At 38.8% G+C, this 128,258-nt stretch overlaps 19 protein-coding genes and 1 pseudogene across 28 annotated transcripts; 16 read left to right on the forward strand and 4 right to left on the reverse strand.

Annotated features, from left to right (window-relative positions):
* The first annotated feature begins 8,221 nt into the window (after positions 1 to 8,221).
* Positions 8,222 to 13,088, forward strand: LOC128259465 (uncharacterized). Its single transcript, XM_052991847.1, has 7 exons — positions 8,222 to 8,239; positions 9,168 to 9,354; positions 9,421 to 9,545; positions 10,759 to 10,856; positions 10,917 to 11,433; positions 11,587 to 11,821; positions 11,932 to 13,088. The coding sequence occupies exons 1-7, from the start codon at positions 8,226 to 8,228 to the stop codon at positions 12,124 to 12,126; spliced, it is 1,371 nt and encodes a 456-aa protein (XP_052847807.1). The 5' UTR covers positions 8,222 to 8,225; the 3' UTR covers positions 12,127 to 13,088.
* Positions 13,089 to 13,842: 754 nt separating this feature from the next.
* LOC128259472 (drosomycin-like) lies at positions 13,843 to 14,285 on the forward strand. The gene has a single exon (XM_052991857.1). It carries the CDS (start codon positions 13,899 to 13,901, stop codon positions 14,112 to 14,114), a length of 216 nt encoding a protein of 71 aa, XP_052847817.1. The 5' UTR covers positions 13,843 to 13,898; the 3' UTR covers positions 14,115 to 14,285.
* A 521-nt stretch (positions 14,286 to 14,806) lies between these two features.
* On the forward strand, positions 14,807 to 15,213 carry LOC128259471 (drosomycin-like). The gene has a single exon (XM_052991856.1). It carries the CDS (start codon positions 14,874 to 14,876, stop codon positions 15,087 to 15,089), a length of 216 nt encoding a protein of 71 aa, XP_052847816.1. The 5' UTR covers positions 14,807 to 14,873; the 3' UTR covers positions 15,090 to 15,213.
* Positions 15,214 to 17,135: 1,922 nt separating this feature from the next.
* Positions 17,136 to 17,649, forward strand: LOC128259470 (drosomycin-like). Its single transcript, XM_052991855.1, has one exon. It carries the CDS (start codon positions 17,195 to 17,197, stop codon positions 17,414 to 17,416), a length of 222 nt encoding a protein of 73 aa, XP_052847815.1. The 5' UTR covers positions 17,136 to 17,194; the 3' UTR covers positions 17,417 to 17,649.
* Positions 17,650 to 18,620: 971 nt separating this feature from the next.
* On the forward strand, positions 18,621 to 18,984 carry LOC128259473 (drosomycin-like). The gene has a single exon (XM_052991858.1). The coding sequence runs from the start codon at positions 18,707 to 18,709 to the stop codon at positions 18,914 to 18,916; it is 210 nt and encodes a 69-aa protein (XP_052847818.1). The 5' UTR covers positions 18,621 to 18,706; the 3' UTR covers positions 18,917 to 18,984.
* Positions 18,985 to 20,702: 1,718 nt separating this feature from the next.
* On the forward strand, positions 20,703 to 21,053 carry LOC128259474 (drosomycin-like; annotated as a pseudogene).
* Positions 21,054 to 21,350: 297 nt separating this feature from the next.
* LOC128259467 (phosphatidylinositol N-acetylglucosaminyltransferase subunit C) lies at positions 21,351 to 24,156 on the reverse strand. 2 transcript variants are annotated; one of them, XR_008268054.1, is made up of 3 exons: positions 23,587 to 24,156; positions 22,854 to 23,321; positions 21,351 to 21,406 (listed from the first exon to the last, which is right to left on the reverse strand). XR_008268054.1 is itself a non-coding variant. In XM_052991849.1 (2 exons), the coding sequence occupies exons 1-2, from the start codon at positions 24,085 to 24,087 to the stop codon at positions 22,962 to 22,964; spliced, it is 861 nt and encodes a 286-aa protein (XP_052847809.1). In that variant the 5' UTR covers positions 24,088 to 24,155; the 3' UTR covers positions 22,785 to 22,961. The 2 variants fall into 2 exon arrangements, 1 of the variants encoding a protein (XP_052847809.1); XM_052991849.1 differs by lacking the exon at positions 21,351 to 21,406 and having other exon boundaries at positions 22,785 to 23,321; positions 23,587 to 24,155.
* Positions 24,157 to 24,742: 586 nt separating this feature from the next.
* Positions 24,743 to 27,007, forward strand: LOC128259469 (uncharacterized). Its single transcript, XM_052991854.1, has 2 exons — positions 24,743 to 25,134; positions 26,871 to 27,007. Exons 1-2 carry the CDS (start codon positions 25,026 to 25,028, stop codon positions 27,005 to 27,007), a joined length of 246 nt encoding a protein of 81 aa, XP_052847814.1. The 5' UTR covers positions 24,743 to 25,025.
* Positions 27,008 to 27,109: 102 nt separating this feature from the next.
* On the forward strand, positions 27,110 to 28,165 carry LOC128259466 (uncharacterized). The gene has a single exon (XM_052991848.1). The coding sequence runs from the start codon at positions 27,110 to 27,112 to the stop codon at positions 28,112 to 28,114; it is 1,005 nt and encodes a 334-aa protein (XP_052847808.1). The 3' UTR covers positions 28,115 to 28,165.
* A 1,078-nt stretch (positions 28,166 to 29,243) lies between these two features.
* On the reverse strand, positions 29,244 to 38,138 carry LOC128259464 (striatin-interacting protein 1 homolog). Its single transcript, XM_052991846.1, is given in 5 exon segments — positions 29,244 to 29,607; positions 30,333 to 31,818; positions 31,820 to 32,072; positions 32,343 to 33,244; positions 38,004 to 38,138. Coding segments are annotated over 4 exon segments (2,745 nt in total). The 5' UTR covers positions 38,124 to 38,138; the 3' UTR covers positions 29,244 to 29,607; positions 30,333 to 30,348.
* LOC128259468 (uncharacterized) lies at positions 34,290 to 37,938 on the forward strand. 3 transcript variants are annotated; one of them, XM_052991850.1, is made up of 4 exons: positions 34,290 to 34,429; positions 35,870 to 36,083; positions 36,778 to 37,101; positions 37,525 to 37,938. In XM_052991850.1, the coding sequence occupies exons 2-4, from the start codon at positions 35,880 to 35,882 to the stop codon at positions 37,714 to 37,716; spliced, it is 720 nt and encodes a 239-aa protein (XP_052847810.1). In that variant the 5' UTR covers positions 34,290 to 34,429; positions 35,870 to 35,879; the 3' UTR covers positions 37,717 to 37,938. The 3 variants fall into 3 exon arrangements, with proteins under 3 accessions (XP_052847810.1, XP_052847813.1, XP_052847812.1); XM_052991852.1 differs by lacking the exon at positions 35,870 to 36,083 and adding an exon at positions 34,623 to 34,760 and having other exon boundaries at positions 34,313 to 34,429; XM_052991853.1 differs by lacking the exon at positions 35,870 to 36,083.
* A 1,901-nt stretch (positions 38,139 to 40,039) lies between the features above and the next one.
* On the forward strand, positions 40,040 to 43,877 carry LOC128259215 (myb-like protein Q). Its single transcript, XM_052991462.1, has 3 exons — positions 40,040 to 40,503; positions 40,934 to 41,130; positions 41,393 to 43,877. The coding sequence occupies exons 1-3, from the start codon at positions 40,176 to 40,178 to the stop codon at positions 43,640 to 43,642; spliced, it is 2,775 nt and encodes a 924-aa protein (XP_052847422.1). The 5' UTR covers positions 40,040 to 40,175; the 3' UTR covers positions 43,643 to 43,877.
* A 381-nt stretch (positions 43,878 to 44,258) lies between these two features.
* On the reverse strand, positions 44,259 to 46,028 carry LOC128259216 (osteopetrosis-associated transmembrane protein 1). The gene is made up of 4 exons (XM_052991464.1): positions 45,637 to 46,028; positions 45,386 to 45,573; positions 45,020 to 45,200; positions 44,259 to 44,955 (listed from the first exon to the last, which is right to left on the reverse strand). The coding sequence occupies exons 1-4, from the start codon at positions 45,965 to 45,967 to the stop codon at positions 44,705 to 44,707; spliced, it is 951 nt and encodes a 316-aa protein (XP_052847424.1). The 5' UTR covers positions 45,968 to 46,028; the 3' UTR covers positions 44,259 to 44,704.
* A 706-nt stretch (positions 46,029 to 46,734) lies between these two features.
* Positions 46,735 to 47,186, forward strand: LOC128259217 (drosomycin-like). The gene has a single exon (XM_052991465.1). The coding sequence runs from the start codon at positions 46,865 to 46,867 to the stop codon at positions 47,075 to 47,077; it is 213 nt and encodes a 70-aa protein (XP_052847425.1). The 5' UTR covers positions 46,735 to 46,864; the 3' UTR covers positions 47,078 to 47,186.
* A 1,492-nt stretch (positions 47,187 to 48,678) lies between these two features.
* LOC128259274 (spectrin beta chain, non-erythrocytic 5) lies at positions 48,679 to 84,415 on the forward strand. Of its 7 annotated transcripts, XM_052991569.1 has the most exons (16): positions 48,679 to 48,817; positions 49,417 to 49,529; positions 64,455 to 64,645; positions 65,291 to 65,458; positions 67,470 to 67,586; positions 67,658 to 67,920; positions 68,423 to 68,552; positions 68,832 to 69,019; positions 69,392 to 72,365; positions 72,688 to 72,827; positions 73,107 to 74,717; positions 75,241 to 81,133; positions 81,586 to 81,916; positions 82,015 to 82,125; positions 82,286 to 82,636; positions 83,808 to 84,415. In XM_052991569.1, the coding sequence occupies exons 3-16, from the start codon at positions 64,526 to 64,528 to the stop codon at positions 84,065 to 84,067; spliced, it is 12,657 nt and encodes a 4,218-aa protein (XP_052847529.1). In that variant the 5' UTR covers positions 48,679 to 48,817; positions 49,417 to 49,529; positions 64,455 to 64,525; the 3' UTR covers positions 84,068 to 84,415. The 7 variants fall into 7 exon arrangements, with proteins under 7 accessions (XP_052847529.1, XP_052847530.1, XP_052847526.1 ...); XM_052991570.1 differs by lacking the exon at positions 48,679 to 48,817 and having other exon boundaries at positions 49,401 to 49,529; XM_052991566.1 differs by lacking the exons at positions 48,679 to 48,817; positions 49,417 to 49,529 and adding an exon at positions 62,827 to 63,093 and having other exon boundaries at positions 82,286 to 82,888.
* A 1,614-nt stretch (positions 84,416 to 86,029) lies between these two features.
* On the forward strand, positions 86,030 to 86,396 carry LOC128259281 (drosomycin). The gene has a single exon (XM_052991581.1). The coding sequence runs from the start codon at positions 86,093 to 86,095 to the stop codon at positions 86,303 to 86,305; it is 213 nt and encodes a 70-aa protein (XP_052847541.1). The 5' UTR covers positions 86,030 to 86,092; the 3' UTR covers positions 86,306 to 86,396.
* A 1,986-nt stretch (positions 86,397 to 88,382) lies between these two features.
* LOC128259275 (YTH domain-containing protein 1) lies at positions 88,383 to 91,931 on the reverse strand. Its single transcript, XM_052991574.1, has 3 exons — positions 91,773 to 91,931; positions 90,699 to 91,613; positions 88,383 to 89,977 (listed from the first exon to the last, which is right to left on the reverse strand). Exons 1-3 carry the CDS (start codon positions 91,786 to 91,788, stop codon positions 88,710 to 88,712), a joined length of 2,199 nt encoding a protein of 732 aa, XP_052847534.1. The 5' UTR covers positions 91,789 to 91,931; the 3' UTR covers positions 88,383 to 88,709.
* Positions 91,932 to 92,267: 336 nt separating this feature from the next.
* On the forward strand, positions 92,268 to 94,555 carry LOC128259276 (transitional endoplasmic reticulum ATPase). The gene is given in 4 exon segments (XM_052991575.1): positions 92,268 to 92,303; positions 92,305 to 93,139; positions 93,200 to 94,000; positions 94,059 to 94,555. Coding segments are annotated over 4 exon segments (2,154 nt in total). The 5' UTR covers positions 92,268 to 92,282.
* On the forward strand, positions 94,450 to 99,967 carry LOC128259278 (iduronate 2-sulfatase). The gene is made up of 5 exons (XM_052991578.1): positions 94,450 to 94,580; positions 97,161 to 97,466; positions 97,798 to 98,818; positions 98,874 to 99,047; positions 99,695 to 99,967. The coding sequence occupies exons 1-5, from the start codon at positions 94,521 to 94,523 to the stop codon at positions 99,832 to 99,834; spliced, it is 1,701 nt and encodes a 566-aa protein (XP_052847538.1). The 5' UTR covers positions 94,450 to 94,520; the 3' UTR covers positions 99,835 to 99,967.
* On the forward strand, positions 95,005 to 96,288 carry LOC128259279 (brain protein I3). The gene is made up of 2 exons (XM_052991580.1): positions 95,005 to 95,237; positions 95,291 to 96,288. Exons 1-2 carry the CDS (start codon positions 95,165 to 95,167, stop codon positions 95,590 to 95,592), a joined length of 375 nt encoding a protein of 124 aa, XP_052847540.1. The 5' UTR covers positions 95,005 to 95,164; the 3' UTR covers positions 95,593 to 96,288.
* Positions 99,968 to 128,258: the final 28,291 nt, after the last annotated feature.

Below are 128,258 nucleotides of genomic sequence, written 5' to 3' on the forward strand. Positions count from 1 at the left end.
AGTTCGTTTTCATTATTTGTTTTTATTTTTTGCGACGTTTAATTGGCCAAAAATTGAAGAACAACACGCTTAAAAAATAAGACGCGTCCGGCGGGAAAAAAGCGCAGCGAGAAAATGGCAAATGGCGGCCGATTGAGAGAGAGAAACAGTAAAAGGAATCGACGAGGATCTAACGGAACTTTTGCTCTCTCTCTCTCTCTTTTGATGAGAAGGTTGAAGTCGAGGTTAAAGAAATAAATTATTTGATAACAAAATGTTTATTTTTATTGAAAACAACAATACAAATTTTAAAGATTTTAAAATACGACAACAACATAAATATATTAAATATAACTATCAATAACTATAATTATCAATGAAAGTTTCTGGATTTTGATGTCCTGTGCCTTCGGCTTAAGTCATGGATAGATGGTCATGTATGGTTTGAGTACATGCTAAATGCGAAAGAAACATCGATATGTTATATCAATATCCCTGTCATCTCTAGCTGTTTCTATCGACGTTTCTCCACCTCTAGGAGTGGAGTGTAATTAAAAAAATTAAAATTCGTCGACCGCGCTGTTCCATCGTTTGTGCACCGCTCCAAAGTGCGGCAAAAAAAGCAACCAGAAAGGCAAAGGCAGCAATTCGGTAAATTCCAAGGGAGAAGTGAATAGCTATACGGAAATCGCGACAAGTGCACGTGCAATTGTGAAACGTTCTCGGTATACACCGCCCCGCCCCGCCATCTGCCCATCGTCCATTGTGACTGTGCACAATTAACTTGCATATACACAATACATACACATATATACCCCCTGTTTGTATGTATGCGTGCCACCCCCAAAAGAGGCGGAAAAAGAAGAAAGCAAAGGAATTTCTGCAAAATCCAAGATAACTTTGTACCATTACAATCAATGCTTTTACTATTTCTTTTCACTTGGCACTTTGCTCTCTGCAACAACAAAAAACATCGGCGAATATCGGAAGTTGTTTTTCTTTTCACTCCACTTTTATCGCAAAACAACAGCCACGCTGTTCGTGCCCCGCACCACCCTCACCACCCCCTTTGGTGTCATGTAAATACTGTGAATATCGGCTATCAGGAACTGGTGAATTTAAACAATAAAGAAATTTGCATCTTGTGTTTTACACGTGTAATTGCCAGCAAGATAAATATACACTTTTATCAAAATACAAACAATTTCTCACCAGAAATACAGTAAACATTGGTTTTGCTAAACTTTATTGATTTTAAAATAAATATTTTAAATAAATCTTAATAATTTCATTAATAAATGACATCGTTTAAAGGCGTTTCAATTTCTTAAAAATGTAGTTATTCGCTATTAATTGGACGGGAATAAAAAAGGAAAATTAACTATTAATCTTGGGACGGTGCACTGATTTTCATATCCATTACCAAAATCCCTCTTCACAATTCAAATTTGTATTTTGTTTGTTAAACCTTTCAAATGGAAAAAATATTTAACTTTAAAGTATATATTATGATAAGGGCTATATTATGGGTAGCCAGTGCGACTATAAGCCGATATTTTCTTAACCTTGATAATTATTTAATAAACCAATAAATATTTCGTTTTAAGCAACTTCATTTGGAGTCGCGTTTCTGCTAAGCAAAATTAAATACAATAATACCGATTCCCAGATTAAAAGCTTCGGTAAGTTATAATTATTATATAAAATTGTTAACTCTATTATAAATTATTTTATTTAAGTAAATTGAAAGCAAGAAATACACTTGTTAGTATCCACTTACCTAGGTCTATCTGGTTTTTACATTTAAACCCTTGATCTTAGGTAGCTAATTTCCGTCGACGAAACCTGTACGATCGTGTCTTGCTGACCCAAAAGCATTATTATCATTGTTATTTTGTTATTGCCGCAACCTAGGTCACCGAACTGGGCGGGTGGGCGTGGCCAGGTAGCCCGTGTTATTTCCATGTTATATCTGCATTTCGACAATCGATCTTAATCTCCGCTCGCTTCCTTTTGAGGGTCTTCGTCTAGGACTTGTTATACTTGATTTATGGCCCTCTTCCCATCCTCGAAAACCGGTTGTATTGGCTTAATCATCGCGTCTTGCTGGATATTTTATCTGAAGTTCTTTGTGACTCACTGCTGTTGTTTAAGTTTAAGTTACTTTCTTGGCAAACCCCCTTTCTTAAGAATTAGGGGAAAAACAAAATGTTTAATATAAATTCAATCGATTTGCTGATGGTTTTATAGTTTGTTTATTTATTTATTTATATTACCATCGATAAGTACTAAAGAAATGGCGGTATATATCTGATTTTATAGGTGTTTCTTTATTTGAAGTACATTTTCTAAGTTTCAAAATATGGATTGTATTCTGTTTCTTCAGGTAAACATTTAATATGTATATTAAAAATTGAAAATACTTCGTCTATTGTATATAAAATCCAAATTCTTTTTAATTTTGCTGTGAATTTTTCACTGTTTCATAAAATCCGTGTATTCGAGACCTAATTAAATCACATTAAATTTCTGCTCGCTGTGGCTGAAATAATTCGATTTAAAGGTCAGGCCCCGACACTTTTGCAACTCTTTTTGCTCTCTCCCCAGTTCATCAGCGCAAATTTACTGAGATTGAAAGCAACGTGGCGGCCGATGAGGAGAAAAATCAATATGTGCTAATACAATTTTGTGGTAAACAAATTAAAACACACAAAAGAGCACGACTCAGTGCTCTGATTTATACTCATTATGTACTATAGTAGCATAGTTACCTATTTATTTAGTTGATTTGTTTCGGTTTCAGGGGTAAATATTTGAGCAGCATTTTATTAATTGAAACTGGCCAATTTGAATTGTGGGTAAACAAACATATTGACTGCAACTGCAAAATGAGGCCAAAAGTGGGTCATGTTTGCCCACCGGCCATCATAAAGTAGCTTTAATTTACGACTGCAACTAAAGTAGGTTACCCCAGGTCCAGATAAGCCTCCTCCCACTACGTTATTTTTATTCTAGCATATTATAATCTCAAAGGTGGTCAGATAGCTGAGTTGCCAACTAAAAATCATGCATATCCAACCTTGACATAGTTTTGTCAGATGTTCTGACAAAAAAAAGGGTTTTTTTCCTCTTTTTATATTACTGTAATCATTGAAATTTGATTTGGCTTTTTATTTATTGCCGCCACTTCATGCAAATTGGGTAGCCCATATTTTTAGCTGACACATCCATGCAATGGATGCAATGCAATGCCCATATATGTACATATATATTTATATCTACCTCGCTGCCAGCCTGATGCAATTCTTTTTAATATTTTTCCCTTTGTTTTGCCCATGGCGAAACGCAACTAGGTTGGACTTCCCACCGCCCATTCCGGCTCTTACTTTGCCTTTCTTTTTGCCGCCCCTTTTTTTCCAGGAGCACCCCCACATCACCCTTTCGTTCCCGGAGGTCTGCAAACAAACAAAAAAAAAAGAACCGGGTTAATCGTCGCCACGTTGTCGTCGGCCAGAACAAATGATTACTTTTCGTTTGCTCCTCTACCGTTTGTGGGTCAACTGCAATTTATGCCATTATAATAATTATTTGATTGCGTTTTTGCTGTTAAATGCACGCTTCCCTTGAAGTGAGAGTGAGTTAATTAAAATAATCAATAGAATTGGGGTATTTATCATTCGGAAACAGTCAAAACAATCTTTGAAAATGTTGAGAGTTTAAAATCTCAATATGATTTAGGTGCAAATGATTTCTGGTAACAATATTTCAAATCACAATTTACATCAAAAGATATTCCCATATTAAACTATTTTTATAATGTATTTCTCTGTTTTTTTTACACGCTAAATTAAAGTTTAAAATTCGTTTGGCTAATGTTTAATAAATCTTTCTTTAAGTTTCTGATTAATTAATGACCAGTACAATTAATTTCGCTTATCTAAAAAAGATTAGAAGTCATATTTAGATTCTTAAAGTATTTAGAACATTTGGGCAATCTCATAATTAGTTTAATTCCTGCTTAATAAATCTTTCTTAAAATTTCCGATCAATAAATAACTAGCACCAATTCATTTGGCTTATCTGAAAAAGTACTTTCGAGTGCTTTGTACAACATTCCGTGCATAAAAACCACCAATTTGCGCTTATCAGTCGAATATTTCTTATCACTAAACACTATGCTGCCTGTCTTTGCAACAAAGCGAACAAATATCTGGCTCAGTAGCCCACATAACCACATAACAACCACCGAATTTGAGTGGAGAATACTCGTTCAGTGCAACTGGAGCTGGAGAGGCCAATTAAACCAACTGACCTAGAATATTTGTAGCCCAGTTTCGCCAGTCGAGAGTGCACATGCTTTACATGCCACAGTCATATTGAAGTCCCCATACTATCTAACAAATTCGTACTTTGAATCAGTCGACTGTGAGCTGCATGTTAAATGGTTTGAATTAATTGCGTAGGCCACGCATGTCACGTGCTCTTCATATATATCTTCATTCATATTACGATTCCCATCCAAAAGTCCTTGAAGAAAGCTAAAAGCCAAGCCGGAAATTTTAAAATCAACATTCCCAAATTCCTTTTAGATTTCTTGCTGTACATTGTTGCTTCTTCATGTTTCGTATTTATATATATTTTTGTAGCACATCACGTACTTATAAAATCAAGGAAAAATTACAAGGCCCAATGTCAATTTAAATTAAATTACAATTGGCTTACAGGAATTATTTAAGCCAAGTGGCTTTTGTTTGTTTTTAAATCTTCAAAATTAGTTACGTACCACCTTTATTCAAACGCTCTACATTTTCATTCACTTATTAGATAATATCTCTTTAAATAAAAGCTATTTAAACTTTGAACTTTCAGTTTGTGCAATGACTCTCTTGACTAAACCCGCCTTAAAAGGCAAAATAAAGATGATATCTGACATTATAAAGCATTCAAAATATTATCTTACAATCGAAGACTTTGTATATCGATGTTCAGGTTGTCAAGGGAAGTCTATATGATTGGAAAGGATTGGATCCTTTTAAACCATAATTAACCATTGTTTCTTATTCATTTAAGGGAACTTTTAAAATTGGGCCTTCAAAATTAGTTACATACAGCTTGTATCTTAAATGCTCTTCATTATCTTAATGGCTGTGACACAACCCGCCGTAAATGGCAAAATTAAGATGAAATCTGGCATAATACAAAAATTAAAATATTATTTCGTATTTATAGGATTGGATTCCTTAAAACCTTAATGTACCATAGTTTCCCTTTCGTTGAAGGGAACTTTTTTAAACAATGGCTTCAAAATTAGTTACATACAAGCTGCCGTATTTAAGGCGCTCTTCGCTGTGACACAACCCGCCGTAAATGGCAAAATATTTGGTCAGCCCACAGCCGCGAAAGAGACTCTGATTTCATCAATGGCTTGGCCATAGTTTGGTGTCAGTCCAGTGCCATTTATGTGCGGAGCACGTTCGCCTATCGCAGGGGCTTAAGTTTAAAGCTCGTGGGGCAGCGGCTATCAGCTATCAGCTGCAAGTGACACATTTTAAGCCGCGCCAGTTGACCACTTTGTTGGCCAGGCCAACTGTCAGTCCCTATCTCAGCGTTTTGTACCCGTGTACCTGTGTACCTGTGCCTGTGAAAGCGTAAAAACGTAAAAACGTATAAACGGGAAAAGGCCAGGTAGGGCCATTTTAGCCAAGGCACTCGGCCAGTGTTTATTCGTGTGTGAACGGACAACGAGGTTTCCCGCACGCTCCTCCATAGTATAGTATAGTATAGTATATTGTTTCCATTATTTACATATATTCTTCGGATTCAATCAGCCACATGTAAGTTGTGATTCAGCTCATTTCCTTTCATTGCTCATTGTTGACTATAGATTAATTCGCTTGGTGCGCACTGCACTTGTTCAATTTTATCGTTTACTCGAAGATCGTGGGCGAATTGTATTGCATGTTTGTCTATTATACACTAGAAATTACTTAAAACTGAGAGGCTTCATTGAATATTAAGACTAAATATTGTAAATATAAAATCTGTTATCGCACGAAAGATGATTTTAGTATGCTTTTAAATAACTAGTATTATCAACAACATATTTTTCCAATGTATGTACAATGTACATATACGTGATTTTATTTTTTTGATATTTTATAAGTTATTTTAAAACTTCTATTGTTGAAAGTAAAGTTTCTAAATTTCGAAATAATACTTATACAATTTTGTTATGTTAAATTCTTAATTCGTTAAAATACTGTATTTATAGGATCAGGTAAAAATTTACAAACCATGTTCCTTACCATTTTTCCAAAATATATTCATTATTGAACATTTTGATATTTTAAATATAATGCTTGAAACTGTTGATATTTACATATGGTTTTTAGATATTGAATTAATATTTATAAAATTTGTTATGTTATTTATTAATTTTCTTAAATCTTAAAAAGAATTTAAAAATATGGGTTTAATAGCTAAAAATCTATTTTCCTTTTTATGTTAATTTTCCTTTTCAAAAATACTTTGAAAATATTATTTTACTTGTAAACAATGTCGAATGACTATAATTGTGTTTAAAATAGTTTTTCGCTAGAACCCTTGATTATGTTTTAGGCTTTTCTAGACTTGAATACCAATCGTGGAAATTAACAACCTATTTTTCTCAAGTTTCGGGTTGAGTGCACTCGAGGGAAAACCCTAATAAAACACGAATGCTTATCTATTTGCTCAGATCTCAGTATTTGGCTAGCTTACAAAGTAGGCATGGTATATTGTAAGCAGCGATGACTTCTGGTCTAGACCCAAATCCCTTTTTTTTCCCCCTTTTTTGGCATACAGTTTATACGATAAGCGGCGATTGTTTGTTTTTTGCGCACAGGCTGCCAAATAAAGCCGCTCGCTGTCTGCTTATCACCCATGTTTATCTGGTTTAGTCATATTTGTAGCCACTCGCATATGGAGAAGATGTAAAAACGTGGACCCAGGAAAGATTGGGTTGTTGGGAATGCGGTACGCATTTATTGGCATTACTGCGCACGGTACCCACATTGCTATAGAATCGTAGATAAAAATCAAAATGCAAAAAGCAAAAAGCGCCTTTGTTTTTAGCGTCTCGTGTGCCGAACGTTCTGAAAAGGAAAATTTGGTTTGGTTGATATGGATGTGGATGTGGGATGTGGATGGGAGGGGCTGGTCGAGATAACAGCAACACGAGGAGATTGTGTAATCGCTTTGGCGATTGCTAGGCGGGAACACTGATGGTGATGCGGATTCACATACAGTAAGGTCTATCTAATAACAGACACTTGTCCATCTTAAACATACATAAATTGTTTGGTAATACAAGATTGAAGGACAAAAGTCTGACATTTAAGGTCAAATGTAATATCTAAATACCACCGATATTAAATGAACACCTTTGTATTTATTTATTTTTGATATTAAATTTGAAATGATTGCAGTTAAATCACTTATTAAGTTAGTAAATTACATTACACATATTTTCAATTCTACAATCACTAAAATTTATTTAAACTGATTTAAAAAATATGTATTATTTCAGTCAGATACCTATAATATTTATATATTGGTTCAAAACTTGGAGAAAAAACTTAAAATGTAAGATATTTAAAAAAGATTTAATTTAAATCAATAACATATTATTTGGGTAATTTGTGTTTAAGGTCAAACTCGAATTGCAGCGTTTCCGAAGTAAATAAATAGGTGACACTTTTGTATTTGTATAAGATGGATTAATATTTTATTAGGCACTTGACTCATAGTTCAAAACCATCTGGAATAGAGAATTTGATTCACGATAGGGTGCATAGAATTTTTTGTGAGTGCATGTCACTGTCTTAGCTGGTTGCTTGGCCAACGGGCAATAGTTGTTGGATTTTGTTTTAGCCGAAAATGCAAATTGTTTTCTTGCTCGTCGTCACAGCAGCAAAAAGAATAAACGTCACCTTTTGCATTTACCACCCCGTAAACCCTATGTTTTATTACCCGATTTTGCCTGGCAACCAAAATAAAAGGGGGAACTATTCTATCCGATGCCGATACACTTTCACTCGCTGTCGATTGTCGATTCAGTTGAAAATGTTTTCTGTTTTTGTTTACACAACGCGGCGTTCGAGGGAATCTGCTGGCAAGCCAGTGCCATTCCCGATCTGAAATAGAGCCAGTCATAAGCTATTTAAGTGCTGGAGGAGCAACAGTCTTCCAGTCAGTCTTTCGAAATAATGCAGTTCTTCGCGTAAGTCGGATATATGTTAATTCCCAAATCTACTGAACCGAAACTTGGACCATAAAAAAATACAATTTGAGCAATCGCCAAGCCCCTTTTTCGGACTAAGTTTCATTTCCAGCAAGCTGGGTTCATTTTCCCCTTATATTGTTCACCCGCTTTCAATTAAATCCCTCCATGAAGGGGCCTCTAAAACTTTTGCCTAAACAAAAGGCTAGCTAAATGGAGAACTAAATGAAAACTGTTCGAGCAGCAACAATGGAAAACAATTGAAAAACTCAATTTGTTGGTAATTTGTTTGGGCGTGCGTGTCTCAGTGTCTCAGTTTCTCTGTGTGCAATAACAATTTCAGAGCTTTGGCACATTGCAGTCGATTTGTTGACTGTTGACTGCATAAAAATGCAGTTGAATGAACTGAGAGCAAACTTTGATTGATATTTCGAAAGCCATACTGGTACAAATTTATATGGGGTCGTGGCAATAAAATAACAGCCAAGACCAATTTCGTTTTACGTTTTACATTGATAATAAATTGTGGGGAAATCTTTTTCATGGTCTTTGGTTGTCATGACTCCTAATTTTGCATTGTAAAATTTATGAGTGGAAAAGTTCTAGAAGTAAAACCACTTTAATCATTTCTTGTTGGGGTTTATAAATAATTAAACAGAAAATAAATTCCAAATTCTTTGGTTTCAGTGGCGGCACACTTTGCAATTTTAGAGGTCGAAAAGTTATAGAACTAATGACATTTTCTTCACTAGGTTCTGTTATTGTGTTGTTTTAAAATAGTTGAAAAAATAGTGTTAATAGTCTTAAACTTTTGTTTGAATTTTCTTATAATTTTTTTTAAATTGTTGTTTAAGTTATGAAATTTATTTTAAAATCATATTATAATTATAATTGAACTAACCTCCTTTGATTGGTTTTTTTTTTGCAGCTTCTCCAAAATGGCCAAGTATTCGGGCAAAAAATGCCGCCTGCTTTCGATGATGTGGCTGACGGCGTTCTTCTTCTTCGTGGAGATCATAGTGGGTTATGTGACCAACTCGATGGCTCTGGTCGCAGATAGTTTCCACATGTTGGGCGACATTGCCGCCTTAGTTATATCATTCCTGTCTGTAAAGGTAAGTCTCCTGTCACTCGTCAAAATGAGTGCCTCATATCAATCACATAACTTCCTATCTCGACAGATGTCACCGAAGAAATGGTCGAAGAACACCTTTGGATGGGCCAGGGCCGAAGTTTTGGGAGCTTTGGTCAACGCTGTGTTCCTGGTGGCCCTCTGTTTCAGCATCACCATCGAGGCCTGCAAAAGGTAAGTGTCCAATGAAATACAAATTAAACCTATTTCTAATGAATTTTGTGTAATTTTAAATAGAAAAAAATCAAAAATTTAATATATATACAATTAACGACATCTTCTTTTGACTATTTAAAATGAAACATTTTTGTATTCATTGTAAAGCCATTGTTTATTTTGTTGGCTTCAACAGTTCCCAGAAGCTTTGCCTTCGTTTATACAAATAAATAAACACACATACCAAGAATTGATAAATTTTTAACTTATTTTAAAAACAAGAAAAAGTAAATTTGATACCAAAGACTAGTTTAATTCCCGTTCTTATTTGATTGATTTAAAATTAAATACCTGTCACTTCTTTTGGGTGTTCGTCCCTAGTGTAATCTGCTTTCCATAGTACTAATATTGCATTACGGATCATCGATCCGCACCCAGTTGTTCGGTGATCTGTGTGCAGTAAGCCGAATTACGAGCAATAAGTTCGCCTTGGCATCGGCATGTGCTAACGTGATTTGTTTAAATTGACTTGAATCACTCGATTCCGTATGTGAGTTAATTTGTTGTTCGGGATTTACTGCCACCTTTCCGTCTGTATATGTGCTTTGGGTTTTGTGACTTGTACACCTTATTAATTTACATTCCGGGCACATTTTGTGCATATTTATTGAAAGCTTTGCGAGGTGAAGTGAGTCTGTTGCCAACAGCTACCGATACCCAGGAGACGCCAGCTACACTGTCATAAAATATAATCTTAAAATATAAATTGGTATTGTATGGCTTGATCTCAAACAAACGGCCTTCACTAAAGTCTGGTTCATTTTTCTGATTAATGATAGCTTATCATGATTTTTTTATTTGCATTAAATACATTTTTTAATTTAACAACTGCGATAACTAAATTTCAAAAAAAAAATTTACTGATAAAGCTCAAGTAGTAATTTCATTCACTTTTTAAAATATGAAGGAATTAAGTATTAATAAATACACTAGAGTGGTTTAATTCCATTACAATTCTGAATTTTGCAATTTTATTTGAATTTTATGTTTTTTTATTAGATTTTAAATATGATTATTTTATGTTTATTTTAAACATAATGAATGATCTTTAATTAAGTAGAATACTTTTAACTTAAAATGGTTTTCTAATATTCTAATTAAATTCTAATGTTTTCCCTGGAAGTTTGTTTATTATTAAATGCTTACTTATATTATTTTGTTATCTTTACAGATTCATTGAGGAGGAACCGATTCATGATCCCAAGCTGGTGGTTGTCGTGGGAGCTCTGGGTCTTTTGGTGAATGTGATTGGCCTCTGTTTGCTTTACGGTAAGAGTAGCCATTAAAAGTTTAATAAAAAACTCAACTATAACTAAATCTTTACTGCAGAGCACGGCGGTCACCATGGACACTCGCATGGTGCCGGACTTACCCGCAATCACAGCCGCCTCACTGAGCTGGCCAACATGGACGAGGGCGAGGATGAGCAGAACGACTATGCCTACGAGAAGCAGAAGGAGAAGCCGGTGGTGAAGAAGTCCAGCCATGGACACAGCCACGATCCCGGCCAGATGAACATGCGCGGAGCCTTCCTGCACGTTTTGAGCGATGCCCTTGGCAGCATCATTGTGGTGATCAGTGCGGTGGTGGTCTGGAAAACGGAGTGGAAGTATCGCTACTACATGGATCCCGCACTGTCCATCGTCCTGGTGGTGCTCATCCTCCACTCCGTGTGGCCACTGCTGCGTGAATCCGCTCTGATACTGCTGCAGACGGTGCCCACGCACATCCAGGTGGACGCCATCCAGAAGAGGCTGCTCGAGAAGGTGGACGGAGTGCTGGCGGTGCACGAGTTCCATGTCTGGCAGTTGGCCGGCGACCGCATCATCGCCTCTGCCCATATAAGGTAAGTCTAACTTCCTAAAATTTAATAAAACATGTTTTAGGTTTCAACTTGTAATAGAAATTGGATAATCAAGTTGTAAAGTCAATTTTAAATTTTATATATAAAATTATAATTGTTACGGTCGCTGTATTGTATTCAATCTTTTTTTTTAAGGTGCCGCAACCTGTCGGAGTACATGAAGATTGCCGAGAAGGTGAAGGAGTTCTTCCACAACGAGGGCATCCACTCCACCACCATTCAGCCGGAGTTCAGCGAGATCGAGGGCTGCAACATGTCCGATGGCACCTCCAGCATCAACATGAGCGGCTCCGACTGCTGTGCACTGGACTGTCCCACCACGGATGAGGGATGTGTCAAGGCCACTTGCTGCCAGAACAACAACAAACTGGTGGGTTTTGCTCAAAGTATACAGCTGTGCTCAAAATAATATTGTTTTGACCGCAACTGTATGAATACAAATCCAAAGAGGCAATTATAAAGATCAACTCTTATTTACAGAACCAACTGCCCTCACCCACCAACTCGCCGTACCTGTGCCGCCAGAGAAATGCCGCCCGACAGGCGGGCGATGTGGAGGCGGGTTCCCTGCTGGAGGCCACAGCCAGTGGATCCTCTGGTGGAGCTACCGTGGGAGCAGGTGTGCCCACCGCAGGAGCACCGGCGATATCAACGCCGAAGAGCGATTTGGTCTGACGACAGCCACCACAGCAGACGGCGCAACAACATGTACACTTTGCCACGACCAAAACGGAAACCACAAGCGCAACAGCAACAGCAGCAGCAACATCAATACGTGATATAATGTTCGAGCCAAGCGCCGCCAACAACCAAGTGGCTTCCACATGCAGCGCACACGATGCAGGCGGCTATCTCGGCCAGCGGCGAAGGGACGTTCAGTTGCAGGCCGAGCAGCAGCAGTATCAGGAGCGGGTGCCACCGTTGAGCACCCGGAATGGCGACGAGGTGGCCCTCTAATTTAGGAGCCTAGTTTAAAATAACCGCTGCAATGGAGACTGGTCTGCCATGTGGCAGCGTTCGTGTTTTAGTGTTTGTATCATTATTTGTTCTTAGTGGAATTTAGGCATTAACGAGCTAGTTTAATTAAAGTAAAAGTAAAGAAAAATCAAAAAAGGAAAGTTATATATAACACGATTATCTGATAGAGTGCAGAGATCACAAAGTTTAACGAAAGAGAGTATGTCATTCATATATACTGCATATATAGTATGTTAAAACCTATTCGATTGTAGTTAATTGTATTAGTTTAAGTCGATAAGTGAGAGAGCCCAACCAACAGAGAATACATATGTACTACGTTTTTTACATTTTGAGAAAGTTTATACATACGTGAAATAAATTATTGTATTCAATAGTTATACCTACGGATTAGCAAATGACTAAAGAGAGTTTACAAAATACATAGGTATTTGTGTATGGTTAGGCCATAGACCCTTAATCTTAGTAGTTGTATCTGTAAAAAAAAGAACATGTTTTTACCACAACCGTGAAACTAGTTTCTATTTAATTTTAATTGTATCGAACTTTAAAATGACTATATATTTAATGCGAACATCATGTATTATTTTATGATCTGCATTGATTTTGCACCTGTATATGTTTGTAAATAAACACCAAACATAATCAGTCCAAGCTAATTTACTCTGTTTTATTTGGGGTTATTTGCATAAAGGGTTAAACAAAGCTGACAATAAAATAGATATCTCTTAACTGGTATTCTCTGTTTAAATATCTTATTATTTTCCACAGCATCAAATTCAATATAAATATCGCTTAGATTTTCATTTGATATATAAATATGAAAATATTTAAATTTAAAATTTGAATATTTGACTATTTTCGGAATTGATTTAAATGTCTGAAAAATTATGTTAAATTCAAACCATATTTAACTTAAATAAAATGCATTGCAATAAAATAGAAACTATTTTAAATGTTATATTTTGCACATTTTTTAATATTTAATAATTCTATTTAATATGAATTGCAATTTTATTTAATATTTAAGTTACATAATAAATATAACATTTTGAATTCAATAGTCAGATATTTTTTTTACTGTTCCATTTTTTTATCAGTGAATTTGTTTCATCTTTTCCAAAACATAAATGTTAATTGGAAAAATGTTTTGAATCGGTAACATTTCATAATTGCAATTACAAACGAAGATGATATATTTTCAATCTTCATAAACAACCAATTTAATTTATTTTGGCAACAATAAGCTGAAAAAGAAAGAATATCTTCCGGTTTTCGGCTCTTTTTTAGACGAATTTTATCACCTTTAGATAAGGATACATGTAAGCTACCTTAATTAATTTACGTTAAAGACAGAACGAAAGATGTTTAAACATACTGATGCAGGGAGCTGGAAATTTTTAGGGGTCTAGTCTCTATATAAACTCACCAAATGTTGCTAAGACCTCAAATTGAGAATACTGGTTACAATGGTGCAGATCAAATTCCTGTTCGCCATCCTCGCTGTGATGACAATTGTTATCCTAACTGCCAATACTGCTGAATCAAAGGATTGTCTTTCTGGAGCATTTAAAGGACCTTGTTTCGCTTGGAGTAGGGAACGCTGCAGGCGAATTTGCATGGAGTCAGGAAGACCCAGTGGACATTGCAGTTCCAGCATGAAGTGTTGGTGCGAACAATGTTAGGGCCACATCCTTAAAACAAGTGAAAAATTTAAAGATTTATACGAACAGAAAACTCTCATTAAAAAATCGAAAGCCCAAAAAATTAAGTATCATTCAATGCAATCTATGCTACTGCTTTCAATATACACTTGCTATTAAAAATAAAATAGTATGCTGGCATTAAAAAAATGATATACTGTCTTTAACTGAGAATACTTAAGACATATCTATCTGGGATTCTGGGATTCTTAGTTCACCTAGCCTATCTGTTTATTAAGTTCCTACACTTTAAATAGATCCAGGTTCTTTATATGTTCAATGGTAAGCTTCATTTGTGCACAAAAAATTTATATAAATCAATGCAGTTCAAAATATTTATTTGACTTAAAGTTCAGACATTTCCCAGTTGTTAGAAACCAGAAATTCTTTACAACAAGCATTGCTTAAGTTAAATGAAAAAATGAATTATATTATTCTTGATAAAAAAAACAATTGTATTTAATTTAGCAACAGCATTTTAGAAAACGAAATAATAAGATAATGGGCTTCTGACTCGACTTTCCAGGTAGCTTATCAATTTCAGATAGGGATCCACTTTTTTCACGCAGACTATAGCACAAAGGATGTCGAAACAGCTGATGCAGTCAGCCATATATTTCAAAATTTCTCTGGAAACCTGAAGGGGTCTAGTCCCTATATAAGCTCCACTACAAGTTGTGAAGACCAAACGTCGCTCGTAACTCAAATAAATCAGCAGTCTTATTGAGAATACCAGTTACAATGGTGCAGATCAAGTTCCTGTTCGCCTTCCTGGCTGTGATGACAATTGTTGTCCTGGCTGCCAACACGGCTTCAGCCAGTGATTGTCTTTCTGGCAAATTCAGTGGTCCCTGCTTCGCCTGGGATGGAGAACTCTGCAGGCGACTCTGCAAGGAGGAAGGACGAGTCAGCGGACACTGCAGTGCCAGCATGAAGTGCTGGTGCGAAGGATGTTGAATCAAATTCTTTTTAACAGTGTACAAGTATATAAACTTTATAAACTAAAAATGTATTGTACATATTTCACATAAATATCAATCAAATAAATACCAAATTTGTTACTCACTGCAAGAAAATGTAAGAGGTATAGTTTTTATAAAAAGGCCTTGCAAACTTGAAAAAAGAAGTAAAACAATGAAGATGTAGCAGGTAGCAGGTTATTGACTCTTATTTCCAATTAATCTTGCCCGACCATGGTAACGTAGCATACTGAACACAATCGTTGTCAAGTAGGTAGGTATGTGATAGAAGCAAGAGGTATACTGCAATGTATTTCCAATGCATTGGAATTTTCAAATATGATTAATTATTCTCGGCCGAGCCCAAAAGTATGCCTTCGAAAAAAGTAAAGTGAGAGTAAATTATTAAAATTTTCACCTCAATGCAGAATCAGATATCGTAGGAACTGGTCTCATTTGTGCTTGCTATCAGGGAAAACCGCTTTTTAAAAACTCGGGAAATTGCCTTCTGATTATGATTTATGACGATATATCAAAGGCTTATATATTTATAGGTAAGAGCAAAAATTACAACAAAAGAAGCAACCTTAAGGCAAGCCGACAAAGGCAAAACGTTCTATATATATACTTCGATTTTTATGCATCGACTATCAATATCCTATAGTTGCTATAAAAACATTTGAATCAAATTTGTTACATTTTATGTTGTTGTAAAACTTTAAAAATAAATATCTGACTGAATTCTAAAATGCATGTATAATATTTAAATTAAATGTACTATAAAATCGAAATATTAAATACAATGCATATTTAATTGCATGATGTAATATAAAAATATTTTAATTAATGTGGAAAATATTCAATTTAAGTTTAGTTTCCGTTCTCGTTTTTGGGTAATATTGCAGCCTGGAAACAATATTAAGACCTCTGATTTCTTAAAGTATATCTAAAATTTAATAAATCTGGTCTTGCTTACATTACTTCCGGATTATGTCACGATTCTGGTTTTCCCTAGATTGTTCAACAGTGATTCTATTGAATCTGTTGCATTATTAAAACAGTTGTATCCGTTTTATTCTTAGCCTCGTGATTAATATTGCATAAATATCTCATAAACTTTCATTGTCAGTAAACATTAATAAATATGTCACTATAATCACGTACTGCAAGTGGAACTTACAACGAACGATTTTATATAAACAAATAAATATATGCTATTTTCGGAAGTGTCCGTGAACTCATTGGCACTATTTCTGGTTTTTCCATCTCGCTTATTTATGATATTATTGAACTTATTTCACTGAGAATTCAATATATTTAAGAGGAATTATAACCTCAAAATAATAAAACCAAATAAGTCAGAATGTCAGATTATATTTTTGGAAAATAAAAATTCAAAATATCTTACTTGAAAAATGTAAATGTAATTTTTGTAAGCTTTTCTAGTTTCCAAGATCTCGACTCAGTGAACTATCCTGAACAAGAATATTTACATATATACTGATTATAGCTGGAATTCCATTTTTCGATCTATTACATTTTTTTTAACTCTATTACGCTTCTTAAAACAACAACTCATAAATTCAATAGCAGAAAATATTACGCTTCATAAAAATGCGTTTTAGGCTATGACACTCATAACTGAGACCTGAAAGGCAGTTAAACTGGAAAAGCTGTTGACTCCCCCATATTCATATAATCCCACAAAAACTTGGCTCTATATAAAGTTTCCAATATCTTTTCAGTAATCATTAGAATTTAATACTCATCTTGTTGAAAAATTTTTCATACCCAATAATTTTTTTTTGGGTGTTCATAAAAATTAAAAAAAAAATTGAACAATCCTCATGCCTAATTTGATTTGTGGTAATTAAAACCACAACGAATATTCAAATATTTTATATATTTTTCCGTCTGAATCAACAAGCCGAAAAGTATGCCTTCGCTAAAAGTAATCTCTGATCATTTGCATTCTCACCTCGATGCATAATTGATAATTTATGAGCAGAGCGATGGAGAATCAGAGGGTATATAAGCGCTTGAATCTAACAATTATAGCCAAAGTAAATAGTGTACCAGAATCACGGAGTAACTCTCATAAAAATGGGGCTTCTTTTAATGAAGTGTCTGTTTGCCATTATCGCCATAATGGTGATCATTGTCCTTGTGGCCAACACGGCATCGGCATCGGATTGCCTTTCCGGGAAGTTTAGTGGACCCTGCTGGGCCTGGGATGGAGAACAGTGCCGTCGACTTTGCAAGGAGGAAGGACACGTCAGCGGGCATTGCAGTCCCAGTCTGAAGTGCTGGTGCGAAGAGTGTTGAGTTCACTCCACTTGCAGCTGGATATGTGTTCATGTCCTTACACACGATTTATGTATTTTTTATTGTACCTGCAAGTTAATAAACAAAATACATATCACAGCGGAACAATGAAACCCGACAATACACTTTATTATTATTTTGTACCTTAATTACGGTTCGCTTTGATTTTCATCCATTGCGGTTTTTAGTTATTTTAAGTATGAAAATATAAATACATTTTACAACATTTTTCATTTGACCATTTTTGGAATTTATTACAATATTTGAAAATTAATTTATTTTGAACTTAAATAAAATGCATTTAAATCAAATAGGAAGTATTATAAGTCTTATATTTTCCATATTATTTGAAATATTTCATTTTGTTTTTACTTTTCAAAAAGTTGTAAAACCCATTCCTTACAACTTTAAGCCAGTGTTAACTTTTACAGAATTTATTGCTCTTTGCGTGAAAAACTTTTATCTATTATACTGGCCTATAGCTGCTATAGGAACGATCGGGCCAAATCTTTTTGTATGGTTATTGAAAATTTTTGTATTTTTCGCTGTTTTAGTATTATATAAATAAAATACAAATTTTAGCCGTATAAAAAACTCATTCTAAGAAATCTGGTCTTGCTTACATTTACATTCGGATTATGTCATTTTCTTTATGATACGATTCTGGTTTTCCACAGTTTGTTCGAAAGTGACACCATCGAAACTGTTGCATTATTCAAATAGATGGATCCGGGTTGCTTGAAGTTTAGTTATTAATATTGCGTAAATATCTTACACAATTTCAATGTCAGTAGTTCCGGTATATATTTTGAAAGATAGCTTGATACAATGCCTACAATTTTTTTCGACATAATTTAATTTTCAATAGTATAAACTGTCAAACAAACCTGGCATGCCATTTTCATTGATAGTTTTTAACAAGAAAATCTATTTTTAACTATAGTTAAATAAAGCGACAATATAAAGGTTAAATTCCTGGGGTGCCCCTGAGAAGTGCTTTGAAATGTGTATCGTTGAAACCGAGTACGAGTCTGTATTTGTGATAAAATCAGCCGGAAAATATGCTATTATTAACAATTCCACATTTTTTATTCATCTGTAATTATTTGCAGTCTGCTAATATTCATCACAATAAAGACGCCAAAGCTGGCAGAAACAAAATCGCCGGGCAGAGCGATTTGGACCCTATATAAGGGGCTATTTAGAGATCTTAATCTATTAATCAAGACCAAACTTTGTTTTGACAGCATTGCCCTATTAACAAGAAAAACCTCTCTAAAAAGTCACAAGATGCAGATTAAGTTCCTTTACTTTTTCCTCGCCGTGATGACGATCTTCATCCTGGGATCCCAGCAAGTCGATGCCGATTGTCTTTCTGGAAGATATAAGGGTCCCTGTGCCGTCTGGGATAACGATACTTGTCGTCGTGTTTGCAAGGAGGAAGGACGATCCAGTGGACACTGCAGTCCCAGTCTGAAGTGCTGGTGCGAAGGATGCTAAAACCGAATTCCCGAAACTTTTTAATCGAAATGAAATGAAAGGTTACATATTGTACCACCAGTTGAAAACACAAATAAATGAAATACAGCAACGAAATTAATTATTTTATTTATCTGGGATTTTGCAGTATAAGAACTTGCCTTTTAAGTCTGTTATTAATAGTACTGTCAGATTGTGTTTGTTCAGTCACAACTAGTTATTGCCACTACTAATGACTAATTGCACTCAGTTTGGTTTTCCCTAGCTTGTTCAACCGTGATAATATTGATCTTATTCCACTGGGAAATTAATATATTCAAGAGGTATTATAAGTTTGATAGTAACCTATAATTTGCATCTTACTTATTTTACCAAACTATTGTTAAGTCAGCTGCTGCGAGAATGAAAATAATTCAAATATCTGACTTAGAAAATTCTCAAATTCTCAGGTTGGTCTTGAACTTTTAAAATAAAGGACTTAGATATTAGAATTTCAAAGTGCTTTAGATTTTACAGCCGGTGTCGTAAAACCACAGGTCTCTTTAATATTTATAATTCTTAAAACCAATTTCTTGAAACTACTTTTTCATGCAAGGCATGATAATTTTCATAACAAGCCTTTTTCTTAAAAATTTGTGTATATTTTACACATAGGAGCTACTTAATAATGTTTTTATTTATTTTATATCATAAATATTAAATTAAATTAAATTTTACACAAATACAAAAATGATTTTGTAAGCTTAAAAAGTTTTAAAACTTTCCGTTGAAACTTGACATAATAAAATATATCTCTAAAACCATACATGATCAAGAATATATTGTTTAAGGGTGAAAATCCCGTCCTTCGAAATGTTATATACTTTCCAAGGTAAGAAATATGCTCCTTTACTCTTCGAGTAAGGAGTGGTAAATCAAAAAGCAGAAAAAATACGCTTTATTAAGCCACAACTCATCGGCATAAGAAAAATATGTTTTTCTGGAATCGTTATCTCTGGGAAGTTAATTCCCACATGGGAAATTTTTGGGGTAGGCTGTTGTTGTTATCGTGTTTTTAATCTACTACCCAAATGAAACCAGGAATATTGTTTATCCAAAGCAGCAATCTTTTGCGCTTTAAAAATTTGACAAATGAAAACAACAAATTCAGGTAAATAATAATAGGAATTAGCAAAACATTTTGCACAGCTGTGTGAATCCAATATTTCAAGGGCATCACCGCGAATTTGGGAATTCCTTGAGTAGATAAGTATGGCACTGTGCTGCCAAAAATCTTGTTGACCGGGCAATTTCCAGTTTGTTTTTAAACTCTCGCTATTAATAGCCAATAAATGCTCGTCATCACATTTATATATAAATACTGTAATCGATTGCTTAAAGCTCTCGATTTCCGATATTTCTGGGTGTTCAAGTTTCTTTTTCTTCAAAATATACACCATCTTATCCTTGCATAACATTTCTCAGAACATTTTTTTTTGCATTTTTTCAATCTTAACTTGATTGAATTTTTCAATTTCGTTGTAATTTTCAACATTTTTTCTGGGTTTTCTTATAACTAATTTTAAATTTTTTTTTTAATTTTTATTTTTAGGATTCGAATTCTTACAAGTTTAATTGGTTTCTTAAGTCTGTATTTGAAATTTAATCAGCCGTAATGTAACCGAACACACTATTATTTTTAACTGTAATTATCTGTTAATAATTATCACAGTGGAGATGCCGACGCTGGCAGAATAAAATTTCCGAGCAGAGGCATCCCGACCCTATATAAGCGTTTACTGAGAGTATCTAAGCCCATAAATCAAGTCCGAACTTTGTTTTGACAGCACTGCTCTATTTACCAGTTAAATCTCCCTTAAAAGTTACAAAATGCAGATCAAGTTCCTGTACTTTTTCCTAGCTGTGATGGCGATCTTATCATGGGAACCAAGGAAGCGGATGCCGACTGTCTTTCTGGAAGATATGGAGGTCCCTGTGCCGTCTGGGATAACGATACGTGTCGTCGTGTTTGCAAGGAGGAAGGACGATCCAGTGGACATTGCAGTCCCAGTCTGAAGTGCTGGTGCGAAGGATGCTAAAACCGAATTCCCGAAACTTGTGAATCGAATTTAATAAAAGTTAACACTTTGTAGAAAGAGTTGAGAACTACAAACACCTATATTTGCTTTTGATTGTTTTGGGATTTTTATTTTTTTTATTAAGTGCTTGTCTTGTAAACTAAAGATATTTTGTGCTATTTACACAAGCAGATTGTGGTTACTTTGGTAATAAACTACTTTTGCTACGGTTGGTGGGACTTGATTTGCGTTTTTCCTAGTTTGTAAAGTGTTGATACTATGTACATCAATATTGGATATTGTAAAGATTAAGGCGTCTAAAAGTCTTAAAATGATATATCAGACATTTGAATTATATTTCAGCCAGTATCTGTTAGTTAAGTTATAACCATTTCTTACTGCGACTTAGTCTTGTTTCCCAGACCTATTATCGGGTCTACTGTTGATTGGTATTCTAAAAAGATTAAGAATTATTGGAATTTATAAAAGCGAATATAGCTGAACAGTAAACATCTTATCTTTTATCTTTAGAGAAAATAGTGCGGACTTGTGAAAATATTGGGATAGTTTAAAGGAACTATGGTAACTTTTCTTAAACGAGTTTAATTAAAAAACGTTAACCATTCAGATTTAGATATATCAACAAGAATATACTTACTGAAACCGATCTAAATAACGATTATTTTAAATTCTGATTCACACTTTAAAAGGTCGTGCAGTTAATGAAGATGTCAGTCATCCAAATTCCGTACCCTCTTATTAAAGTAATTGCTTGCATTGATTTGCATTTGATTAGGTCGAAATCATACAGTTTATGTATGTATGGGTTTCAAAATGATTATTTGTTATCTATGAAACCAGTTTAAACCGCAGTCTATATACGAGCTGCAATTTCATTTATTTTTAGCCATTTCCAACACTAAAAAAAATAGAACAAACAAAGTTCTATTAGTTGGAAATTGTTAACCGCATTTTCCCCAGATTGCAAATCAATATATCTGGCTCTAATTACTTCAATGTAGCAGCACTTTAGTACCCACCAATTATTGAACAAGATCAAGCCTTAAATACATACAGCCCATTAAGTCATTATCATTATTTCTTGCATTTTAGTCTTAGTCTACAAAATCTTTAATTTTTTGAGATATTTTCTCACACTTTTTTATTTCACTATTTCAAAACATATATAGCGGTAGCTTACCAATAAATAATCAATATTTAAAAATGGTAATTTTAATGTAAGCCTCGGAATTCCGAGTACTAGTCTACAAATCAACAATACTGCTGATGTATATTAATTTTTTTATGTTTATTCAACAAGGTGCGAGTACGATTTCGCAGAATTTATTTCATGTATAAGATGTGTTTGCTGCATTTCTAACATTAAAACCGGATTTATTGTACATTTCCGCAAGAGTCAGATTACAAAACAAAAAATATGAATAGGTTAAATAAAGGAAAATCTTATTTTAAAAATCAAAATATTTGTTTTTATACTGTCTTGGTTCAAATGGTAGAAATTAAAATAAAATCGTTCGATTCAACACCAGAAAATGGATTTTATCTTCAGTTTTTAGATATTTTAAGGGTATTATCTATTAAGCTATTCAATTTTTTTTTTAAATTCTGATTTGCTGGTAATATTTTAAAGTATAGACACATTTTTAAATTAAACATTTAGTTACTTCTAAAAAATCTTTAGTTTATTATTTTCAATTTACCTAAAAACTGTTTTACGTTGAATATAACCAAATTTTATTTAACACCCAAAGATAACTTCACTCACAGTTAACAGACTATTTTAAACATATAATTTATTAAAAAACATTCATGATAAAAAGATCAAAATGGACAGGAGCTAGGAATGAGTTAACAAAGTTATCAACAAAAAATGAACTTACAGAGTTAATAACAAAAATTCGTGCGAATGGTTAGTGATTGGTGAAGTGCTCCCCGAGATCGCCGCCACCTGGTCGTGGCCGCAGCTGCTCTGAGAAGCTGAGCTGCCGCTATAAGTTCTCGTCCAGGTTCTCGTCGGTGTTCTCCTCCACGATGGCCTCGTCCCAGGGTCCGTGGATGTTGAACTTGTACTGCTGCTGCCACACGAAAATGAAGGGGCACACGAAGTTGATGAAGACGGTGGTGGAGGCGTAGAGGTAGAGCACCGGTCGCGATATCCAGTACAGGGCCAGGCAGCAAATGCCAAAGATGGGCACCATGAAGCCAGCCCTCCAGTTCGCCTCCGTCATGATGGGGTACAGCACAAAGAAGACGGCGGCCTCGACGAGGAGCACGAAGGCATGATACGAAGACGGCAGCCTGGAGGCCAAGCAAATGGCTCCAAATATCGCCGCATTCAGTGAGATGGCCTGGAATTGCAATGCAAATGTAAAGAACATTACAAAGTGAACAACTCCTCAAGTTGTGAAAAGAATACGCTGGTCAATAAAGGTAATAAATAAAGGTAAATAGTAAAAGTAAGTAATCTTATGATGCGAACAAAAAAAGAACTATATGACTCCAATAAAAACAAGCTAATAAGTAATCCTATGATCAAAGCACCAACTAAACAATTGTGCGAGTAAGAAAAAATGAATATTTTTGTTGACTCCATGAGCTGGGTGCATTCACTACCTTGGAGACCATGGCCACATCCAATCCGTAGTGACTGAATATCATATTCCCCAGCAGGACGAAGAAGGTCATCGTGTAGATGGTGTCCGTGCTGATGGCCTGGGTGAGGGTGTGCAGCATGGGTGAGAACAGGTAGCCGAAGAAGACCACCGTGACCAGGGTTTTGGAGTCCTCCCCAAGGAGCGCCCAGCTGAGACTCCGGCCCCGGTAGCACAGGTATCCAATGCCCGTAATCCCACAACTGGGCACCAGAATCGTGGTGGGCGATACCCTGTCGCTGAGCATCAGTTGGTAGAGTATCAGGAAGCCGGTAATGCAGGAGATCTGATTATTTAGCACCGTAATGCCGGCAATTGCCTCACTGAGTGTGTATATCCTGACATGCAGGTTGGTGCGCAGGTCCTTCAGGAAACTGGCGTCCGTATAATTGTCCGGATATTCGCGGTTCGAGTAAAGGTTCTTTACCCACGGCTGCCGTTTCGTTTGCGCCTTTTTTACCATTTTTAATTTGAAAAAAATTGTTTGTTTACATTCGCTAATGGGTCAATGTGACCAGATCTCGGAAACCCATAAACACCCGGCAGCCAAACAGGTATTGGTATTTAAAGAATTTGAATTTTTTATTTAAAATTACCTCAAATCTAAAATGAATATATTTTAATGACCTAAAATGTTTGATCTTAACTTGATTAAAATAAATCAAAATTTCAAAAGCAAATTATTAAAACGGGCTATAAAAAAAATTGAATTAAATATTAAACATATAGGTTAGTTTTATCCCCGATTACGAAAACTATAAAAAACTATGTTTGGATTTTCTTTAAAGAAATCCTACTTGTCACCATTTCTGACTTAATTAACAGAACCTTAAAATACATGTAACCTGAACATTTAAAATTGATCGGAGGTCGGGGCTTTTCGGAAGGTTATCCAAATCTTCTCTAAAAATATATCGCAATATAATATATCAAATAAATTTGTTTATTTTGTTTTGTTTAAGTCTCAAATTAATTTCTAGTTTTACAAATATATATATAAAATACATTTTTTTGTAATAATTTTATTATTTCATTTATTTATTAACTCTTAAATTTTTTTTTGAAAAACTTTCTAACTACGAATATAAAATTGCTAATGCATCCCTCGTTTTTGGTATTTCCTAGTTCTGCCACCTGGTCACACCGTCAATAACACCTTAGATTCGGACAATTTTTGGATCACGCACTTGTTTGTTTTGTTTACACAATTTACCAACCACGGAACTCAATCGGGAGCTGCGACTCTTTGGGGATTCGTCCGGAAAATCGAGGATTAGTGGACAGTGGAGAATCGGGGAGAACGCCCCATGAGCAGTCTTCCGCAGAAATCGCCGCCGGTTGTCGCGTGTTTTTTCGCCCGAAAAACGCCAGAATTTCCGAGAATATCAATATCAGCTATTTATGGCTTCGAATGCGCAACTCGGGAAAATCATTTTGATATCCGCAATCGCCGCGTTCTTCTACTACTTTTTCTGGGTGGCCGTCCTTCCGTTTATGCTCATCGATGAAGGTAAACACACCATATAGATGTAGATATAACCATTTAAAAGTCGGTGATTTTTCTCTCGGTTATAAGTTTTATTGAATAATCTGGCGCGCCTCTTTTGTGCAGTAATTAAAGTGGTGCCGCGGCGTAAATTGGTCACGATGTATACGTAGGTACACATTGCAAAGATAGTGTGGGTATTTCAAATCAAATCCTCAGAGGTCACCACTCGAAACCGGGGTTACCCGGAATGCGGCTCTATGAGTCTCTAAGCTCGGGTCAAGGTCACCGACGAACAGAGATGCGGAGTACAGTAGTAACCGGCTATAGGCGCAGTCGTTTTTCACATAGTTTGTTAAGAAATTATAACTTTGTTTTAAGATTTGTCATCAAACTTAGTTTTCTATTTTTAAGAGAATATTATTATCTTAAGAGAATAACCCCAAAAACAAATTTTAAGTTTAAAAAAAATACGCTAAGTGCGTAGTTGCTTGTTTTTTGACTTGGTTTGAAAACCATCAGTTTATGAATGATAATATTTTTTATGATTAAAATAAATTAAATCTTTAACAAAAAAAATTAATGTATAACCAAATTGATCAGAAATACAAATTTTATATTTTTTAAGTAAAGTTTTCATTGAAAGTACAATATTTTATGAGTCAAGTTTTCATTTATAAACAGTATCTACTATAACTAGGCATCTTTACAGCCGTAGTAAATTGGCTTTAAAACCGTATTTTTTTAATAGCTTATGTCAGTGAATGAAAATTTTTCGTTTTTATTACCGCATTACTTGAATTAATAAAACAATCTACTTTATTAATGGAGCTAAACACAAAATAAAGTCTTGGCAAGCAACAAAAATTCGTCAAAAGTTTAAAGTTTTTTTTTAAAGCCATACCTCCTATAGTTAGGCATATTCACCTATTAAACAAGGTTTATAGCTAGCGAAATCGCTTGTAGATTTCAGTATCAGCAATAAACATTTTTTTTTTTTATTTCACCTGTTGGATATTAACTATATACCCCGTTGTTAAAATAACAAACATTGTTTATAACAACTTTAGTCAAAGATTCAATATCAGCAATGAACAAAAGTTTGTTTCTACACTATTTGTCATTCAAATGACGTTGATCTTTATTATCTGTTGCAAATAAGCATCAATTAGCTACGTAGTTTTTTTACAAAACAAATTGTTTCCGTTTTCACCATACCTACTAACTGTTTTTTTTTTGCCATTTAAACGATTGATAATTCTCATGCCGTGAACAATCAAATTTGTAGCATTTTACACTAACCTAAAAATACAAAATCTAATCTTAAAGCCCCTAATACAAATACGTTGTAAAAAAATACTCTACAAACACAGGAAAACAATCGAGTTTCAAGTTTTCCTTTTAACTTTCTAAAATAATTAATATTAATATTAAATTAATTGTAAAAAAAAAACTATCAACAAATATAGGATTAGTATTAGTAATTCTAAGTTGATAAAAACTGTGAGCCCTATTGAATTTTACATAATTACAAAAAACAACTTAAAAAGTTTTAGCTTTATAGGACAATAAAGTCTTAAACTAAATTTACTTTTTTATCTTTCTTCTACTCCACTTTTTCCTGTCAAATTTGTGATATATTAAAATTTTTTCTTGGGTTACATAATTTCAAAATTCTATAAATTGGCAATTATTTTATGGACAAATACTTTGAACCCTCATTGAATTCTACCTAATCAACTCTTTATTTTTACCACCAGGTAATCCCATTCGGCTGTTCTTCCCACCGCTGAAGTACGCATTCATAGTGCCCACTGTGTTCGGGGTGATCTTCCTCGGCGGCATTGCCGCGTTCTCCTTCTATCACATTTGGAGCCTCAGGTTAAAGCGCGATTAAGGGGTTATCACTGCCCTGTTGTGCGAACGTAAGATTCCGATTCCGATTCCGATTCTGGCTGAAAAACAGGAATAGGAGCGGCGATAGTCAGTTGAGGACAAGATGCCGCAGTGGCTGGTGATTGGCATCTCGGGCGTCACCTGCGGCGGCAAGACGACGCTGGCCCACAGTCTGCACGATTACTTCAAGGGTCTGAGTGGAGCGCCGCTGTGGAACTCGCCGTACACCATTGGCGAAGTGCGTCTGATCTCGCAGGACGACTACTTTCTGCCCGTGGACGACAAGCGGCATCAGCGGAATGAGGCGCTGAATGTCATCAATTTCGAGCTGATCACCTCGCTGGACATGGCCAAAATGCTGAACGACATAGCGCACATCATCAAGGGGGTGGCGCCAGAGCCACCGGAGCAGCAGATGGTTACCTATGCCAATTTCGAGCACTATGCCATGCAGTTCCAGCAGCAGTATCACTACAATGCCAACTACTACAAGCAGGTCAATGGCTATCCTCCTCCACAGCAGCAGCAGCCAAGGCCACACCACCAACAGCATCGTCATAATCACCACTCCCAGCAGCAGCAGCAGCATCATCACCAGCAGCAGCAAATCCACCAGCAACAGCAGCAGGCGAGGAACATCATGCGTATCAATGCCCAGATAGCCGCCCAGCTGAGAGACAAAAAGATCAACTTCCTCCTGGTCGAGGGATTCATGATCTTCAATCAGCCGGAGCTGCTTGCCCTGTGCAACCTCAAGTACCATTTCCATCTGCCCTACGAGAAGTGCTTCGAGCGGCGCAGCAAACGCACCTACGATCCACCCGATGTCACCGGCTACTTTGAGCTCTGCGTTTGGCCGCACTACGAGAAGAACTTCAGCGAGTATCGGGATTGCAAGGACATCACATTCCTCAATGGGGAGATTGCCAAGGAGAAGATCTTCAAGTTCGTGCTCCAGCGCATTGTGCACTACTTCGAGGAGCGTTGCGAGGTCCCCACACCAGCTCCACCCGCCGCCTGTCCACCGCAGCAAAAGCGCTTCGGGATGCTCTACGTGGGTCCCAGCAATAACAACGTGATGCCCACGGCGTGTCCCATGGAGCAGTAAATTGTCCTTCTTTGATGCACAGTGTACAATAAAGGAATATTGTATATGTTATTAGGATGTTGAACGGTTCAAAATTGTTTGAATTGCTTCCCAGATTGTACATTAAGGATTAGTTTTAAGCAAATCTAAGGGTGGTTCGATTTTTGATTGACTAAAAATATTTAAATTTAGTCTTTGGTACTATTTTAATCGTTTTTGGAACTTAAGCTAGCAAAATTTCACCCAAAACAAAAGTATTCCATTTAAAAAGGTTATGGAACATTTTGTAGGTTGGTTTGTGGTTTTAAAGTCGTTGTGTAAGATCTAAAATTAATTTTAATCAACGTAAAGTCCAAAGAAATTTGCAGTATTTTTTAGAAAATGTCCAGTTCAGCAAACAAAAATCATCTAAATTCAAGCCTTGTGACGATTAAAATCAGTTTTACAATGTAAGCATTAGTTCTGAAACTTATTTTAACCAGTATTGTTTAGAAAATATTTTTTTGCCCAACCTTAAACTGATTTCCGCAAGGAATAGCAAAATAATATTTAAATAAGTTTTAGAATGTGGGCAATCGATCTAAAGTCCAAAGAAATTTCCAGTATTGTTTAGAAAATATTTTTTGTGCCCAAACTACAATTTGCTTACACCCCTTTTGGCTAATTTTTCGAAAACACAAATCGACCCGCCCCTAGAATATAACTTTTATTAGTTAGTCTTTATTTTGTATTAAGATAGTTATAGTTATAGTTATGGGTGACATGGTCTCTCTCTCTTGTGGAGTATGCACTTGTGACCAGAAAAACGTGTGAAATGAAGAAACTCGGTTCAGGAATTCATATTTAGCTGTGCTAACTATTACACTTGTGTATTGTTTTACTATTACGTCATGGAATTTTGCAAAAACCCCACAAACGAGGCATTTGGTGATTGGGGCGTTTTTATGGAGTCGAAAAGTTATTGTACTATATAATAGATATTTATATATATATATATATATATATATATATATATGCATATGCACATGCACACCTTGTAAATACCGTATAGTGTATAGGTACCAAATTTAAACCTAGCTCTAAGACTATGACCTAATAGAATTCTATTTTTTCTTGTGCGAAACAAAACACACATATGAATAAACAGACATTTAACCGAAATGCAATCGTTTTTTTCGAACTAGTTAATTTGTTTATTTTTCGCCGCACCGGATTAAGGAGCTCATGGAACAGGACAAATAATAAATATATATAAATTATAAAATACGATCAGTAATTGCTAAATATACAGGCGGCTTGTCATCGCTATTGGGGTTATCATTTTTGCGTATTCAGTTAGTGAAGTGGAGCGACGAAGTGGCTCGCCAAATTATTGCCAATTAAGTGAGTAGTTGGTGTTCCAATCGTGGTGGTCGGGCTACATGGATTATATCAATGTACTTCTTTATGCTTACAATTAAGGTAATAACTTTTTGCTTATATGATGCTTAAGGTTGATCCTCAGGAGGCTGCAGCTGGAATTTAAAAGTTTGATTTTAGTTAATTTGTGAGAAATGGGATGCACACAAAAAAAACGTGTAAAATCAACATAGAAAAATTGTTCCCTATTAAAAAATGTTGATTTATTTGGTTTTTCTATTTTTGGGACATTTGTCGGTATGTAAACAATTAAAATAGCAAAGAATCTTATTATGTTTTTGTATATTTTAGGACATTGAATAGTAACAACTAAAATAGTTAAACAAATATATGTATTTGAGTTGTAGATTATCTATTTCAGTAGACAATCGTCAAATCTTTATCTTTAGATATTAGGCTCAGTGGTTAAAATGGCAGACTAATAATATATGGGTCGTAACTCAGGCCCCGCTTTTACAGGTAAATTTTTAATACATGTTTCTTAAAAAAAATCGTTCCTTGGTATACAAAGGTAAGAGCGCGAGTTCGACTCCTAGTACAGACAAAAGAGAGGAGTGGTAAGTTATCTAATAATAATAAGTAAATATAAAATGTTTATTATTTCATTTTATAAATAAACTATTATTTTCAAAGCAGATAAGTGACATTACAAAAGAATGAATTTTGTATGGATAGTGGCAACAATGGTAGTTTTATAATTCGAATTTTTCCAAAGCCCTTAGAAAACAAATGCCTTCACGAGTTTGCGTACAGTTTTAACAATTACATGGTATATTTTACAAGTTTTTTTCTCTGTGTGTAGGGTGCATTTATTACTCACCCATGGCTGCTCTTTCCTAGAGGGCATCCCAGTCGGTCTGACTATTGTAGACCTCCTCCTCCAGCCACACCGCATAGTTGGCCTTGAAGTAGTCCGTCAGCTCCACCTTGCGATCCCACCAGCCCGAATGGCCGAAGAAGGCAAAGTCGGAGTGCGTGAGGATCTCGTCACTGGGAAAGCCACCCTCGACGCCATAATCGTTAAGCTGCTGCTGCTGATTATGACCGCCGTTGCCACCGCCGCCGCCTCCGTTGTTGCCATAGCCATTGGCTTCGCCATTATTGCCACCACATCCATTGTTGCCCGCCATCATGTTCGATTGCTGGGCATTCTCCGCATTCTGGGCCGCCGTGCCATTGTTACCACACTTCTGGGTGGCCTCCGGATAGCGCCGCAAATTAAATCGATCCACGCAGGCACGCAGCGTGCACTCCTCCGCCTGGAAATCCCACGGCCGCGACTCCAGATCGTTGCCAAAAGCCCAGTCGTCGTTCAGGCGATGCCTTACCTTGGAATAAATTGCACTCATGGTCTTCATGTTTGACTTGCGCCACTGGCGGCCCAAGTACTTGGTCTGCATCTTAAGCAATTTCAAAACATACAGCTGCATCATGGCATGACGCACCTTTAAAGTCTTCTTCAGAATCGGTGCCGACTTGAAGACCACCAGCATCATCACTCGCGAATGCTTCCATTTGATCAGTTTGTTGAGAATGCGCAGCAAATTAATGCACGAGAACACATTCCGCCAGGAGTATGGCTTATCGGACATCTCTCCGCCGTACACAAAGCTATCTCCACTCAAATCCGGCTGTTCACCAATCACACAAGAGGGAAAATCCAGCAGGGGTATGGAATTCTTTGTGTTCACATACTCCGTGATTGTCTGGTTGAAGAACTTCAACACCAGCGGTATGCAGTTGGCAAATACCAAGTGCTGGGACATGAACTCGAACTGGTAGACATGGTTAATCTTAAAGTGCTTTAGGTAGAGCAAGATAATAGCCGAAACAGCCTTCACAATGATCTCCTTGTGCCGACCCATGTCGACTGTTAGCTTTGTGGATTGCGTGGCCGTCTGCGGCAGCTTCTTGGGCAGCACATCGGCCATTATGTTGATGCTTTCCGTCTTGGATTTGGAAGTGGGTGAGGCTGCGAGTAGGACTTTCAACAAGGCAATCATATACTGCGGCAGGTTGGGCAATATAGCCTGGTAGAGTACTTCCGCTGGGGTCAGCTTGATCTCATCCTCGTGCGTGGAGATGGGATTCCTCGCAATATCCTCCTCCTTCTTGATCTGCACATCGGCCAGACTCATGTACATGTGTCGCTGCAGCGTCTTGAAGCCCTCGTGAATGGGTTGCGGCAGTCCGGCCAGACTTTCATGGTCGCCAATCAGTGAATAACCAATGAACTTGTTTCGTGAAATATCCAGGAACTGATCGATGTCCTTCTGCCGCACCTTGGGCGTCCAGGGCAGGCGGGCCTGTGATCTGCACTGGCGGCACAGCAGCGGGCGGCTGCGTCAGGCTGGGCTGGTTATTGGGATTGGCCGTCGACGTGGTGGAGGCCGACGAGGAGGGATCATCATATGGCCTGTAGTACTGCGAGAGCTCCTCCTCTCCGTTCCCGCCATTGCCACTGCCATTGTTGGCATTGTTGCTCTGACCCTCGTTCCCACTCATCTCCATGTCGATCTGCTCCGGTTCGTCCAGGAAGCGCTGCTTCATCAGGGAGCGTCTGTTGTGGCACAGATTTAAATAGTTAATATAGGTAAATAAATCATCTATACAGCTGCGCTCAAAATAATAGTAGTGGGACAAAGTAATAATAATATTGATATTAGGACAATGTAAAATGCTTAAAAAATATACCCTAAGATCAATTGTCAAATTTTAAAAAGTATCATACAAATATTGTTTTAAAATTGGCTTCTAAACTGTTTTTCAAAGTCATTTTTATAAGCTAAAAACCACTATTATTTTGATATTATTCGAAGACCCCTCTTACTTGAAATTCCTTTTGGGATATTGGTTTTCTAGAATATCAGTGGCCGTGGCGGGTGGTGAACTGGCCCTCATGCATTTGGTGACCTCCAGGGTATCCTCGGTGATGGGTTCCAGACCCACCTTCAGCCGGTACTCGTTCTTGAGATTCTTGAGCACATCCATGCCGCCCAGACCCAAAAGTGAGACCTTCCATAGCAGCAGAACCACTTTCTTCATGGGAAACTGTGGGGCGGCGCCACTGCAGAACCTTGTAATCATGCCGAGCAGCTTGACGGCCAGCAATTCGCCATCTGGCAATGGGGAATTGATCTCCTGAGCAAAGGATTCGGCTAGTTCTTTGTAGTCCTCGCTGCCACGATCTCGCTCATCTCGTACGGTCTCTGTGATGATGTAAAGCACGGAGAGGATGACCCGGATGTCCGTGGAGTCGACTAGCGTGACATTGGTGATTTTCACGGCCACAATATCGGGGGAACAGGCACTCTCGATCTCCATGTTGAGCAGGTCAATGAAGGAGGCGAATACGCCAAGTTGATGGAGCACCAACACATTGTCCCTGGTGATCTGGTGCTGCTCTTCATCCGATTGCACCTCCGCCCAGCATCCTTGGGCCAGATAGAGGATGCAGCGGGCGGCCTGCATACGAAAGGAACGATCGGAGACCTCCAGTTGGTCCACCAGCTTCATCACAATACCCCGCTGGGCAGCCGAGTCCTGTTTCTGCCAATTGGGCGGCAGATCGTAGAGTTCCATTTGATCCTCGAATGCCTTCACATTCAACTGGAACTCACTGAATTCCGTGTAGCTGTAGAGCTCGGCAATCTCGTTCTGGTAGCCATCCACATCGGAGTACACGAAATCCAGATCGGGACCATCGCAGTTGGCATCCGCATCGTGGGTGTCCTGCTCGAAGGAGTTGTTTATGGATGAGAGCATCATATTTTAAAGCTCCTTTTTCACCACAAGGGGATCTCCTTTTTTCACCGCAAAAGGGGATCTCTTTGTGTGGGTGTGTAGGTGTGTTGGTGTGTTAGCTATGCGTGTGTTTGTGTATCCTGCGGCGGTGGGCGTTGCGCCTGCAAAGGGCGTGCCTGCTCCTGCTCGCTGGTTTTCTCCACTCCGTTTCTCTAACAAGCGAACATTCTAAACATATCCGGGTTCATTTCACTAGGATTTTGTCTATAAATTTCACTCGGAAATTTCACGCCAATAACAAAAAAAATGCACTATGGAAAAAGAAGAAAATTCGTGCGACCGTTTGTGAAAATACTTAAATACTGACTGTCTGGCAAGGTCGGGCTAACGGGTCTGGCAGCGCTGGCTGGGATTACTGGTATTTATATACTGCTATTATTTAAGTTTGATAAATATTTCTTTTTTTTTTAATTTATCTACACAACTACAAGCTAACAGTGAAACAATTTAGCAATGGGAGGCCTTAATCTCTGATGGGATAGTTTTTATATTGCGGTTTAATTGCTTTAAATTTATTATTTAAGGTAATATTGAAATTTCAAAATCCGTAACGTTAATTAAAATAAACAAGCATTTTCTGCATTTTTTTTGTCGCAAACTTTGAGTTATTTTTCGTAAACACTCCTGAAAATTTGAAACTGATCGGGCGCTGGGGATTTCGGAAGTAACTTCTTCTAAGCAAATTACCTTGCATCTCACAAAATATAACTCAATATTACAATCTTAATTAATGAGTGAAAAGTGAGTATAATGCTTGACTGATTGATACTTTCCTTTTAAGTGTTCTTCTTGATTAAAACTACGTTTACCACGGTTTGTGACCTAGTTTAAATTATTGATTTGATTACTATTTCTATTATAATAACAAATATGAAGAAATTTAAAAGTTCCTATAATAGTTTTGTTTAAAATCAGAGCTTTTCCCCGTCAGACCTGACAACTCTGAAAAGCTTTGCTCCAATGTGACCAGACGGCGAAACTGAAACAACGCTTTCTCAAAGAATCTTACGCACACATATAAAATAGGGTTTTCGCAAGTCGCCGGTTGTAGTTTTATTTACGATTCGAAAGAAAGTAAAGTGCTAAAGATTACTCATTGATATTACGACATAAGTAAGCCCAAAGAATTTAACAAGTGTTTTGCTGCATATAAGGCACATCGGCCGTATAAAGCACAGCTGGCATCCAATAATAAAGAAAGGGAAAACAATCGAATTCTGTACTTTGCACCCCAATTTCATACATATCAGCGTGATATTGCAAAATTCATTCATTCTATATTTGTATCCCTGCATCCGAAAATCAGTTCAGATCGTGGTGAAATCGAAGATATATAGTCAAAATATATATACTGAACAACACAATGGCCGGCCGATCCATCGCGCACTTTATTTTCGGGTCCATAGCCATTGCTTTGGGCTCGTACATCTACTTTACCATGCAAGTAATTACCCAGAAAATCATACCTTCCTTCAAAATTGCTGTCAAATCAGTTTGTAGTTTCAAATATTAATGGCTTGCATGCGAAATGAGCAGCAGTAACAAGTCGTCGATTGACGTGGGCCAATCCTGACCAGGATTGCGTGACCCAATCCTGACCAATTGCTATTAAATCGAATGACTCATCGGAAATATAAATATAGACCTATTCCTTGGCCCTGATGCTTAATGCATAGTCACCCTGACCAGTGGTCATGGAAATACGGATTTTGGCATAGGGGTGCTGATACCACTACCTCATAAATACACAACACTCAGACGGACTTATCAGTTTTTCAACATTTAAAATTCTTATAATCTTCAATGTGCCCTAGTGGTTAATCAGAAAACAGCACATGAACCACTATCTTTTACCAAAAATAAAAATAGAAATTGCTTACAGGTATAATTCAGTTGTAATTGAAACAAAGCTATTTAGAATTCCTAAAACAAGTTAATCTATAATCTTAAATGTTGATCATTGGCCAATTCAAAAAAGTTTATTATTTGACAAAATTCAACGATTTATAAATCACAATTTACATATTCTATAAATGGAACAATTTATAGGGTTTATAACAAAGGCATTTTATAAGTTTCAAAAGAGATGTACAAAAACTCGATTTTAAAATTTAAGCTGTTGATAAACTAGTGGAAGTAGATTGTTAAAAAAGGATCAACAGAAAAAACACTATACCGTTTCCCAAAATATCAAGAATATAAAAATAATTATTTTTTTTTATTTATTATAATTTGTTTCCTATTTATTTTTTCTACGGGTTGAGCGAAAAATATTTTAAAATACTTTAATCTTCTAAGTACTTTATTTATTTTGGGTTTTAACTTTATTATTACTAGCAAATTAAATGTTTTGCAATTTTAATTTAATTTAACACCAACATTAAATAATACAAATTAAAATGTACTGTATCGTTTTAAATGACAATTCAGTTTTCCTGTTCTAATTTTCCAAAATTAAGTACTCCTACACTATTATACCCAGTGAAATATAAAGTACACTTATTCTAATAAATCGACTGGTGCTTAATTTAAATTCTGCCTGGTTATTTGCAGCGATTAAAGTATGAGTCTCAGGCAGTTTCAGAACATTTCCCGCCAGGCCCTCAGGTGCTATTCAATCAGGCGGACCCTTGGCCCCGCCCTCGAGCTGAGTCAGGGTCAAAGGTCGGGGCTGCGCCTCTGCACCGTCCTTCTTCCCGTGAGCTGTGCGGCCACATCCGCTTCCCCAGCCGCCTCCTCAGCCGCCCAGTACTCCACAGCAGCTGCCGTGAGTAGTGCTGACAGACTACTATATAGTTGACTAGCTATTAATCCGTTGACTAGTTCCTAATCTGTTGACTAACTCAGTTGCTTGTCTCTACGCCGAACTAATCGTTGTTGCCTCTGCCTCTTTGCCTGTGTTCTTTGTTTTCTGTACTATATCCTCTGTGGAATGGGTCGATTTTGATACAGAATATTTTTATGTTTAAAGAAAAGTCATAAATGCATAATTGAACAACTTACACTTAAGGGACATTTTTTTTATCTCAGTGTTTCTTTTATTGCCTTGCTCACATAAATTTTATAATTACAAAAGTAATAACTTGTCGATTTTTTCCCACCTGCTAGAAACTTCATTCATTGATATGGTAATGGATAAGATTATTTTTGTTGTCAAATATGAAACCTATGTTAAAACATATAAAGGACAGAACGAGAATCCAAATTTTTTAAGAAAATTAAAGAGACAAATCCTTAGAGTATAACTTTAAAACTGCAAAGAATGCAAATTCTTTAGGACTCCAAGACAAGTTTAATGATATATCATAAAAAAGTAACAAAAATTGCACAGCAGAAAAATTGTAAAATTTATCATATATTTAGTTTTAACTTTCTAAATTTCTTTATCAAAGATTCGACCCATTCTTTTAACACCCATTTATTAGTATTCCCAACTGACTCCTAATTTCTCTTGCTTCCAGATCGACATGTCTGCTAACGGAGATTACAAGAACGCCGCCTCGATCTACGAGTTCACGGTGAAGGACACCCATGGCAACGATGTCTCGCTGGACAAGTACAAGGGCAAGGTGGTCCTGGTGGTGAACATCGCCTCCAAGTGTGGACTGACCAAGAACAACTACGAGAAGTTGACGGATCTGAAGGAGAAGTTCGGCGAAAGGGGTTTGGTCATCCTGAACTTCCCGTGCAATCAGTTTGGATCCCAGATGCCGGAGGCCGATGGCGAGGCCATGGTGTGCCATCTGCGCGACGCGAAGGCTGATATTGGCGAGGTCTTTGCCAAGGTAATACCGATTTAGTAGTTTGTTCTTCCCTTGCATCAGTAGGCATGTCCGTTTGTCCGTCCATCTGTCCGTTTCTAAGCTAATTAGTCTGTTTTAAAGCTGTCTTGATAAAGCTTGTCCTTTAATGGTATGTAGTTTATAAGTCAGAAAGACTACTTCATATAGCTTCAGTTGGAACAATCCGAAAAATACTTAAAAAATAAAGTTTAACTTTGCTGTATTTCCATTTTTTGGAATTTACCTTGAAATACAGTAATGTTATACTATCTTTCAATTACGGTTTGGATTTTGTCAATAAACCATCAAAAAGTTCACTGTTTTTGAACATATGCACATACAAATTTAAGCTGTAACTTCGGCTTGCCAAAACGAGCTTGCTTTCTTGTTTGTTTTACCAGTTTACTAACTTTGCATTACCTTTAGGTCGATGTGAATGGCGATAATGCGGCGCCCTTGTACAAATATTTGAAGGCCAAGCAGACGGGCACTTTGGGCAGCGGAATCAAGTGGAACTTCACCAAGTTTCTGGTGAACAAGGAGGGCATTCCCATCAACCGATATGCCCCGACCACCGATCCCATGGACATATCCAAGGATATCGAGAAGTTGCTGTAGACGTAGATGTCCCCTGGATAAAAGAAACCTATACCTTATGGACTGTGTTTTTCGCGTAGCCTTAGCTTGTAACAACCGCCTGGCCAACAGATAGTATTTTGTGGCTGGCCACATGCACCGCATGTTATATATACTATATATATAGTCTACTCTTTACTGGTTTTTGATTATTCCCACCCACAAAAACATAATAAATGCCATTTGTGGTTACCACACCAACCAGCTTATCGGCTTTTTTTGGCCATGCCAAGCACGTATTTGGATTGGAGTCGCTTGGAATCACTTACCATGCTGAGGCGACCCTTTTGAAAGCGCTTGATCAGTCCCGCCATGTGGTAGACCACGGCCTCTCCAGTTTGGATGCACTGCAACTTGGCCGGTTTGTAGGCGTTTATGTGATCGTACATGAGTCCCCAGGTCGCAGTTTAAGTCCCTGATCTGGAGTTTTACTTTGGAGATCGTTTTTATTTTGTGAATTTGAAATATAGGGTATGTCAAAATTGAGTAGAAAATGGAATTGGAAATGGATTGCTCCTATGGCAGGCATACGACTTAGTCGTCGGATTGGCAAGATTTTTTTTTTTTTCTTCAGTTTAAGAAAATACGATTTGGAAAGTTCCAAGAATCTTTCTTTTACACTGCTATAATCGTCAAAGAATAACAGATATATGGCTATAGGATATAGTCAACCGATTTTGATTAAATCTCTGTGTATAGGTTCTAAAAACTATGTAAATAAAATTAAATACCATACAAACTAAATTTAATTTTTCATCATTTTGACCTGATTGTTCCTGTGGCAGCTATATGATATAGACGTCCGATTTGAACCGTTTTCAAACTTAATCTGCGTATACATAAAAAATAATTCAAAAGAAAATATTTGTTTAAGCTTTCGAGAAGCTTTTTGGGTATTTAAAAGTTATTTAAATTTTTTTCCTATCATAAGAACTAATAAACAACTTAAAATTAAAATAGATCAAATTTTACTCTTATAAATTGTAATTTTTAATAATATTCTAACCATCTAAAGTTTATTTTTCTTGATTGACAAATTAATCTATCTAATCTATCTATAAGTCGCTTCCTTAATAAAAGAAACCTGTTCAACTTTATGACCAAATTGGTTTTTAAAATATGTAATTCATTCTCCGGATTGCATTCATTAAATATTAATTAACGAAAACGAGGACCTCGATCAATTAGTGTGACTTTTAGATTTTTCAAGCCATATTTGACATTGTGCTTACTTTCACAAAGTCTTTTAAAATGTATTAATTAAATAGTACATTTTCTTTAGTTTTATACTTTCCTACTTAACATTTGCGCCGCACATTTGACTTTGACTTTATTTGTTTTTAAAATGGCTTGCAGAAAAAACAGAAATACTTCACATTAACCTTTACCTTCTTTTCGAATTCGAGTGCTTGTATTGGCCAAAAATATTCGCCCAACTTCCATTGCGCAAGTTTGCCTGACCAGCACCCCCAAATTCGATTCCACTGACCCATTGGGGGATCTCCACTTGCTCCTCCTCCCCCACCGTCTCCTTCTCCTCCAGTGGAGCAGTAGTTCAACGTCTCGGCTCGGATTTCAAGTTCAAACGAGTTGCCAACGGAGCTGCGATTCTGACCTTCCGACAATTACACGAAAATGCTGCACCGCCCATTTACGGATGCCACCGAAATTCGGAGTCGAGATCAGAAAAAACAATAACTAAAAGCTGCAATTAAATTAGGTATTAATTATATTTAAATTTATATATTAACATTTTTAAAAAAATATAATTTAAAATTGTAATTTTACGTCTTTAATGTTTTTCTAAATCTTAATCAATTCAAAGGATTTCAAAATATTTTAAAACATTAAACCAAAATTTGTTAATTGAAACCGAAATTCGGAACTGAAATCATTTCACAATTATATAGATATACTATATCTGAAATTAAATTACTATAAAACAAGAAGATACAATAATAATATTTTTAATTTAAATATTAACATCACTTTTCTCGCAGTGTTGGTGCGTGCCACACAAGTGTGAAGCGATGACAGCAATTTGTTGAATGCATCATCGATCAACTGCGATCGCTCCATCGCCAGATCGAAATGCCTTTAATTGTAGAACTGGGTTAAGCATCTGAGACTCATCCCTAAACAGTTTGGCCCAGGTCAGTATTCAGTTTATTGGAGCTATTGTAGCTATTTGCTATTCCCATTGACTGCAGTTGACTTTGACACTGATCGCGACTGCGATCGCTGATGGCTCCCCCAATTGAAATCGGATTTCTACCTCAAAATTGAAATCCGTATAAATATGCGGAGCACACTCCACTCGATCAATCAGACAGTTTTGCTCAGCTTTGCAGGTGGTCAGCAGTGATTGGAGTTGGATTTGGGCTTTGGATTTCTCGGACTTCTCGGATTTCGGATTGGACAGGATCAGGATCAGGATCAGGATGAGGATGCGAGGAGTGCTGGTGCTCCTGCTGTTGGTGGCTTGGAGCCAAGTGGAGGCGGCCACCCATGTCAACATTTCGATTGCCCAGCAACCGGCCACAAATCCCGCGGATGTCAAGTACTTGGAGGGCAGTGCTCCGGCGGAACTGAGGGCAGGTCCTCAGCGGAGCGATGGAGATCAGGATCAGCAGTTTCAGCGCATCCAATCCTCATCGCAATCCCAGCAACAGCAACAACAACAGATGGTTCAAACCCAACAGCAGCAGCAGCAACCACAACAGTTGTCCCCTCGCCAGGGATTGGGATTACAGCCACCAACTCACACTGGTAAAAAAAACATAGTTAATTCAAGTATTTTATACTCAATTTAAATATTTTTTTGATTTTATTTTCGCTTATTGCTGATATTATCTAGATATTTTTAAGATGGAAATATTTATTTTTTTATTTTTTTTGTTAGTGTTTAAGCTTAATATTTTCGGAAGATATTTTTTTTAGATATATATATATTTCTTTTGTTAAGAAATTGTAATTTCTATTATAAATTATAATTTTTCCATATTAATTCAAATACCATATTAAACTTTAATATATGGCTTTTAGAGAAAACCTATATTAAATGTAAATTTTTCCAAATGAATTAAAAAATATAATTATTATATAATATATAATGATGCAATTTAATAAGTAATAATTTAAAACTGGATTTTTTTTTTTTAATAGAGATTTATTTGTACCATTCCATTTTTGTTTTCAGTGCAGGGTCAACCACCGATGTCCAAGAATGGACGAGTGCCCCGAAGGAGGAACCAAAGCAGACGCCCCTCGATCCACCAGCAGCCACCAGTGAGCCACAGTGGCCAGTTCCGGCAGAGGAATCAGCAGCTCCGCCAGAACCAGGAGTTCGAGCGGTACATCCAGTCCTACCACAGCCATGGACCCACTGTGGAGACGGTGAGTGAATGCTTGGAGCCTACAAAATATTTTAAAGGAATTTATTAGCTATAGTTTTTGAGACTAGAGTTTAAAGTTAAGGAGTGGGCTATTATGTTATGTATTTTTATTTAAAGAATTCTTTAACTTATGTTGACAATTTTACGTAAAATTTGTTAAAATTGCATGCAATTAAATCTGTTTAAACTAAAACATTTCTTTGAAGGGTTCAAAAAAAAATAAAGCGTGGATAAAATAAAATAAAATCTCCTTTCCTCACCAGGTCTACGAGTCATCGAATCCCACCCCCCAGCGTTACACCCAAACCAGGGCCGGAGTAACATCCTCCATGGACGATGCTGCCCCCCAGAAATTGGTTACCATTGAAGGTGGTCATCGGTCCCAGCAGCTGAGGATGTTCGAGCGCCAGGTGGCCGCTCCCGTTGCCAATCAGGGTCAAAGTGCAAATGTGGAGGTGGCACCAGCGGACAGCAAGCCCATCTATGAGCCAGCTCAGCAGGGGCCCATTCAAACGCCCTCTGTGAGTGCCAGTTCGTCATCGTCGGCGGGAGGAGCCAGTGCCTCCTCATCCTCATCCTCAGCCTCCTCTTCATCGAGTGCTCCTGCTCCGGCTGCTCCTTCATCAGATTCCTCCTCTGGCTATGATTCCTCCTCTTCCGGATTCAATCCAGCCACCAGTTACAATCGCCCAAGCTACGATCCCAGTGGCTTCAACTACGAGGATGCACCAGAGGTGGACTACCAGGATCAGTATCCCCCCGAGTTGGTGGACGATGGTCAGGGCTATGAGGACTATGGCGGCGTCTCGGGCTACCTGCCACCTGCGCCTCCTTCCAGGGGCTACAGCCCACCACAACGACCGCTGGTGACCAAAACCATTCAAATAGTTCAGCCTGCCCTGAAGGCCAAGAAGTACGAGGTGCGTCATCCGGCCATTCAAAAGGAGTTCTATGACATTGAGGAGCGGGTGGTGATCAAGCCGGCTGGCACTTTGGTGGTGGAACTGGAGCATCCGGTGGCTAAGATTCCCAAGGGGGAAACCTTACTGCCCCTGGGACATCCTCATCCCGCCGTGGCCTCTGCCTACAGTAATGGCAATAATGGTCAGACTTATGGCCACAACGGGGAGTACAGACCTTCGTATGAGCCAGCTTCAGCTGGCAAGGATCAGCAGACCACCACCATAGGCTCTAGTGTCACGACAATGCCCTCCTATGACCAGGCACCCAAGGACGAATATGTGGAGTCGCGACTGCACCAGCAGCAGCAGCAGCAGCCTTTGGGCGATGTCACCGATGGTCAGCAGAAGAACTCCCCTCCCTCTTTTGTCACAGGAGTAGATGCCCAGGGTAACGCCATCAAGATCAACTCCAAGCACCTCTCACCCAATATGGTGCAGAGGGCAGAGCAGCCGGAGCAGCAGGATTACCCACGATCCGGAGGTCAAAGGGTGGTCTATCAGCCGAGGACCAACTACAATCGCCAGCCTTACAACCAAGAGGATGATGACTACTTCTCTGGGGAGTATCTGCCCAATGTAAATGCTGGCAAGGTGGAAAACAAGCCAGCTAGATTGGAATTGGCCGAAGTGGAGGATCGGGAGGAGGCGGAGGAGCGACCCACTCAGATCATCAAGCATGAGCACAAGATTCACTTGCCACCCTCGCAGCATAATATCTACTTGGGCAGCAGTCGAACCCAGGTGCCCCTCAAGGAAAGGAGAATCCAGGAGGTGCCTGCCCAGGTCTCGGAAATTAAACCCTATCTGAAGAACCATATGGGACCCACTGTAGTTTATGCCAAGAGTCAGCCTCCTAGGAGCTTCTACCACAAACCATCCAGGCAGCGAATTGCCGAGGAACTGGACTACAGTGCGCCCTATTCCCAGATGAGATTCAGTCCGGATGGGCCAGCCTCCCGCTTAAGGCAGTCCCATCAAATGGGTTACAAATCTGAGAGATTAATGGAGGCACCACCTAAAAATCAGGAAAAGGAGGAGCCCAAGAAGGAGCAGAATACGCACATACAAATCCAGATAGCCAATGACCAGGTGGCCAGCACTATAACGCCAGATTGCGATAGAGCAACGCAACAGAAGTCCCAGCGTTTGGTAGAGGCACCAGCCAATTCCGAGGTGTCCGCCACACAGGCCACTCCCTCAGCCCAGGCCAAGTCCCAGCCAGACGTGGATGTGTCCCAGAATGGAGCCGCTGGCCACTTGAAACCCAATGAGCGGGTCATTGCGGCCACTGCTGCGCCCACAGATGCCTCCGCCACCAGCGAGACCTTCCACAAGCGGCGCATCGTCATCAATCATCCATTCCAAACGGTGCGCGAGGTGGTGGAGCACGAACCCTTCACCAACTACCACCAGATCCAGGTGAATGAGCCCGCTCCTCCCTCGCACTATCATCAGGCGTACTATCAACCGGCGGCGCCACAAACCCACGGCAGTTTGGTCCACTTTCAGACTTCGTCCACCCATGGCAACCTATTTACTCCATATGGATAAGTTGGGATTATGGGAATCTCCGAAGTCTCCGAACTACGAACGCACCCGGCCAATGCATTTCCTCTGTTAATTGTTATCTTAGTTTTAGCATAGATATCCCCTAAGATAGAACCCAAAACCGGTGGAAGGGCCCTTTCCATGAACACCCTGATCTGCCTTCGCATTAATTCGCTTTAATCACATAGACTTAACTGCAGTTTTACTTGCCAACAATAAAGTGCATACAAAATGCTAAAAAAAATGGGAGTTTTTGTTATTGTATTGAAGAAATTATGATTGAATTTTGTGATTTTAATTTGTTTTTAATTTTAAAGGTAACTTAAAAAAATTAAAACAAAAAACCATCTTAATTGCTGCCATCAAAAAAGTGAAAATCCTAGAGTTTGTATATGGTTTCAAAGAAATTTTTGATATCAACAAGGTGTACACAAGTCGTTAGTTTTGGATATTATTCTAAAGGTACTCTATCTATAATAGTTTCAACTAGGTAGTTTTAAAAAAAGAAAACATACAACTTAAAAGTTCTCCAAAGTAAAGTTAAAACAAAAACACCTCAAGTGCATACAAAATGTTAAATTCAGTTTATTTAAATAAAAGGTCTTTTGATGATTGATTTTATCTTACCAATTATCATTTAATTTATTGGTTTCAAAAACATTTTAAAATACATCCTAACTGCAGTTTTACTAAGTGTTAGTTAGAATTTACAAAAAAATAAAAACCAATTATAAATATACAAAGTTTTGTTTTCCTCTTTATTGTGATATCACATTACAGGGCTATATATGTCTGTCATAGAAAAATATCTTATATTTGGTTAGGCACGAGCCAGAGAAATAAATCCCTAAATTATAGTAGGCTTTTATAAATATTAAAGAAATGCTTACCTGGCAAGTATAAGGAAACCAATAATGTTGTGTTAAAAGATTTAATGAAGTTTTAAGCTTTTTGGGCTACTTGCCAGGTTCTTATGATGTGATGCATTTTCCCAATCATTAAATAAACTTGCATTCTTGCTAGGAATGGGGGAACACCCCTTAATAGACTTTCTTTCTAGCTTTGTTAAGCTCGTTTGGGTTTTCCCAGAGGTTCATCATCATTGGAGTAGTCGGATTCTGGGCTAACCAAGAGTTTTGGTCTCGATGGTGGCTCTTCATCGCTGGAGGAGTCAAATTGGTGAGCTCCACTAGCTCCGCTTAAAACGTTGGCTATCTTTTCCGTTTGACCTGAGACTACAGCGGGATCTACGGTTGGAGTTGACAGCAGGGCAGCCGTGATAAGCGTGGAAGTTGAAGGAGCATCTAGTAGAGGCTCTAAAAGGATAATAATAAAGTAATAATAAAGTAAGTAGCTTTTAAACGAGTTCACATGTCTTACCCTGATCGTTGAGCAATCCGTGGTTTGCCTCCCGCCGTTTGGTCACCACAATGGCCGTGATGTAGAAGGTGAAAATGGGCAGCAGGACGACCACGCCCACAGCGATCAGGAAGTTGGTCAGTTTCACCTCTCGCTGACAGCAATTTAGGGTTTTGGACCAGTTCAAACGGGTGCGGTTCATCTGGAAAAAATGGAAGCATAAATTTCAAAATAAGCCAATAAAATTATTCAATTTTGAATTTGGAGTCTTGATTTTTTGAAGGTGCCTACATAACCCTTCCAAGGCTTTTACTAATAATTTATATTTACTATTGGTTTAATATATATATATATATATATATATATATATATTACTATGTTACTTACATTATCCTGCAGATCGAAGCACACTTTACCACTGACATTGGCTTCCATTTTGAGGTAGAACTCGTTTAGGCCAAGATAATATGGCTTGCAGGCTGAGCAAACCACATCGGATTTATAAGTTTCTAAGCACTTCTGCAATTCTAAGGATTTGTTGTCGTATTTGGACCAATATTCATTCCTGAAGCAATCTGAAGAGTGGAAAAAAGAGGGAGTGAATCATAAATTGATAATGGGGAATCCCAGAAACTCACTATCGCAGTTGGCCTTTTGCCACAGGCTGGTGAGGATTCCCTCGGTGGTGGCCACTATGTTGATCCTGTCCGAGTTGAGGTATCTCTTGGAGCAATTGACATCCGCAATGAGGTTCTGGTAATCCTTGCTGAGCTCCTGGTAAAGCAAATCGCATCCGATGCAGAGATTCACGGGCACCGACTTTGTGGTGGCGCAGTAGATGAACTTGCTCTGGCCATTGCCCAAATCGCCCACCAGTTTCTCGCAGTGTGGCGTCTCTACGGCCAGCAACAGGTTAAACCGGCAGCCGAGGGTTAAGAAAAACCCCACGAAAACAAAATAACCCTTCATATTTTGATTTGTTATTCTTTTGTTTTGGATACTCCTCCCAGTGTGACCGTGTACTTGTTTTGCAATAAAGAACCACAAGCAAAGGTGCAAATATCTGGCAACGCTGCCAGGAAGGCGGGAAATTTAAATTTAGAGTTCAGTTTGCCGCGTATGAATTAAACGGAAAAATAAATACACCTAATAAATAAAATAATTTTCATTTTTCTTAATTGTTTAATTATAATAGTCATTTCTCTTTATATTTATTTAAATTTAAGTTTATTTATTAACAAAAAACATCTATTAAACTTATATATAAAATTTTACAATTTTTAACTAAAATATTTAAAATTTTTAAAATTCTATAATAGTAAATTACTAGAGTCATTATTTACCAGTAAAGGCTATATTTTTACTTATAGCTGAATATTATTGATGTCTTTACATTCTTAATAATAATTTTCAGATAAAGGCAAGACGTTTAGCCTAAATTAATACAAAAAGCATCCCAATTTAAAAATAGATAATCATGTTTATTTGTTTATAAAAAATTCCGTTCAAGCTGTTGGCTGATTAATCTTAACTGCTGATCAAACCGTAAACTCCCCCAACAAAAGTCAACACTTTAATCGTTTTCCTGTTAAATCTGTAAACATGCATTCATTTAATTACAGATGAATTCTAAATACAAAAGATCGGGGTTACAAAAAAAAAAAAAACTTATTATATAAGAGGTCCAGTCTAAATTCTGTTAAAACATATAAGTAAACTTTATTTATCCTTGGCTGATGAATTTAGCCGATCGACGCTGGCAGCGAAATCGACAGATTCATCCCTATATAAGATCAATCGATGATCTGAGTTCTTCACTATCTCGAGTAACTTACACTAGATACCCAACCGAAAACTCAACCAAAAATGATGCAAATCAAGTACTTGTTCGCCCTCATCGCTGTCCTGATGCTGGTTGTCCTGGGATCCCAGCAAGTGGATGCCGACTGTCTATCCGGAAGATATAGGGGTCCCTGTGCCGTCTGGGACAATGATACCTGCCGTCGAGTGTGCAGGGAGGAAGGACGACCCAGTGGCCACTGCAGTGCCAGCCTCAAGTGCTGGTGCGAAGGATGCTGAATTGGGGGAATTTCATCGCTTGATCCACAAAGTTTAACAATCAACCAAAACACTAATATAAATTCAATAAAATAAACATACTTTGATGCAGCAAAACCTTAAACCCGAATTTTACTACCGTTTTTCTTAATTGAAGGACAGGACAGTGTTCAATTTTAAAATTTTTTTATTTTTTTGAATTTTAAGTTTACTACAAAATTTTTCATGTTTTAAGAACCAAGTGCTTTTAATTATTCCAGAAAAGGTTTAGCACGACTTTAGACCAAATAGTTATATCTCCTGTATTTTCTATTTTTTTAATTATATTTTAAAAACGGTTGGACCAGTAGAAAACCTAGTTGTATTATATTCAGCACAACACAAATGGAATAGTGTTCTTCATTTAGGAAATTAAGAAAACAAAAAAGTAAAAATAAAACTGTAGTTCAATAATAGTAAACCATTCCAATATATTGTTATTTATTTATTTTTTCATTCACTATCCTAATGCTAAGAGAGAATTTTACATATAATGCTCTAGCCACGAAAAATAATCAAACATTACTTAACATTGTTTAGTATATCATACTTATATACTTATGTTAACGTATTTGTTTATTTTAAAATTATATTTTATTTTAATTAACATAAATAAATCGTTGAAATACTACCGAAACTATAATACCTTTCAAGGGTAAAATAAATAGGATCTTAAGTAGCTAAGAATTTCAGTCTGCATTTGTTCCGGTATTTTAAATTGTCTACATTAAACTAAACTAAGTCATTAATAGTTTTTCTGCCACAAAGTATATTTATTTTATTGAATTTCTATCAATGCTTTAACAAAGTTTTCATTAATTGCTAAAGTTGGTGGAAGTACTTTATTTGCATCATTTTTGGGTATCTAGTGTAAGTTACTCGAGATATTGAAGAAGTCAGAAACTCAGAAGTTCTTATATAGGACTGAAATTGTCGATCGGCGTAGTTTAAATAAATAAGTAAAGTTTACTGAAATGTTATTACAGAATTTTGGTTGGACTCTTAAACAATGCAAGGCAAATAGCGCAATAAATCGAATGAATTGTTTACGCGAGCATGTACAATAAAAATATATGTATATAAATACATTTTTCATGAATTATTCCGCCGTTCTACAAATAAAGAACGTAGTCTTATGATTTTAGGGAAATGCTTTTTATTCAAGGTAGTTGTAAATTTTCAAAAAAGTCGTGTTTGCAACGCAGTCCGTTCTTCCGATTTATAATTTCCAAAAAAATTTTAAGTAATTCATGTTTTTCTCTTTTTGTAGCACTTGGACGAAGCCCTGGGTGCATCTCCAGAACTGCCTTATGTCATAAAGCCGGAATCCATAGCCGTGATCAGTTTTGATCAAAGTTCAAAATTCAAAATCGTCGACTTTGTAACGGCAAGGCGCTGCGGCAGAGGGAAAGCAGAGTAGAGATGGACAAATTTGATGTTGCCCCGCCAAAAATCGATGAAACCGATGTTTTGTAATCGATGTTTATCTACCTCCAATCGATAGCAAATTAAGAAATCGGCGCTCTGCGAGATTATTTAGTAGGAAACAAGATTTTTCATCTGGCCACACTGCTCTACGCTCAGATTCAAATTGTTTTTTTCGATCGGCGAGGCAAGGTGCGCGCGGACAAGTCGGTGGATCCCAAAACCGCTAGCAACTCAAAAATAAATATCGCTGTGCAAAAAAAAAAAGAAACAACAAGCGAGAGCCAGCAAATAAACGTAATCAGCGTTTCGAATTCCCTCTCTCTATTTTTCGCTCTCTTCAAGCCGCTCTTGTTGTTGTCTGTGTGCTAATTAGAAAATTCTATCGTTGTTGCTGTTGCGCCCGGTGTTTAAAACGCGGCTATTTCTAATTACTGCCCCGAAAAAAAGAGAAAAAAACCCACTAAGCTGGTTTTTGCGTGAGAAAGCAACTGGTGTGCATTGGAATTCTTTATTAAGGTCGAAAAGCAGCAACAAGTGACAAAAATTCTTTAGATTTGGCATAAATTATAACAGAATCCTCAAAGTTGAGATTTCTTTGGTTTTAACACTTTTTTGACTTGTGTTTTGTGTTGTTTTTGTAAGCAAAGAACGCCGCTTGTGGTCGAAGCAACAAAAACAACTTTCCGGTTTTTCTCCTCCCCTTTCCCCATCCCCATTCTCCATCATCTTCCTCCTCCTGTTCGCGTTCTCTCTTATTTTTGTACAACCATCTTTTTCGTGTGCTTGTGTGTGTGTGTTAAGAAAACTAAGAAGAGAGGCGAAAGGAGGAGAAAGATCGCAGTGAAAACAGTAGGCGAAAAACAAATAAATATCGGAATTTATGTAAATTGCAGCAGCTAAAGAGGAAGAAGAAATCTGCAAAATAAATATATATAGTTTTTTGTGCGCCCAGGATATAAACGTAAATCATTCAAGCTGGATTTGGGATACTACGAGGCTGTCAAAGGTAAGCGAAAAACAGAAAAACCGGATTCGAAATGGAGTAAAGATCGTTAAACAAATATGGGATGTTTTACGGTCCGATACTCCACTTTATAAGCCAATAAACCCGGCGCAAGGTGTTGCATAATATCAATAGGGCTGCCAAACTGTACAACAGTAAAGGGCACACGATCTTCCATCCATTCTACCAATCCATTATGGTCAAGTTGCGTGCGAACAGGTCGTAAAAATTGCCAAGCTGTCATATACAGTCACACAGTAGAGTTTGGCTAAGAGGACTTCTATTTGGTACTTTATAGAAAAATTCTTAATTGTATTTTAGCATTTTCTGAGCTAAGAAAATTTTTTCAAATTTTTACAGTAGAATTTTATATATTGTCAAAGTATTTTTTTAAATAAATACCAAAGTCATCATTAAGAATATTATTGAATGTATTTATTTCCTGAAAGATAGATTAAATTTTTTGTTATAGAAGGAGGTCTGTAGTTCTGATATAAATTAGCATAACGAGGGGTACGGGGTGCCCTCCCCCATTTTCCCCTCTTTGGGCACAGGTGTTTAAGTCAGGCTCTCTTATTTTTTTCTGGGCTGTGTTGGCCAGTCGTCGTAAACTAGGCTAAATAGGGTCTAAGCCAAAGCACGTTTTGGCTTTGCCCGTCCCGCTCACACCTCCCCCCTCTAGAACGGGCTATCTCGCTCTGGGCTTGGTTTATTTTTAAACCGCATTCCGCCTGGGTACTTCGTGTCTCGCTCTGACGTTCCACTATCTCACTCGCTCATTAGCCGTTAAGCTTGAAAGTTTTAGAGCCACTGAACTGAGCTCTGTGATTTGCAAAGTGCAATGCCAATAAATGCATTCGCAAGACAATCGCCGTTTAAATTCAATTACACTTAACGGGTCATCGAGAGGCCAATGACTATCAACAAGGCCAAGTCGTCGAGTCGGGGGAAAGGAGAAGATATTGGCGAAGAGATCGGAAGAAGGGGAAATGCCAACGCCCCCAATGTAGCAGCCCATTTTCATACAGTTGTGGCCATCGAGATAATCACTCTAATAACTATATCAAATGGGTCCTACAATTTATTACTAATATGCTATTATATGGTAGCATGAAATTACAAATACTGTTTTGCAAAGTTTTAGATCTTTATCCGGTCATTATGGAGGTAAAATAGATAAACTCCTTTCAATATTTACAATTTAAAGTACACAGAAAAGTAGGTAGCTTTATTCGGACTTCAATAAAATGTTCATAACTCGTTTAACTTTACGACTAGCCACTTAAAAATTGTTTGCAATATCCAACACAATAGTTTAATACATTTGTGATCTGATCGCTTGTATGTTGTTTTTATCCTTTTATGTTTATCTTACAAGTCTCAAAACGTTTAGGGCTCCCACTGTTTTGACCCCAAGTGTGTCCCAGTGTAAGCAGATGCCGATCCCTTCCGGGAAACTGCATCAACAGCATCAGGGAGCACTATTCCAATGAATGTCAAACTCTTCAGCGATATACAATTCCTATTGGAGACCCAGTTGGTCCATTTTTGAATTCTTTTTACATTCCCCCTTTGAACACCAAAACACACAGGCATACGAATGCACATGGACTTGTTTATATCTCAGCACTTTGTTGTTCTTTTTCCCAATTAGATGTCTGCACTGCAGCTGGCCACGTTGCTGTTGTTGTTGCACTCTTATTGGAGTTTTTACTGCGGCGTTCTTTGCCGTTTTGCACAATTTGTGCGCTGTACTTTTTATTTGTTTCCATTTCAAGTTCCCCGAGTGTCTGACTCCCTTTCCCTTTTTTTGCTTTTGCTTAGTTGGCCAGTGTACACTATGCATAATCCCATTAAAAATCAGCCAAAGAGTCAATCAATCACAGCTTTATTTCGGAACACACCGCGTGCCAATCAATCAAAGGCCATAAAGCGAATTTAGAACGAATTTTAGTGAGTCTACGAAACGAGTCTTATCGCTGTGTCAGCAATTATGAAGCATGTACAGTCCGATTTCTCTAAATCGAACTTTCCTTTTATATATTGTTACAGGAGAGTTTTCGTATTTTATTTATATTTATTTTAAAACTCCTTTTGGTAAAATACCATATTATCTCAACAATCAAAACTATACTAATTTTGTTCAGCTAAGCTGATTTTTGGTATTTCATTAGGCAATCTAAACTGTATTTTGTACTTTGATCATTTTCGAGTGGAAAAAAATCAAAGGGACTGAATCATAAAGATAAAACACAGCACAATGGATGTAATTGCTCCAGTGCAAGCGATTGGGGGAGTTGTAATTAGGCCTTAATTAATTGAAAGGTCGCTGCAGTTAATGGCAATTGACTTTCTCAACTCGGTTCTTCAAAAGAAGTCTTATTACTTGACAATGTCAAATACATGCATTCAATATTATTTAACCTACTTGCGCTTATCTCTGGGTGCAAGTCCAATAATTGTAAATAATCTATTCAAAAAAACAGTAAAAATAGCTAATGTCACTTGCCAAATTGATAAGGAGTGGAGAACCCCTTTGGCAACAATTTCCATCTGACACGATCAGTTTGAATGATGTGTTTTGTGTATTTTTCAAAAGGGTATAAGAGGTTTAATTAAATAACAAGTGACTGATTATGATTAAATATCCTGATGATCACAAAGCGTCATATTTCTGTAATGTAAGTAGTTCAGGCACAGCTTATATCTGACATTAAATCTTGAACTTATAGTATTACTGCCAACTGTATTTAATGTCTTAAGATATGATATTAAAGAGTTTGGAAAAGCATTAAATAAAGCTAATAATAATACTTATAAAATTATTGCACCTGATAGGAAAGGTTCCTTTCTCTTTAAACTTTTTAATAACTAAAAAGTTAAAAAATTTTGCCAAGCCACGATTAGAACTATAATAAGTCATACCTATACCGTTGCTTTGTTACGAAACCATTTTTATTATTTTCTGTGCATGCTAATTACTTGGAAAGTAATTAAAAAATAACCGTAAGTCATGTGCAAAGTAAAACCGCTTAAGACTAGAGAATTTCTCGCTCTCTTGGCTGCTCATTTCACTTGTCTATCAATTGTTCGGTTTTTCGTGTCTTTTTTTTTTTGATTTTTGGGAGGTTTGGGAAAACTTGGCCAACTCTGGCCTTAACCAGTTTTTTATGTTTTCCTGAGCGCGCGCCAAAAACCGAAAACTGAAAACCAGCAACAACGTGAAATGCACATTCAAGGCTATAAGCCAACAATAATATGCCAGTAACAACAACTAAAAGTAAACTTGCTCAGAGGAACTGGTTTTCTTCTCGTCTTGTCTTGTATTTTGTACTCGCGCTCGCGGTTTGCTTTCTTTTTTTCATATATATATATTTTTTTTTGAATTGGTTTTGTAAATCGGAGTGTATGTATGTTGGCCAAAAAAACAAAAATCTGCCCAGACCAAAATGCTTATCACCCGGGGTCCCTCGCAACAACAATAAATAACGCAGGAAATATGCCCACACGAAATGTTACAGAGGGAAATTATTTATTTTCCTGGGAACGAGACGGGGCTTGGCGGAATTTTAGTCGTTACAATGTGGCTATGCGATTACTGATCATTGACTCCCAGCTAAAGTTCAAAGTGCAACATCGTTAATTTGTGTCTCACATATATGTTTATAGCTTTTTCAGTATGGAATTAAAAAGTTTGTTAGTAAAATTTGATCTTATCAATCCGATTATGGTGTTAAAATATGCTTCTTTAAATGAAATTCATTTGAATCAATTACGTTTTTATTGCAAAACGGCTTAGAACTGTTTTTTTTTTAAGTTTTTCCTGTTTTATAAATAAAAATTTGATTTTCAATGATTTTTAATTTTTAGATTTTACTTGTATTTGTGATTACAATTATAGTGATTTAAGATTTCTGGCGACATAAATAAAAACCAGTTACAGCTCAGGTACAATTTGCTTGCTATATTCACTTAAAGCCAACACTTCAAACTCTGCATTGGTTTGCATTACGAGAGCGCTTTGGTTTTTGGGCTTAATTGTGTTTCAGTCCCACCTGGGTGCCATTATCCCCAGATCGCTGGCAACCTTGAAACTTGCTCTTGCCTTCCTTTCTGCCAAGTGAAATTTCCCAGCCAAAGAGGTGGTCTTCTCTCTTTCACTCTACTACCAATAAAAGCCCACTCCCCAAAGATTTGGTCTTTCCTTTGGCCTGCCTTTCGAGTTTTCGGACCTGGGCCATAAACAATTGCCAGCAGGTTGTTCGCATCTAAGCTTATTTATTATGAAGCTGTCTAGTTGTTTTTTTTTTTCGTTGTTTTGTTTTATTCGTGTTTTTGGCCAGTCTGTGGAATTTGGCTAATCGAGTCAAGTGTTTGGTGAGCAGAGAGTGGGCTCGGTTTCGGTGCTTCATTGCGAACTCAATGGAACCCGACTTATCCAGCGGAAGTGGTCGACATTCCGGTTACTTCAATACGCTTTTTGTCTGGGCACCACCAATAGCAGAAATGAAGAAATAGAAACGTTAAATCTTATCAGCGGAAAACAATAAAGAAATATAGCCTTGACTCGGGTCTTAAATTTGAGCAATTTGCCAATCATCCGAGAGAGTCCGAAATCAGAGGAACCACTTCCCCCCGAAAACGGAAAGACAATGCTAAATTTAATCAAGTCTCTGTGCGCGAGTGGCATTCGCGATTCCCTTCGCTTTGTGTTTTTCTTTTTTCAACGTCCACCGGTCCAATAAAAATATTTAGCTTATTAGTTTCGAAAAAGATCAACAAACAGTCGAGCAAAGTCAAACAAACAAAAGTTTTATCAAAGGAGCTGCGTGAGAGTTGCTTTTATGTCCATGAAACATTGCTTCAAGTTTATTAATCCTTTTCTAATCATGTGAAGATAGCTAATTTAACAAAGTAACTTGTACCAAATAAAATAGAAATCTTAGAAATAAAAAGTCATTAAAAATGTTAATGATTTATTTTTTTTTTAATTTTATTCAAATTTATAAAGCAAAGAAATCTTTGCTATTTGCAATAACAATTTAAAGTTAGGGGCTTGGGATGGTAATTATTAAATGACTCAACGTGTTCTTATAATTTTATTATAATATTATACCTATACCTACCTTCATACGTATATAGTTTTTGTTGAAATTTAAGGTACTTCCTCAGCGCTCTTTTATCTTTATCTACAAACTCTTGTGACTTTCTACTTGTTTTTGCTAACAAATGTCTTCATCCTGTCTTCTTTTTGTGTGATATCATTGCTGGCTGAAGATCTATAGAGAGTTTTACAGTTGCGAACCGCACTGTGGCTGCATATGAATTGGCTTTTTGGGCCTAGGGGGCCTGTGGCAATTAATTACATTTTGCGCACTTTGTTTCCGCTGGCTGGAAGCGGTAGAATTCTGTACTCTTTGCCTGTAATTACTTCTTCTCCTTTGTCTGAATTTTGTCTTCTTTTTTGTTGTTGTTGGGTGTTCATGGAACACCCCGTAAGTATAGGGTATATACGGTGAAGAGCCAATGATTTTGTCGAAATTATTAGGGGATGTCATCGCGTCGTTACCAGAAAAGCGGAAACAGATGAAGCCATAAAAGTGCCGCTGGTTCTTGGCCTGCTGGCTTTTTGTGTTTGTGGTGCAACGGTTGTTGTTCTTGGCGTTTTGACCAGGTCTATAAGAAGGTGTTGATGGTTGATGGTCATTCCCCGAGAATATTCCCCATTTTACCATCTACCATCAGTGTGTGTGGGGGCATTGATTTCGCATATTTAATGCCCATGCAGCTGGGTTCCCAGAGAACAGTGGTGCGCATGTGCGGCACTCGTAAATTGTTTCGTTTTCACCTTAAAAAACAAAAACCCAAACCTCGTAGCTCTGGTTTGCATACCTCACTGCGCGTACAATCGATCGAAATCAAAAAGCGTAACAGAGCCAAAGCAGAAATGCCAAATATTTAAGCGGCCCAAAAGCACAGCTGTGAAGGCTGTCCAAAAGGCAAAGCGGTCTTACACCTGGCGAAAAAATATTAAATAATTTAATATTATTTAATATATTTTATTATATTATATTTAATATTTCCATATCCACAAAAGTCGATAGAACTTAAATACTTCATTTACAATTCAGAAAGTTTTTTAAAGAAACTGTTTTCTACAAAATTGATAGCTTAAAAATGGGAACTTTTCGAAAATTACAAAAAGTAGTTAACGAACGGAATTGAAAAATCATAAAAATCAGAGAAAGTGAAACTTTTACAATCTTGTCTTGATACAAACAGCAATTTAAATGTATTATTATTGTTTTGGTTGTCTATTAAGACTTGTTTGTTTTCTTTATTGATTCTCTTTTTATGTTTCTAAGCATTCCGATAAGAAAGAGATATGGAAATTTATAGTCGTAAGTCAAAAGATCCACAAGTGGCAATATGAAATGAGGATTAATGTATAATAAAGTTCTTAATCAAAGTATGTCATATGACAATAATTGTCTGATTCTAATGGGCAGTTCCGTATTTATTGAGATATACAATTATTTTATCATTATAAAGTCAGGAATTGTTGTTACTCTTAAGATAAGTTATCATTTTTTTGTAGTGTACTTCGGAAAGCCCTCCTTTTCTGGGTTTTTGAGCCCGGGTCGAGGCGGTACTCGTCTTACCTTGCCAGAGGCTTTTTTCTTGGCATTTCAGTTCAGTTCTTCTTTCACTTTGGCATTCCTTGGCGTACTTTATAAATTGTTCTTTCTCCACGGATTTTCAAAAGATTTTCGTGTGTGCGTGAGTGCGCTGTTATTTATGTTATAAGCGTTATGCGTTCCAGTTCTTTCACATGGATTTACCCAGCTAAGCGATCAGTTAAAGCCAACCGTTTAGCCATTTTGTAGAGCCAAGAACCCAGATGATAATGATAATGACACAAATGAAATGTCTTGAGTAAATTACTGAAGTGGCAGTGGCTAACTGAAATGCCAACTGCTAATGGGGCCTCGAAAGCGAACGGAAAGAGGTGACTTCAGGTATGAAATTTGTCCCTGCAATTTATGACTTTCTTTGGCGATTCGCTGAATTTATGGCTTACCAGGTGGACTTTTTGCAGATAGTATAGTATCTATAAGTTGAAGATAGTGCTTGACGGTTAGTTATCAACTGCCGAATTGCGATAAAAACTGATTAAGTGCACTTCGTTTGATGCAGGAATCGATGGAAACAGCACCATGATGTCAGAGTTCGAAATGAGTCAGTTTTTATAGTCTCTGAAACAGAGAATCGTCTGATTAATTGCAGTCTAGCTTGTGGAACTTTTAGCACAGAAAAAGTCTGCTCTATAGAGATCTAAGTTTAAATTCCTTTTGTTTTAAGACGTTTCAGGGACTTTTAGTAAAACCTTTTGCCAATTGTATACAATTGGTTGATATAAATAATTATTTTAAGGCACTTCCAACCAATGGAAGCTCCACTTGAAGTACTTAAACTTTATCTGTAATATACAAAGCATTTCGAACTTAAAAGAGGTCCACTGTAGCTAGATAAATTCCTCGAATAGTGCTTGTGTGTCTTGTCATATTAATTAGCTGGGAACGCAGATCAGCTCACAGTCGATGATCGAGCGGATTGTAGTCGTGACTAAGTCGCTTACAGATTGTTTTACATATATATGTAGTATGCATGCAGCAGAAAACCAGGCCGAGTAACCTTGAGACCCGCTTATATAACACTTTTTTTTATTTAAACCAAGTCGACAAAAAATAGCCAAAGGTTATGTTCTGGCGCGGCGACTGAAAAACAAAATTACACGCTTAAGTAAGAAAATATTTACTTAAACGCTGACATCAGACAATCAACAAGTTATGAACGGAAAAAGCGGCGAAAAAAGGGGGAACTTGAACAGCTACGTGGAGCTTTCCAAACAAGAAATTCTCCAGAAGTCTGCTCTTCATTTTTTTGGCTCTTATGTTTGTTGTAATTTTTACCGGTTTCCGTCCAAAAAAAAATATATGTCTGCTGCTGCGTCTGTTTAGCATTGTAGCGTGAAGTCTTATGATCTCTATTTTCCCTATTTTTTTTTATTTCATATTTACTATTTTGATTATGACGCGCGCTGAACAACCAGCGAAGTCGAAGTCTTCATCAGCGAGTTTGGGATTGAGAATTTGCATATGCCGCCAGGCAGAAACGAGTTTTACATTCCTCCTCAGTTGGCCACCCGGTAGTCAAAGATTGAAAGAGATTTCTGGATTTAATTAGAGGAATGTTTTTAATAGCATTGAGATACTTTCCTAGGGATTACCATGAGATATGGAAGCCAAATCTAATTGTCATGATAAGAAACTACATTTTTGGGGAGTGTTGTTTTGGTGAGAGCTTTTTAATGGCCAAAAGTGGATGCGAGATACACCTACGGATTACTTTAAATTATGGCAGATAATAGAAACAAATTCAGACATAAACTGAAAGTGTTTCGGGCACTTTTGGAAAGTATCTTAACAATATTTTCAATCTAAAAAAAATCAGCACAAACTAAAAGGGAAAAGGGATTATGCAAACAAGTTTTTAGATATTTTTGCTTTTGTATCTCCACCTTTTAGGGGTTACAATAAAATCTGCAAGATAACAAAATCAAACCTCATTCGAAAGAAAAATATAAGCGGATTTTACCTTTTCTGCTTATAAGGGCTTAAATATATCAATAAAACCTCTTTTTCTTGGTAAATTTCATTTAAAACTAAATGAAATGCAAAGGCAGACTGAATTTTTAACATCAATACGTAAAGGAAGAGCTCTGGGAACCTAAGAAACCTCGACCTCTCTTAATAAGCCTTCCCCACAGATTGCTCTTAGCTATTTTTATCACAAGTGTGTTCATCTCTTTTCGAGCGCTCCTCAAAACAGACTCGTGAATAAAATTATGCTTGAAATGTTTGCACACAAAACCGCAAAAAAGTATTCCTCGATGTGCTTATAACGTCATCGAATTTGATTTTTTGTCGTGTAATTGTAAACTTGACTTTTTTGTTGCTCGATTTTTGGTCTGTGGTTTGCGCAACGTGCTTTTTGAAGTCGGAATGCAATTTTTTTTTGTTTTCGGGCAGTCTGTAATAACAAACCCATATCGGAGTTTGTTGCTCGTAAAAAACACATTAAAATCGTTTGAAATTCATTTAAAATCCATATATTATTATTGTACTATCAACGATGTTGAACAACTCAAGGCCCAGAACTTTTAAACTTTCAATATTCCCTACCCTAATGTAACAAATTTATATTTCTTTTTCGATGACGATTTTGTTTTTATGGCCCCCGACACTTGAGTAAACATTTGTGTTTCTCGGTTCTCAGGCTTAGCCAATTAAAAATTCCCCCCTCCAAAGGGTCTCCTCTCCTCACATGATTTCAATTTCAATTAGAGTCTTCGAAGTAGATGTTTAAGATATGAGTTATGACTAAATGAAATATTTCCTCTGCCATTGTTCTCGTGACATTTTCGGGTCTGCGACTGTCAAAAATGAAATTGAATTGTTCTCCGTCTTGTCAGACGATCGTTTGATTGCCATTTGGTACATTTTAATTAATAGAAAAGCGAAGAGAGGGTTGCTGCTGCTGATACGTCCGACCTTACCCCACTGAACTCTGCCGCAAAATAGGGCCCAACCGAAACGGATTCGATAAGGGGAAAATACTACTAAAATACTAAACTTCCTGCCAAACGCGGCGGAAATATCTCAAAGCCCCCGTTAAGTGTTAGATTATTGTGCAAATATTGGATTTAGCCGTGAGTGTTGTGTGTTTGTCATGAGTGCTGGCATATATACTCCATTCCTTATATATCTTTCAAATGACTCATTATTTTTAAGCTTAAAATTCTGGGTTCACACGTGTTGCGGCTTTTATTGAATCTCCCCCATATGCAAATCATTCACGATTAAGTCATATTTGCGGCGCTGTTCGCATAGGAAGTGGGTAGACAAAACTAATTAATCAGAAACCAGCTTTTTTTGGGAACGAAAAACATACAGAAATACAATTGGTAGAACAGCTTTAAATTTCGGTTTGGAATCGTTGAAAGTTTCTTTTGCTTTTCGACAATTTTCTTTGTGTCATTCAAGTGAAAGTTTCCATTTTTCCCATAAGAGATTTCATCATGGTTTGTTTCCGCTTATAACATATGTGAATGAAAAAAACTCAAAACCTTAGAATGCCTTTTTAGATAATCAATCAAACCGACTTAGTCACACTTAACGCCCCTTGGATTCGCGAGATCTATAATTGCCTGGCACTTCCCCTAACAATCCAAGGAAATCAATCAAAGTGCTTGGAAACCCGTTCCTTAACTCATCTCAACTGTTACAGAAACCATCTGGTTTAATGAGCCTATATCCGCCATAACGAATCTTAATTATACCCACTATTAAATAGAGACGCGTGCCTTTTTGCTTGCAAAATTAATGGTTCTTCTTTCAATCGATTAAAATTTATTACAAACTAATCAACGCCCTGAAAACATTTCGCTTTTAATTGATTTTTATTGTGCCAAAAGTTGGTTTGCAGAGAGAAATTTATTCAAGGAATTTGTGCCATATCAATGGAATCTATAAATCCCACCCGTTGTCATCTTCTTCAGTGGCTTCTTTTGTCCCCAGAGATTTCTATTTGCTAGAAAGTGATGTCATCATTTGAGTATTTGCTGTTTAGTTTCGATGCTTGGCTCAAAGAGTTTTCCCGGCCTGGGGAAAAGCTGTAAAGCATTGGAAAACGTTAATTGAAAACTGTTTTCATTGCCAAAGTCGCACAATAAAATCTGTTAAAACCGCTGAAGCGGCGCCCCAAATAATCAATTCCCTCGGCATTTGCATAAACAAAAACTAAATAAAAACTGAATGCGAGAGGCCAGGGAGAAAACCAAATTGAATTCGGTAGCCGGTGGCGCATGCGCAGAAAACACAGAAGAACGAAACGAATTTTTGGGCTTTGAACCAAACTCAGATTTTTGGGGTACGGTGATGTCATCAAAACAACATCGCTTGTTGCGGGTGTATAGTGTATAGTCTATACTGAATGAGGTACAGCCCCTCTGGGGGGCGTGACCAAATGCCAAAAAATAATAAAGGCAATGGGCACGAGGAGCTAGAGGCTTTGAGAGTGGCTCAACAGCATTGACTAATTTTCGCAAATAGCTTTTGGGGCACATCATATAGACAGCAACACGTACGATCCAAGCAAAGTAAACAAAAAAATTCGATTTCAACAAAAGCAAAAAGCAAAGCCAAGAGCCATAAAAGCAATAGACGAAGTATGTAATATTTCTTTGCCTTTTGTATCGTTATGAGACAATTATGAGCCCAAATGTTTGGCAATAATTTTTAAACAGCAAACCAAATTGAAGCTACAACTATAAATTAGGGTTTGAAAAGGGGTTTTGAATAAAAACTCAAATTAATTGATGGTTATGGAGTTGAGAACATAAATCTATGGTTTTCTGGATCTTGAGAATAACTACTATTAAAGAAAACAAATACATTAAGAGATACATAAATCTCTAGGTTTCTTAAGCTTAAAATGAATTTAAATCCCTCAGAAAACAGCCTCTATAAATTAAAATATTAAGAATCCATTTAATTATAAATCACTGATTTTCGTAAGCTTTAGAATTACTTTTCCCTTAAAACATATCAAGTTTGCATCTATTGTTTAATAAAAATCCAAGCCTGTCGCCATCTCGTTTTGCTGTTTTATTTTTAATATCGTTTGTTATTTTCTCTCTTTGAATTTGTTATAAGTTTAGCATGCCAGTCACAAACAAAAGAATTTATAACATTGTGGTTTTCTACTTGTATTCCATTTTTTTTGGTTCATCTGTATTCTTCTATTTGACTGGGGCTTAAAATGAATTTTAATTCCCAGCCGCTGATGAGGTAATTTTATGCACAGATATTTTGACAACAAAGCCCACCAATTCTCTAATTTGTCGCGCTATAGGTCTCATTATTTTGTGTTAAAAACAGAGATGACAGTTGAAATTAGGTTTTTATCAGACATATTCCATCTCTCACGCAAAAGTAATTAAAACAGGGAACGACTTGGGATGTTATCTTAGTACTTAACTTAATTTTGATACACTTTAAAGTATCATTTGGTTTTGGATTTGCTAAATGTTATGTGTTGCTTTGCATATAGGCTATAAAAATTAAGCATACAAGATGCTTAATGTTTATTGATTTATGCTAATTTTTACACGACTTTGAGGTTGTTGCACGGTTTGTTCATTAGCTAAACGAAAATGTGGAACACTATAAGATTAAGATCTGCCAGAAAGCACCCGAAAAAAATAAAAATCGTGTTCAAAGTGTTTGCGATGAGTGAAGTGTGGATGTTTGGTTGTTTATAAATAGAAAGAGGCGCGGAGTATTTGAGTATTTCTGCTTCCAGCTGCTGCGCATGTGCTCTGGTGTTATATATAGTATTCTATCCCGATTGAAGTAAACAGGATGCCCGGAATTTGACCCTGACTTTGCATTCGGCCTCCCTTTTCCGGCAACTTGAGCTCTATAAATAGTTTATAGTCAAAGACAGCTGTGTGTGAGCTGGGTTTTTTTTTATATTTTATATTTTTGGCGTTAATTGTTTTTCCAGCCTTTAGCCTAAAGTTATGCCGCAGTTCTAGTCCCTTTGTTTTTTGTTTGCCATTCCATGCTGATAAGGGAAATCGTTATCGCGGTATGGTAAAGTTTATTGTCACACTCAACGTGTGTTGTTCATTTTTTCTTGTTTAGTTTTCACCTCTTTTTAATTGATTTTTGTATTTGTCCAAGCGAAGTGTTCTGTTTGCCAATTGGCGTTGGAATGCCTTCCAGGTGACCTCAGCCCATTGGCTTTTGTCGGCATTCACAAATTATCTATTAGTAGGTAGCAGATTATAAATCTTTTGGATGATGTCACTGGGAAAGGTTGAATTGGGCACTTATGGGCTCATAAATAACTTGATATTGCAGTGCATCCCCCTCTATAAATATCCTCCAACATATGTCCCTGGTATGCGGGATTTATCGGCAGATAAGATAAGATCTATTGGCTTTATGTCAATGCAAAGATTTGCCAGATCCCTTGCCCTTCTTACTATATTCTTTTTTTAATTTCTTGTTATCAACGCATGCGATAAAAGGAATTCACCATAGGCCAGTTGTAGCATTTTTGCTGCCACTTTTGGTTTGGCTTTTTTGATTCATCTGATAAACACACAGTTAAAAAGGGGGAGGAAGCTTTCCCCCACTCTAAATTGTTGGGGCCAGCGAATTGTTGGGCTTACAATTGTTTCAGTGACCAAACGGCGCGGCAACCGCGAGCAACAGCCTATAGAATCGAACTAGTGCTCTCCGAAAAGAAAACCAAATCAAAAACAAAAGTTTAACTCTTAAAAACAGCACATTGTGCTGGAAACTAAACCACTAAAAACCCCACCTCGAAATCAGTGATCAAAGACAAAAGACCATGGAGTACAATAGTATATTGCGCTCCAACTTTTCGCGCAATGAATATCGAAGATATATATCCTTCGAACGACAGTCGTTGGGTAGGTTTTCTGATTTGAACTTGAACTTTTCCTCTAGAACTCTCGATCATTATACAATCCCCAAAACGAAAGTAAACTGTTCTTATCTAACACTTTGTTTTTGCTTTTGATAAGAACCCAAATATTTGACAAATGAGTCGACCACAAAAATGGGTTCGTTTTCTGCAGTTTCCGCTTTAATTCCGGGCCATTTTTGGCAATATTCTCTTGCCCAGTATTACGTAAAACGAATCGTTGATAAAAAGTAACAAAAGCGTTAACCATTTTCCATGGGTATGAAGTAATTTCGGCAGCCGAAAGATAAGCCCGCCAAGGCAACGAGTATTTAGGTTTTTGATACGCTTTTCTGAAGGTATAATCACTGGAATGGAAAGTTGGGGAACTCCGACTTGTTGTGTTTTTAGTTGATTGAGCAGAACTTTACTTAATTCAATTTAAATTATTCAAGAATTGGAAACTTAAAGGGCAAAGTAATTTTTCATAAAGTTACAAACTTAAAAATTAACTTTATGGTTACCAAAAAAATTCAGACAATTTAATTAATTTGTTAATGAGATCTTCTTCCTCCTAATATTATGATGAAATAAAGCAATAAATAAGAATTATATGTTAAATATAACCCATATCTTTATGTAAATAAATTACAATCCAATAGCTTTCAAACTGTATGATATCCAAAAAAGAATTTTGCTAAAAGATTTTGTTTACGAATAAATATCTTGCAAATTTATTTGTTATGATATCCTTTAGTTCCTTGATACCAAACGTCTTTTGAAACTTTAATCTAATAAAATAGTTAGCCTATCGAAAAGAAATGACAATTTGTTAGCAAGTTTGTGCAATTAAGATCTAAATGTGAAACCCCAATCGGCTTGGCTTATCTTTACGGGTCTAAAATGTTTTACTCGTATTACGTGATGAGGTGTCGAAATTGAACGTTTTTGTTGTATTGCTCAAAACCGCTGATAGAATGTTTTAAAATTAGGAATTACGTTTGACAGAAGCGTAAACTATAAATGAATTGCCTTGGAATGTTGCTCTAACTTTAGCAAGTGATTATTTTTATTTTTTATAGAAGTAATTATGTTTGCCGATAACCTGCTATCTTTGAATCAATATAGTACGTTTGTACGTCACGGGTGTGCTTTCCCTATCTCTCCTATATATACTTTTTGTTTTTTTTCCTTATTTTCTATCTGCCCATTATTGATTTTGGACTGTTGTCAGGTGGTTTACCCATTTTCCTTCGCTAAAAACAAAAAAGAAAATCAAAACAAATACTAAAGCTAAACGTTTTGCGTTGCATTTGTATGACTTCAAACTAATCCGAGATTTATTTTGTTCCCTTCCCGTCTACCTAGCATCACAATATGAGCCGGGAGGCTACTCCGCGCTGCAAACGCCGACGCCTTCCAATCGCAACTCCGCCAACATGACCCAAAGGGACGGCATCATCAAGTTCGAAAACGAGCGGATCAAAACGCTGCAGGAGGAGCGCTTGCACATTCAAAAGAAGACATTCACAAAATGGATGAACTCCTTTCTGATCAAGGTGGGTAAAAAGATATAGGTTACAAGTAGTCAGAAACTTTTTCAGTCTCTGGGTCTTTCCAAAATGCAATTTTAGATACGCTTAAATCCAAATCAATGGCACTTTTGGCAAACATAGTCAAAAATGCATTCATATTACATACGGATAAATCTAAATATATAGATATTTTGTAGACAATTCTATATACAAAGTAATTTTATTTTAAATCAAAAACAAAACGATTACTTACATATAGCGTTCTAAAGCATTCCACTGAATTCACTACGGTATAACTCAACTACACTCCAATGACTTTAAAACTGTATGATTTAGAAAAAGTTATTTTAGTTTAAGATATTTCTTATAAATAAAACGGATTTAGCGACCAATTTATTATACTTTGTATACATTATACGTATTTCAGTTTGCATCGTAAGAAATTAAGTAGATGACTGTATAATTAAATAGTAAAATAAATCATAAGGATTTTAATACTTATAAAAACATAAACCCACATCATGACCAACTTAAAATGAAAGCGATATCTGTGACACCGAAAATTATACATTCACTTGGTATTTTGATTGGAAGAAGACGTTTTTATAGCACCCCCGTCCATAAAACGAATGCAACTAACTGTTGGGCCTATTGTCTTCTTTTTTGTAGGCCAAAATGGAGGTCGAAGACCTATTCACAGACCTGGCCGATGGCATCAAGCTGCTGAAGCTGCTGGAGATCATATCGTCGGAGAAACTGGGCAAGCCGAACAGTGGACGCATGCGCGTCCATAAAATCGAAAATGTCAACAAGAGTCTGGCATTCTTGCACACCAAGGTGAGATATAAAATGCACGTATATGTATATATTGGTGGGGAGTTGTTGAAGACATAAGACTGAAGACAGAGGACAGAAGACTGGAGAGTGGAGAGCTCTCTACGCATTTGTAGAAAGTGCAAGTCGCGCCTGCGCAGCTGCGCGTGGCCATTGCGTGCTTTGTTTGCCGTATGAGTACGAGCTCCGCTACTCCGGCTTTTGGATCTGTGGGGATATCTCTGGGGAAGTGAGAGGAGACATGGCAAAATATATATTTAATTACCTGGCCTGGGCCCCGACTTTTTTCTTGGCAATTTCTGAAATATTTGCATACTTTCTAATGCATTTTTTTTTTGTAGCTCCAACTCACTTCGCTTGGCACATTTTCCACAACGTACTTTCTTTGCACCTCTCGTGTGCATTCGAATTCGATTTTAATTGTGCAAAGCGGACAGCTTAGCGTGCGACATAGTTTCGTATCTTCTTAGTTAGTGAGAGGCCCCTGTACTAATCCAATTAGAAGCAATTAAAACGCAGCTATTTGTATTTGTCCCATTGCCCAACTAATTCATTTTGTTTCTTAAGCGCCTGCAGTGAAAGTTTTTTGGTCTTACTTTTCACCGCACCGCACCGCACTTCATTTCGTATTTTATTTGTTTTTTGGGCTTGTCTCCCATGTGTGTGTGACATGGGTATTGAGTGCATTTTAATTGGTTTTTAGGCCTCAAAAGAAGGCCGGTCAAAAGATTCACGCATGGAGGATCTCTGGGTACCCATTGAAGCATTCAGGGTAGCACGTCTCTCGGAATTCCCAGTCACCAAATGCCGTAGCTTTGCAATAAACCATAACATTACAGAAAACTTCCCAAAGAGTCTATTAAAGTAAACTGTTTCTCGGAAGAGGCTAAATATATATTATAATGCTACAATTTTTTGAAGCGCTGTTTAAATATTTCCTTAAAGTATAATGCCCTATTCTTTGTTAATAATTTAAACTTTTGAAATATCTAACTAATTTAAATGCTTTCTTTCTTAAATCTCACATTTATTTGGAACACATAAATTATTAATAAAATACGAAATATACATTTTTAGACAGTTAAAATTTGATCATGAATGTCTGAAAAGGCTTTTATAATTATAGGATTTACCTCAAAGAAGCGCCCACATTTTCTTAAATATAACCTTTTTATTAATTACAAATAATGAATTTGTAACTTAATCGGGAACAAAATATTTTCCAGTAAATGGTAATTTTTACCTTTGACCATAAATCAGTAGCCAAGCGCTGACCACTTTGTAGCTATGATAATGCGATTTAGATCTGTATCAGCTAGTAACTTATGCTTTCTTCGCTGAGATTATTAGGGGAGTTACCTGACCCACAATAAATGCAAATGAAGCCGCTTTAAGGTCAAGCACCTCCACCTGATAATGCGTGACTTTCTGGGCAGGCAAAGACCTACTTTGGATATCTATAGGTATAGGTATAGGTATCTGTTTCTGTGGGTTGTGGAACTCTTGGTAACCCAATATGCAGCTTACCCACTCCACAATCCACGCTCCACACTCCACTGACAACAAATGGAAATTGAAAGAAATGCAGAAGAGATAGTGTGGAGAATGGAAAAAATGATTACACTGTTACAAAAATGGCGTAGTAAATAGTTATATCTGGCTAGAAACTTAAAATTTTACACTTCATGTTTTAATTAAATATATAAAATCATAATATAAAATGCCATACATATTAAATTGCATAATTTAAAATTAAAATAATTGAATTGATTTTTAATGTGTGCTGTTTGTTTTATTTTCATTGCATATAAGTTAGGTGTGGTTTACAAATAGTCAAAAAATTAATTTTTTTTATGTTGTTTTTATTTTTTTAAATAAAAAATAAAACTTATTTGTTATTCACATATTTAACATAACTTAAATGGCTGAAACAAAAGCGATAAAATTCCTTAATCTAATATACTTGGAATTACTACGATATTTTTTTAACAGTTTATGATGGCTTCTTTTTCAGGTCCGTCTGGAGTCCATCGGTGCTGAGGACATTGTCGATGGCAACCCCCGTCTCATCCTGGGTCTGATCTGGACCATCATTCTGCGGTTTCAGATTCAGGAAATTGAAATCGATGTGGTAAGGTGTCCCCTTTGCAATTTGTATAACAAAAGTACTTAATTAAAAATTAAAATAACTTTATTTTCAAGGATGAGGAGAACGAGTCCAGCGAGAAGCGTTCCGCCAAAGATGCGCTGCTTTTGTGGTGCCAGCGCAAGACGCATGGCTATCCGGGCGTCAATATCACGGACTTCACCAACTCCTGGCGCTCCGGATTGGGCTTCAATGCACTCATCCACTCGCATCGCCCCGATCTGTTCGAGTACAGCACCATTGTCAATTCGAAGAACTCCAACCTGGACAATCTTAACCACGCCTTCGACACGGCCGCCAACGAATTGGGCATTCCCAGGTGAGGATTTGTAGGGTCTATAAGCTTAATTCTAGGTTTTGTGTTTCGGAGAAAACATTCTATATTTGCATCACAAAATAGAAAGTTTCACTCTTGTCATTTTTTAAAACAATTGATCTAAAGTTGTTAGGAGAAATTGGCAACTAAATTTCTAATACTACAACAGGCTTTATTATTATGAAAAAATCGAAAATTTTCGAACTATCGAACTATTTTCCTAAGTCATTTTAGCCAATGTTTTTTAAATAGTAAAATATTTCGGCTTCAATAATATTTTATTTTTTAAAACCACTCATAAATTTTATCTTTAAATTTGTATAAATTCTTAAGAGGTTTTCTGGCTTTTAGAATTATTAATTCTAATTAATTAATTAATGATCACCTTAATGTTCAAATGGTAGAGTTTTTTTTATTGTTACATCGACTGAACAAATATCATTGAAATGAAGATAGATTTAATTAACTGACTTATGACTTTTAATTTCGAATTCCCCTTTGTTAGCCTGCTCGATGCGGAGGACATTGACTCTGCCCGACCGGATGAGAAGTCGATCTTGACCTATGTGGCCTCCTACTATCACACCTTTGCACGCATGAAGAACGAGCAGAAAAGCGGCAAGCGCATAGCGAATGTGAGTTAGACCTCTACTTTTTTTCAGATTCAGGTTCATATTCAGATGCGGATGCCATTGGCAGAGTCCCATGGAAAATCGCCTCTGGAAATCGCTGCAGCGTAACAGTGTGTCCCACAGTTAACGCTCTACTTCACAATGGATTGGCCCCCGATCGGATTCGTATTCGGATTCAGATTCGGATTCGGATTCGTATTCGTATTCGGGTGCGGTCCAGATCTACACCTAGAAAGTTGCTCAACCAGCGCTCTCTTTTCTTTTTATGTCGATCCCCTCTAGATTGTCGGCCAGCTGATGGATGCCGATCGCAAGAAGATGCAGTACGAGGGTCTGACCACAAACCTGCTGAGCTGGATCCGCCAGAAGACGCTGGAGCTGGAGCAGCGCGACCTGCCCAACTCGCTGGAGGGCATCCAGCGGGAACTGCTGGCCTTCAAGGAGTACCGCACCATTGAGAAGCCACCCAAGTGAGTAGCCGGTTAAAGTCAAATCAAACAAAAACATCTCCAAAAACGAATGTCAAATATGTCAGGTCAACACGTGCAAATTTTTTTTTAATTATAAATATATATGTACATTAAAAGCTTAACTTCGGAACGCGAATTCTTCAGCTTGACAGGATAAAAACTTTTATTTTTTTTTGAACGCGAATTCTTCAGCTGAAGGCAGTCTAATATATGTGAATTCTCGATTTGTTTTATCAGCCTCTTTAAAAAGCTTATACTGCAAATTCTTTGAACTCAAACCTATTATTAACGCAAATTCTTTAGCCAAATACCGTTCAATATATTCTTATAACGTAATGTTATTATTAATGATACTTTTCAATTTTTTTATAGATACAAGGAGCGCAGTGAGATCGAGGCTTTGTACTTCACCATCAACACCCTGCTGAAGGCCTTGAATCAGCCGCCGTATAATCCCCAGGATGGACAGTTGGTCAATGACATCGAGAAGGCCTGGCAGATCCTGGAGTATGCCGAACATCATCGCGAGGTGGCCCTGCGCGAGGAACTGCTCCGCCAGGAGAAACTGGAGCAGCTGAACTACAAGTTCGAGAAGAAGTCTGTGCTGCGAGAGGGCTATCTCAAGGAGATGATCCAAGTGCTGTCCGATCCGCGCTACTTGCGCCAAGTGGATGCCACGTTGAAGAAGCACGAGGCCATTTCCGCAGACATTCTGGCTCGCGTAGAGCGTTTCAATGACCTGACAGCCATGGCCGAGGAGTTGGACCGGGAGAACTACCATGGCAAGGAGCGAGTGCGTCGCCGGGAGCAGGAGGTGATGGCCAAGTGGCGCCAGTTGCTGGAGCTGCTGGAGAACCAACGACTGAACCTCTCGCAGATGAGCAACCTGATGAATCTGCTCCGTGAAATAGCCAGCACCACGGAGGCGGTGAAGGATTTGCAGCAACAGTTCGCCTCCGAGGATGTGGGTCCACATCTGCTGGGCGTGGAGGAACTGCTCCAGGCTCATTCGCTGCAGGAGCTGCAGGTGAATACCTATGGCGAGACCCTCAAGCGCTTCAATCGCCAGGCCCTGCCCTACAAGAGTTCCGAGCACAAGGATGCGGCCTTGCTGGCCCAACGTCTGGCCGATCTGGAGGAGGCCTACTCCGAACTTCTGCGTCGTTCGGCGGCGCGAAGAGCTCGCCTGGAGGAGGCCCGCAATTTCCATCACTTCATGGAGGACTACGACAACGAGGAATCCTGGCTGGTGGACAAGCAGCGCATCTGCAAAACGGGCATCACTGCCAAGGATCTGCGAGCTGTGCTCTCGCTACAGCAAAAGCACAAAGCTCTGGAGGATGAGATCAAGTCGAGGAAGCCCAAATCCGGTCAAATGTCCGATGCGGGCAAGCGGTTAATAGGCGAGGAACATCCCCGCTCCTCGGAGATCCAAAGCAGGATTGATTCTCTAGCGGAACATTGGCAAGCTTTAGAGGCTCTAGTGGAGCTGCGACGTCGCCAGTTGGAGGATGCCGCCGAGGCCTATCAATTCTACACGGATGCGAATGAAGCCGAGTCCTGGCTGAACGAGAAAATGGCCTTGGTCAACTCGCGGGACTATGGCAACGATGAGCCCTCGGCACAGGCTCTGCTCCAGCGACATCGCGATCTGCAGGGTGAACTGAATGCCTACTCCGGGGATATCCTCAATCTTAACCAGCAGGCTGATAAGCTAATCAAGGCAGGCATATGCACACTGGAGCTATCTGCTGTGGAGCCGGAACTGCCAGAGGTTGAGCAAGAGGAGTGGGTCAACGAAACGCGTCTGGTGCCCAAGGAAGTGTGGGAGGATGAGTGGGTGGAGAAGCTGGAGCATAAGAAGGTCACTGAGACAAAGCTGCTGCCCCATGTGAAATCCCTGTTTCCATTCGAGGGTCAAGGCATGAAGATGGACAAGGGCGAGGTGATGCTGCTCAAGTCCAAGACCAACGATGACTGGTGGTGTGTGCGCAAGGACAATGGAGTGGAGGGCTTTGTGCCAGCCAATTATGTGCGAGAAGTGGAGCCACGACCAGTGGCCTGCATTGTGCCCAAAGCGGAGAAGGTCAAGTCCCTGCAAAAGGTTAAGAAAACGATCTTGGTACGTCAAGTGGTGCCCGTGAAGCGGATTAAACCAGTGAGTGTGGCACCCAAACCTCTTGTGCAAAGAAGAACCTCCACCCAAAGCATCAATGAGAATGCCGACAGCGTGGAGAAGCGCCAGCAGAGGATCAATCAGACCTACGATGAGCTGCAGGAGATGGCCCAAAAACGTCATGCCCTGCTCGAGGATTCTATTCACCTGTTCGGCTTCTATCGCGAGTGCGACGACTTCGAGAAGTGGATGAAGGAGAAGGAGCGCATGATCAAGTCGGACGAGGGCGAGGGCGTGGACAATGCCAAGCGCAAGTTCGAGAAGTTCATCACCGATCTGTCGGCTGCCTCGAAGCGGGTGGAGGAGATCGATGGCGCCGTGGACACCTTCCGCCGACAGGGTCACTCGCAGCTGGACAAGATCATTGCCCGCCAGCGACAGATCCATCAGATTTGGCAGCGCCTCAACAATGCCAAGGCTCAGCGGGAGAAGAGTCTGGAGGGTGCCTCCAGTGTGGAGCTATTCAATCGAACCTGCGACGAAGCGAAAGTTTGGATGAGTGAGAAGATGCTGCAGCTGGACACGGCTGTCATTACGCCCGATCTACGGACTGTTCAAGCCTTGCAGCGGAGGCACCAGAATTTGGAGCGAGAATTGGCCCCAGTGGAGGACAAAGTCAATAGGGTAACCTACCTGGGCAACTCGGTGAAGAATGCCTATCCGGCGGAGAAGGACAATGTGAATGCGCGCCAACAGGAGGTCCAGGACATGTGGCAACAGGTCCAACAGCGTGGCTCTGATCTGCGCAACCGCATCGAAAGCGAGGTGGGTCAGCAGATCTTCAACAACAGTGCCAAGGTTCTACTCGCCTGGATAGACTCCGTCAAGGATCAACTGAATGCCGATGAATCGGCTCGAGATGTGGAGACGGCCAACAATCTGCTGAAGAAACACAACGATCTAGGCGATGATATCCGTGCCCATGACACCGAATTCGTGGAGGTCATCCAGCTGGGCAAGCAGCTGTCCGACGGCAAACCCCACATGGCCGAAACGGTGGCCGTGATTGAGCGCTTGAAGGCCGAACAGGATGCCATCCATCGCGGCTGGGCCGAGAAGCAGAAGTGGCTGCTGCAGTGCGTCGAGCTGCAGATGTTCAACCGGGAGGCGGACAAGATCGATGCCACGACCAAGAGCCACGAGGCCTTCCTGGAGTACAACAACCTGGGGGTGAGTTTTGATTGAGTTTTATTAACTTTAAAAGCCAGTCATTTGGAACTTTGTATAAAGATTTGAATTATTCGATCAATATCTGTCGAAAACTTCAAAAATGTTTTAAATCTAACTATTATTTTGGGAATTATAAAGAAAGTTTTAATTATGACGTCACAGCATATTTAAAAATTAATGTTGACCCCGCTGTTCGGCAGATGGCACCACCTAAAACAAGATTTTGGTTTTGTGGGGGCATATTTAATAGTTACTTATTTAGTTGAATTACTTCTCTTTATGTTGAAGGATGAGGAAAACTAATGTGTTCTTTCTTTGGCAGTCCTCTCTGGATGAAGTGGAGGCCATTCTGAAGCGTCACCTGGACTTTGAGAAGAGCCTGATGGCCCAGGACAAGATCCTCAAGGGTTTCTCGGACAACGCAGACAAGCTGATTGCCAACGATCATTACGATTCAAAATAGTAAGTGTCCTTTGCTCAAAAATCAGAGACCAGAATGGTAAATATTGCCCATTAATAATAAATTTAAAACATGGTAATATAGTAAAACGCAGAAAAACTAACTACTGGTATTTTGATAAATATAATTTTGTAATCGGTATTATTTTAATCAAAGACCGTTAGATATTATAAAACTATAAAACGGTCATTGTTAAAAATACAAATTAAGTTAAAATCAAATACAAATATTGTATTTATAAAAGGTATATTTATAATTTAACCAATTTTCTAAACTTGCAGCATCGGAGATCGTCGTGGTCAGGTGTTGGGCAAGCGCAAGGCTGTCAGGGATCGCGCATTCGAAAGGAAACGTCTGCTGCAGGCCTCCAAGGACTTCCACAAGTTCGCCGCCGAGGCTGATGACCTTAAGGTGTGGCTGCAGGACAAGACGAGGATTGCAGGCGATGAGAACTACCGGGATCTGAGTAATCTGCCACGCAAACTCCAAAAACACCAGGCCTTCGAGCGGGAACTGCGCGCCAATGAGGGTCAGCTGAGGAATGTGACCAAGGATGGACAGGCCCTGGTCCAGGCCGGGAATCGAGTGCCCGAGGTGGAGTCCCGGGTGGCCGATCTGAACAAGCGCTGGAAGGATCTGCTCACCCTGTCCGAGGACAAGGGTCGCAAGCTGGAGCAGGCCGCATCCCAGCGGGAGCACAATCGTGCCTTGGAGGATGCCAAAAAGAAGGTGGACGAACTGGACACGGCCCTGCGAAGTGGCGATGTGGGCAATGATCTGCGCAGTTGCAAGGATCTGATCAACAAGCAGCAAATCCTTGAATCGGAGATCACCATTTGGGATCAGAAGGTTGCGGAACTGGTGTCCACTGGCGATGACATGGCCCACGAGGGTCACTTCAATGCCAGGAATATCGAGGCAGGCACCAAGGAGCTGCAGCAGCGGTTCAAGGATCTTCGGGATCCCACCCAACGCAGGAGAGCCAAGCTTGAGGAGAGCCTGAACTATCACAAATTTGTGTTCGAACTGGATTCGGAGTTTCAATGGATCAACGATCACCTGCCGGCAGCCAAGTCCAATGAGCTCGGCCAGAATCTGCATCAGGCTCAGTCGCTGCACAAGAAGCACAAGAAATTGGAGGCTGAGGTCAAGGGTCACCAGCCGGTGATCAACAAGGCCTTGCTGGCAGGACAATCGCTGATATCCCAGCAGCATCCCGAGCGCGAACAGGTGGAGAATCTTTGCCAGCAGCTGGAGCAGGCCTGGCATGACCTGGAACGGCATTGCGCGGAGAGATCCAGGAAGCTGGACATGTCCCTGAAGGCCCAACAGTATCTGTTCGATGCCGGCGAGATCGAGTCCTGGCTGGGTGAGCGCAACAATGCCCTGCGATCCACGGAATATGGCCGTGATCGCGACTCCGCGGCCAAGTTGCTAACCAAGCACAAGACCATCGAGCTGGAGCTGGACACTTACTCGGGCATCGTGACCGAAATGGGTCACAGTTGTGCCGCCATGGTGGCCGCCAATCATCCGGACAGCAAAGTTCTGGCCGCCAAGCAGCAGTTGATTGAGAAGATGCTTAAATCCCTGCATAAGTTGGCCTCCCAACGGCAGGGTCGCCTCATGGAGAGCCTCTACAAGCACGAATACTTCCTCGAATCCGACGAGGTGGAGCAGTGGATCCGCGAGCAGGAGCAGGCCGCCTCGTCGGAGGACTACGGCCAGGACTTTGAGCATCTGCAGCTGCTGCAGAACAAGTTCGACGATCTGAAGCACCGCGTCGAGGTCGGAGCCGATCGAGTGGATCAGTGCGAGCTGCTGGCCAAGAAGCTCATCGATTCGGAGAGTCCCTATGCCAATGAGGTGGAGAAGCGACAGGAACAACTGAGGTGAGTGCGGGGGGAGAGCGGTTATCTATCAAGAGTAAAGATATTAGTAAGATTTTATAAGTATTTGCAAATAATGATTACTCTTCTGTTTTATAAATCAGTCACTTAGATAGAGTCTACATAGAAAAGAAAAGTCACAATGGTTGTGATAAATATATATTTCAAATTTTTTAAGTCTCTTCGTTTTATAACAACTGTTTTTTTATCCAACTGTTATCTTTATTTTTCATGATATTTAAGTCTCTTTATTCTATAAAATGTGTTTTTTAAATCAGAATAAATCAACATTGAAAAAATGGATAACTATAGCTTTACGATTTTAAATTCTCTTACTTTTATAATTAATGATATTTTAAATTAACAATACAATACAATACAATACATTATAAAACTCTTTTTAAAACTGCTGCCAAACTTTGTATAAAACCTTTTGATATAAAAGTTAGGTTTTTTTTATAAAATTTAAATAAGCTATTAGACTAAATAAATATTTTTGTTGTATTTCGTTTGTAACATTCCGTAGAACTTCCTGGGAAAACCTGCTGCAACTGCTTAACCAGCGGGAGCAGAAGCTCCATGCCGCCGGCGAGATTCACCGCTTCCATCGGGACGTGGCCGAGGCACTGTTCCGCATCCAGGACAAGAACGCTGCCCTCTCCCAGGAGCTGGGCAAGGATTTGAACTCCGCCTTGGCGCTGCTCCGCAAGCACGAGGGCTTCGAGAACGATCTTGTGGCCCTGGAGGCCCAGCTGCAGGTGCTGGTGGAGGATTCGGTGCGCCTGCAGGCCAAGTATCCATCGAATGCCACGGCCATCGCCCAGCAACAGGACAAGGTGGTGGCCGCCTGGAATGACCTCAAGGAACGATCGACGGCCCGTGGCGATCGCTTGGCTGCCAGCTCCGATCTGCAGACCTTCTTGACCGACGTCAGGGATATAGTTTCGTGGTCGGCCAACCTGCGTGCTGCCCTCCAGGCGGAGGAGCATGTGAGCGATGCCGCCGGAGCCACTGCCCTGAAGATCCAGCACGATGCCATCTATGGGGAGATTGAGGCCCGGGAGGATAAGTTCCGGTATCTCAACGAACTGAGTGATTCCATGGTCCAAACGGGGCACTATGCTGCGGCGGATGTGGAGGAGAAATGCGCTGCCATGTTGGATGAGCGCCAGAAACTGCATGCCGCCTGGAACAAGAAGAAAATCATGCTGGAGCAGAAGATCGATTTGTTCTGTTTCCTGCGCGATGCCAAGCAGATTGATAACCTCTCCAGTTCGCAGCAGGCGGCCTTGAGTAGCTCTGACTTTGGCCAGACTGTGGAGGATGTGCAGAATCAGATCAGGAAACACGATGAGTTCGAGCGACTTATTCAAACGCAGGAGGAGAAGGTGGCTTTGCTGCAGGAACATGGTCGCAAGCTCATCGAGCAGCGTCACTACGACAGTGCCAATATACAGACCATACTCCAGGGAGTCCTGGGCCGTCGCCAAAAGGTCAAGGATCTGTGTGCCGTGCGTCGCTACAAACTGGAAGATGCCTTGCTGTATGCCAAATTCGTTAGAGATTGCGCTGAGGCCGAATCCTGGATCAATGAGAAGCAAAAGAAGCTGGAGGCCGATGCGGCCAGCTATGCCGAGGTCACAAATCTCGATGAGAAGATCAAGAAGCTGCAGAAGCACCAGGCCTTCCAGGCCGAAGTGGCTGCCAATCAGGGCAGGATCCAGGAGATCCAGGACACGGGAGTGATTCTGCTAAGCAAACAGCACGAATCCTCGCCGGAAATCAAGCTGGCCATTGAGCGAGTGCTGCAGGCCTGGCAGGGATTGCTGGCCGAGCTGGAGCAGCGTGGCCGAGGGCTGGAAGAGGCCCAGGATAGCCTGGAGTTCAACAGTCAGCTGGACAAGATCGAGGCCTGGATCCGCGACAAGGAGATGATGGTGCAGGCCAGCGATACGGGTCGCGATCTGGAGCACTGCAATGCCCTGATGCGGAAACTGGACGACGTGGATTCGGACATGCGAGTGGACGACCAGCGGGTGAAGCACATCAACCAGCTGGCCGACAAGCTCATCAACCAGGCCCAAGTGCCGGCGGATACCCAGAGTGTGGACAAGAGGCGCAAGGACTTCAACTACAATTGGCGACAGCTTCAGGGAGCCCTCAATGCCTATAGAGCGTTGCTGGGAGGCGCCAACGAGATCCATGTCTTCAATCGCGATGTGGACGACACGGCGGAGAGAATAGCCGAGAAATCGCTGGCCATGAGCTCCACCGACACGGGCAGAGATCTGGCTGCCGTGGAGGCTTTAATCCGCCGGGAGGAGGCCCTCGAACGAGACATGTCCGCCGTTAAGCTCAAGATTGATCAGCACGAGACTGCTGCTGACTTCCTGATCAAAAAGTATCCCGAACGTGGTGCCCAGCATATTGAGAGGAAGCTAGAGGAGCTGCACAAGTCCTGGGGCAATCTGCAGGCCTTGTCTGTGAAGCGACAGAGCATCCTCAACGAAGCCTATTTGGCACACAAGTTTGTGTCGGATGTCAAGGAACTGGAACTCTGGGTCAACGACATGATCAAGAAGATGAACAATACCCAGGCACCTTCCACTATCAATGATTGTGAGACCCAATTGGAGTTGCATCAGGAACGTAAGGTCGAGATTGAAGGCAGGGAAGAGGCTTTTGCTGGACTAAAACAACAAGGTGATCAGTTGACCAACAGACCGCAACAACAACAGCCGGAGAATGTGAAAAGATATCTGCTGGTGCTGGAGGAACTGCACCAAACTCTGAACGAAGCGTGGAGCGAAAGGGCCAGGGATTTGACGGAGGCCCATCAACTGCAGCTTTTCAAGGCCCAAGTGGAACAGGTGGAGATCTGGCTGGCCAACAAGGAGGCCTTCCTCAACAACGACGATCTGGGTGACTCCTATACGGCCGTGGAAAGACTGCTGAAGAAGCACGATGCCTTCGAGCAGCTACTCCATGCCGATCACGTGGACACGCTGCAGAAGTTTGCCAATAGCATACTGGAGGGTGAGCCCAAGGATGCGGATTTGATACGCGAAAAACTGGCCTACATACTGAGGAGGAAACAGAAACTACTGGAATTGTCAGAGGAGAGGAAACAGAGGCTCATCCAATCGCTGCAATTGCAGGAGTTCCTGCGCAGTCTGTACGAGATCGATCGCTGGCTGGTGCAGAAGCTGCAGGTGGCCCTGGATGAGAACTACCGGGAGCCGAGTAATCTGCAGAGCAAGATACAGAAGCATGCTGCCTTCGATGCCGAGCTATTGGGTAACTCACCCCGCGTGCAGTCGGTCATACACGAGGGCGAACGCCTCATTCGAGGTGAGCACTTTGCCAGGGATGAGATTGCCCAGCAGGTGCAGTTGCTCGAGGGCGACTGGCTCAAGCTGAAGGCAGCCTCGCAGACCAAAAAGGACAAACTGCAGCAGGCCTACGATGCCTTGGCCTTCAGCCGGAGTGTGGATGAGTTCAACAACTGGATGGATGAGGTCGAACTGCAGTTGAGTAGCGAGGATTACGGCAAGGATCTGGCTGCCGTCAGCAATCTCCTGAAGAAACACGAACGTCTGGAGGCGGATGTGGCCCACCATGGCGAGCTGGCTGAGCAACTCAAGCTGAAGGATGAGCAGTTCTTCCAGGCGGATCACTTCCTGCGTCACGAAATCCACGAGAGGGCCACTGTCAGCATACGCAGATACAATACGCTGCACGAACCCTTGGGCATACGCCGCGAGAACCTGGAGGATTCGCTCAGCCTGCAGCAGTTCCTGCGCGATGCCGAGGATGAGCTGCAATGGCTGGCGGAGAAGCAAGTGGTGGCAGGTTCCCAGGATCTCGGCACGAGTCTGCTGTCAGTGCAAGGTCTGCAAAAGAAGCATAACTCCTTGGAGGCGGAACTGACCTCACAGGAACCCTTGATACAGGCTCTCCTCCAAAGGGGTCAGCAAATGATCCGCGACAATCACTTTGCCAGCGAACAGTTGCAGTACAAATCGGAGTTGCTACAAAAACAACTGGTTCAACTAAGAGATTTGGCTGCCATCAGACGCCTTCGCCTCTTGGATGCCGTCGAGAGTCAGCTCTTCTATGTGGAGGCCAACGAGGCGGATGCCTGGATGCGCGAAAAGCGACCAGTCTTGGCCAGCAGTGACTACGGTCGCGATGAGGTCTCCGTTCAGGGTCACCAGAAGAAACTGGAGGTCCTGCAGAGAGAGCTCACTGCCTTCAAGCCCTCCATCGAAAAGGTGGCCAAGTTGGCCACTGGCCTGATCGAACGCAATCACTTCGATAGCTCCAAGATCGGGGAGAAGAACGGGCAGGTGGGTCAGCAGTACGAGGATCTGCTGCGTTTGTCCAAGGAGCGCGAGCTGAGATTGGGCGAGTGCAAGAAGCTGTTTGAGTATTTGCGTGAGACAGAGGAACTCCACGAGTGGGTGGGCGATCAGATGGCCGTGACCGCCAGCGAGGATTACGGCGAGGATGTGGAGCACGTGGAGCAGCTCATACTGGCCTTTGAGTCCTTCGTCTCCAACCTGAATGCCAACGAGGCCAGGGTGGAGGCCTGTCTGGAACGTGGCGATCGTCTCATCCAGGAGAACAATCCCTATCGCAGTTCGATTAAATCCAAACGCGATGAAACCAAGCAACTTTGGGAGGAGCTCAAGGATCTGGTGCATGCTCGCCAGGATGCCCTGGCTGGAGCCAAGCAGGTGCATGTCTACGATCGCGTGGCAGATGAAACCATTCAGCTGATCAACGAGAAGGATGCCTCTTTGATCTCCGAGGATTATGGCCAGGATTTGGAGAGCATTCAGGCCTTGGGCAGAAAACATCAGGTGTTTGAGTCCGAGCTAGTGGGCATCCAGGGTCAAGTGGACTCTGTCCTGGCTGAAGCTGTTAAGCTGGGCGAAATCTATCCCGATGCCAAGGAACACATTGAGGTCAAACGCGATGAGACGGTGGAGGCCTGGACGGATTTGAAGGAGAAAACTGGAGCCAGGAAGAACAAACTCAGTCAGGCGGAGCAGCTGCAATCCTACTTCGATGAGTACCGCGATCTGATTGCCTGGATCAACGAGATGCTGGCCAAGATCACGGCACCCGAATTGGCCACCAGTGTGGCGGGAGCAGAGCTTTTGCTGGCCAGCACCAAGGACCATGACACTGAGATACGTGCACGCGATGAAACCTTTGCCAAGTTCGCCGCCAACGGGCAGCAATTGATCAAGGAGAAGCATTTCCTGGCCCATGAAGTGGAGGACAAGATCAAGGTGTTGCAGGCACGTCATGAACTCCTCAAGCACACACTACGCAAACGTCGTGAGATATACGAACTCAATCTGGACACGCAACTCTTCCTCAAGGATGCCGAGATACTAGAGCAATGGATCAGTAGTCGTGAGCCACAGCTCAAGGATGCCAAACTGGGTGACTCCATACCCCAAGTGGAGGATCTCCTCCGACGGCATGAGGACTTCGAAAAGACAGTGGCCGCCCAGGAGGAGAAGTTCCAGGCCATCAAGCGGATAACGCTGCTGGAGCAGCTCTTCCGCCATCAGCTGGAACAGGAGAAGATCAGCAAGCTGCAGGAGAAGGAGCGTCTGGAGAAGGAGCGACTGGAGCAGCTGAAGCAGCGGGAACTGCAGCGTTTGGCGGACGAGCGCAGGCGAGCGGAGAAGCAACATGAGCACCGCCAGAATGCGGCCTCCCAGGAGAAGACGCCCATCTTCTCCTCGCCCATGGTCACACCGGCCCAAACCAGCGGCCCACAATCTCCGGTTCCCGCCCAACTGAGGCCACCATTCGGAGACGAAAACGAGCATTTGGCCCTGCAAAAGTCGAGCTCAAGCGGCATGTTTGGCGATCGATTGCGTCGTGGCTCGGCCGATGCCAATGTCAAGCGGGCGGAGAGCATGAAGGTGCAGCCCAAGCAGGCCAAGCGTACGCCGTCCTTTACCACGAGGAGACGGGCTCAGTCATTCCGGAAAAACCAGAAGGGCGAGGGATTCGATTTGCCGCCAGTTGAGATTCAGGGCACTCTGGAGCGCAAGCATGGCCTGCAATCCGGCGGAAAGAAGGCACCCGTGCGATCCTGGAAGCAATTCCACACCGTGCTCTGTGGCCAACTGGTGTGCTTCTTCAAGGACGATAACGATTTCCTGCAACAGAAGACGGCCACTGCCCCCGTGAATATCCTGGGCGCCAAGTGCGAACGGGCCGAGGATTACACCAAGAAGAAGTACGTCTTCCGGCTCAGATTGCCCGACGGCTCGGAGTTCCTCTTCGAGGCTCCCTCGCTGGACATCTTGAATGACTGGGTGCGCAAGATATCCTTCCACGCCAGTTTGCCGCCCAACATGCAGCTCCTGAGCTACGATGAATCCATGAAGGTATGATCGACTAAGCTTTTATAGCCTCTCAGTTTCAGCTCTTAGCAAGAGCAAAGCACTTTAATGTGCTTAAATTAAAAGCAAGACTTCCTCTTCTAAAGAATTCGCATTTAATTTATCTTCAAGTGATCAAAGCGCGATTTCTTTATGTGTTCGCCTATCTTCTCCTCAAGAATTCGCGTTTTTTTGTTTGTATAAAACAGCAAACATATTGGTATTCCTCAAACACACATTTTAGTGTAAAATAAACTTTTAACTTAATTTGAAAAAGAAAAAAAATCTTAAATAGAGAAAACAAATATTCAAAGTCTATTTAAGAGTGTCTTTCGACTTAATTTTTCATGGGGTACTTAACTAAATTTTGAAGTACACTTTTTTGGAAGTTTTGAAGATGCGGTATATAGTACTTATAAAATATGAATATTAATACCTAATTTATTTTATCCTAACAGCAACAGTCGAGCAGTTCTCCGGACATCAAGGTGACCAGCAGCGTGGATTCGCCAGTCAGCTCCCGCAACTCCTCGCCCGATTCCCAGCGTCGCACCAGTGGTGGCCAGATCCTGGATGGCACGGCCACGCCCCAAATGGCCTTCCTGCAGCGACAGATGCAACAACAGCAGCAGCAACAGCAGCAGCAGTCCCAGCCCAGTTCCCCCAGTTCACCCACCGCCGGATTCGATCAGAAGCCCCCAATACCGCCCAGAGGAGCGCCTCCGGTGGCCAGCCATCGCCAGAGCCAGGAGAATCTAGTAGTGATGCGCAATCGCCAAAGTTCCTCTGGTAATACTATAGTGAAAAAACCTTACCGGTTTTAAAAAAAAAAGGGATAACCCCTTAAATCAATTGTTATTAATACATAAACTGTTAATCCCGCCTAGACCTGCAACAATCCGCCACTTTGCCCGCCGGTTTGACTGGAGTCCAGCAGAATGGGAGCAGCAAGGATGACAGCGCGGTGCTGACACGCAACAGCGAGGCCAGACAATCGGGTGAGTACTCCTAAATGGGTGGGATGACCATGCCCATTGTGCCCAAGCCATTTGTGTCTCTGTCCATACACCTCGACCAACTCAATCCAACTCCACATTCAACCAATCCACTCACATTGTACAAATTGTCCTCCAAAACGCAATGCCGTGTGTGTATTAGATAATCCGCCGCCATTGCCAACGACGATGCCACCAGTGGGTGGCCAGCATCATCAGCATCCCCAGCATTCCTCCCATTCCCATCAGAATACGACTCCAAATCAGGCGCAAGTGCAGCAGCGGATAAATGCCTTCAATGCGGCGGCAAGTCAGCAAAGTCAGCCGGACTACTATAACAACAATGCTGCGAGGCAGCAGCAGCAACAGCAACAACAGCAGAGGATTCCCTCGGGCAGGATCGACTCCACGAGGAAGTTCATCGAGATGGAGGCACAGAACAACAATGGAGGTGGCAGCCCCAAGAGGAGCACCATCAACTATTCCAGCAGTGGAGCCAGCAGCAATGGCAATGGTAATGTGAAGCTAGGAAGCGGGACTACTACGATCACCACCTCAACCACCTCGACCACCACCCATCACCATCAAGTGACCTCCAGCAGTCGCACTGTGTGGCATCTAACCTCATTATCGCCCACCTCATCGACCAAATCATCATCAACTGGGGGCTCCGGGGCCGGGGAGCCCACTCATGCCATCAGTAATCCAAGCTACATGGGTCTGCATCTCAATAACAATAACGATTCAATCGGAATTGGACTCGGTGGTTAGACGAAAACTCATTAATCCTAACAATCTGTATAAAGTACCTTTTGTACTTAGTCCTAAGTGTATTTTCGGTTTTTGGCTGATCTCTGAATGTATATCTTTTATACATATTTCTTTACCCTGAATGCATGCCTGTTTTGTGGAAAAAAGGTTCCTCAACTTTCAAACCGGTGAAGCTAACCCGCCGATCCTATCTGCGCACGAGTTTGCAAAGTATTTCTTTGGGTTCTATATATACTATACCTTATGTTAACTATCCCTTGTATACAATTATATAACTCAAACATACTTCAATAGTAAAGATTAAGAATTTAATATATCAAAAGTTTTTGGATCAATTCAAGTTAACTAATCCTTGTATAAAATTATAAAGCTTAAAACCATCAATACTTCTAAATCAAGTTTATAAAAGAATAATACTCCCAATACCATATCTTCTTTCCTTATAAAAATAATATTTCTAATTTTCTTCGTTTAAAAATTAATATTGTACAAATTAATTCAAAACTAATAAATGAAAATGAATTCAAATTATATCAATGTAGAATAATTGAATAAACAATATAATCTAAAAACTAATATTGTAAAAATGATAGTTTTTATAATAATCATAATTTGTTCTTGTACTTTTTTGAGTCTATCAGAAACCCCCCAGAACTTTAATTGAAACATAAATATTGTTTTGAGTTATATTTTTTAGGTGTTATCCATAAGTGATCTTTCCTTTTACATCTTTTCTTTTTCATATTTATGTGATATATCAATTTTAAGATATTTATGCTAAGAATGGAATCCTATTGCCTGTCCACCACACTCTATGTTATGCTCCACTCCAAAAACACTCCTCATATGCATGATTCATTCTTGTGTTTGAAGATAATCCGCCACTTACACCTATTTTTATTCTATACCACCAGGCTGGGGAAATACACGCTTTGAGAGCAACCGACCCGTGTCCCTGCAGCCCGACTCCATTAGCTTTTCGCGCGTTTCGGCGGAGAGTTCCAGCGAAAGCGAGGCCCAGTCCATATCCTCCGTGTCCGGGGTGAAGGGCAGCAGCAAGGGATCAAAGGAGGAGCGCCGCAGCGGCATGTTCCGCATCTTCGGACGAAAGGGCGACAAGGAGAAGGAGAAGGACAAGGACAAGCGCCGGTCGAGTCAAGTCCCGCCACAGTGAAAACATATCGCAACTTCTGGACAATTGAAAGGAGCATTGTTTTTGTATTTTTTATATACACCTTAATTATTTAATTTGCATCCGCCCAGGGCAAACAAATTAAAAAAAAAGAAAAACAAACCACTAAACGAAACAAGAAACGAAACGCAAAAGTTGAAAAATTAAACGTGTCTACTTAAAGCTAAAGCGATAAATGAAAGTATAAAAAAAACATTATATATATATAAAGTCAATGTTTTAATTGCATTATAAAATGTATCTGTAAGTTTGTTCGTTGTATGATTAAATTTAATTTTCGTAAAACAAAAAACCTTAAACAATAAATACTATACATATTGTGAAAACAAACCTATTACTTTTTTATTTTACGGAGTTTTTGGTGATTACATTTAGAAGTCTAGTATACAAAAATTGATTGTTATTTTGAAAGGTCTAAAAATAAAAATACCTATTTAAAAGATTATGTTGACTTGGTAAAGTTCTACTATAAACGTTTAGAAAACTATATAATATATATATATGAAGCATTGGCTATATGTCGTTAAAGTGTAGACATGACAAATACTTACTTATATTAAATATTTTACTTATTTCCCCCAAAAAATAATTATTATTGACCATAGCAACGCCAATAAAAAACATAAGGTAGAATGTCATATCTCGTTGAACTCGTTATTTAATTTCAAATCAATTGGCATACAAAACAAAAAATCATTTTTTTTTAATTTAAAAAAAAAGTGAACTACCAAATAAAATATATTTGTTGTAAAGTGAAAAGGATGGCAAGCAAAACTACTAAAAGAATGCAAATAAAAACATTTTAGGCATGTTATACCTCGTTTTAATAAATTGGCTTTCAAAACTATAAACAGTTTTTTAAATTTAAGCAAAAAAATAAAACTTGAGGCTTCTTAGCTTAGCTCTTCAGCTGTTCAAACCAGTTTATCGCTTGGTTGTGTAAACAAATTTACACAAATCGTATTTTTGCTAAAAGTTTTTATATTTTCACGAAAAAAATTCAGATCATATTAATGCTCTAAAACAAAATATACCAAAGCTCCAGAGGTGAAATTATTTACATTACGGATAGAATTCGACTGTCTGAGTATTTAAATTTTTAAAAATATTTCTTTGCTGATAATATTTTTTTCAAGTCTAGAACTCAGCGATTGCCATTTATGAGGGTCTCTAATCTAGTCTGCGATTACGTGGGATTTTCCCCATACGCTGACCGAAGCTACGCTTCATATTTTAAAGTTCTTATCTCTTTCTTGTTTCTTCTGTTTTAGCCTGGGCTTTTCACTGCAATTATAAAGGCACTTTGAACCTTGTGTTGTTAATTTGTTATAATCTCAACAGGTTGTTGCCTATTTATAGTCAAATCTGCTTGATTAAGACAATAAGAGATGGTAAATTATGTTTAAATTTAAATTCTTGTTAATCTATAAAAATAAGTGTGGCAAATAAATGCCCCATCTTTTAAAAGTATGCCTCAGCGGGACTGTTAGTCATCTTATCTGCTTCCCAGATACATTCCGGAATCGGTACATCCCATTTGTGTATGCAAATTTGTCTGGTGCGAAATTAAATAAGTAATTGTTGTGGGTTCCTAAACATAGCTTTGTATTCCGCTGTGGTTCCAGATTCATTCAATTAATCTATTTATTTTTGCCCTGGTAAATAGATTATTCTAGATCTGGATGAGTCCAGTTACATTTGGCATAATAAGTAAAAAATAATAAATAAAATGCTTTCTTTTTAACTTTAAGTTTAAATAGTAAGTTTATGAGCATTTTATCGTTATAAGAAGCGGAAGGCAATCTCCCTTAAAATTATTCTTTTAAATGTGAGTACACATCCATCATCATGTGGTTGATCTATTGCGTATATACCCGACTTTGCTTTGGCTTCGGCTGAGCTGCTCGACTGAGAGATCGTGGCACTATATAAGCTCCTCCGCGAGCGCTCCAAGCCATAAGTCGCTGATATTTCAACAAAAAAACATTCCCCGAGAACTGTGCCAAGATGATGCAGATCAAGTACTTGTTCGCCCTCTTCGCCGTCCTGATGCTGGTGGTCCTGGGATCCCAGCAAGCCGATGCCGACTGTCTGTCCGGAAAATATAGGGGTCCCTGTGCCGTCTGGGACAATGAGACCTGCCGTCGAGTGTGCAGGGAGGAAGGACGAGGCACTGGACACTGCAGCCCCAGCCTCAAGTGCTGGTGCGAAGGATGTTAAGTCCTCAGTAATATTCTATAAAATCCCTTCAGCAACACAATATTATACCCTGCAATTATGAACGCCTAATAAAAAACCCAGTGTACATTAATGCACCAGTTCTTGTAATCTAAAAAAAATAAATAGCTACCTGGATTTAAAAACTTGATTTTTTAAATATTTTGAACATTATTTCACAACAAAATCTTAAAAGAAACAACTTAGAACCTTTAAAAAAAAAAACAAAAACAATTTGGATCTTATTTAGGAGCTGCCATTGTAATTATTAAAAACTTATCGCCTAGCACAAATTGCCTTGAGTGACGAGTGAATTGCTGACGAAATATGTTTGGAGCCTTCATATGCGTTTAAAAGTTGGCTAGGTAATGATTATTTACATTACTTTACGAATATTACTTGTTTTTTGAACACAGATAAAGTTAAGTCATTTAAAACCAAGTTTAAAAGAATGTCGCTTCTTGGTTATTAAAAAAAGAAATAATCTACCGGAAACTTTCATTCCAAAAAACTGTGTAAACAATTACTTAAAGTTTGTAGTCATTAGTAGATTATACAACTTCAAGTTTGCAGTCATTAGTAGATTATATAATTTTAATAAATATTGTTTACTCCTTACAAATTAATTTTTATAAAACAGCTAAATAGCTACGACACATAACATTAAGTTTTAAATGAGTTTTTCAAGTAAATAAATTTTAGCTGTCTCGTTAAATTAAAATCTTGAAGACTTTATTTAAGTTTCTGTTTGACACCCCAATAAAGTACAATGTTGGATTATATTTTAAATCAGTCTTTAGTCTTTATTTGATATCTGTCCTTATACAAGTCTCTCTCCTAATCCTTTCTGTAATGAGGAGCTTTCCAACTGCATTCGGTGTCCAAAGAGATGTCCAGATCCTGCAAAGAAACAGAGCAAACTCCCTAGGTCGGTCCGGCAAAGTGTTTGAGTGTTTGTCGGCGGTCAAAAGCTCCGTGAAAAGCGTGAAAATGTGGCAGTCATTGCGTGGAATCGATGGTGGGGAATTCGGTGACCAACTACAGTGGGTCAAACAGTTCGATTTGCTACGGTTTGGATTTCTATGGGGCCAAAGGAAGCCAGAGATCGAACTCCGGGCCAAAATGTAGGCGGATGTGTGTCTGTTTCTGGGATACACAGTTGCGCTCAAAATAATAGTAGTTTTTTAGCTTATGGAAATAGCAATCGAAAATAGTTTGGAAGCAAATATGGAAAATCTTTTGTGTATAACATTTTCGTGAAGCTAGTACTTTAAACTAAATGGGACAAACATAAAAATACGCATAAACAAGGAAAAGGTTAAATATTAAAATATTAAAGAAAAAAATGTTTTTAAAATTGTTAACTTAAAAAATAAAACATATGTTCAAATATTCGTCATACCAGAGGAACGAGGATTTATGGTTATTTTCTTAAATTGTTATAAAATCTTTTACAGTGAGAAGTGAATTTTAAGGATTTAATAACAGTTTCAACTAAAATTTTATTTTGATTACTAGTAAGTAATCATTATGAAAAACTAAAAAAAAGTTGTCTATGACTTTGATCACTTTACGTTGTCCCACTACTATTATTTTAACCGCAGCTGTACATATATATATATGGTCTTCTGTCGGCAAGACATGTAAGTGTGTTAAAAATGATTGCATTAGTTTTATACACTACGTATAAGGAAGCTTATAGATCGGATCGAAACGACTGGACCCTCGTCTCTGAAGGTAGGTAGCAGTGAGATTATTACTCATAATCCCCATTTAGAGCCAGGCTCCATTTAGGTCTTTGAAAGTCATTGATTTTGGGCTGCTTTTGCTTCTTGTCCAACTCTCGCTTTGGAACTTTAAGGGCTTTTGGGGGGTGTTGGAGAATATGGGGGCTTTGTGTTTGGGGTTTGGCACACACGATACACACATCACTGATTTTGATCACTGATCTCTTGTTAACTTAAGTTCGTTCATTGTGTTGTTGGTTGGTCGTCTCTTTAAAGTCTCTTTCTCTCGCTCTTTGGATATTTCTTTTTGGTTTTGGTTTTGGGTAAATAAAGTTCACATTTTCTCTCTTTCATTTTGTATTTTTTTTTGTGGTTTAAAATATTTAATTATTTTGAAATTTGCTTAAGTCGTAAGTTTATGTTTAAATCATAGTGTTGTGGGTGGTGGGGGTGTTTTGAGGTGAGCGGGATAGAGAAAGATTGGGACAGAGAGTTGTTGTATCGACTCTAGACGATAGCTGGTTTTCATATAGGTCTAGGATTTTGCAGCGGTTTTATCATACTTTAACTTTTTCGCTTATACCGTAAACGCATTCAATATTTTCACACACGCGAGAGGATTAGGATTACACTTTCCGATTCTGATTGAAGCGATCGCCAGCAGGAGCACGATCTCAAGCTTAGCGCCTGTTGTCCCGATAGCTTCGCTGGCCACCGCCTCCGCCACGTTCGCGATACGGTCGCGAATCCCGCGAAGATCCACTGCGATTTCCGTACTCTCGTCGACGAGCGCCCGCGGATCCATTGTTTCCGTCCCGATTGCGATAGCCACCGGGTCCACCCATGCCGCCGGCGGATCCTCCACCTCCTCCCATGCTTCCGCCTTGCGCTGCCGCCTGGGATCCAGCTGCTCCGCCTGCTCCTCCATTGCTACCGCCATTGGCCGGGCCGCCGTAGACGGGAAAGCCCGGCGGTGGCACTGTGGGCAGGCCGGCGTTCTTCCAGGCGGCAAACTCCTCGTAACTGGGCGCCTTATCGAAGCCCGGAGGTGGCGGCCGCTGAGGAGGCGGATAATCCGGCAGGGGCGGTGCACCCGGTCCATCGTAGTACCGCACCGGTGGCGGCAGCTGCTCGTACATGGCGGCCGCTGCTCCCGGTGGCAGGGCACCAGCCGCTCCCGCGCCACCAGCTCCCGGCATGGGCAGCTGGGCAAAAGGAGGAACAAAGGGCAACGGTGGCAGCTGGCCGTGCATGTTGCGCATGTAGTCCGCCACGTAAGCCTCAGCGGCTGCAGCCGACGACATGTAGCGCTCCCACGATGGCATGGCCATATCGCCGGATCCGCCAGGTGGTGCTCCACCTGCTCCACTGACCATCTGGCGGTAGGGAGAACCGCTGCGCTTGAAGCCACCGCCCGGCGGAAGGCCCATGCCATGATGATGACGATACGGCCGATGGTGCGGTGGTCCGTGGTAGCTCCGCTTGTGACGCATCGGACCCAGGTGGTCGTGACTGGCGCCCCGGCCTCCACCACGTCCGCCGCCTCCTCCTCCTCCTCCGCCGCCATGTCCCCTGGAGGAGAGACTTCTCGGCGGCTTGTAGATCACATGGATGCCCTTTTCCCGCATCACGCGGGCAGTCTCCTTGGATTTCTTGAGTATTGGTGTGAGTTCGATCAGCTCATCCTCGGGAAAGAGGCGGCACAGCTCGCCACCGATCTTGGGCTCAATCTCCTGGCCGTCGCGTCCGATCTTCACCGGCTTGCCCTCGTTCCAGGTGTTGTGCAGATGCAGGGTGGCGTTGAAGGACAGCTCCTTGCGGCAGATCCAGTCCAGCTCGATGACGCCGCCCAGCGCCTTGGGCGAAATGCTCGGCGGGAGCACCCAGGCCACCTGGGGGATGTCCCGTCGGGAGGGGGCCGACATACGGGCAAAACCTGCAAATTTACCTGCAAGCAGAATAATATTAAAATGAGGGTTGAATTGGAGTTGAATAAAGCTAACTAAATTAAATATAAGAATATCATTAAAAGCAATACTTCAATTAAGTAAGCAGCAAATATGGTAGTTTCTGCTGGCTTATCAAAACAAATACAAAAATTAAGTTAAAGCTAAGGAGAAAAAGCTTCTATATTGTTTAACAAGGAAGCAGGTTAAAAATAATGATTTATGTAAAAGATTGAAGAAAAAATTATAATCATATTTTCCCTTAACAATAAATTTACTTTATATCAGTATAGTTAAACCATTTATGAAAATAGTTAAGGGTAAATTAAAACATTATCTACAAATTGCAGGAAATGTGTTAACTATGCTTTACAAATTAAGCTGGTGTTGTTCTTTTCTATATCATTATAACTTTAAAATAGTTTTAACTACACATTATAGCAAGGAAGCTAAGAAGTTTAAAAAGTTTTAAAGTAGATGGGGAATATTAAATTTCAGCATTTATGTAAAGATTTAAGGGGACATTAAAAAAATTGTTTGTTAATTGCATTAAATTATTAGTATTACCCTATATCTTTATAATTTAAGCCATTATGTAAAGACTTTAAGGGTTAATTAATAAGGGAAACATTTAGAAACATTGGTCACTTGTTACATTAACTTCACAGACGTCCCTCACCAAAGTAAGCTTATCTCCCTACACCATTACAACTTTTAACCTACCACTCTCATTGACCGAGAAGATAAGCAGCACATTTCTGGCCTCCTTGAAGGCCTGGTTAAGATTGGCGTCGTTCTGCGGCAGCGTGGCCCACACGCTCTTGCTCTTGGACAGCTGGACGTTGTCGCTGTTGTTGGACTTGATGAGAAAGAATCGCGTGTCGCGGAACAGATAGTTCAGCTTGGTCATGTAGTCGTAGCCCTTCTGAGAGTGTGACTGACCAACAGAATCCTTCTCCGGCGTGGAGCTCTTGGAACTGGGTTTCCCGCGACCATTGCCACTGCCGCCTCCATTGCCTCCGTTCCTTTTATGCTGTGTGCCCGAGTCCGAGTCGGAGGACTCGCTATCTGACTCCAGGGCGGGAAGAGCTGGTTTCTCATCCTCGGCCTCGCTAAGATCACTCTTGTGGCCGCCGGAATCGTTGGCATTGGAGTTGGGTTTCTTGCTGGCCCGCGACTTCTTTGCCGGCGGCTGGCGTTCCTCGGATGGCGGGGATTTGGCCTTCGCCTTATCGGATGAGGACTCTGAGGAGGCAGAAGCCTTCTTGGATTCACTGCCAGTGCGCTTCTTTTTCTTGCCGCCATTCAGCTCCTCGGGAGTGGGCTCCCGCTTGCCTTTGCTTTTGGATGACGCCTTGGAAGACGGTTTGGCCACCACCGCGGGTTGAGGACTCTCCTTCGACTGCTTCTTGGTCGTCTTCCGCTTGCTACTGCCCACCAACGAGGAAGTGGCGGTGCTGACCGAACTTATGCTCGGTTCCGAGTCCGAGGAATCCCCTGCATTGGACTCGGAAGCCTCACTCCTTGTGTTGAACTCAAAGTCCTGGAGCTCCTCGGCGATGTCCGCTTCGTTCTCGTCCAGGCCCAGGTGCACTGCATCCAAGTCAGCCATTTCGCGCATCGGCAGCGTTGGTTTACCTGTTTCGGATGTCGCAAATCAAGGGAATCCACAAAAGTCCAGGATTCAATGGAGCACCCACGCACACATACACAAACCAAGAAAAATATAGAGAAAAAACGCCGATCGATCGGCCAGGTGAGAAATGGTCGTTAAAATCCGGTTAAATCAACACTCACTGGCTGCTCTTGGCATTACTTGCGTGGACACCGGTGTAGCGCCACTTATTATCCACTTTTCACCGCAATAAACGGGCTTTAGAACGCGAAATTACACCAATTTTACAAGGTTTTACACACAAATTCTGCGTCACAGCGGCGATTAATTGGCGATGGCGTCAGAAGAGTACGACTATATGTTTGAAAAGCGGCGACTATCGCGGCAACTACCGCGACTATCGATAGGCGGATGCGGCTAAGTGAAGAAAATAGCTAGAAGTAGCTAGATTTTTTAACAACTATTAACCATTTCTTTTTATCCTAACTAATGCTTTGTTTTTTGTTTATTATTTGATAAATTCAATAACTCAATAAATAGTGTGTGGTTTATATTAATAAAAGGCTTGCTATTATAAATGCTGCATTTAGTTATTCCTGTTAGTTCCCGTCAAAAAAGTCTGATTTAGCTAGAAAACAGCCAAGTAAGCTGAACCGCGCTGCCGATTAAGTTATCGAAGCGAGGTAAACAAAATGCATCAACGGCAGTTGGATTTTTCCGGCTTTTCCGCTTTCCCTGCTGGACGACAGCGATCTAGAGCCACAGAGATGCTATGTGCCAACTGGGGAGGATCCTCCAGGTTCAGGATGGTGCCGCTGCAATCTTTCCGATGGCAACTACGCAGTATGTTGGGTTACTCCGCGTGCCGGCAGTGAAACTTGTTGCTTCTTGGATGGAGTAGTCACCTCCTCGTCAAGATTTGTACTCACCAATCAGCGATTGGTGCTCCTGGAGCCACTAAAACTGGTACCCTGCCTAGAGAGGATACCGTGCGTGGTAAGTGTAACCCAGGAACTGCTCCAGCGTCCTCAGGTTTCTCTGGAGGATCTGGAGGATGATGTGAGGGTGTTTCTGCGCCACCTGAAGCTAACAAAGGGGTGCTCCGTGCAACACAGACGACTTGCCCAGTTGGGCATCGCCAGTGTGGAGATATTTGATGCTCCTGGAGTTGCGGATAATGAATGCTTCGAAGTAGCCCGAGATGTTGAACTGCTCCTTGTGGACACGCGTCTGGAAATGCCCTATCCTTTGGTTTCCACCTCTAAGTTCCTGCTACACAGCTTTGAGCAGGCCTTGGAGGATTTGGAGCAGCTGCTGGAATCTGCCAAAAGCGGTTACTCGCTAAGATTTCCCACCACATCGTTGGTTGTGGGACCTGTGGGCAGCGGAAAAAGTCGCCTCCTTGGAGAGTTCGTGCGCCGCCATAGCTGTAATTGTTTCTACATCACAGCCAGCCAGGTGCTACGCTCATACCCAGGAGAAACGGAAGAGGAACTAAGGAGGATATTTCAATCTGCAGAAACTTTCAAGGAGCAGCTGCGTCCTTTACGTAAATATCATCTTAATATATTTATATACATTTCTAATGTACACGTTTTACCACTTTCAGTGCCCATTGTGATACTCATTGAGGATCTGGAACTGCTCTGCCCATCGACAAGTTCTGCTGACCCCAAAAACTCTGGTAATTCCCTGCGCATCTCCGCTCAGCTTTTCAAACTGATAGATGCACTGCCTCAGGGCATTATTTGTGTGGCCACCTCTGGTTCCCCAGACTCCCTGCATGAACACGCGCGCAGACGTTTTGTGCGGGAGATATCCATTGAGATGCCCAGCGAGGAGCAACGCAGACAGCTCGTGAAGCAACTCTGCCAACAACATGAGCTGGAAATTACGGAGCATCTACTCGATCACATGGCCAGAAACACACAAGGCTATGTGATGGCGGATCTAACGCTCCTCCTGCGCCGCGTGCAGCAGGAACTGCTGACAAAAGAGGACTCCAATGTGGAGCAAGTCTTCCGCCAGTCGCTGCTTCGAACTCAGCCAAGTGCCTCGCGAGCCACAGATGTGCGGGTGTCCAAAATGTCGGCTGGTTTCGAGGTTATCGGAGGAATGGAATCCCTGAAACGCACCTTGCAGGTCTCCGTTTTAGCGGGCTTAAGACAGAGTGCCGCCTTCGCGCGCTTCGGACTGACTCTGCCCAAGGGAGTGCTGCTCTATGGACCTCCGGGATGTGCCAAGACCACCATTGCCAAGTGCTTGGCCAAGGAGGCTAACATGACCTTCATTGCCACCTCGGCGGCGGAAGTTTACTCGCCCTATGTGGGCTGTGCCGAAAGATTTATTTCGAGAATATTTGACACGGCGCGAAAGAATGCGCCTTGTCTTATATTTCTGGATGAGATTGGTAGGAGTATAATTAATCCCTTAAGTCAAACATCACCATTAATCTCCCTATATATTAGATTCCCTGGTTGGCAGAAGGACAGTTTCGAGTGGCGGAGGTGGTGGCCAAGTTCAGCTGAGGATTCTCTCCACGCTGCTCACCGAAATGGATGGCATTGTGGGTGGTGGCAGTCAGCAGCACATACTGGTGGTGGCGGCCACCAATCGTCCCGATATGATTGACGACGCCTTGATGCGACCCGGTCGCTTCGACAAGCTCATCCATGTCCCAGCCCCAGATGTGGAATCTCGTCTGGCTCTGTTGCAACTACACGCCCAGAGGATGCCCTTTAATGGGAATGTGGATCTTGTGCAAATTGCCTCCCTCACTGAACGTTATTCAGGAGCGGATCTATGTAATCTCTGCAATGAGGCTGCCATTGAGGCTTTCCAGCGCGATTTTGAGGCCACCGAAATTGAGCTGCAGGACTTTGAGAAGGTTTTGGCCAAGCAGAAATCCTCGCTCACGCAAAGTCAAATAGATGGCTACTATAAGTTTGCTTATAGGTTTTTGTAAAGTAAACTCTTTTTGGAAGCTAAAGGTAATCCTAGAGTTATTTTAAAAATTCCTTGACAATCAATTCTTCAGTTCTGATTTTAAAATAGAATTTATTGTTAACTCTTCATTTTAAACTGCAATTTATTGTTAATTCTTTTTAAATTGAGATGCTTTAATTTATACAATTTGAAGGAATCCACTGCTATCTTTGCAGATTTATACAGGTACTTTAAATTTGCAAATTGACTTAATTCACATTTTTGAGATGGACTATAGACATAAAATATTAAATGAATAATTTTTATAAAAATGTTAAAATGCAACTTAAGAAAATATTTTTAAAGCTTTGTTTATTTAAAACAAATTATCCAGAATCAATATAAATTCTTTTGTATAACGAATTTTTATGACCAATTCAAGTGAATGTTTCAATCGATAAGTTCACGGTATATATTCGATTGCAGTTATCGCTTATCAGCTGTTGCAGCGATAACTCACAGCGGTTTTAACAAAACAAAGGAAAAAAGGGGAAAAATTAACGCAATTAAGTTAAGCGTAGTTAAAAAGCCTAGATAATCGTCAAAACACAGAAGTGAGTCACGGAAAAAGCTTTTTGGCCACATTACAATGGCAAGTATCCCCAAAGATGCACAATTGCCGCCGAGCTACGAGGAAGTAATGAATACCACCTCCTCGCAAGGTAAGAAAATAAACATTGATAAATATGAAAGTAAAACCCCGGATTTATTCCAGATTCCCGGTTGATTGTGGGCGTACATCATGGAGCACCCACTGCTCCGCCCCCGAACATGCACATGCCCACTTATGGAGCTTTCGAGACGACGCCGGTTAGTGTGGTGATTCAGCCCCCTCCGGTGGCTATGCCCACGGAGATCATCGTGATTGGAGGATGTCCGGCCTGCCGGATTGGCTATCTGGAGGACACCTATTCCGCCTGCGGCCTGGTCTGCGCCATCTTCTTCTTCCCCCTTGGAATCCTCTGTTGCTTGGCCATGAAAGAGAAACGCTGCTCTAACTGCGGAACGGTTTTCTAGAGGAGATTTCCCAAACAAATCACTTGAAAATACAAACCCCTTTGCCTTCGGGAGAGAATTACCCAATAACCAACTACGAAACGGTCTTCTAAATGAGATTCTCCACAAATACACCTAAAAATGTAATTCCCTTGGCTTTTAAGAATTTCGAAAAGGCATTGTGGAGGACTCAACCCCCGGAAATCACACGAAATTACATGCCCTTGGCTTTTGGAAAGTTTTTTAGAGAGGACAACCCAGTAATTAACAGGGTTTTCTTGAAAAGATTGCCCAAAAAAATCACATAAAAAATCGATACCCCCTTTACTATCAGAGCCGGCACCTGTGACCATTCCCTTATGGGGACTGTTTTTTATGATATCACAAGTTCCAATACTTTTGTTATTGTTAATCATTAGCTCACAAATCATTAAATATTATGTGTAAATATTAATCATGGCTGTTTGTGGTGTGCCCCCGATTTCCAGTCACTGTCCGGCTATTTCATACAAAGAGAACGGTCATGTACAGTACAATTTGCCTAAATCAGACCCTAAAATTGTATTTTATAGACATTTAATAAAACAAAATCGTGATTTGGCATTATAAAAGAGTGTGCAATAATCATAAGTCTTAAATCAGAAAAAAATGTTTTTATTAAAAGCAGAACAGCTATATTCTTATATTTTGCATGGCAAGGATTTTATTAATTAAATTTTATTTTCAAAAGTTAAATAAAAATTATATATATAATTATATTATATTATATAAAAATTATAAATGCCTAAACTAAAAATTGGGTGGGAGAATGAATAATGTACTATAAATTTTGTAAATATGTTTTGTAGTAAGATTTGAGTGTGCAAATTCCACTGATAAAAGTTCTTGTAATAGTGGTTTTACTGTACTTCTTTATATAGTACACTGTAAGCGCGCTTCCGTTAAATTCAATTGAAATATAATGGAGGGCGGTTATGAATTACGCCCGCGTCCGTATTTTCAATGTTCTTTGCACTTTGCCGCGTAAAACTGTAAACAAGTGGAGTGCTTCAAGGAAAAGAGAAACAACCCGAAGATACCTTGTTGAAATCTTTTAAACAAATGAAAATATTCCTGTCATATTAATAAAGGCTTGAAATAATATCTAAGAACACATTTGTTGTGTAAATTTAAAACATATTTAAATTTTAAATTTTAATGTGAAAGTGATATTTTAAAATGTAATAAATATTTTAATATTTGTTTTTGATTATGCAAATTTTTATAAAGCTTATTAAATTAATTTAATTCCTTTAAAAACTATAAATAATTGAAAAATTGGTTTTTCGATTTGATATTTATATTAAAATCACATTCAATTTATTCTTGGGAAGCTTTATTTTAAATTGTTAAAAAAAATTTTTTATATAAATAAATTAACTTGTTTTCCATGATGAAATTTATAAATTAATTTTCATTGAGACTTCCTTAATAAAATATTTGTTTATATTGATAGTCATTTTGAGTTCTTATGAATTAAAATTGTTTTAAAATCTAAAAAAAATTGGTATAAAAATAGATAACGTAAAGAATATATACCCCTCTTTCAGATTTCATGGGCACAGGGTAGCACAAAAAATTCGCCGGCATCTACATCCGCCGTGTCGGCATCTTCGAGTCAACAGTCGCGAAATTCCTTTGCCGTGGACATGACCAGTGCTCGTCTCCTGTTCTCGCTGCTGATTCCATCGATTCTGGCGGAGGCAGTTGCTCCTCCACGACGACCCAATGTGGTGATGGTGATCTTCGATGATCTGCGTCCAGTGATGGGGGTTTATGGAGATCCGCTGGCCAGCACACCGTATCTGGATGCCTTCGCCCGGGGAAGTCATGTGTTTACAAGGACTTATAGTCAGGTGAGAATCGGGGGTTGGGTATTGTAATCCGTATTATAAAAACTCTAGGATTGCTTTTAATTTTAAAATGATTTCCAATTATACTAACACTACAATCTTACCTATAAAATTCATTGAATATACATTTTTATAGATTAGCATTCGAGTAAAAGAAAGAAAGAAAAAGAATTCGCAGTATAATTGTTTTAGATCATGCTTTATTTTTTATTTTACATTAGTCTTATTTATTTACAATTTAAATTTAAATAAATTACTAAAAAGCCTTACAATAAATTGTAATATAATTTGTAATTGTACTATCACTACAATCTAATCTATAAAACACTTTCAGCAATCTCTGTGTGCACCCAGTCGAAATTCCCTGCTCACGGGTCGGCGTCCGGATACCCTACATCTTTACGACTTCTACAGTTACTGGCGTACTTTTACCGGAAACTTTACCACTCTGCCGCAGTACTTCAAAGAGCACGGATATTACACCTACAGCTGTGGGAAAGTATTCCATCCTGGCCTCTCATCGAACAACACGGATGACTTCCCGCTGAGTTGGTCAGCTCCGGCATTTCGTCCTCGCACGGAGCAGTTTATGAATTCCCCGGTGTGTCCCGATAGGGAGGGCATTCTCCGGAAGAATCTCATTTGCCCGGTGGAGCTGCAAACGCAGCCGTACAAGACATTGCCGGACATTGAGTCCGTGGCGGAGGCTTTGCGATTTGTGGGGTCCCGGAAGTCTAACAATCGGGAGCCCTTTTTCCTGGCCATGGGTTTCCATAAGCCACATATAAATTTTCGCTTTCCGCGGCAATTCCTCTCCAGATTTAAACTTTCCCAATTTTTCAATTACACGGAGGACAGTATGAAACCACCAGATATGCCGGCAGTGGCCTGGAATCCCTACACAGATGTTCGTGCCAGAGATGACTTCAAGCACTCGAATATATCCTTTCCCTATGGACCGATTTCCAGACATCAGGCTGCCCAAATAAGACAGGGCTATTATGCCTCGGTGGCCTATGTGGATGATCTGTTTGGCAAGCTAATGGGAGGATTGGATTTGGATAATACGGTGGTGGTTGTCCTGGGAGATCATGGTTGGTCTTTGGGCGAACATGCCGAATGGGCCAAGTACAGCAACTTCGAGGTGGCCCTCAGGGTTCCATTGATCATCAGGAGTCCGCAGTTTCCACTCTCGCAAACGAAGTACCATCATGGCATCACCGAACTTCTGGACGTCTTCCCCACTTTGGTGGATCTGGCCGGGCTGCCCGAGTTACCCAGCTGTCAGGACTCCCAGGAATTGACATGTGGCGAGGGCAAAAGTCTATACCACCAGCTAATGGGATTGGGCACAGGTAAGTTTATATATTTTTGAAATTTCTTTATAACTGATATATTACTCTGTTCTAGATGATGACCATGTGGCCCTCAGTCAGTATCCCCGCCCGGGAATGTTGCCCACAAAGCACCCGAATAGCGACAAGCCCAAGCTGCGAAATATCAAAATCATGGGATATAGCCTCAGAACTGATATTTATAGGTATACCATGTGGGTGAGATTCCATGCCCAAAACTTTAGCAGAGGTGAGTATTGCAAAAAAAATAAATACAGTTTATTTTAAAACTAAATGTTACTAAATTAAGTAAATAAACTGATACAAAACTAGTAACTATGAATCTTAAATTTGATGTATTTTTAAATTAAATATAAAATGATAATATTAATTAAAATGCATATGAATTTGGATAAATGTTGTAATAGTTCGCTGATATTAGATTAAGTTTAAGATTAAGTTTAATAAATTTATATTTAAATTTGAATCAAATTTTAAAGTCTGTTCCAAAAATAGTCAAGTGATATATATATAAAACATTTTGATAAAAGATCCAATACAAAAAAAAACGGAATGGATAAGAAATAAAGCGAAAGAAATTTAAAACGCGTATATAATACTTAAGGTTATGCTTTCAAAGCTTTTACTGCAATACTACAACATTATAATTTTTTTATTGTTTAGATATTTTACATCTTTTTTACAGGCGTTATTCTATTTACAAACAAAACCTTTGAAGTTCAGAGGCCTTTTTTTAAAAATGAATTTTAAACTCAATCTTTATTTTTCTTTTAAACAAGTTGTTTTACAATTTACAATTACAATTAAAATTTGACAGAATTTATTAACTACACATTCCTTTTTTTTTGTTATAAAAATTGTCAATTGTTTTTTCAGACTGGCACGATGTGTATGGCGAGGAGTTGTACGACCATCGATTGGATTCTGGAGAGGATCTGAACCTGGTGCCCCTGCCCGAGTTTGATGATGTGCGCCAACGACTGCGCCGGCGTTTGATGGATCTCGTTGGCAGCTAGTGGCGATCGGAGATCGGAGATCGCAGATCAGAGATCCCTCCCTTCCGAATCCCTCTGATTTTGAATACATTCATAAGCAATAAAGGCAGCGCGACAAACGATCTCGAGACGGCGAAATATCTTGTCGCCATAATTGGAATTTAATACTTCCGGTTGGGCAACAACATTTTGCGAGACGCCCAGACATGCTGCATATTTTTCGCTGTAATTTCTGCGATGCCCCCATCTTTTGGAGACCACCTCCCTGCTCCCCACATTTCCAGCTCACCAGATCTCCTCAATAACAAGAAAGGAAGCAAACTTTGGCAAACCGAAGTTTATATACCCTAGCTGCTATTAAAAAAATTTAACATTCTACGTTTCGGCTTTTAAGCTAAGATTTTCCCTTTTAACAGCCGATTATAATTAAAACATTTTTTTTTAAATAGTAAGCATAACTATATGTCCAATTGGATTTGTATAAATTGAAAAAAAAGCTTAGTTGTAATTTTTTTTATTATTTTCCGAAATAATAATACCCTGAAATTACTGAAATTATAATACCCCCTGCAAGGGTATACAAATACAATCCGATCCGCGCATGCGTGACTGGTGTCCATTGCCTTTTTGGCTTCGTTTTTGTGAATTTTTGTGAATGAAATTTCATTCAACGTTGGCGGCAAGCGCGTCTCGCTGCGTTGGCGTCGGCAGCGACGTCGACTCCCAAATCTGGAGAGGATGGGGAGATGAAGAGGAAGAGCAAGAGGAAGAGGAGGAGGAGGTGGCCAGCGGGAGAGGGGAGTGGGGTGTGGGGCAGGCAGCTCTACGTTGGCGACTCTTTTCGAGCTTTCATTTTCGCTTTGGCGCGGTTTGTTGCCAGGCGAGTGAAAATCAAACACAGAAAGTAATATAGTATAGTTTATAGTTTTTAATAAAATATTTAAGAGGAGGCAAAAAAAAATATTTTATTTAACAAAAAAAATGTTTTTTAAAATTATATAATTCTGAATTTGATTATATAAATTAAAGAAGTTCCGTCACGGCTTACAATTTTAAGTTGAAGAGGCTTTTGTTATACACATATTTTGATTTTTATTATTAACAATAATTTAAAAAAAAATCCTTTTAATAAAGGGGTTTAAAAACAGGCAAAGATTAAATTAGACAACATTTTTCTCTGTGCACCACCGAGTCTGGTAATTAAATCTGCAGCCCGCTGCTTGATCGATGTGATCTCCCTTCCCCTTTTGGACAGCCCCGCCCCCTTAACCCCCTGCCTTAACGTTTGCGTTAACGTTAACCCACTCTTTCTCTGCGTGCTCTCTAATGTGCATATTTGGTGTGGGCTGCGCTTTGGGTTCGCCATGTGGGCCGTCTCTCTGGAGGTGATTAAACTGCATTTTGGCAGCACTTTCAAACATTTCGAAAAATATGTGTCCCAAAGAAGGCGGGGCCATATTGCAACTTTATGATTTTTGTCATATTTCTCGAGACTTTGTGGCTTTTACAATTCCATCCATTCACTAATTTTGGTTGTATGTCGTGAAATTGTTCGTTAATGTCGTGAAATTTGTTGCAAAAAAACTAAAGTGTAAGGCTTTCAATTTGATTTATAAAAAGACATAATTTTAGATGAATTTATTAATTCCATTGAAAATTCTTGTAGATAATTTGGTTTTGAGAGAATGGAGATTTAATAGTCAACTATTCATTTAAGAATATGAGTGCAATATTGGTAATATTAATATTTCACTATAGTTTATTGTTCATTTGTTGTAAGTAGACAAGATAATAATACATTAATTGATTAAATTAAAAGCATTAATTTTGGTTGAATATTGTGAAATTTTTTTGGAAAGAAAACTTGTGTTTAATCGATTTTGCGAATGAAAAGTCATATTATACATTTATTGATTAAATTATTGTAATACATTTGTTATTTATTGTTATATTTGATTAGCTTTCTTAGATATTCTTATTTCTTTGTATTATTTTTTTTTTTTAAATTATGCTTTCTGTAAAATGTTTTTTTTTATAACAGAACGGAGTTTTATAGGCAGCTAGCTATACACTTATGCAAATGGATGAGTGCAAAGTTGGTAATAGAACTATTTAAGGTGTGTTTTCTGCCCCCTCCCCCCTCCACTGGTAATATTATTTACCACATCCACCTACCATAACTTATTTTCACATTGCCATTTCCGTTGTGGGCTTTCCTCACATTCATTTTCTTTACCGTTGCATTGTTGACAGCCTTTTTCTTTAATTCGCGCTAGAGTTCCACAAATTTTCCCTCCCCTTTTCCACCCAATTTGGCTATGCATAATGCAGACGAAAAGGGGGCGAAAATCGGGGGAATGGGCGGTGCCACATATATATATATATGGCCATATAGCTTTTAGCTCGTGTGGGGCCTTTGGCTTGGAGTGTCTGTTTCGGTTTTGAGTTTTGCGGCTAACCACAAGCACATTCGAATAGCGCGTGTGTTATAATAATCTATGGCACTTTAGAGGTTTAACCGATGGTCGCATAGATAGAGATACAGATACAGATACAGATACAGATACAAATGGAGAGATGGAAACACAGCTCCAGATACAGATACAGATACAGATAGGCTCTGGCTTAGATGGATAGCCAGATACCCAGATACTTTGGATACCGGCTGAGAGCTGTGGTAAATGTGGCAGACACTCGGGCGGGCTGGCTTTTGGCTCTAAACTGTATTATATATCTATGGCCATAAAGCCCACGATGGCTGATTTCGGCTGGCGCATGCACAGAAAAAACGCAGATCATTTTAGAGACCTCCTTGATGGGGATCTAAATAAATCTGAAACTAGAAAAGTTTATTTTAAGGCCTTCACAAATAAAAACAATTTGTTTTGCAACAAAACTAAAACGACAAAGTATATCTTGGAATCTCAAACACCTTTTGTCAGATAAAACAACACTTGTTTTAACTAAAGTTGGTTTTTTTTTTCGTTTTTGTTAGTGTTAGTTTTTTGTGAACATATATTTAAAAAATATAAGTTTTTAATCTATGGTTATTTTTTTACGAGCTCATCGAGGTTTGGTATTCCAAATAATTTTTTATTGCTTATTCGTTTATATATACTTCTTCTATAATTATAATAATATACACAATAAGTCACATTCATTATAAATAAAATAAATTACGTGAAATATTTAACATAATGTTACAATCAACTTTTCAAACTATGTAATATTTTTTTACTGTGCAGTCACAAAACATAGCGAGTAATGCGAATACAACTTTAATTTGAATTTGTAGGCTGATTTGCCGTTTATTTCTAAGCAAACTCAAATGCGTGGGCGGCTCAAACGAAATTGCAAAAGATGCGTAGGCAGCGGCTGAGACGTCGGCAGCGACGGTCGACCGAGCGGCACAAATGCGACAACAACAACAACAACAACTAGAATATGTGTATAAAGTATATATAGTTCATCAAGCGGACTGAAGTCGGCTTTTTACCTACGCATCTGACGATGCTCAAACAGCTCACATCTCACATCTTAGAGCGCTAAGATCCATGTGTAAATCGGGTTCTCTAGGCCCCCTACATACTTATCCTACACCCAAAAAAAATATTAAGCCCAAGAGTGCAATGTTATTTAATAGGAACATTTTTAAACTTTTTTTTTAGCTAACATCAAACAATTGTGTTTACAAAAAGATAACAAGACAAATCATACATTTTTTGGATCCCTTAAATTTTAAATATTTCGAAAAGCTTTAGTTGCAACAAAGAACTCTTATATTATAGAAAAAGTAATAAGTATCTTAAATATTTATTAAAAATAAATAAACAAAAGTTTTAAAATTCAAAGAATCAAATCATTTTAATCAATAGTGCTTTAAAAAAGTTGGTCCTTAAATAGCTGTTTTTTAAAATGCTGTTCAGAAACAATTGAAACCAACTTTGAGCTTTTGGATAAAATGTGACAATCGTCCGTTGATTGGTTTAAGTCCTAAAATCCCGAAATTATATTTAATCATCTTTTAAATACTAAAAACACAATATTTTTCACAGTGTAGTTGTACTCATAGACATACTATAGTTGTTGCTGCCGGCCTCCCGCTGTAAAAAATGCTAATTTTCGTTGACATGCCATAGTTTGGCTAATGACGAAGGTTGTTTGTTAGCTTTGTCAGTTGACTTGACGCCGTTGCCAAAAAAAAAAAAAACAGAAAAAAATAGTGAAGAAAAAAATATAGAAGAAGAAACTTAAAACTGGTTACCAAGTGTGTGCGGTAGAGAGTAAAACGGAGGATTGTTTTTTTAGGCGGGGTGGGGGCTCAAAATTTCTTTTGACGGAATTTCCATGAATTAATGCCGCTGCCGGATTATGCCGCTCCTCAGGTGTCCGGCACTTGTGTGCCTTATATATGGCCTTAAGCCGATATAAAATCGGAGGCCTAAGCAGATCTCAAGCTGTGTGCAAGCAGGAAATAAATTTACCCAACTAAATGATTTTTAGCTGATTGAGGATTATCGTCTCGGCGAAGTCGAAAATCCAATTCAGTAGCTTTGGCCGAGAAGTTGATCTTTTCAAGCTGATAACCAAGATCCAAATGGCGATTCATTCATTAATCCAATATTAATTTGATTATTCGGGCTTGTAATTATTCATGAGGCTAACAAACCTATAATAAATGTATAAAATGAATAACTTAAGAGCTGCTAATAAAGCAGATGGCTACTGCCAGATTTTAGGTGGTGATCATTTAGTATTTTGGCTTGCAAATGCTGGGGGAATTGGAAGAAAAGCAATGTCGTTTTAACTAGACAGAAAAAATTAACAAAAGAGCAGGTATCAGCATTTTTTTGCTGGTTGAGAACATAGTATTAAAAATTGTAATATAAGAAGTATTGTACACTATTAAAATTTTTAAAACTTGGTAAAATCAAAATATATTTTAAGAGGTTTATATATGTAGAACAATTATTAAAGGGAATAAGTATTCACGAGTGCTGAAAATGTAAAGAGTTTAAAAACCATGATAGATAAATCTTTTTAATACTTACAATACCTCTTTTCATTATTTGGAATACCTTTTATTAAAATTTAAGTTCAACTTTTGTGACCCCTATATTCTGAGAGCACCTCCATGTCATTCAGACATACTTCCTCTTCAAAAATTTATTTTGGAAATCGGTGTTTCACCCATTTCCTAAAAACCTCTCCATGTTTCTCAGTCTCGACAAGCCGAAATGTGTTTCCTACGCCCACAGCAACTCAGTTGTGCTCTTGGCATTTGATCAATGTCAAGGCCTGATCACTTCATCAGACCATAACTACGATGGATCTTGGTATGTACATGTGTAGCCCCTTTCTGCTCCCGCAATCAATCTCCGACAGCCTTGGCCAACAATGGTGGGCCAAAGAATGATAAATAAAAAATTAAATAAATAAAAATGAAGTGGAGACGACAAAGCCAAAAAAGAAATGGCTAAACAGAAAATTTTTGTTGAATGAAATTCACGCAAGATCGGACATTTGGCCATTCAGAAGGGAATGGAGGAGCACCGAGCACACAATGAAGTGGAAAAGAGGGTCTTCTGCTGGCTGTCTTGTAGCAACAAAATAATTTATTGAAATTCAAATTTATTATCTCCCCCTTAAACCCTCTTTCCCCCCTTAAACATCCCAAATCGGGCTTGGCCAGGTCGAAAGAGTTTTTTTTTTGAGACCGGGCAAAACCAATTCAGCTGGAATGCAGGCCCAAAACACAGCAAATTTGGCCCAGAGCGTAAAACGAAACGAAACAATCAAGAATGAGTGTAGAAATTCCACAATGAGCCCACGCAGGGATGCCTTTCAGGGGGTCAGGATGGTATGGCGGGGGCTTTCGGGGGTTAAGATGGTTACAGACTGGCTCACTGGTAGAAAAGTAGTAAGTCCAGGTATTTTATACTCAATTTAAATATTTTTCGCTTTGATTATTTTAAATATTGTATTATAAAATGCTTGTAATTTTTTCGTTTGATTATTTTCGTAATATGTTTTCATACCTGAAAACTACATTTTAATTTGAATCATATTAAACTTAAATTAATGCATCTAAGGCAAATATTGGATCAATTTAAAATCGTGTATTTTCCATGTTTATTTAAATGTTTTTAATATTAAATCAGTCAACTTAATATGAGTAGACTGATTTAAATAGACTTTTTTTAAATATGGAATATAACTATGGAGTTAAGATATTTATTTTATTTTCTATATTTTTATCAGTGTACAAGGGGGGATTCTGGAGATCAGAGTAATCAACGTTTAGCCCAATGGATTAAGCCGAGAGCCGTCTTCGCTGGGCATAAGCAAATATATGTAAAGTTATATACCCAAAAACCCCTGCACTTCACTATATATGGGAGCCAAGTGGGCGGGGTATATCGAGGGGGGTGTTGAGGGGGAAGGGGTTCTCTGAAGAGTGACCGACCGCAAACAGTTTGAAAGCCCCCGCTCTGAAAAACAGAAAACAGGCAGCCGCTGTAACGCGTGCTAAACAAGTTTTTCGATCGGTTCCAAGAGCGCGTCTTTGTCTTTTGTCTTGCCCAAATACCCTATACTAAAAGCCCTACACAAGGTATATGGGTATTTGCTTAAACAATCCCTTGGTTAAGTTTAGTTCTAAAAAACAAACTAATAAATATTGTGGCAAACTTTTGGGTCTTATTGTTAAAATATTATATTGTATTGATTTGCTAAATAAAATATTTTACAAACACAATACAACATTTTTAAAAACTCTGAAGTATCGAGCACGAATTAATTTTTAAAGTTTTTTTTTCCTGTAAAATTATTAATGGCTTTGATTATTGTTATAATAGAATTATTAAGGCCTTTATTCCCCTTTGTTTGTAATATCTTCAAATTACGTAAATATGTATTAAAAAAAGTATTATTCTTAAAGAAATTGGAGAAAATTTTCTAAATTTGAAATGTATTACCTCCTCGAGCCCGTAATAAAATTCCCAATCGAATGACATTAAAAATTAACAGACTCTGCTTTTGCCGAATTTTTGCAAAAATTAATAATGTTACTCCTTATAAAAAATGAGAAAATTTAGTTTTACAACCAAATAGTAGGCCTTAAAGAATCACTTAAGTCTGCAATCTGCAGCTTCCATTTTGGCCAAGTTTGAGTTGGAAAACTCTTCGAAAATATAATATTTTGCAAAAAAAAGGCTGGAAAAACGTTGACAAAATATGGAAACTAGTGAATGACTGGCTGCTTTCCTAAGGTACTCCCAGGTTTTAGCCAGATGCTCACAGTTCTTAGCAAGCTGATCTTTTTTTCTTTTTGGCTGTGCCACTAAAGGTTGAGAACCGGCAATGGAAACTGAGTCTGAAACGCAGCTCTCTGCGATATAAAAGACATTGAGAAATCGTTTTCCTTTTCAGTTTTGCTGCCGATGCTGCTGATGCTGAGGTTTCTGGGATGAGGGGCTGCTGCTGCTTATGATAATAAATATTTATGCTTTTTCTGGGCTCTGCGACTGACAGAGCGACCAATTCAAAGACGGACAGCGAAATAAAAATCCCATTTCCCGCTCCCATTGTGCTTTATTTACGGCCAAATAATTCAAATTAAGCCTGCGATCCGATACGATAGTGTGTATGGAGTATGGAGTATCTGCCATATGTATACATATATATTTATATATATATTTATCAGATGTATCTGTATCCGCGAGTATCGGTATCTGCGGCGGGATATCTCAACACCAGAACAATGCCACCGCAAGGGGCCGCGTGCCAAAAAATTTTGATGAACTACACACACCATTTATAAATGAAAGCGAGGGATCCCCTTTTGGGTTCCCATTGGCTTTTCCCGGAATTCCCACTCTTTTTCCCCATCCCAGCAATTTGTTTGCACTTTTGTTTACACTTTTGGACAGCACACACACACACACACACAAGAAAAAAAGGAAAGAAAGAGTTTACAATGAAAAGATTTAAACAATGTTTTGCCATTTTACGGTTTACACCTGTTTGAGTTCAAACTATAAATATCGAATGCCGTAAATATATCCTCATGGCCATGGTTTCCAATTTGAATTTATTTTCGCCCCCACTCGCCATTTTCCGCCCCGCCTTTCCGCACACCCCTCCACTCTGACTAAAGATTTCGGTTCGAATTTTCACCCGAAAATTTTTACGGCAAGATTTAATGAGCACTTTGGGTTAGTTAAAGGCAATTTGCAAAGGCGCCAGTTTTGCGCTAAATGTTATTTCAAATATTTTCCCAGTCACCTTCGGAAAATTTCTAATTGGATTGGGGATCGAGGGGGATTCTAATATATGTATGTATTTGGAAAATGTTGATAGCAAAAGGTATTTAACTAAATTTGTGATTTGTATACTGATATAAAAGACGTTTGTATTAAATCACATATTTTATTTATTGAAATTAGGTTGTAAAGTTTGCTTTCAAATATTAATTCATTACAGACAGGCTTAAACCCAAACACCAATATTTTATTTAACTATCAATTTAAGAGGTCCAATATTTATAAAATTATTTTTACGTTAGGGTAATAAAAAGCCATTAGTTATTAAGGATTTCAAAACTATGTCTCTATTCAATTTCTATAAATTATTTGTACGTTTAGATAAGGATGCAACATTTCTCTTCTTGTAAATGTATCCAATATTTTTTTTGGGTTTCAAAATACGATCATGTTAGATAAATGATGATTATTATTACTATGTTCCATTGAATTTCTATTTGAAAGGCTATTTTCAAAAATAAATAATTACTGCATGGCCATATTTACAATTAAATGATCAATATTTTCCCCAATGGATTTGGAAGTTTTTCCAAAAGAACACTAAACAACTCATAAGCCCCGCTGAACATGAATATATTCATTTCGCATAAATCTGGTTTTATATCTGGATGTGCTTCAATAAAAATCACACACATGGCATTGCATTTCCAATGAGCGGACAACGGAACCGCCGGACATGCGGACAAATACGGACAAACGTACGGACAAACGGACAAGTACGGACAGTCGAGCGGTTTGCTAGCCCAGCGAAACTAAACACATTGGATCGGATGGCTGGGGATGGGATTGGATGACTGTGGCCCCCACTCAAAGTTGCATATTCAAGCAGGCATTTAGTATTTTGTATTTAGCATACGACAGCAGCAGCAAAATCAACATCAACCACATGGGCTGCCACTATAACTATATAGTATCTTGGTGCGGGTGCCGCGATTGATGATGGTGTACAGTGTACAGCCAGCACATCACATCGCAGAGGAAGTGCTCTTCCGGTCTTGTAAATGAAAATATGTATTTTTCTGCCGCCACTGTTGTTTTTCCTCTCTCTTTTTTATTTTATTTAATTTTATTTTATGAATAGATTGCGTTACGCATACAGAAATAGGCAAAGCGACGACGCCGAGTGCCTGTGAATGAGCCCAACGGCGGATGGGATGGAAATGGTATGGTATGGTATGGGATTGGATAAAACATACAGCTGCGGTCAAATTATTAGCTTATGAAAATAACAATCATTAAAAGTTTGGAAGCAACTTTAGAAACACCTTTTTATATTTTCTTAACGCTAATATCAAAAAGCAATTAAAAACTAATCCAAGATCGAAGGCTGTAAAAATCCTTTTTTGTTAACGGGGAAATAAGTATTATAATAAATTTAAAGAAAATTTGTCACATGACTTATGGTTTTAGGCACTTCACATTGTCCCACTACTATTATTTTGACCGCAACTGTACAGGCTATATATGCCATATAGCATGGATCGCTGGATGAATGACTGTGGATAGTAGATGTGTGTGGCCCTCGCATGGATCGCTCAAAGCTAATGCTCTTTGGGGTTTTATGTTTATCCAAATAAGCAGCGGCATTGTATAAAGTAATAGCCGGCGACTATAGGCTCATGTTGATGTTGTGGGGTGCTAATAAATAAATCGCATTTGATGTGCATATGTGCTTATGCGATAACTACTGTGCAAGGCAGCACTACGATTTGATTTAAGCTAGTAGTAGGTGTTGCCCGAGTAGCTGTATTCAAATGCGAATAGCTTAAGCTGAGAAAGCCATGCGCTTTTGATTAATGGTTATAAATAAATAAATGCAGCCGTAGAAAAACAGTAACTAAGAATATTAACTGAGTTAATAACTTTTAATGGCACATGGAAAAATAATTTTAAAAATGTTTTAAAATGTCTTATTTAATATTTAAGTATTATATATACATGTCTAAACAGAACATATATTTGATAACTAGCGATTTACATAAGTAAAACGTCTAAAAACAAAGAAGTTTAACCAAGTTCACAAAAAAAAACATCTAAAAATACAACAAAAAAATAACTGTAATATTTTTTAAGAAGGAAAACTAAATTTACAACTTTCTTCTAAGAAATTTGAGCTTGATATACATATGATCTAGAAAAGAATCGATAAAGTACTTCTAGCTATTTAACTACAAGTAATAACATTTTAAAATACAAAAAAAAAACAACAGATCTAATGGTTAACAACAAAGTTTACTAAATTTACAACTTTTTCAATGACTTTTGGGTTTCATATACATATGACCTAAACAGAAGATGCGTGGCTTCAAAAAGTATTTCGGAATTCCCTGTTTTAATGGTGCCCTAACAAATAAATATAATTTTCTAGCCGAACATCTCGCACCAGTCATTTCAAGTGTACACTATAGTGCACTCTTGGAGTTCCTCTCGAAAAATCCGAGCCCAGTAATTTGATATTCAGTGAGCAACTGCGCCACAGCAACAACAGCAACAACAACAATAATAATATCTCCTATTGTGAATGGGCTGCGTACAATTTTTATTCAACATTTACATTCCCATTTGCATTGATTGTGCATGACTCTATGTAAATTTAATCACAACACTCGCACTCGCACTCGCACTCGCACTGTAAAAGGGATTTCCTGTTATGAATATTCCATCAACATAATTATTACATACGACTTGGAATTAAGTTTGGGCATGGGCTTTCATGCCGTATAAGCAATCATTTCCGCCCGTCCGCTTTTTTTTTGTTGTAAACAATTTTTATACGGCTTTACAGTTAACAGTTAATTAAGATGATATTCATGGAAAAAATTCGGAGAAGTGACTTACAAATTGACCCCTTGACCATAAAACATCACAAATGGACTGGAGAGGAGGTGTTATCTTCTCTCGTTCCCATTCAAAAAAGATCGTGAGTCAGATCGGTAAGGAATTTTCACTGTCGATTTGATTAATTAATTAAAGCGCAACCCTTTTCGAGTGTGTCGGCATTGGCACTTTTCAAAAAAAAAAAAAAAAAACGATGTCATTAAATTTTTACAAACTTCCGCGACCTTTGACGCCCGGCTTGAGCCGATGATTAAGCCAATCAGCTTGGCGTTAAATTAAAATACGAAAAGGAAATAAGAATGTGAGTCAGTACAAAAGCATGGTGATGATGATGATCATGAGATCCCTAACAAGCTGGGCTCGTTTAATGACCTTAAAGGACGTACGAGGAAAAGTTCTGGCCAGAGATTTCTCTGGAAAACGCAAAGCAGACGCAGACTGTAGTTAAAAAAAAGGCAGTGAAAAACGCAAGAAACCCAAACAAAAACTGAGCCCATCGCATAATAATACGACCAGCCACGCCTCCTTTTGGGCGCTGAGAAGGGGCGGATATGGGGGAGCGGGTATAGGGGATCGAGGCAACTATTAGCCATAATGTCCTGGGGCCGTGAAGGCCTCGCGCAAGGAGGGAACTGCAAACGGAGCTGCAAAAGCACTTGGAAAAAATTCTAGAATACCCATTTAGCTATACAGTTTTTGAAAAAAAAACGTCGCAAATATTATATTAACTTTTAGGTGTAGGTAAACATGTAAATCTAAACTAAATTCAATCCAATTTGTTCGATTTTAGTTTTCCTAATTTAATATCAATAAAAATATAAGTAACAAAAACGATTATAAAATGCGAAAGGATTTTTTAAACAAATATTTATAAAATATTATATCTTAATTTCCATGCTTCTTTTTTAACTATTATTAATATTTATAAAAGGACGCAATGTTTAATATTTCTTCGAGTGTATGATCAGTTGTTGGATTTTCAAATATTGAATAGTCTTAAGAATAAACACAAGACAAATATTTGTGGAATACTAACAAATGTATAATCAATTATTTAAATACTATTTTAACTCACTTACTGGGGTTTTTTTCTTCATAAAAAATTAACAATATTATTTTCCAAGTAAAATATTTCTTCGAGTGCACGATCAGTTGCTGGATGTTGGCTGCGGATGGAGAAGCGGTCGGAGAACTTTGGCCAGCATGCGGCTACTGTGCAGCAGCACTCTGTGAGCTGGGATCTGTATAGGATTTGGGAGGAGGTTTTGGGGGAGGACGGGGGATGTGGGGCAACTGGGTGAGGGGAGAGTGGCGGCGGTACAGGGGACAGCCACTCGGCGGACCAGTTTGCCACGCTGCAGTTGAGCCGCACGCACTAAAACCGAGCCAAAAGACCAAGACGACGGACTTCGAGGAGAAGGCTTTTGTATTTGGTTTATTTGTCTGGTTTTTGTGTACAGGTTTTCTTTTATTCATTATTTTTTTACCAGCGTCATCGTTCACACACACACTAACACACAGTCGCACTCGAACCTGTAGCTTTGGCTACCGTGCTACGCTTTATGTGGAATACACTGGGCGAAAATAGGCAGCGGGTTTTCCTTTGTCCGCTCGGCTGTTGCGCATGCGCTGTTTGAAAAAAAAGCTAAAGCCAGGCAGCACCGAAATTCGTTTGAATTGTTTTCGAATCAAATCGTATAATAAAGAAATCCAACGGCGAGTGTGTGTGTGTGTGTGCGAAAATAAATAAATAAGAAAAGCTTTGAGTGCTTTGGGGCATTTATTATGGAGCTGTCCCAGTCGAATCGCTGCCTCTGTCGATTTATTATTTTTGTTTCTTTTTTTTTATCTCCGAAAATAAACAAAACTTCAGGGCACATTCAACGCCGGCTGTGTCGCACTTTTCGGCTGCTGCCGTTTCAGAAAATACCCTGAAAGAGGGTAGTAAGAAATTATTAATAAATTGCCTACTTTGGAAAAAAATTCATTTAATATGCTCTTATTTTCGACTTTTTTGTTTGTCTTTATAAAGGAAAGTAATCTTTTATTTGGAAAAGGTATTTAAAGTCCGCAAATAATTTGCTTAATTTATTTCATAGCCTTATATATGAGATTTAAGGAACAGGGGTACCTCTTTGTAATTTTTGATATAAAAATACAAATTAAAATTTTGCACTTTAATTATTTAAGTATATATTCATAATTAAAGTTTTTAAGGCATAAAAAAGGATAAAAGAATTTATTCATATGCTTAGGCTTAGGATTTGATATTAAAGTATAAAAATAGTTTTTATAATTGTTTATGCTTCTATAAGCTAAAGAAGTAATAGATTCGGTGTTGAATATATTTATAAATTTATTTTCATTTAAATATTTCAACACATATGATACTACTCAATTTATCAAGGTAAAAATAAGAGTCTTAGTAATAATATTATGGGGACAATGTTATAATGATAATAATGTTTGTTCTTTCTATAAGTTAGGAAACTTACAGATTCGGTGTTGACCTTTTTTCCGATTTCTGTTGGGTTATTTATTTTTTATATGCTGCATTTTCAAACGCGCCTCGTTAGCGAGATCTCGCGCCGGCCACGGGCCAAAGTCTCAACTGGGTTTTTGGTCTCTGGTCTCTGGTCTTTGGGACTGGAACTGGGACTGGGACTCGGATTTGGATTGGATTGGGTACGGGTATGGGTCTTTGGCTGGGTGCGCAGCCACATGCATATTTGATATCTTATTAACACCCCACAGCTGAAAAGGTAAAGCGCACCACTGCGAGCAGAGCCCAAACACAAAATAAAGAAAAACATGTCGATGTCATCTCGGGGTGTCATACTTGGAATACTATAGTTGGAAGGTGATGGGTTTCGCTGACTTTTCGAGTAGGTTGAGTAGGTAGAGGGAACATATTTGGGAGCGGTTCAGAAACATGTCTTAGCGACACATTAACCGATTTTATGTTATTTATTTTTGCCATTTTTTTCAACAAACCTTAAGAAACATTAAAAAGACAGCTTTTAGAATTGCTTTGCTGGTTTTATATAGTTTTTATTATTCTTTATGAAAATGTAGTAGGTTGAATCTTTATTTAATTTAAGATCTAGGGTTTTTTTATCAGACCATAAGATTATAATTCTATGTTAATGTTATTAAACTGTTTATAACAAAATATATATTATAACTTTATCTCACACATGTTTAAAAAACTGATTTTAAAAAAGCTGCTTAATTTTGCTTTAACTACGATTAATTATTTCTAACAAAAATAAAGATTGTTATGGTAAAGACAAAGTCATTTAACGTGTAACCAGGTAATTGTTGTTTAGATCGTTTTAAATGGGCATTCTGATCTTTAGCATTATATTTATATTAGACAATTTTATAAATTCTTTGATTACAGCCATGATATATATAAGTTAGGCATTTCACTCGACAGTGCTCAACTCACTGAACAAACTTTCACCGGCAGAATTCGAGCATAATCTGCTTGGTCAATTCAACATTACCATCGTCTCATCGCCAACATCTGCATTTCCCTTATTGGAGCCCAGCATAAAGTACAATGTTTTTACGTTATTTAATGTTTTTTTCTGTTTGTGAACATTTTCCCTTACATTTTTTTGTACACAGCCGGCGGGGCAAGAGCGTAAAAAAGCGTAAAAAAGCGAGCCAAACAACAAGAACAACCAAAACAAACCGTATCTCTGCGGCAGTCGCTAACAATTTGTGCAAACATCGGGGAACATTTCAGTACTGGCACTGGGTACTGGGTGTTTTTGGGGGGCGGAAAGGGGGCGGGGCAGTCGGGGGTTTGTGGACCGATGATGACGACGGATCTCTGGTCTCTTGGCCACGGGGAAATAGAAATGGAAATGCCAACAGAAACCGCATACCATCTACGATTATTTGCCCAGAGATTACTTTGCTTAAATACGATTTATGTGAGTAAGGGTGTGTGTGGGGCATATAGTATCTATAGTATATACGTACCCTATGCCTCATGTATTCCCCATCATGTTTGGCATGACCTTGTGAAGGATGTGACCAAGAATGCGAGCCACGACCAAAAACGAGAAAAAATAAGAGTCGAAGAAACCGGGCAGCAGAAGAAACCTCATGTCAGCCAAATAAAGCAAACACACAACAAGAAAGAAAGCAAACTTCAGCAAGCCGAAGGTTATATACGCTTGCAGCTATTAGAGTAATTAAATATTCCATAAAACGACTAACTATATTTGGATTTTTGTGCGTATATGTTTTAGATATAAACAATAAAGCTATATCGATTATGGGCTACATTTTTCAATCGTACCAATGGCAGCTTTATCGTTGTACGATTTTAATACAATAAGAACCGTTATTTTTAAAAAGAAATCATATATAATATAAAAAGCAGCAAAGCTATATTTTCTACAAATTTGTTCTAATTGTTCCTATGGGAGCTATATGACATAGACTTCGATCCAGCTTGTTTGGATTTATATCCCATCTGCAATAGAAAGAGAACTTTTGAAAACTGAGAGACTAGTTAGGGTATAAAAGGAAAAACGGACAGACGGACCAGCAAAACGGACATAGATGATCAAGAACATGTATACTTTAGAGGGTTGACAACTTTTGATCGAAGCTTTACTACCCACTGAAAGGGTATAACAACTGGAGAGTCAGTCAAGAAAGCGGAGGATGGTGGATGTGGATTGGAGTGGGTTTTTAGATGGAATAGAGGGGTTAGTGGGGGGCTTCCAAGGGGCAAAGACTGCAGAGAGGCTCTTAAGAATGGGCGAAACAGCATTGAAAAAGAAAGCCAGCGAAACGGCTTAAAAGCCAACTCAAGAGTCTCGTTTCCGCTCAACGAACGCCAAGTCTTCGACTTCGTATTCTTATAATAATGATGATCATGATCATGATCATGATCATGAACGTGATCATCAACTTCTACACAAGACGGGCAGCCGCATAAACTGCCAACGCCATTTAAGTCATAATTTAAGCCACATTCCAGACGCGATCCTTCAGAGATTGCATTGCGTGCCCGTTCTCGTGAAAGAAACCGAAAGATACATTCATAAATTCGCATCGAGGATCGCTTTTTAGTGGCATGTTCTCGAGGTATTTTTCTTATTTTTCGTATTTCTTCCTTCGACTTTTCAATTCGCCCTTTAACACTAGGTAACAAATTACTGATTTTTGTTAATTGTTTTTGAGCTGTTTCCCCGTCTGTCGCCGCATATTATTTGGCGCATTAACAAGTCTCGAATTTCGCCTGGCGTTGAGTTATGAGCAACTGCCCTAGTCCTAGCCCCTAGTCCTCCCCTGGCCTTTCTTCTTTTTTTTCTCTGATGGAGTTCTCCAGACATCTCGTCATTCCCACGCATCTGGGCACGTACGAGAATCTCAAGTGGAGTAGGAGTAGCTGGTGCCAGAGGTGGAGGACTTCGAACAGCAACAGCAACAGAAACAGGCAAACTGGGCACTCAAAGAAAATCTTTAGTAAAAACAAAAGAGTTTTTATTAATCTTAAAAATGTAGAAAACATATGATAGGCCTGTCAAATTATTTTTAAAAACGGTTGTCTTTCCTAACTATTAACGATTAACTATTTCAATGATAGAATTCGAAATTTAAATATTTTTTAAGTCATAATGACCTTATAAAAAGCTTTGGGTAAATGCGAATCTTATTGTTAGATTTTTGTTTAAACAAGAAGTAATTATTTTAAGGGTACTCCATAAAAAATAATATTTTTTAAAGGTTGTAAAATAAATGTTGTTCATTCTGGGTATTTTAAAGAAAATAAGTATACAATTATACAATATGTAATCACAAAACAAATTATAATACATCCAAAGGTTTCCAAAATGTCTAACGTACTTGAGGACATCTAGGAAATGTCAGTGTAGGAAACAAATGTCAGGCCGAGATCGGGACTTCGTCCCACAACGCGGGACTCTTCATAAACTGGAGGGTGGGTAACAGAAACATCCGTTAAGCGTTCGTTAAGTGTGCGCATGCGTGGAGCTCTTTTGTCGATTCCGGGGATCGGGGATCGGGGATCGGATCAGATCGTATGGGATGGGATGGGATCAGATGGGAAGGGTGTATCGTTTGAGTACCATATAGCATACAGCATATGCCGGGGCATATCCTGGAGGGCTTGTGTTATGAGGCGGGCACTTGAGAGGCACCGAGAGGAGAACAGGAAACATGCCTAGTTACCAGTGGGCGTTGAGTGCTCAAAAGGGAAGACAAGTGCCTTCGTCGTCATCTCTTTCGTCTCTTTCCCTGTAATTAATTAAAGAACCGTCATCCGATGTGGGCGTCGTTTTTGGCTACCTCCTCCTCCTCCGCCTCCTCTGAAATGCGCCCCCTCCATAGGCATATAAAGCTTAATTAAAGCAAATTAAAGTGATTGCCGTTTAGTTTGAGGTTAATTGCATTAAATGCGAAACGTAAAGTCAAGCACGCATCTCTCGGTTCTCGTTCTCGGTCTCTCGATTCCCCATCTCCATTCTCCATTTCCAATCATCTCCTTCTCCAGGGGAAGAATCTTCTGGTGACTCCGATCTGAAGGGGTCCAATGCATCTCCACTCGGCCTGCTCCATATGCGAATTGTGTCGTGGGACTTACAGCAACTTTGACCCCCTTCGATGGCCAAGTGATTCAATATTGCACGCATCGTTCTGTTTCGGGTGAATGGTTTCGAAAACTCTTGGGAAAATCAAAGGGACTTCGATGTAGAGGTAGGGGGTTCTAATTGTTACTAGAAAGACGATTCAGAGAGGTGTAAATAATTATGGCTTAAACTATGCAGGCTATATATGATAGTTCTCTACAAAATGATGCCTAACCTGTTGCAATTCTTTTTGAGTACAGATAGATACAAGGATTTTTATAATAGAGTAGTAAGTTGTATACTGAATTACAACATACTACTTGTGAGTGATTAAAGATCTCTTCTTGTGCAAAGTTAAAAACAAATTGTATGGATATGGATATCGAACACATATATCTGTCGCTTAATATTTCGCCAACAAGCCCGTTAAGTTTTCTAGATGAAATACTCTCCATGGCTTCCAATATTCCTGCCTCAATTGCCCTGCTCCAAATAGCCGCGTCGCTGGAGAGCTCGCAACACTTGCCCCCAAATCTAATTGCAGTTTGCATGTTTGCCGGCACTTTCGGTCTGCTAGACCCCGTCTTTGCCTCCATCTACCCCGATTTATGCCCACTTCGGGAACTTATGCACATCTTGTCGGCACATAAATTCTCATTACAAGTGGGAACGATGACGATGACAACGGCTTGGCTTGGCCTATGGCACTGAACTTTTGTGCTTAATTTTTCCGATATGCAATAAATTGAGAATGGCCAAAGGGGATGGGATTGGGATGGTTCACTGGAATTGTCAGAGGATGGCGATCGGGGTTGGGGCCTTATGTGGTTTGACCTGCCTACCTGTCAGCATAGTCAACATAATATAATTTATTTAAAAATTATAAGAGTTATAGTTAAACAAATATAATTTGTTTGAAAACTATAAGAGTTCGGCTAAAGACACTCCAGGCTAAAACCAATACATATGTTTGGTCTTTCTAATAAACTTTAATAAAAGAATATTTTATAAGAACTAATTATTTTTCATACATTTTGACTTACTTAACGTTTTGTTTTTATTTATTTATTTTGCCAAATAAAACTATTACAAAAACCATGCGCCATACATGTTTATTGCTTTTCTAATATAGCTTTTACTATGTATATATTATTGGACTAAAACATTATTGCACTTCATGGTAATGATAATAGCAATTGTGTCATTATTTAAATTAATTAGAAAAATTAAATATATTATACTTAACACCAGCCGAAGGCCTCCGTTCAACTTTTTAACAGAGTGAAAAGAGTGAACTAATAAATAAGTTATTCTTTTCTTTTAGATGAGGATCGAACCTGCGGATAGGGCGGATGCAAGGGCTGTGGACTTATTAGTTAAACAGGATCAAGAAGGAAGTCCAAGCATCAGCCCTCTGCTGGCCGGATGAGCATTAATTGCGTTGATTGTCATCGCTGGTTGTTGCTGGTTGTTGATGTTGCTTCTGTTGTTGTTGCTGCTGTTGCTGTTGCTGTGTTGATGTTGCTGTTGTCGCTCTGCGTGCAATTGTTGCAAAAAGCTGCGGGCTGCGAATTGCGAATTGCAGTCGGTTCATTGGACTGCAGCAGTCAACTTGCAACTTGCAACGTCAGTCGCATGCGCCGATGTCTAGGTAAAAGTTCTATGTTGCTGTTGGTGTTGCTGCTGATGTTGTTGTTGTTGTTACTGCTTCTGCTGCTGTTGTTGTTTTGCTTTTTAGACACAGTTTCCGGGTCATTGACTTGAAGCATTTGTTCATTGAATTGCGTATGTGACTGCAACTGTGTGTGTGTGTGTGTTTGTGTTAGTCCCTCTTTATCAATGTGTTTGTGTGTGTGTGTGTGCAACACGATCAATAAACGAGACAAGCAGCAACAACAACATCAACAACGACTACAACAACACCATGAACCATACAAAACGACAACAACAACATGAACAACTCAAGCAACAACAACTCAAGCAACAACAAATACACCAACAGCAACAGCAACAACAACTTTAAAATCAACAACAACATCCACGCACAACGAGTTAGAAGAAATACGATAAAAAAAAAACAGAGTCGAGGCAACCAAAGAACTTTTATATTGCCGGAGAACTTCTTCAAGAAAGTGCATTCAAAGAAAAACTTATACGATCTCAAAATCAATCGATTGTTCTTCACCATGTCTTTGCGCAGACATAATAATAAGGTTAAAATATTTATAAAATATTCTTCTAGTAAAAATATAATTTCAGTATGTGTACAGCTTAGTCAAAATATTATTAAAAATTCTGTAGTTAATTGAAAATTGTAAATTCTTCTCTCAAAAAATATACAAATAAAATATTATGTAGATATCGACTTAAATTTTTTTTGTGTGCAGAAAGGGGGAAAAAGTGTTGAAGAAAGAGGCGGAGCGGTGGGCGGTGAAGGGGAGTTGTTGTTCTGTTTACGACTTTGCCTCGCATTTTGTTGGAGGACGAATGCCGTGTGCAGTGCAACAGCAGAAAAACACAACAACAAACACGAAGGGGAAGAACAACAAAACACAACAACAACTGCACAACGTGCACAGTGAAAGAAAAAAGCCAACAAAAATAATAACAACAACAGTCATAAGAAAATGGCACCAGAAAGAGCTAGTCGCTCTTCAAGTACTCATACAATAATTTTATTAAAAAAAATATATATTTTGATGGCAAGAAAACTCATTATATAAATCGAACGAAATCAAAAATATAATATCAAGTATACGAAAAAAACATATGGTAAAAAATAAATATTTCTGTTTTTATATTATGGTAGATTGTTAAGTTATATATTAAATATTAAATATTTTTCATTTGATTTCTTGTCAATAGCACGTCCATAACGAATATACCACATGAGCCTTCCCGTCAGTTTTTGTACGGTATCCAAACAACAACAAATACAAGAGCAACAGCAACGAATGCAGATAAAGCCAAGCAACCGGCAAGGTAACAGCCGCAGAACCGAACGAAAACCTCCGCTGGCCACGTGCCCCTGCCCCGCCCCTTCACCTTTTCCCCACCTCTCGATCGTCCCCTCCCTTTCCCTTTTCCCTTTTCCCATCCCCACCTCACCCCCATTAAGCAGGTAACCTGATCGCCACAAAACAGAAGGAACAGAACGTAGATTGGGAGAAGGAGAAGCGGAGCCAGCATATCAGGAGACTGCGTCTCCTCTCCCTCATTTTTCTTATTTTTTTCTAAGGGTACACTGAGAAAATGTAATCTCAAATCTAGATAAAATATGAACAAAAGTTTTGTTCTAATATCATAATAATTTTTATATTATCTATTTCAGTCATAGAAAATACTAAACTTGTAAATACTTTTAATTTAAGTCAATTGAGTATATATATTTTAATTTATTAAAAATATACATTTTTATATGTATATAATTGGCTCTTAAAATGTCATCATCAAAATCTATTTAAGGATTTACCTTTTGGTAACAGCAAAATGGATTCAAGATATTTAAAAAGAATTCCCTAAGATCCATTAGGAGAATTTCCGGACAATATTGAGGGGGATTGCGCCAAATAATATATTTTCGAAGTATTAACTAAATATAGAATTTGGTGCTTAAAATATCATAAATTAAAAACATTTATTTGATAATAAAATGAATCCAGGAATCCAGGGCATTATAAAAGAAATCTAGAAACACGACTCGGATAAAAGTACAAGGATATTGAGGGAGACAGCGTCACATATTTTGTTTTAATGTTTATATATTTAATCCAAATTTCTCTGAGTGCACCTGGCTCTGTGTGAGTGTGTTTGTGGAAATCAAGTGAAGCAACGCAAAGGAAAGGAAAGAAAAGGAAAGGAAAGGCGGAGGCCAAAGAATAAGAGCAGCGGACTCAAAGAAAACGAGCAGAAGAAGAAGCAGAAAGAGAAGCTGAGGAAAGCGAGGAGCGAGGCGTCACGGAAAACTCGTTAATGCAGGCGAAGATTTCACTTGGACTCCAGACCCACCTCACCCATACACACACACACACACTCCCGTGAAAAACACATGTGTGCCCCTGCGTGTGTTGGTGTGCGTTTAACGCATTTTAATCAGCGTGTCGCATAATTACCGGATGCTGTTCAGAGGGGCCAGGGGCGGGGTTTTCGAGGAGGGGGCAAAGCAGAGAAGCAGACAAGTGCCCCCCTCAATGCAGATGCCAAAAAACGAAGAGGAAGGGGGGCAAGAGAATAAAGTGACAGGGGACCAGCCATGGGTTAAGCCAACCAAAAGGGGGAATATTCAAAATCATAACAGAAAATGATGGATGAATTGTCGCGCTGCTTGGCTCCAATAAAAATAACTGTAAATGCGGTGCACTTCTTTAAAAGGGGGAGATCACCCAAATTAAAACGATGCCAGCACGTCGTCGCCCCCTACAAATCAACGCACACAAAACACACCCAAAAAAAATGTATTCCTTTAGCGGTTTAATTTTTACTCTTATTTAATGTCCTTAAGCTGTTATGTCAGATGTTTTTTAAATAGTTCTAGAAATAGATTTAAAAATACTGTACAGTTTTTTTTTAATCTAAGTACATGATTCTTTAAATGGTTTACGTCCTTAACTTATTTCCGGTATGTATCTTTAATTTTTTTAAGGTTTTTGGCTTAAATACTTAATATTAAGATAAAGATTTTTAATGGTATACGAATGCACAGATTTTTTTCTTTAAAATCTAATAACAATAATAATAGTTTAAGCTTAGAGTTTTCTTTCTAGCTAGCAGCTTTAATCCTTTTTTTTTTAATTATACCCCTGCAACGTTTTTATAAACCAATTTCTTACAGTGTATCTACAAAATGATTCTAGTGATCGTCGGTCGAGTCTGCAGTGAAAGTTGTTGCGACTGCAGTGGCAACATCAACAGCAACAACAACAAAGCAGCAACATCTGCAACAGCAACAACCGCCGACAACATCTCTGTCTGAATTCGAAGTATTGAAAATATTAATAGAACAAACTTGTTTTGACGGAAATGCACTTTACTTTATTTATCATAGTCCGTCAGTTTGGGATTGGGATTCTTATTCGCAGTCGTATTTGGAATCGGATCGGGAATGAATGAAGCAACATACGGAGCGGCGGCAGCATCTTCTTCCTCTCTATTTATGCAGATAGATGGGCGGAAAAGATAAAGTATCTCGGGTGGCACACAACACACAGTTGCAGATGTGAATTGCAAATTGGTATCAGAATCGGGATCGGAGTAGAGGGGTTGCCCTGTTGCAAAATTGCTGCTGAGATGGTATTGGGTCCAGAATTTGGGATGGGTTTGACAGGTTCGGAGTCTGGATCGAAATTGTTTTCGGAAACCATTTGGATTTCAAAGTAAACAGGAATCAAATTTTTCATTTTATTTTATTTATTATTTATTAATTATTATTATTAACTTTAACTTATTGTTAATATTTAAAATTTATTTTTGGTTTTTTTATTCAAAACTCTGGGAAATAATAGTTAAATGTCATTATTTTATGTCCAATCGATTGACATTGACAGCTAACAATTTTTTATCTGGACAAATTTTGAAATGCAGGTTTTAGAGGCTTAAGCCATAAGACTTTAAAGATATACCACTTTGAAATCGGATGGCGGAAAGAAAAGTTATGGATTTAGAACTGCAGGTTTTTGGTCACTTTTCTGCAAACACGACTTTTTTGAAAATTTTGAAAGGGGTTACATCGTTAAAAATGCAAAAAATCGACCCAAAATTACAAATCAAGTTTTGAACGCAGTTTTTTAAGTAACAAAGCACCAAGACGATCAAGATATACCACTTCGAAATCGGATACTTAAGAGAAAAGTTATAGACCTAAGACTGCCGGATTTGGGTCTGTTTTCTGCACGATTTTTTTCGGAATTAATTAAGAAGTAATTTCGTAATACAGAACAACTCATAATTTTAAAGCAAAATTTAAATGCAGGTTTTTAGAGGCTTAATCCATAAGACTTTAAAGATATACCACTTTGAAATCGGATGGCGAAAAGAAAAGTTATGGATTTAGAACTGCAGGTTTTTGTTCACTTTTCTGCAAACACGACTTTTTTGAAAATTTTGAAAGGGGTTACATCGTTAAAAATGCAAAAAATCGACCCAAAATTACAAACCAAGTTTTGAACGCAGTGTTTTAGGTAACAAAGCACCAAGACGATCAAGATATACCACTTCGAAATCGGATACCTAAGAGAAAAGTTATAGACTTAAGACTGCCGGATTTGGGTCTGTTTTCTGCACGATTTGTTCGGAATTAATTAAGATGTTATTTCGTAATACAGAACAACTCATAATTTTAAAGCAAAATTTAAATGCAGGTTTTTAGAGGCTTAATCCATAAGACTTTAAAGATATACCACTTTGAAATCGGATGCCGGAAAGAAAAGTTATGGATTTAGAACTGCAGGTTTTTGTTCACTTTTCTGCAAACACGACTTTTTTGAAAATTTTGAAAGGGGTTACATCGTTAAAAATGCAAAAAATCGACCCAAAATTACAAACCAAGTTTTGAACGCAGTGTTTTAGGTAACAAAGCACCAAGACGATCAAGATATACCACTTCGAAATCGGATACCTAAGAGAAAAGTTATAGACTTAAGACTGCCGGATTTGGGTCTGTTTTCTGCACGATTTTTTTCGGAATTAATTAAGAAGTAATTTCGTAATACAGAACAACTCATAATTTTAAAGCAAAATTTAAATGCAGGTTTTTAGAGGCTTAATCCATAAGACTTTAAAGATATACCACTTTGAAATCGGATGGCGAAAAGAAAAGTTATGGATTTAGAACTGCAGGTTTTTGGTCACTTTTCTGCAAACACGACTTTTTTGAAAATTTTGAAAGGGGTTACATCGTTAAAAATGCAAAAAATCGACCCAAAATTACAAACCAAGTTTTGAAAGCAGTTTTTTAGGCAACAAAGCACCAAGACGATCAAGATATACCACTTCGAAATCGGATACCTAAGAGAAAAGTTATAGACTTAAGACTGCCGGATTTGGGTCTGTTTTCTGCACGATTTGTTCGGAATTAATTAAGATGTTATTTCGTAATACAGAACAACTCATAATTTTCAAGCAAAATTTAAATGCAGGTTTTTAGAGGCTTAGTCAATAAGACTTTAAAGATATACCACTTTGAAATCGGATGCCGGAAAGAAAAGTTATGGATTTAGAACTGCAGGTTTTTGGTCACTTTTCTGCAAAACACGACTTTTTTGAAAATTTTGAAAGGGGTTACATTCGTAAAAATGCAAAAAATCGACCCAAAATTACAAATCAAGTTTTGAACGCAGTTTTTTAAGTAACAAAGCACCAAGACGATCAAGATATACCACTTCGAAATCGGATACTTAAGAGAAAAGTTATAGACCTAAGACTGCCGGATTTGGGTCTGTTTTCTGCACGATTTTTTTCGGAATTAATTAAGAAGTAATTTCGTAATACAGAACAACTCATAATTTTAAAGCAAAATTTAAATGCAGGTTTTTAGAGGCTTAATCCATAAGACTTTAAAGATATACCACTTTGAAATCGGATGGCGAAAAGAAAAGTTATGGATTTAGAACTGCAGGTTTTTTTTCACTTTTCTGCAAACACGACTTTTTTGAAAATTTTGAAAGGGGTTACATCGTTAAAAATGCAAAAAATCGACCCAAAATTACAAATCAAGTTTTGAACGCAGTTTTTTAAGTAACAAAGCACCAAGACGATCAAGATATACCACTTCGAAATCGGATACTTAAGAGAAAAGTTATAGACCTAAGACTGCCGGATTTGGGTCTGTTTTCTGCACGATTTTTTTCGGAATTAATTAAGAAGTAATTTCGTAATACAGAACAACTCATAATTTTAAAGCAAAATTTAAATGCAGGTTTTTAGAGGCTTAATCCATAAGACTTTAAAGATATACCACTTTGAAATCGGATGGCGAAAAGAAAAGTTATGGATTTAGAACTGCAGGTTTTTTTTCACTTTTCTGCAAAACACGACTTTTTTGAAAATTTTGAAAGGGGTTACATTCGTAAAAATGCAAAAAATCGACCCAAAATTACAAATCAAGTTTTGAACGCAGTTTTTTAAGTAACAAAGCACCAAGACGATCAAGATATACCACTTCGAAATCGGATACTTAAGAGAAAAGTTATAGACCTAAGACTGCCGGATTTGGGTCTGTTTTCTGCACGATTTTTTTCGGAATTAATTAAGAAGTAATTTCGTAATACAGAACAACTCATAATTTTAAAGCAAAATTTAAATGCAGGTTTTTAGAGGCTTAATCCATAAGACTTTAAAGATATACCACTTTGAAATCGGATGGCGAAAAGAAAAGTTATGGATTTAGAACTGCAGGTTTTTTTTCACTTTTCTGCAAACACGACTTTTTTGAAAATTTTGAAAGGGGTTACATCGTTAAAAATGCAAAAAATCGACCCAAAATTACAAATCAAGTTTTGAACGCAGTTTTTTAAGTAACAAAGCACCAAGACGATCAAGATATACCACTTCGAAATCGGATACTTAAGAGAAAAGTTATAGACCTAAGACTGCCGGATTTGGGTCTGTTTTCTGCACGATTTTTTTCGGAATTAATTAAGAAGTAATTTCGTAATACAGAACAACTCATAATTTTAAAGCAAAATTTAAATGCAGGTTTTTAGAGGCTTAATCCATAAGACTTTAAAGATATACCACTTTGAAATCGGATGGCGAAAAGAAAAGTTATGGATTTAGAACTGCAGGTTTTTTTTCACTTTTCTGCAAACACGGCTTTTTTGAAAATTTTGAAAGGGGTTACATCGTTAAAAATGCAAAAAATCGACCCAAAATTACAAATCAAGTTTTGAACGCAGTTTTTTAAGTAACAAAGCACCAAGACGATCAAGATATACCACTTCGAAATCGGATACTTAAGAGAAAAGTTATAGACCTAAGACTGCCGGATTTGGGTCTGTTTTCTGCACGATTTTTTTCGGAATTAATTAAGAAGTAATTTCGTAATACAGAACAACTCATAATTTTAAAGCAAAATTTAAATGCAGGTTTTTAGAGGCTTAATCCATAAGACTTTAAAGATATACCACTTTGAAATCGGATGGCGAAAAGAAAAGTTATGGATTTAGAACTGCAGGTTTTTGTTCACTTTTCTGCAAACACGACTTTTTTGAAAATTTTGAAAGGGGTTACATCGTTAAAAATGCAAAAAATCGACCCAAAATTACAAACCAAGTTTTGAAAGCAGTTTTTTAGGCAACAAAGCACCAAGACGATCAAGATATACCACTTCGAAATCGGATACCTAAGAGAAAAGTTATAGACTTAAGACTGCCGGATTTGGGTCTGTTTTCTGCACGATTTGTTCGGAATTAATTAAGATGTTATTTCGTAATACAGAACAACTCATAATTTTAAAGCAAAATTTAAATGCAGGTTTTTAGAGGCTTAATCCATAAGACTTTAAAGATATACCACTTTGAAATCGGATGCCGGAAAGAAAAGTTATGGATTTAGAACTGCAGGTTTTTGTTCACTTTTCTGCAAACACGACTTTTTTGAAAATTTTGAAAGGGGTTACATCGTTAAAAATGCAAAAAATCGACCCAAAATTACAAACCAAGTTTTGAACGCAGTGTTTTAGGTAACAAAGCACCAAGACGATCAAGATATACCACTTCGAAATCGGATACCTAAGAGAAAAGTTATAGACTTAAGACTGCCGGATTTGGGTCTGTTTTCTGCACGATTTTTTTCGGAATTAATTAAGAAGTAATTTCGTAATACAGAACAACTCATAATTTTAAAGCAAAATTTAAATGCAGGTTTTTAGAGGCTTAATCCATAAGACTTTAAAGATATACCACTTTGAAATCGGATGGCGAAAAGAAAAGTTATGGATTTAGAACTGCAGGTTTTTGGTCACTTTTCTGCAAACACGACTTTTTTGAAAATTTTGAAAGGGGTTACATCGTTAAAAATGCAAAAAATCGACCCAAAATTACAAACCAAGTTTTGAACGCAGTGTTTTAGGTAACAAAGCACCAAGACGATCAAGATATACCACTTCGAAATCGGATACCTAAGAGAAAAGTTATAGACTTAAGACTGCCGGATTTGGGTCTGTTTTCTGCACGATTTTTTTCGGAATTAATTAAGAAGTAATTTCGTAATACAGAACAACTCATAATTTTAAAGCAAAATTTAAATGCAGGTTTTAGAGGCTTAAGCCATAAAACTTTAAAGATGTACCACTTTGAAATCGGATGGCGGAAAGAATAGTTGTGGATTTAGAACTGCAGGTTTTTGGTAACTTTTCTGCAAACACGACTTTTTTGAACATTTTGAAAGGGGCTACATCGTTAAAAATGCAAAAAATCGACCCAAAATTACAAATCAAGTTTTGAACGCAGTTTTTTAAGTAACAAAGCACCAAGACGATCAAGATATACCACTTCGAAATCGGATACTTAAGAGAAAAGTTATAGACCTAAGACTGCCGGATTTGGGTCTGTTTTCTGCACGATTTTTTTCGGAATTAATTAAGAAGTAATTTCGTAATACAGAACAACTCATAATTTTAAAGCAAAATTTAAATGCAGGTTTTTAGAGGCTTAATCCATAAGACTTTAAA

This window comes from Drosophila gunungcola (genome assembly GCF_025200985.1).
Source record: "Drosophila gunungcola strain Sukarami chromosome 3L unlocalized genomic scaffold, Dgunungcola_SK_2 000005F, whole genome shotgun sequence".
Taxonomy (NCBI): domain Eukaryota; kingdom Metazoa; phylum Arthropoda; class Insecta; order Diptera; family Drosophilidae; genus Drosophila; species Drosophila gunungcola.

Bases quoted from the DNA above. Each gene is read 5' to 3' on its own strand.
- LOC128259465 (XM_052991847.1), top strand. The intron at 9,546-10,758 runs GTAAGTGTCCAA...TTATCTTTACAG, and splicing joins ACCATCGAGGCCTGCAAAAG to ATTCATTGAGGAGGAACCGA. The intron at 11,434-11,586 runs GTAAGTCTAACT...TTTTTTTTTAAG, and splicing joins ATCGCCTCTGCCCATATAAG to GTGCCGCAACCTGTCGGAGT.
- LOC128259472 (XM_052991857.1), top strand. From the start codon at position 13,899: ATGGTGCAGATCAAATTCCTGTTCGCCATCCTCGCTGTGATGACAATT.
- LOC128259471 (XM_052991856.1), top strand. From the start codon at position 14,874: ATGGTGCAGATCAAGTTCCTGTTCGCCTTCCTGGCTGTGATGACAATT.
- LOC128259470 (XM_052991855.1), top strand. From the start codon at position 17,195: ATGGGGCTTCTTTTAATGAAGTGTCTGTTTGCCATTATCGCCATAATG.
- LOC128259473 (XM_052991858.1), top strand. From the start codon at position 18,707: ATGCAGATTAAGTTCCTTTACTTTTTCCTCGCCGTGATGACGATCTTC.
- LOC128259467 (XM_052991849.1), bottom strand. From the start codon at position 24,087: ATGGTAAAAAAGGCGCAAACGAAACGGCAGCCGTGGGTAAAGAACCTT. The intron at 23,322-23,586 runs GTAGTGAATGCA...TTGCAATTCCAG, and splicing joins ATGTGGCCATGGTCTCCAAG to GCCATCTCACTGAATGCGGC.
- LOC128259469 (XM_052991854.1), top strand. From the start codon at position 25,026: ATGGCTTCGAATGCGCAACTCGGGAAAATCATTTTGATATCCGCAATC. The intron at 25,135-26,870 runs GTAAACACACCA...TTTTACCACCAG, and splicing joins GTTTATGCTCATCGATGAAG to GTAATCCCATTCGGCTGTTC.
- LOC128259466 (XM_052991848.1), top strand. From the start codon at position 27,110: ATGCCGCAGTGGCTGGTGATTGGCATCTCGGGCGTCACCTGCGGCGGC.
- LOC128259468 (XM_052991850.1), top strand. From the start codon at position 35,880: ATGAGTCTCAGGCAGTTTCAGAACATTTCCCGCCAGGCCCTCAGGTGC. The intron at 36,084-36,777 runs GTGAGTAGTGCT...TCTTGCTTCCAG, and splicing joins AGTACTCCACAGCAGCTGCC to ATCGACATGTCTGCTAACGG. The intron at 37,102-37,524 runs GTAATACCGATT...CATTACCTTTAG, and splicing joins TTGGCGAGGTCTTTGCCAAG to GTCGATGTGAATGGCGATAA.
- LOC128259215 (XM_052991462.1), top strand. From the start codon at position 40,176: ATGAGGATGCGAGGAGTGCTGGTGCTCCTGCTGTTGGTGGCTTGGAGC. The intron at 40,504-40,933 runs GTAAAAAAAACA...TTTTGTTTTCAG, and splicing joins ACAGCCACCAACTCACACTG to TGCAGGGTCAACCACCGATG. The intron at 41,131-41,392 runs GTGAGTGAATGC...TTTCCTCACCAG, and splicing joins ATGGACCCACTGTGGAGACG to GTCTACGAGTCATCGAATCC.
- LOC128259216 (XM_052991464.1), bottom strand. From the start codon at position 45,967: ATGAAGGGTTATTTTGTTTTCGTGGGGTTTTTCTTAACCCTCGGCTGC. The intron at 45,574-45,636 runs GTGAGTTTCTGG...TCCACTCTTCAG, and splicing joins GCAAAAGGCCAACTGCGATA to ATTGCTTCAGGAATGAATAT. The intron at 44,956-45,019 runs GTAAGACATGTG...TTATCCTTTTAG, and splicing joins CGGATTGCTCAACGATCAGG to AGCCTCTACTAGATGCTCCT.
- LOC128259217 (XM_052991465.1), top strand. From the start codon at position 46,865: ATGATGCAAATCAAGTACTTGTTCGCCCTCATCGCTGTCCTGATGCTG.
- LOC128259274 (XM_052991566.1), top strand. From the start codon at position 63,012: ATGGAGTACAATAGTATATTGCGCTCCAACTTTTCGCGCAATGAATAT. The intron at 67,587-67,657 runs GTAAGGTGTCCC...TTTATTTTCAAG, and splicing joins AGGAAATTGAAATCGATGTG to GATGAGGAGAACGAGTCCAG. The intron at 81,917-82,014 runs GTAATACTATAG...AATCCCGCCTAG, and splicing joins CAATCGCCAAAGTTCCTCTG to ACCTGCAACAATCCGCCACT.
- LOC128259281 (XM_052991581.1), top strand. From the start codon at position 86,093: ATGATGCAGATCAAGTACTTGTTCGCCCTCTTCGCCGTCCTGATGCTG.
- LOC128259275 (XM_052991574.1), bottom strand. The intron at 89,978-90,698 runs GTAGGTTAAAAG...TTCTGCTTGCAG, and splicing joins CTTCTCGGTCAATGAGAGTG to GTAAATTTGCAGGTTTTGCC.
- LOC128259278 (XM_052991578.1), top strand. From the start codon at position 94,521: ATGGCTACTATAAGTTTGCTTATAGGTTTTTGTAAAGTAAACTCTTTT. The intron at 94,581-97,160 runs GTAATCCTAGAG...CCCCTCTTTCAG, and splicing joins ACTCTTTTTGGAAGCTAAAG to ATTTCATGGGCACAGGGTAG. The intron at 98,819-98,873 runs GTAAGTTTATAT...ACTCTGTTCTAG, and splicing joins GCTAATGGGATTGGGCACAG to ATGATGACCATGTGGCCCTC.
- LOC128259279 (XM_052991580.1), top strand. From the start codon at position 95,165: ATGGCAAGTATCCCCAAAGATGCACAATTGCCGCCGAGCTACGAGGAA. The intron at 95,238-95,290 runs GTAAGAAAATAA...GATTTATTCCAG, and splicing joins GAATACCACCTCCTCGCAAG to ATTCCCGGTTGATTGTGGGC.